Raw genomic sequence first — 144,179 nt, 5'->3', positions numbered from 1 at the left:
TAGTAGGTCAAATTATATCCCCATAACAAACTGGGTTTGTCCCAAATCGATCTACATCTGTGAATTTACGTACTGTGCTTGCTATCCTCAACCAAACAGATCCAAGCTCCCTCCTGTAGCTATTCTATTAGACGCGGTGAAGGCGTTCAGTTCACTAGAGTGGCCTTTCCTCTATGCTACATTGGGAAAGCTGAGCTTTCCTCAAAATTTCTTTGATCTTATCCGCCTCCTCTCTACAAACCAAGTGGCTAGGCTCAGAGTAAATGATGACCTCACGGACCAATTCGCCTTATCACGGGGCACCAGGCAGGGCTGTCCCCCTTCCCCCCTACTGTTCATCATTGCCATGGATCCCCTTGTTCACCATCTGCAAGAACACCACTTGCAGTGGGGGCTTAGATTTCACTGCCACCCTCTGCTGTCCTCACTCTACGCAGATGATATTCTATTGTTTGTCCGCAAACAAGAAATTAACCTTCCTCCACTCCTCCAAGAGGTTGTGCAACTCGGAACCTTCTCTGGACTGACCATAAATTGGACTAAATCCGAAATATTTCCACTGACCGATGCCACGCTCGACTTTACCTTTGACTTTCCCTTGCAATGGTGTGAGGACCCTCCCTGCTATCTTGGCATTGTTTTAATACATCGGACGTCATCTGCCTCAATTACGGTCCTGCCATTGATTGGCTATCATCCCAAATAGACAGGTGGATAATACTCACTCACTGGTAAGATTTCCTTCATTAAAATGCTAATATTGCCCCTTTTTTTATACCTTTTCCTCTCACATTTTCATTTTTTGATACGCTTCAAAGCATGCTCACAAGGCTGATCTGAGCTGATGGTCGGGTGCGGGTTAGCTGGAAGACATTGATAATGTCCTTTTGCTGTGGAGGATTTGGGGCCCCCGACTTCTACCTGTATTATTTAGCTGCACAGGCACACTATGCATACTATTGGTACCATCCAGATGCAAGAATACAATACCTGAATCCGGACTGGTCTCAAGCCCGTTCTTACTCTCTCCGTACAGTCATTCCCAATCGCCTTACGAGGTGAGCCACAGAAATTCAAACACTACATACCACATTTTGGGACTGGATGAAACTATATCACTATCTGCATGCTGAACACCTTTATTCCCCTCATTTGCAACTTCTAGACAGCCCACAGTTCTCGCCAACTACCAAAAGACTGACTAAACGCACTCTTTCCCGCTGTGGACTTCATAATATAGGAGATTCATTTTACAATTCACAACTGCGCTCCTTGTCAGGCCTTGCAGATGGACACGAGGTGTCTCTGATGGACAGATTCCTCCTTCATAGAACACATGGCTCCTTATACACCACACGACAGTCCTCAACAACGTAACCGCAAGATTTCTCCCCACTTTCCCTTGTTATTACATCTGCCACTGTTGATCACCTAGTCTCTCGTCTGTACCATTTAGCTCAGGCGCTTCATCCACCTGTGGGACGGGGAGCACGAGGGGCATGGGAAAAGGACGTAGGCCACCCGCTATCCGACGAGGTATGGGCATTTTGTTGTGAGCAAACCCTTTTTGTACCCTGCACCTATAGACAAATCTTCTCCACTTTAAAGGCCTGCATAGAGCTTATATTACTCCTATGTTGCTGGCCAAGATGGACCCCTCTAAATCCCATCGCAGCCCTAGGTGTGCAGAGTACCATCCAGACTTCATACACTTATCTTGGAACTGCCCACCAATTTGAACATACTGGGAGGCGGTCTTTCAGTGCCTTGCTCAAATAGTTAGCTCAGACCTGAACCCCTCCCCGCTGCTGGCACTGTTGGGATATGTCAAAACCCTGAGCCCTGAAGTCTGCTGACTTTCTGCCAATGACCTACTCCTCGCAAAGAGGCAGATATCCAAAGACTGGAATAGTCTTGTTATATTGTGATACCACTTGCAACATATATGCGACTCTACAACCTCCCTCCTCCAGACCCAAACATATTTGGGAACCACCCTGCTCTTATGTACTACTCCACCCTGAGGAGACTGACTGAACTGGAACTTTTCTGACCCTTCCGGTTAACTCATATGCCTTACCTAACCAGCGGCACATGGCTTTCAGCTGTGAAACGTGATTGTATGGCACTTTAAGATAGGAGGATATTGTCCTAATGCATCCTTCTTCGTGGACTTGGATTACCTGTTTTTAGGTCTCGCTGAGTCAGCGCGCATGCGCTGCTCTGCAAGACATTTGGTCAGTGGCTTTTGGAAGTGCTTTCAAAGGCTGTTGCTGGCCACCAGCTTTCGGTTACGTGTGCGTGAACGTGCGTGCATGCATAGCAGCCATCTGTCTTTTGTAATGGCTCCTTAGGCCTCACGATGCTACTCCACCCCCTCCCTCTCTCTCTCTCTCTCTCTCTCTCTCTCTCTCTCTGCTCTCACTACCCCCTGCACCCCTAAGCCTTACAGCGCACACACAACTACCGGGCTCTGTTCCTCGCGCGCGGCCAACTTCATAGAGGTGCTCGAGAAGGAAGGTTATGAACCCCACATTCCAGACCACCTTCGCAAGGAGTATGGTGAGTGCGCTTCCTTCGTGCATGTTGCTGCTGCAGCAAACTAAATAAACAGCCATTATGAAGCAAAATAGTGACCAGCCGTTTGGGTAATCACCTCGTCTGCAGAGAGGAAGTCATCACACAGATAGGGGCATGGAGTGGCGCTGGATAAACAAATACTTTGTAGGGGGCGAGGCACCTGGAATGGGGAGCTTCCCTCCTTGCACTCATCCTATTTCTAAATATGTAAGAGAGAAAGGTGAATGTCATTTAAATTTATTTTGGGTTTTCTCAAGCGAAAAAGTTGCGGTATGAACATAGATGTCGTAGTAATAACCGTGTTGTTTGACCAAACAGGAGAAGATTACCTGGGTTACAATGTTTTTGTGCTGTACACAGGTCTGGTGCAGCTTTGTGAAAGCACGTTTTCTGTGCGCACACATTTTATGCTGGCAGTGGGACTAAAAGGCAGTTGATCTTCTATTGCCTTTTAACATACTTTTTTCACAGAAGTACCCTGATACTTCTAAACTGGCCGCCAACATTGTTTTTTCTTTGTGTGGTTAATTCTTCACTTTGTGCTTGCAGGTTATCATGTTTCAAAGCCTGGCCTGCTCTGTTAAAAATAATCCTTTTCCCACAACCTTGTCTTTCACATGGTCATTCTTTTTCAGGTCTGATTTAAAAGGCAACTATAGCTGTCCTGCCAAATGTGTGATCATAAATGACACAGTGCTAAAATATGAAAAAATAGAGAGGGTCAGCCCCTTTTAGCCATTGCTTACCTGCAGTGTCACTTCCATTGTGTTTCCGCCCACATTTAGAATACATAGAACAGGAAAAGGACAGGTCACCCCTTCAGCCATTGGCTTTGTTGCCACTGCTATTCACGTTTTGGATCATCCCACAGGATAGCATTTTGTTTTCTATTGTGAAGAATTGTAATTATCGAGCCGCTTTATGTCTAAATGCAGATGGAAAGGACAAGTACCAAAAGTCAAAGAAATTCCTCTAATATGAGATGGTTACAGTGCTGCCTCTCTGTGGTGTTGTGCTTCTCACCCCAATCAATGAAATTACGGTCTCAAACCATTGATACATGTGTTTAATTTGAAGGCGACACACCCCTTCCAAATATCGATTTGATATCCATTTCTAAACTTATTTAGAGTTTTGGAAAAACTTTCTCTAAATAGCTAAATGTGTTATGCATAATGAAACACAAAAATGGCAGATTTTACACTAGACTTATAGCCTGCTGCCAAGGGATATACCGTTTGTTAAAGGCCCTAAACCTAATCAGGGAAAGGGCTTTCAACAACTGATAAAGTCTGAGGCAGAAAGTCTATAAGGCCATTGGAGGGTGGAATGTTCTAAATTAAAAAGAAAATTAATCTTGGTGGGGTAGATTGGACACCATTAAAATGATGCTCTCTCCCTTGGTTTTGTTCACAATTTCTAATATTCCGTTCTCTATCCCTTTGTATAATTTCAAGAAAATTAATTCTATCTTATCTTCTTTCTTGTGGGGGCGTAAAAAAGCTTGCATGTCTATATCGAAGTTATAGCGTGCAAAAGCAGAGGGTGGAGTACATTTTCCGAACTTTTCTCTTTATCAGAAATCTTTTTTGTTAAATCAAGCTTCGAGATGGATTGAAGATCCCTGTCTCAAAATCCCTTTCAACAAGAAGTCGCTAAACCTCCATAAGTTCCCTTTGCTGATGTATCTATTTTTGTTAGCATAAATTCTATCATCCTCCTGTTTATCATTTATTATTAATTGCTATGTAATTCATAATTGCTGGTTATATTTGCAGTTCATTATCCTTTTCAGTGACTATTTCACTTATTTTATTGTATACTTTTTTCTTTGCTTATTTACCCTTATTTTGTACACGTTCAATATATGTTTATCAATAAAAAATTTCTGAACTCAAAAAAAGAAAATTAAAAGGAGAAACAGAAAGAAACATTGGCATGTTGGAGCAGAAGGTCTGTGCTAGCTGTTACTAGGCCTCAGTCACTTCTTTGTCTTTAATGGAGCTCTCAACATTCCAATGCTTTAATTTCAGTTAGCAAATTAGAACAAGCATTGGCATAGCCAATAGGTCTTGCCTTTGGGACCCTATAAGTGTTTAGTTATCCAGCACAATATTCTTGGTGCAACAAAATCAAGTGTTGCAAGGCTAAACACTTATAAGGTCCCAAAGGCGAGACCTATTGGCTATGTCAATGCTTGTTACTACCTGTTTCAGGCCTCTCGATTACATTGCAAGTCCCTTTGTGTGATCATGAGATATTTCAGACTACTTGATACGCTAGGGATGAAATTCAATTACGATCTTTTTCCTTTGTGTTCATCTCTGTGCAGTTAATTTTCCTCCTTGTTCCTTTTTGCTTGTTTGATTTACATTAATTCTTGCATTTTATTATTTCTTATTTGTAATTAATTGAAAAATGCAATAAATTAAATTATTTAAAAAAATGTAATTCAAAATGATATCAGTAGTGCTGATGCTTTCTTGTTTTGTGGTCTACAACTAAAATAAAATAAAATGATGGTACATAAATATCTAACGTAACAATATTTATGATGGTAACTATTTTAAATATTTTAATTTAATTTAGCATTATTTCCTATTGGATTTTTATCATAAGTCCCTACCTCCATTATTTTGTATCAGCGGGTTTTGCAGTACCAGTGGTTGGCCAAGTGTGGTGCAGGACTTACGCTATGAGCTGGAGTAGTTTTCTACAGATTTGGGTCTCCTTTTGGCGGTAGACACTTTGGAAATCCAGTTTGGGAATAGAAATGAGCTTACTATTTTGTGGGTAGATGCATTTCCCTCCCTAAGCACCACCATATCGCTCACCAATCCCAAACCATTTAGTAGTAAATGTTCCCCATTTTCCAGTCATTGCTCTCTGTCCCTCCAAATATTTACTACTAAAATGTATACTTACTTGTGCAAATACTCCTCAAATGGGGCAGTGGACCCTGTAAAGAAAAAGATAGGAGAAGCGGAGGCATTAACTCTGCAGCTAAGTTTCTGAATACCTTTTTGTAGTATGTTTTAGTGCTTTTATAGTGATATTGCAGTATGAACACATAATACAAAATGCAGTTTGTGAATATGCTTTAACGCACAGAAAGTCCACATGAGTAACCACATGTCATGAGATGGCCATGAAATCACAGCATCTGTGAGGGATGGTGTTACATTGAAGAAGGTATCTTTGAGAGGTAAGCAAATCCAATAGTCGTAGGTGTTCTTAAGTAGGTTTTTTAGTTATAAGTTAGGTAGGAAGGAAGGCCCCACCGGGAGCAGCATCCAGCTGCTCAGCCCCACTCACTCAAACTGACCACACATTCAAACCATGCAGACACGAACATTCTAATGACATCACACACACAGGCTGAGCAGCAGGAAAGGAGAAGACCAGAATATAACACATCTCCCTCCTTTAAAACAATGAAAACAAAAGAAAGCAAAGGAAAATAAATACAGTATCAGGTCAGGATTTCAAATAAGCGGTTAACAAAAATAAATGAATGACTACAAATAAAAATTATAAAATAGCAATATAGCATAATATAGGAATTCTTGCACAAAACATGAAAAGAGCCATAATATCACCTCGCACAAAACCAATGCAAAAACATCACATAACAATTAAACCAGACAAATTAGACCTCACATAACCACCATCACAAACCAAAGCCCTAAATATCACAAATCATGCCAGTTGTCCAGACTGTCACAAAAAGCAATAAACAGGGAACCAAACTAAATAAAATGACGGCATGGGGTATATGACTTCCCAAAACACACAGGTAAATGACTTTTCAAACACAAACCAAGGAAAAACACACTTCAAAGGGTACATGACACCCAGCGCATGGGGTATATGACTCCCCAGCGGCTCTCTGTATAAATGAACACCTCTAACTGAATAGAGCACTGACGTGGTTCAACAATATAAATCATGTATAAAACTGAGCATGAACAGAACTGAGCACTCTGCAGCCCCATATAATTAAACCTGAAACGGATGGAGCGCCTCAAAAATGAGCACCTATGTGGCTACGCAAAAGATACACTCTAAAAGTCCAAACTGGAAAAACTAATCTTCAGAAAATTCAAAGTGGAATTGAACACCTCAAAACATTTTGAGCACCTTAAGTGGTTCAATACAATAAAAGAAAATGTAGTCCCTGCACGACTCCTCACAGTAAAAATGTGAACCCCTCTATTGGAATAGAGCACTAAGAAAACGTGGCTCATCAAAAACGTCGAGCATCAACAAATCTCATCACCTTAAGTACAAAAAAATGGAGCATTACCAAAAGTTGTTCGGAAACATATGGCAGTATCAAACGCTCCTTCAAGTAATCACCAGAAATAAATTAAATTGAGCACCCCAACACAAATTGCGCACGTTATATGGCTCAACCAATTAAAGCAAATACAAATAGGAATGAACACCTTAAATAAATTGAGCACATATGTGGTTCACTACAATAAAAGAAAAATCTAGCACTTCCTCGACTCTTCAAAGGGTACATGACTTCCATGACTACCCGAAACGCAAACCAAATTAAAACATGGTACAGATTATGTGACGTCCATATCAACAAAATATAAGGGAATAACAATTTGCAGCAGTTCTATAAATTTTAGCAAAACATAGTAGGCACAATTATTTGCATAAGCTACAAGTTTGAATGAAACCACATAAATTAAAATAATAAAAGTAGACACTATTGTCACGATAAACAGCTCCATTTCTAAAGCAAGGCAAGTAACATTTGTTAAGAACTTCATGTGGACCTAAGTTTCACAAAGAGACGTGAAATAATGCATCAGAAATAACACTCAAAGATTTAAATATGCAGTTTCTAAATCGTGTGGATAATATTTTCCTGTAGAAGTGCAATGATGAAAAATACACACTAGGTGGCGCAGTTGGAAAAGAAACTAAAATGCAGTACTTCAAACGTGCCCAATACTAAGGTGAATAGTATCGAAATCGTAATGTTGGAAAGTCCAAAGAAGACAGCTGCGGTGAGCGATCTCTCACCCGAGGGGAACATCAAACTCGTGTGGTAGTCTAAAAAATTCATCCATGTTAAAATGTACAGTTAAACAGTACCTTCCTCTTGAAAACACTTGGGAAATCCGCTCGATATAACTGAAAGGATAGGAGCACAATGAAGGCAGGAATTAAGCGCTCAGTCATGCGTAACCTCGACGCTCCATGACGCTGCCATGACAGTTGTTGACTATGATGAACGTACGTGCGCATCAACACTCCGTGAACTTGACCCTTCGTGACGCTGTCATGACCTGAGAAGAGGTGTGTCCATAGATGACGATAAGCTCTACAGAATGACCGATATTGTGGTAATATTCTGTTGCGTCATCATTCAGCACACAGCCGGCAAAGAAGAATGTCTTCAGCTGAAGAAAACGACCATTGGAGATTACGGTAGGCAAAGCACAGTACGTTACATATGGCAATAGATTTCCAGGCATACCAGCCACGCAATGTCCATTACTGCTTCATGCTGAGGCTCGGTCTTTGATGTCAAATTCCGACAGCCCCGATAAATAAATCTGCAAGTTTAAAACTAAATAGGGCACACAAGGTCCACGCTCGAAACATACCTTTATGGATGTCTTCAGTAGGCTGTCAGATGTAACATGACACCGGTGGGGCATCAAAAGCGTTTCTTGTCTTGTTAATCTTTTCCTCACTGTTTACTGGCAATCATTTTTGTAGTATCATCAAGTTTCAAGTGTAGTTCCTGCACACGTAGTTCTTTCACGATCGTGCAGAAGGTATCTTTGAGAGGTAAGCAAATCCAATAGTTGTAGGTGTTCTTAAGTAGGTTTATTCGTTTTAAGTTAGGTAGTAAGGAAGGCCCCACCCGGAAGAGCATCCAGCTGCTCAGCCCCACTCACTCAAACTGACCACACATTCAAACCATACATACCTGAACATTCTAATGACATCACACACACAGGCTGAGCAGCAGGAAAGGAGAAGACCAGAATATAACAGATGGTCATCTAAACAATGCTTGTTTTGCTTATTGAGGCTACGGTCATCCTGCTATCCCTTCCTATGAAAAGCCCTACTACACCTTCTTAACTGGAAATTAAAATTAATTGATATTTATTTTACAATTCTTCATTTTAGCTCACGTGGCACATTCCTCACAAGATTATGAAGCATGAAGCCCAGAGAGATTGTCTGGGTTAGTGCACACACTTTAACAGCATATCTAGATTCTGGACTCTAACTTGAAAGCTTGAGGAAACGATTGAATCCTTTGCACAAGTGGTACATTTGAAAACTCATTGATGTTAGACCATGATCAGGGAGCACAAGGCTGTCAAGGTAGGCGCCAACCACACTGGTTATGGTCATTTGCCACTGGTGTCTGTCCTAGTAGGGCTATGCAGACATGGCTATGTACAACTCTTTCTGTACTTGTCTCTCATGGTAGTGAGGGTACGCACTCTATGGCTTCTCAGGGAGGTAGTGAGGGGGACAAGAGCTCAGAACTCTATAGTCAATCAATTGACGAAATTACTCATTGAATCACCCAGTACTTATCTCTAGGGTAGAAGAAAGTACTTTAATCTCACCGCTGAAATAAATACTAGCCGGTTCAATTGGAATGCAATTTCAAATTTGTAATTATGATTCTTGGCAAGATACTTTATTGCCATGCTAGTATGCTGTATCCCCACTGTGGTATAGAGATCATGAGTACAGTCGCCAATATACTGTGAGCATTTACAATGATTAGGCATAGGTGCAGATTACTTCATCATCCCCACTCAGCAACTTATTTCAACAATTTTTACACTTCACATTCACATGTGAAACAAAGCATTAAATCCAGGTGAAAAATTCTTCTATGTGACCAGGCCTTACTTTTACCTGCTTCTTGGCACTGCAGTTATAGCAGCAAGTGTGACTTGCTTAGAGAACCTATTGGTGGGTGCTTCACTTCTGGGGCCAAGACATTGGCTTCATATTGGAACAGGGTTACTGCAAGTTAGCATGACAGTTCCGCACAACAGCACTTGTTTTCGAGAGTGGAGACATTCACTATGTATTGCACATAGATGCTCAGATTCAGCAGTCTCTGGGCTGACATCTTCCAGGATGCCATGTCTTTAGCAGTTATTTACTCTGGGCCCCTGAGAGCTTTTTGCTCCGGTTGTGTGGAATTGCCAGCACCAATCTTTCAGGCCTGTGGCAAATTGCCTCCAGCAGATTGGTGGACGATGGTGGTACTTGGTCTTTTGAAAACCTTGGTTCAGTTCACATATAAACTTCTCAGAGAGTCTGGGAGCCTCTGTCACAGCTTGGGTCACTCCTCGATTCATTCTCTATATTATTCAACATTTTGTTTGTGCTCCTCAGGCTGGAAACATCCTGGGCTAGTCCTCCTGGATGGTCTCTTTTCCTGCTGAATGAGACACACATCTTCTCACTCAGCAGGCAGACAGACAGACAAGCAGGTAACCAGGCAAGCTTCTAGGTACTAGGTAGACTTTAGCTCTTCCACCAGCAAGTGCATACTTCAAGTGATGTCCCCTCACCTCTGGGAGCCCGGCTTTCATGAAGACACCAGCCCTGGTTACACAACAATTTTCTGAGTACTCTGCAGAGATCTCCATTCATTGGCCGATAAGAATATGGGACTAGAAAATAGTGGGGGGTTTGGATTTCTCTTTTAATCACAATATCCAGACAGGATCTTGACCCCTGCCTAAGGCCTCAGAAGGGGTTTGAGTTGGCTCTACTTCAAATGTCATTTTATAACTGTTTCTCAGTCACAGCTTTTGTGCAATGTAATAGCTCTTGCAGCAGGTAGCAACGGGGCTGACTCTAAGCAGGTCTATTGCAAACACGGGTACAATGAAGTTTGAGATGTCCATAACTGGCTGCCATCAGCATTCCTGAACTGGCAAACTAAGCTGGACAAAAAGGGAGACCCTGTCTTGGAACGTTCACACCTGAAACAACAGAACCTCCAATATCATCCCTGACACTAGTCATAGGATTTCAGGCAATACAGTTCCATTGTCTTTGGAAGCTGTCCACATGCTTCATCTTGTCCGAAGATAAACCAGGGGCATCCAAAATGGATCTCCGACTCATAACACAAAAACACACGCACAGTCCTACTATCATACATGCGTTTCACTGCACACACATGCACTCAACATGCATATGGGATGTCAGAGCAAGATTGTGGGGTTCACATAACAGGTTCACATAAGAGTGGTCAGTAGATAACACTCATTTTAACATTCAGAAAAAAGTCTGGTCAAACTAAGGGCCCTATTAGGATGGCGGGCGGACTGCCCCGCCAGGCCGGCGGTAGCCACCGCCGGCCTGGTGGGGGCGATACGCCGGCCATTCGTGCCGGAATGACCCCCGCCATATTATTATGGCTGGGGGGTCCGTGGCGGACGGAAAGACCGTCCGCCGCTTTACCGCCCCGTTGCATTGCGGTGTCTATCAGACACCGCCAGCCATATTAGAGTGGACATTTTCCAATGTCTTTCCGTGGTGGCACTGCCGCCACGGAAAGGCATGCGGAGTCTGCTCTGGGGGCCCGTTGCGGGTCCGCAGGGACTCTGGGGCACGTAGGGGGTTGCACATGGGAGGTACCTAGGGTACCCCTCAGAAGTTCCATGCACAACATGCCTTCCTGGCATTGTGGCGGGCGGTGCTGAGTGCACCGCCCGCCACAATGTCAGGAATGCTACATGCGCCCGTCACTGTGGAGGGCGCATCCTAATTGCAGGCAGGCGACCCCCGCCTTTATGGCGGGTGGTCACTATATACGATGATGCCCGTCAAACTAATGGGCCCCTAAATGTTCACGAAACATGGTATGCTGCTACCACTGCTTCATGTGCCTCACCTGGGGTATGGTTAATAGACATCAAGTATGAGGGCACGATTGTGGGCTCCTCCAGGTCACAGAACATGTTTTTAACCTTACATGACCATGAACAGGGCTGGGTCCTAACACACATGCTATATTAGTGTTATGGTAGGAGCAACAACAAAAGAAAAACCTCAGAAAACCAGTTTCTCCTGCAGTTTGACATTTAGAGCATGTGTACATGTTTACCATACAGGGAGCATTCCTGTCCCATCAATGTACATGGTGGTAATTCACCAACTTCAAAGTGCAAGGTAAATGTTGTCAGCATTGTGCTCTATTTACACTTGTGTAGCCAGTGTGGCTGTTTGGGTTGTTAGCCAATGCTGAGATAACACAGTCAAAGCCACTAAATGTTTCATGCCAGAAGTCCCGTCCTAATTACCACCAGATAACAGCAACATGTCTCTAACTATCAATCTTGGAACAGATAGGATTGGGGATTAAAAACGCCACTATGCTCCAAGCTAAGTGCATCCAAATCACGTTATGGTGATGCTCTACCATAGGACATTCACATCGTCCAACGCTTTATTTTTCCAGGAAGCAAGTTTACGCTGTAGACAATGACCTGCCCTCTAGCAGGCAATATATCAAAATTACACTGTGGATCAACTCAAGGGGCTTACTGGTCAGATATAGGAATCCATACCTGGTGGTAATGATACAAGATAGAGTTAGAAGCAACTCATAAACCTTTTATGCAACAAGCAGCAATGATTGTTTTCAGCAGAATTAAATACAGTTGTAAACCATCTTTAGTTCCATCCTTCCTCGCCCTATCTGTTGCACAAACAAGGGTACATAGAGTCAAGGGAGTAGACAGAAAAATATAATGGCCCAACTTTGAACAACATGGCACTGAACGAGAGAGCAAAGTCAGGGGCCTTACTCATTTCTTTGAAGGCCTAAGGAAATTGCACCCCTGATGAAAAAAGAGTTGCTAAGTGCTTCATTTAAAGCACAATTTTGAAAGAAGTTGGCCATCCAGAAGTATTTACATTAATTCTTTCCTTTCTTCTTTTCATCTTTATGCCTTTTATTCATCCATGTATTTATTTTCTTTCTAACATTTATTATTTCTTTCCACACGCTTTTCAATACTTGGGGGCTCATTACGACGTTGGTTAGAAACTTCCCGCCCAACCGCGTATCGGAATCAGAAACGCCTGACTTGCGGTCGGCAGTTTCGCCCGACCGATTACAATGCGACAGAACACTATTGAGTCAGAGTCTCATTGTTTCCTAAGGGAGCCCATGTTCCGCCTGACGACACAGGCTCCTATGGGTAAATGGGGTGGGTGCGTAAAACCCTGCACCAAGTCGCAGGCACCCTGTTGTGACTGCCAGACAGTTCAGGGATTTACAGGGGGGTAACTTAGCCACCCCCTTGCCCCAAACCAGATACCGCAGGATGAAAGGGGGTCTGCCAGGGGACCCCAAAGTCAGTTTCCGACAGCCTTTTCATGTCAGACAGGCCGAATTGGAAAGTCTGTTGGAAACCTGCATGGTAATCGCTCGGTCAGAAATGCTGTCTGTAGAGCTGTACAATGCGGTTCTGACCGCATAAATCCTCAGAGAGCCAGTCGGAACTGATTCAGAAAGACAGTGCTGTTTACAATCCAACTGTCAACATTGTAATCGGTTGGGCACATTGTAAACTAACAGAGTTGGTTGGAAGGCTTCTGACATGGTCTAGGGCAATCTGACTGTCGGGAGGAGGTTTTCCGCCAGACATCGCAATTGGCCTCTGGGTTCTTTCCTTCTCTCTATTCTTTCGATCTTTCTTGCTGTCTTACTATCTTTCTGTCCCTCTTTATATTCCTAATTTATTTTATTTTATTCATCCAATTTACCATTCCATCTTCCCATTACTCGTTCATAAGTTATTCTTCCTTTCTTATTGGCTTCCTGCCCATCTGTGTCCCTTTCCGTTCATTACTCTGTCCCTTTGTTATTTATTTCTGCCCTTTCATCTTCTTTCCTTCTATTGCCCTTCTTTGCTGATATCTTCCTGCCTTAGTCTCAAATTACTTCTTTCCATGTTTTTATTCTTCATTGTTTCATACTGTTTTCAAGCTTTTCTTGTGTTTCTCTTCTGCCAATTTCAGTTTTTTATGACTTTGTTCCATCCTTTTCCTCTTACAATCCTTATTTACATCCTTCGTTCATTCCTTCTTCTCTTTCTCCCTTTGCCCTAAATACTATTTATTTTTCTTTCTTTCCTGCTTTCTTTTCTTCTTTCCTTTCCTTGTTGGGCCTTTCCTAATGATAAAGCTGAAAACGTTTACGCAAATTCTACCACATAATAATATAGAAACGAACTAAAAATTAAACCTGAAAATGCATAATGAGATAAAAGTTAGAAAATATGCCTTTATTTAACATACAACATGAACAATGCTGTTTATTTTCTGCAGAAAATTTTCATTTTTTGATGTTCTGCACTTGCTAGGCCACACTATTCATGTATTTTGCTCTATCCCTTTAAAAAAATATATGTTTTTTAATAAAATAGTGATTTAACGTTATAGTCAAACTCTAGGGCTTGACTTTTCATGAAATGTGCTGTGTCCCGAGAAAATCTATTCTTTCTTTCCTCACAACACATGACTTTACTGTACATAGATTGTTATCTTCGGGAAACATCATTTACCACGAAGGCATTACCACTTATAACCTTTACCACGTGACACTTACCACGCAAACTTCCTTACAGCGAGGGTGCCTTCCACGACGTCTTTACCACGGGCTGGGGGGGAGACGTGGTATTCCTTCAAGTCGTCCTGCGTGGGCTTGGGGGGCAGGGGGGGCTCGGAGGGGGGCTGGGGGGTCTCCCCCCCAAAAAACAAACAAAGGAGCGGATTACTTAAATTAAAAAAACGAACTTCAGTACCACCGAAGAAAAAGGAAAGTGCCTCCCCCAAAGACGTGCCGTGTACGTCAAAAAAGCAGTCCTTTTTTTATTTTGGTATACGTGTTTTGACGCTTGTTTCCATGGAGGATGCAAGTAAGGGCTCGTAGAGAAAGACGTGCAGGTAAGACGTTTCTACGCGTAGTAAAATCCTACGTTGTAAATACCAGCGTGGTAAAGCCACTTGCGATGTAAAATTCGCGTGGTAAAGCCATGCGTGGTAATTGAAATCGTGGTATAATCATATATTCGTTATCTTCGCCACATATGCATAATGAACTTGCATTAATGAAAGAAAATGCTTGCTGCAGCTTACATTTTGTGATCTAACTAAGACATACCAGAATTGTAATGTTTCATTTCATAGAACAGCTCATTGTTATACTATGAGAAACCAAACAGCTAACAGATTAGACCTGCAAAATGTTCTCATGAGAACGTTCAGTGGTGTAACTTATTGTGATACGTTATAGCCATTTCTAACTGACTTCAGGCTGGTGTGATCATTTACCGTGAGAAACGAGGGCGAAGATGACGGACCATCAGAAGACTTCTTACCATTGGATGATGATGATGATGAAATACATCTATTTTTGCAGCATGTTTTAGCTGTTTTCTACATAGTAGGTTGTTTCTAGCTAGAGAGCTGAGACTCTTCCCATGCATCCCCACCCTGCCATGCCTTTTGGCACTTTGATGTGCTAGCCCGACTTGCCTTAAGCTACTGCTTACGTCGATTCTTTTTGATTTCCTTACACTTTGTGAGATTTTTTTTCCTGTTCATGAGGATACTAGTTACTGCTGCGATTCTTTCCTTCTCTGTTTTAGATTATTGCTGCTGCAATTACCAGAGAACTCAACTGAGTCTCCATAGCAACCCTTTATAGGGAGTTTATCCATCCATTTAGCTATTTGAATCTGCTCTGAAATCCATTTGCCCTTTTCAAGAAAGAACTCTTCGTGAGTTCTTGTTAGGGTAAAATAGGTCCATTACTTTAGATTCGGGACAATACTCTGAATGGAGTGGAGCATGCTGTTTTATTGTCTATGCTTGTTCTAACCAACCTATTTCTTTTTATTTCTACAATTGATTTTCCTCTAATTTGAATAAAAGACCAAAAAAAGATATTGACTAATCTACTTAATGAGAGAATAAACATTTAAAACTTCACCAACACTGTCTTTATTGACTGAACATCAAATGTAATTATGATGTCTTTTAATGTGCAATGCAAAGATCCATTGACCGGGAAAGGCGCAGAATTTTCTAGGTTCTCTAAATAAGTTTAAGGTAACATCATGTGTGGAAATCTATGAGAGATTTCCACGCTGGCACTCACTTCTTTCAATCCTGCTTTCTTTCTATCTGGCAATCTTTATTACTTCTTAGCAACCTCATGTCCTTTCCTCTTTCTTGTTCTTTCAGTTAATTGGCCTCACTTTTTTCTTTGTCATTTTCTCATTTCTCTTCAATTATATCGAGTGCTAAACACCTTTCACAACCTTTTGCCCCCACACCACTGCTGTGTCATGTTAGGTTATTTCCTGCAATCAGGTCCTAAGACAACTTCCGGACCTCTAGTCCCACCTCCTCTTCGCCAAGCATCAAGTCACTCCTGTTGAAAAGCTTGTGCAATAAAATGTTCTAATTTTAAAAGCACCTCTGTAGGCTAGAACGCACGTGCTTAGCAAGTCCCCTAACTCAGCCTGAATGTATGTGGTGGTATTCACCAAGTCTGAAATCTTTGTAAACAAACGAGTGGAACTTTGTTTTCATAAGGCACAGAAGTGGCCCTTTGGAAATAATGCATCCTTCATTCTCTGTCAGTGCCCTGACCAAACCGAATAAATGGTGGCATTCCCTCTCAGTCCTGTACTTCTTTGCACGTGACCAATCTTTGATATTGCATTTCTTGTGACCACATTTTGAGAAGAAACAACGCAGTTGTCCCCATTTCGTTTCACCTCCGTAAAATGATACTGTACTTATAGCATGATTAAAAAGCTTTTCTTTAAAATACAAACTTGTTCTGCAAGAGGATAGGAATAGTTTTGAGCAAGTGCAGTGAAAATGAATTTGAAGGTTTGATGACAGCTCCACAAACAGTCTTAAAATGGCAAATCTCACAATTAAAATCATGCCCCGCAAGAGTGAGGTGAATGTAAACACAGCAGGAGGCTAAGCACTTGACTTCACCAAGAATCAACTTGAAAATACACAGCTTGCTGCCACGTGTGTTTCGATTGGTTAGATTAGGTTCCCAAAGGTTCTGGCAACCAATATTAACTTAAAACAAGAAGCTTACATATAAAATAGGTCAAAAAAGAAATGTTGCAATGCCAACCACGATTGCTTGTGCCCATCGTACCTCTCCACAGGACAGAGATGCTAGCGGGCACATGCATCATTGTCAATTGCATTCGCAAACGGTGCGAATCGCAATTTTCGGGCATTTGCAAATGCAATTGACAAAATTGGGATGCATCATGTTTTTCGCAATTTTAGAAATCGCAATCATGTTGAGATTTCTAAAATTGCGATTGCATTTAAGAAATCGCAATTTGAGATTTCTTAAATGCAATGCATGAACATTTTAAATTTGCGAATTCGCAAATAGAGTAAGGTAAATTACCATGAAGTTGACCTTCATGGTAATTTGCGAAAACTTTCAAAAATGCACAAAAGTGCATTTTTGAAAGTTTCATTTTACACACTCACATGCCCTTGGGGCATGTGTGTGTGAACAATGCACTTAAAGTTATATTTCAGGGGTGCGGGGGTGGGGTCCTTTGGACCCCCCCCCTGCACCCTTGAAATTGCATTCTCAATTTGCTATTCGCAAATTGCTAATCGCAAATTGAGAATGACTTCCCATTGAATCCTATGGGCCTCTTGGCCCATAGGAATCAATGGGAAGGGATTCCTTAATTGCGATTCGCAAATTGTGAATCGCAATTAAGGAATTTTTAGAAATCGCAAAAAAATGCGATTTCTTGATGTATAGCCTTTTGCGATTTCTTAATTGCGATTTTTTAATTTTCGCAATTAAGAAATCGCAAACTACAACAATGATGCATGTGGCCGAGGGGTTTAGAGAATCATGGGGCATATTATCAAGCGGCAGCAATAATTATCGCTGGCTGCGCTTACCGCTAAATTTCCTATAGCCGGGTATCGCTGGAATATATCGCCATGCTAGGGCTGTATTAACAATGCTTAGCACAATGGCAATTAATATTCCAGCGATATTGGTGGAAATGGGCCAACAAAACCAGCGATGTTGCAAGCAAAACGGGGATAACCTTGCTAAAACGACCCTGTGGTCGTATCAGCATAATCCACCCCCAATGTCATGTATACATAAGTCTGGATTTTAGCAGACGTTAAAATCCAGCGATAATGGCCAGTTAACGCGATTTCTTTTATCGCTACGCCGGCCGGGCCATTGTTGTAAACATCGCAAAGCTTCCATAGCGATATTTTGTCATGAAGTTTTGTCAGGCATGCCTACTATGCATCTCATTAGCGATGCGAAGTTAGGAATACTGGAAACGGGTGCTAAGTCAAGGAAACACACGCTAGCATGTCCTTGATGATATTGCGATAACATTATAGGCACTTTTCGCCTGTAAACGGACACTAATGCAGCGATAATTCTATCGCCAGCCCTTGCCCCGAAAATTGTAGAAATTACTTTTCATAGCAATCTTTTGATTGAAACTTGGAAATCCGGATTAAAAATTCAGTTTAGGATTCTTAAATATTTCTTAGACTAGATGTATTACAATTCTTCTTCCATTCCCAGAATATTAGGGAAGGTCTTTTTCTGTTGGTATTATTGGTGTCCCTCAATACAAACTAATGTATAATAAAATATTATGGAGAGTTTATTAATACTGTTGAAGGAGTAATATAGCGTAACTGGATACATCATGGTTCGAAATATTTTCATGGATATTGTTGGGGCAAGATGCTTTTCACATGGTCTATGAACATTACTATTCAACGTCCTGTACTGCACAGTACAATGTTACAATTAATTATTATTAATGAGATAATTGTAATACAGATTAATTAATTTTGACCAAATTGATTTATCTACCACATTATTTGGTCTTGGCCGCAGACATCTAGGACCTGATTTCGAGTTTGGCAGACAGGGTACGTCATTGCAAATGTAACGTGGTACCTGTTCACCAAACCTTATTTCCAACCACCTCCTTTAGAGGCAGATGAACTTTAACCGCATCGCTGCTGCAGTGATTTTTGCGCTGTGCGGCTGTTTTCGATTTACCGCGATACATGACGAGCTCAGCTCGTCATCCGCACACGTCACCCGTGGCAGATGACGAGCTCAGCTCGTCATCAGCATCAAAGGGGTTAAAGTTTTATGACGACGGCCTGATGGAATAAGGGCTGTCGGAAGATGCCCATTACACGGCCAGCCCTATTTCAGATGAACGGTTTCTTTTGCCTGACTGCCACCACCAGGAAAAACCTCCCAGTGTGCGGCAGTCCTTCGTTTTTTGTTTTCCTGAAATATTCTCCTGATTTGGAACTTTCTTCAGAAAAGATAACAGTTGTGAAAAGGTTGGTGAATGACCGTAAACCAAACTTTTTAAGCATTGAAATGAATCACTGTGATGGCGGTTCCTTTCAGTGTACAGAAATGGCCTCTGGTCCGGCGGTTATCTCTAAATTTGATCGATCTTAGTCCATTAGAATGGTAGCGGTAATGTTCTCACCTTGAAAGACTAAGGCTATATTATCAAGAATGGCAATAACATTATCGCCGATTTAGTGGCAGGAAACTGCTGATAAAGCAGCAATAAGGGGCTTGATAATATGCCCTTGATAATTCCAATAGAAGCCAAGGTACTGGTGTGAAGGACATCAAACCTGGGCTTCTATTGGAATTCTCAAGGGCATATTATCAAGCCCCTTGTCGCTGCCTTAGCAGCAGTTTCCTGCCGCTAAATTGGCAATATTGTTATCGCCGTTCTTGATAATATGCCCCTGAGTACGGACCGTCAAATGCTACAATAGGCTGAGAGGACCCGATTCACAGAATGACCTTAAGACTCAATCCTAAACTTACTACTATTTTGGTATTCACAGAATGCACTTGCTACTTTTGGCATTCACAGAATGCACATACTACTTTTGGTATTCACAGAATGAACTTTTATTAACGGAAGATAGGATTTTGTCTTAAGTTTGTCTTAAGACAAACTTAAGACAGACTTAAGACAGACTTAAGACAAACTTAAGACAAAATCCTAACTTCTGTGAATACCAAAAGTAGTAAGTTCATTCTGTGAATATCAAAAGTAGTAATTGCATTCTGTCAATGCCAAAAGTAGTAAGTGCATTCTGTGAATACCAAAATAGTAGTAAGTTTAGGATTGAGCCTTAAGTTCATTCTGTGAATCGGGCCCCTAGTGTTTCTAATTCATTAAATATACTAATGTGCAGATTTACGATTTCTGGCGCATCTCTGCAAATCAGCAGGGATGCGCCAGACAGATGCGACACACAATTCCCTAATTGCGTCATCACAAATGCGTTGCATTTACAATGCAGCGCACCGTGGCGCAAGAATAGGGCGATGCGTATCGCATCCTGTGGCGTAATTGCGGCGCATTGCTGTAGTTGTGTTGTAAGCGTGACATGGCCCCAGCAATGCTCAGGGGCGCCCTGTGCCTAATATGCTGCATAACTCCTTATGCCTGCTTCAAGCAGGTGCAGGGTATTGACGCAATATTGACGTAAAAGTGACTCAGCGAAATCTTGCAGATTTCACTGCGTCACTTTTACGAGGTGTTACTGCGCCGTGATGCCCACCCTGCTCTGGAACACCCGCATGAAACCTAACGCGGGTTTCATGTGGTGTAGGGCTTTACAACATGACGTATCTCCCAAGATGTGTCACGTTGTAAATAAGGCGCAATATGACGCATGGTTTTCGCAGCTGCTGCATCACAGAAGTGATGCAACGGCGGCGGAAATGTGGTGCATGGGGCTTTGTAAATCTGCCCCGATGAGTAAAGCTAGGGCCATCCCCTTGCTCATGATTGGATGGCCTTATTGCCTATTTCACTTTCTTGCTCCTTATTTGATGAATATCCTCCCTATTTTGTGTCTGTGCTTCTTTGTTGCTCATTTCATTTCCCTGCTCATTTCATTTCCCTACTGGGAGACCTCAATTTCCACCTGGAAAAGAGCAACGACAGTAACACTACCACCCTCCTGGACAACCTCGCCAATCTCGGACTCAAACAACTTGTTAACACCCCCACACACTATGCAGGACACACACTCGGCCCTATCTTCACTTCCAGCAAGCATATCTCCTTCACGCACACCACACCCCTCCACTGGACGGACCACAGCTGCATCCACTTCATTTACAATAAGACCACGATCCACAACCACCCTCAACCAACTTTGCGAAGAAATTGGAACAAAATCACTGTCGACCAGATCTCCACATCACTGCTTCAAAATCCCCCGGCCTACGTAACGAACCCTAACCAAGCCGCCATCAACCTCACACAATGGTTAACCCAAACCGCCGACAAACTAGCTCCCTTGAAAAAACATCACATCAAACAAGGCAGCAAGAATGCCCCCTGGTTCAACGATGACCTCAAAAAATCCAAGAAGCTCTGTCGTTCCCTTGAGAAAACGTGGAAAAAAGACCCAAACACTACCACCCAAGCCACCTTCAAAAACGCCACTCGCAAACACCACCAACTAATCCGGTCAGCCAAGAAATCAGCACTCAAAGACCGACTAGACAACAACGCCCACAACAACAAGGAACTTTTCAACATCATCAAAGAATTCACCAACCCCACAGCCAGCTCAAACGACATCACCCCCTCTCAAGTCCTCTGCGACTCCCTTGCCTCATTCTTCCATGACAAAATCGCCGACATTCATAACAGCTTCGACAACCAACCCATAAACCAGTCAATCTCACCTACCTCCGAACCTGTAACTCCTCCGAATAACCTTTTCGACTGGAACCCAATCACCACAGAAGACACCATTCGCCTAATGAACTCCATCCACTCAGGATCCCCTACAGACCCATGCCCCCATCATATCTTCAACAAAGCAAACTCCATTATCGCACCCCATCTCCGTGACGTCATCAACTGCTCCCTCAACTCCGCCACATTCCCAGAAAGCTGGAAACACGCCAAACTCAGCGCCCTTCTGAAGAAGCCCACAGCTGACCCCACCGAACTCAAAAATTACCGCCCCATCTCGCTCCTCCCATTCCCTGCCAAAGTCATTGAGGAATCCGTCAACAATCAGCTCGCCGCCTTCCTCGAAACCAACAAATCACTCGACTCCTCACAGTCTGGATTCCGCGCCAAACATAGCACTGAGACCGCCCTCATCGCAGCAACAGACGACATTCGAACACTACTGGACAACGGAGACACAGTCGCCCTCATCCTCCTTGACCTCTCTGCAGCCTTCGACACAGTCTGCCATAGCACCCTGATACAACGCCTCAGAAACATCGGAATTCAAGGAAAAGCATTAGACTGGATCATCTCGTTCCTCGCTGGAAGAACTCAGAGAGTCCGCCTCCCCCCTTTTAAGTCAGAGGCCACCGAAGTCATCTGCGGCATCCCGCAAGGATCATCACTCAGCCCCACCCTCTTCAACGTATACATGAACCCCCTCGCAACCATCGCGCGTCAACACAACCTCAACATCATCTCCTACGCTGATGACACTCAGCTGATCCTCTCACTCACCAAAGACCTAATCTCCGCCAAAACCAACCTACATGATGGGATGAAAGAAGTTGCCGAGTGGATGAAGCAAAGCCGTCTTAAACTGAACTCGGATAAAACGGAAGTCCATATCTTAGGCTCACCCCCCTCCGCCTGGGACGACTCCTGGTGGCCAACGGCACTAGGAAAAGCCCCCACACCGACGGACCACGCACGAAACCTGGGCATCATCCTGGACTCCTCACTCTCGATGACCAGACAAGTCAACGCCGTCTCTTCTTCATGATTCAACATCCTACGCATGTTCAAAAAAACATTTCGCTGGATCCCCACCGAAACAAGAAAAACGGTCACCCACGCACTAGTTACTAGTCGTCTGGACTACGGAAACACCCTCTACGCCGGTACCACCGCAAAACTGCAGAAAAAACTCCAACACATCCAAAATGCTTCAGCCAGACTCATACTTGACATCCCTCGCACAGACCACATATCCAGTCACCTGAAAGACCTTCACTGGCTTCCCGTCAACAAGAGGATAACGTTCCGTCTCCTCACCCACGCACACAAAGCCCTATACGAACTTGGACCTGACTGTTTCAACACGCGCCTTTCCTTTTACACCCCACCCGCCAGTTGCGCTCGTCCAACCAAGCCCTCGCCGCTGTGCCGCGCATCCACAAAGCCACCATGGGGGGAAGATCCTTCTCTTACTTAGCGGCCAAAACCTGGAACTCCCTTCCCACCAACCTTCGCCTTACTCAAAACCACCTAGCCTTTAGAAAACAGCTCAAAACCTGGATATTCGATAAGTAATCCTCCCCCCCCTTCCTCAAGCGCCTTGAGACCCTCTGGGTATGTAGTGCGCTATATAAATTTCGACTTGACTTGACTTGCTTCTTAGTCAATGCTTCTGAACAGAATATCAATTCCACGATGTTCGAGCTGGATACCTTATATTCTTCCATTGCATGTTCAATGTAACTTTCATCCATTTTCATTTGCGGGTTCCCTTGGGATGGCTTTACTTTAATAGGAAACCCAATACAAGTATACCTGCAATGTCTGCGCACCTATGTCCACGCATGTGTTTCCATGTCATTGTCAGCGTGCATTGGGAAAGCCAATAGCTCAGCCATTAAAAGCCTGGACCAAATTAGTTTGCCAATAGTTGTTAAATTTGCTTTTATATGAATAGTTTTATTCCAAAAGCTGTAGAGGCCAACGCAGAGGGTAATGTTAATGGAAAAATCACTAAAAAGAGAATATTCCCCTTTCACAACAGTATAATTGCTCTACTTATTGTACTCTAGATAGGGAACGTGTCATAAATAGCAACACATCTGGCTACCGCATCTTTGACGTGGCTCATATGCAGAGCTCTGTTGAAGGCTACTAAGTTGGTTGAATAATGACCACTCATGCCTCATAAAGCTGTACTTCTTTTATTTAAAATAAGAACTCAACAACCCCCCAGGCAGGTTTTCACTCCTCCTCGACAGGCTCGCCATCCCCACCCAATCGTATGCCAGAATTACATTGAGACATCCAACCAGCAAACAGCAGCACACAACATTCCATACATATTACAACACATCCCCCTTTCTACACAATATACCATTTATTTTTTCAAATTTACAAGATAACTGACATAACGTTTAAACAATAATATAACTGTTATTTTCACCTGTGAATTTATGGCAACTGACAACTAGGTTAAGGATAAATAGTTATAGAAAAAATCAACACTTGTTTTGGAACAACTTATTTTAACGTGTTTATAGCATATTATTTGAGCAGGTTGCAATGACAAAACCAGCCAACACAGAAAGAGTAGGTTGAACAGTTAATTACAAGCACAGGCCCTCATTTTTACGTCAGGTGGATCTCCACCGACAGGCCATCGTCGGCGGTCAGCCCGACATCCATGGCATCGGTCTGACATCCAGATTACGATACCAGATGTCGGAACGATTATGTCGGGGGAAGACTGTCACCTCTGACAGGATCAAGGAGCCCATTGGGGCAGCAGTCAGACACTAATCCCTACAATGGAGGCAACGCCTGCACTTAGACCGCATTAGATATTAAAATGTCCTTTTCTGACTCCCTTTTCATGGCGGTGCCACTGCCATGAAAAAGCAGACAGAAATGGACTTTGGGGGCCCCAAGCAGGGCCCTGTCCCTTGTGGACCACTGCTAAGTTGCTAGGGGGCATTTGTGGTGCTCCCCAAACATCCATGCATGTGTGCCAGGCACCCCATGGTTCCTAGCAGACAGTGCATAGATGTTTGAAAAGTGCCTTTTTATATTGCGGCGTATGCTGTGGCCCTTTTCCTGGGCTGCAGACCAAGCCACAGTACAAAAAGGCACAATCCAACCACCATGCTGGCGGTCCTATCCTATTTGGGAAAGTGGACCACCTGCTCGCAGCGATGGCTGCCGACTGCCATCGCAAAGAGGGCCATAGTCTTCAAATTTCTTTAATTTCCATTTTTCTGAATACTCTTTATTTGAGACTTCATTATTCACTCTGGATAGACATGTTATTCTTGTGTGACTTGTCTTTCTCTTCCAAAAGACAATCTTGACCATTTAAACACCATTGACATTCGAAATTTCAAAGCGGCGATTATGGGCTTGATAACATTGCCCTTGAGAATTCCAAAAGAAGTCCATGTTGTGGTGTCAACATGGGCTTCTATTGGAATTCTCCAGGGCATATTATCAAGCCCATTATCGCCGCTTAAGTAACAGTTTTCTGCCGCTAAACCAGTGATAATTTTAACACCGTCCTTGATAATATACCCCTACAAACCCACTATTTGACTCTGGCCATTTGGGCATCCCTTTTCTATGGCCAGAGCCTTTTCTCACTCTCACCTATTCACCCACTTGGAATTTCCAAGACTTTGCTTCAAACTAAGTATTATAGCATTGTACATATATGTTTTGTTTTTGTTAAACTCTTTCCATAACTTGTTCTCTGTCACACATTCCCCCATTCATGCCGTTGTCACTATGGTACAAGGTACTCTACTCTTCAACAACTGTAAAGGAGCTTCTTCTGTAACCAAATATGGAGTCATTCTATAGCTCCATAACATTCTTTAGATCTCCAATTTCCCATCCAAACCATTTCACACTGCCAGCTGCACACACTCACCAAAGAAGCTATTGAAACATTCCACCAGACCATTCTTGCCTGGATGATATAACTAGGAATAGGTGGAACTCGCAGATTTTCACTCTGTGGAATTCTGCAGAGGTACAAAAAAACGACTCAGAATTGTGCAAACGGGCAGAAATAGACACGTCATGCTGCACGCGCCGTGATTTAGTGCCAGGAGCTCATTCCATGCTGAAAAATCATTGCGGATGGCATCACTCAGTGCGGTAGAGGGTGTAGCTTAGCAACTTTATTTTGCAGCTGCTTGAGTAGATTTTCTCCTCGAGCAGCAGCTTTCTGAAAGCAAATGGTCATGACCTCCTGCATTGGAAAAAATCTCACTGGGTGACATCGTAGTGACTGAAAATCATGCTAAGGGATGCTAAATCTTACTCACCAATTTACCGTTAGTGAACAGTGCATGAGAAAAAATTCTACCACGTGGCAGTTGGCAAAATTTGACCAGAATTATTGGGCATGGTGGAATATATAGCCATCTCTAGATATGATTATATTTTATGATGTCTGATACCTTTGCTCTTCAAGCATATAGCCCCACTTCCCTGGGCCGTGTGTTAGCCTGGGGACCCCATCCCCTGTGCCAGTCATTTTTATCATGGCGAGAGGGACCACACGGACACCCTGCCAGGGCCAATTATGGCCCCGGGGACACCATACCCTGGGCCTGGTTTTTCTTTTTTTTATTTAAGTTTTTTTATCAAAAAATGGGGGGCAGTGTGTCCCCATGGGTCGATTTTGGCCCTGGATACCCCATCCCAAGGCCCTTTATGTATTTATTTATTTTTTAAATTTATAGAACAACAGAAGGGGATGTGGGCCTATCTCCCGGGTCGATTTCGGCGCCGGGGACACCATGACCCCTGGCCTGCCTATTTTTTAAAAATGTTTTAAAGGGAGGGAGACCTACCCGATTTTGGCCCTAGGAACCCCATCTCCCAAGGCCTGGCCTCGAGTCTAGGCTTACCCATGGCACCCAGAAACTTTGTTGGGGACTGCGGGGGAGCTTGAAGGCCCCAGCAGACCTTACCTGCTCCCAGTGTCCTGCAGGAGCCAGCATTGCTTTTGGACAGAGGGATCTGCTGACATGGAGATTCCTCTATTCAAAAGCAATTCTGTTCCGTTTTCAGCGAGCAGGAGCATTTTTTCGTTTTTTGCTTAATGAAAGCAGAGCAGTGTTTGCTATGTCTTGGTGGGAGCAAATTTGTAGTGTCCTGGGGGTAGGCACCCCAGGACATTGCTGGAGACAGCCCTGGGGGTATTGGTCCCAAGGACCCTCTACGGCTTCATGAGGAGGGCTGCATGGTCCCCCCCTTTCAAGTATACTATTTAGCACTGTGGCGGTGGTGTCCCCGGGGTCGGGGGTCCGCAATAGACAACCTTAAGTATTCAGTTTGTGCCCCCAGATGCTGGCATTTCCAAGGGCAGCACAGGAGCCACATGGCATCCCCCGCAAATATGTTATTTAAACCCTGGGGTTGTGGTGACACTGCGGGGGAGGCCTTAGGGCCTCCCTTGCATTATGGTAAATAAAAAGTTTATGTGTCTCGGGGAGGTGGTGGTGCAGGGGCAGCAGGGGAGACTTGCGGCTCCTCCACATATCATTACTGCCCCAGGGAGGTGGTGGTCCCTGGGGCTGCAGGGAAGGCCGTAGTGACCCCCCAAATTATTTTTATATTAAATAATGTATGTGCCCTGGGGAGGTGGCGGTCACCGAGGCAGTAGAGGTGCAGATCACCCTCCGTATTTCTACTTTTGAGTGCCTCAGGGAGGTGGCAGTCCTTGGGGCTTTAGAAAAGCCTGGGATTATGACCCCATGAGCCCCTCTCCTTGATTACCCTTATGCCCCCAGGATTTGGCCTATCTGGCATCTTTTTTCAAATGTTCCGGCTGATTCTTGGATCCACCAGTGAGTCTGTGGCAAAATTTGAGAACAAAAAGCTTTTTACGCCCGGCGAGGTCTCTGTGGGACTCCCCTCCCAATCTGGGGGATCAGCGTATTGCCACCCTGCCCCTTTTCAAATCTTTTTATTATTTTTGTGGGACTCAGCTTCAAGCCGAGTCCTAAGATGGCTGCCAAAACTTCCTGGTTGAAGAGTTAGCATGTAAGAAAAATGAGAGGAACCCTTTTACGCCAAAGGAATAGGGTTAAATACAATTCTGTCACAAAAAAAGATTTCCTTTGGACCAATCTGAATAGCCTATGTTCAATCTCTATACCTGTATTTGCCTATGGCCTTCGAACCTATGCATTTATACCACTGTTCACCCGCCAGGTTATACAAGGTAAATGTAATTATATGCGCATGGTCAACAATACCAAACAATGTTTTTCAAAATATCTCTTATTTATTAAAAAAATATCCAAATTTAAAATTAAAAATCATGGAAACTGTAGTTTCCACAGATATTAAAAAGTTAATCACAATATAATGTATCATACATAAAAAATACAGGCACTAACATTAAACACGGAGTACAAATGAAAGATGGTACAATTTGTCATGAAAAGCATACACATCAGTGGTGACACAGTAATTGACCTGGAACTTGATTCTGTAATATAGATACGTGATCTATAGTTCCAGACTTAGCGCTTTTCAATGGACTGACTTATACTACCATCTTTCTCAAGACTGTATACATGCCTCTCTGGGATATTTACAAATGCCTCATTATTCTTAAAAGTGGGTGATGGTACACCTCCTAATGTAAATAGATAAAAAGCCAGATGTGGGGCCAAAACCTCCGTCCTTTTCGGGTGTATCTGACTTGGATTTTAGATTCTTTCTTGTTCACTCTTGGCTATATTATGGTGGTATTAGTTCTATTTCAAAAGAACATTCAATTAGCAATTTCTATTATCTGTCATCTACTGTATCCCTTTAGTTTGTTGAATCTTAAAAAATTGAGAGCTATCTGGATACTCTCTATATTTATTGTTACTCTGGTCAATCGTGGCAAAATCCTGCAGGGATAGGGTCAGTCGGCGTGCTGTAACGTCAAGTCCTTCATCCGGTCAGTATTATCGAGTATATAAGAGTAAGCAGCCAATCAAATTTTAGTAGGATCCGCAAGTGCACTGTAAAGACATGCGTCCCCAGATATCTATATTTGTAAACTTTAATATCTCTGAAATGACTGAATGTATTTACAGCGAATTACTACACCCAACATCTAGTTTTCTGCCAAATTCGATGTAATTTCGATCACTATTTCAGGCTGTGTTCATGTTCAAAAAATGAAAACTCTATAGACATAACATGGGGAAAATGTGTTTTGGGACCCCCTTTTTTGGGACCCCGCTTGATGGATCACCCAAAACTTTTAACACACTATCTGAACCAAAAAGGGTCAATTGAACATTTCAGGAAGATCCGTCAAGCGGCGCAAAAGTTATTTGCAAAACAAATAAAGCGTTTTTAAAATGGAAAGTTACAAAATTCATACACATTCTAAAAATTATTAATTAAAAATAATGGTTATTTAATTATTACTTAATTAATTTGCCACTCTATACCCCTACAAACCTAGCAACCCACACTTAAAATGTAACTTAACTAAATAAGTGAACACCATTTGCATAATTGATAATGAATTACATAATTAATTAACAATGAATAATCAATAATTATTACTCAATTACCTAAAATATATAAATATTACACCATTTTATAATTATAACCAATTAACTATTGAAGTGTACATTAATAATAATGATTTTTTTTAACTATTACTTAATAACTTGCCACCATGTGCATAAATAATAATCAATCAAATATTTAATAGTTAATTAATAACTAATTGTTAAATAATTATTGATGAATTAATGTCCTAACCTACACCCCTACAATCCCAACAGCCCACACCTACATCATACGTAAAATATATGATAATTACACCATTTATATACTTAATAATCAATTAAATAAATATTAAGGATGTGCAAATTAATCATTAAATAATTTTTACCTAATTAGCTTCCTACCCTAGACTCCTACAAATGTAGCAACCCACATTACCTACTGGCGGTCGCCAGTAGGTAGTTATAGTTAGGACATAGTTACCATAGGAAAATCACAACATTCTATTCCAAATAACTTTGGCGCCGATTGACCAATCTTCGCGAATGTTTTAAAACGTATGGCCCGCTCCGGTCCGCTCCTTTCTTGAAAGTATTGGGGTGATTCGGCAAGCGGGGGCTGAGAAAAAAGGAGGGTCCCAAAACATGTTTTCCCCATGCAATTTTCCTTAGGAAACTTTAAACACGGCTACAGCCCGAACTGCTGAACGGAATTACACCAAATTTGGCAAAAAGGTAGCTCTTGGTTCAGAAAGATCCCTTTTTGTTAAATGGTGCAAATCTGTTGGGTAGTTGCTGAGAAAATAAAAATTAAAACCGTTTTGATATTAAGAGGCGTGCAGGATCCACGGACCCTGCAGATTAGGATTCGGTCACGCTGCCGATCACGAGCTGTATTCTAATTGGCTGTGAACACTCCAAACCAGGAATTGTTGGCAGCCATCTTGTTTCTCAGTAAAAGTGAGGCACAAGAAAACAGTAAAATGAAGGCAGAAATGAAGAAGAGGGGGCAGGGTTGAAACATCCTACCCCTTGGGCCTGCTTAGGGGGTCCTACAATGACCTCCATGGCTAATGAATGCATTAATTGTTTTAAACGCCAAAATGCACGCTGGGTGCGTGGATCCAACTGCGAAAATGAAAAAAACAAAGCGCAGACTCATTTAAATAAAGCCCCGGGTGGGCCAAGTCCCGGGGTCAGAAAAGCAAAAGTGTGGGAGGCCCCAATCCCCCCCACACTGCCCCAGGGACTGCCCCTGGGGCTTTGTTTTTTAATGTGGGGAGGCATTTAAGCCCCCTCCCAAGCCCCGGGGACCACCACCCCCAAGGTTTTTATTAATATATTTGCGGGGGCACTCGGTCCCTGCTGCCTCGGGGACCGCCACACCCCGGGGCTTTTATTTAAAAAATAATTCCTGTTTGCCATTTTTTGGTTTTGCTAAGAGCAGTGCACTACAATCATTGTGCATAAGAAATCTGATGTGTGATTCAGATATTTCATAATCTTCAAATCAATTTGAAAGGTAAGTTATTAATTTGTGAGGTGGTCTATGTGGTGCCTTTGTTTTGAAACATAAAATATAATTCATGAAATATAATTAAGAAATAATTATTTCAGTTTTTTGTAATGTGTTTAAATGTTGTTTAATATACACTTTGCATAGTATTATCATTGTTTATGCACTTGGAGAATGAGTCAGGCATTCAGACAAGCACTGGTACAGTTAAATGTGCACAAAGTATGCAGTACACTAACATCACACTGTGAGTCTGTGTACACTTTTACCACCATTCTGACAGAAGCATGTGCTTATTCAATCTATCTGCAGATACATAAGTGCTTATAAACGTATCCTGATGTCAAGTACTAGCAGTATCAGAATACAGTCACCATTTATGCAATTGGAGAATGAGTCAGGCATTCAAACAAGCACTGGTACAGTTAAATGTGCACAATGCATTCAGTACTCTAACACCTTTTAGAATACTGAGTCTCTCCTGCTAAAGTCCAGGGAATGTTGTTGCTTGTCTGGAATCACACTGTGAGTCTGTGTCCACTTTTAGAACCATTCTGACAGCAGCATGTGCTTATTTATTCTGTCTGCAGACACATAAGGGCTTATAAACTTATCCTGATGTCAAGTACTAGCAGTATCAGGACCCAGTCGCTATTTATGCACTTGGAGAATGAGTCAGGCATTCAGACAAGCACTGGTACAGTTAAATGTGCACAATGCATGCAGTATTCTAACACCTTTTATATTACTGAGTCTCTCCTGCTGAAGTACAAGGAATGCTGTTGCTTGTCTGGAATCACACTGTGAGTCTGTGTACACTTTTACAACCATTCTGACAGAAGCATGTGCTTATTTAATCTATCTGCAGACACATAAGTGCTTATAAACGTATCCTGATGTCAAGTACTAGCTGTATCAGAACCCAGTCATTGTTTATGCACTTGTAGAATGAGTCAGGCATTCAGTCAAGCACTGGTACAGTTAAATGTGCACAAAGTATGCGGTACTCTAACACCTTTTAGACTACTGAGTCTCTCCTGCTAAAGTCCAGGGAATGCTGTTGCTTGTCTGGAATCACACGGTGAGTCTGTGTCCACTTTTACAACCATTCTGACAGAAGCATGTGCTTATTTAATCTATCTGCAGACACATAAGTGCTTATAAACGTATCCTGATGTCAAATACTAGCAGTATCAGAACCCAGTAACTGCTTATACACTTGGAGAATGAGTCAGACATTCCGACAAGGACTGGTACAGTTAAATGTGCACAAAGTATGCAGTACTCTAACACCTTTTAGACTACTGAGTCTCTCATGCTGATGTCCAGGGAATGCTGTTGCTTGTCTGGAATCACACTGGGAGTCTGTGTCCACTTTTACAACCATTCTGACAGAAGCATGTGCTTCTTTAATCTGTTTGCAGAAACATAAGTGTGTATAAACGTATCCTGATGTCAAGTACTAGCAGTATCAGAATACAGTCACTATTTATGCCCTTGGAGAATGCGTCAGGCATTCAGACAAGCACCGGTACAGTTAAATGTGCACAATGCATGCAGTACTCTACCACCTTTTAAACTACTGAGTCTCTCCTGCTAAAGCCCAGGGAATATTGTTGCTTGTCTGGAATCCCATTGTGAGTCTGTGTCCACTTTTTGAACCATTCTGACAGAAGCATGTGCCTATTTAATCTGTCTGCAGACACATAAGGGCTTATAAACTTATCCCGATGTCAAGTACTAGCAGTATCAGAACCCAGTCGCTATTTATGCACTTGGAGAATGAGTCAGGCATTCAGACAAGCACTGGTACAGTTAAATGTGCACAAAGTATGCAGTACATTAACATCACACTGTTAGTCTTTGTCCACTTTTACCACCATTCTGACAGAAGCATGTGCTTATTTATTCTATCTGCAGATACATAAGTACTTATAAACGTATCCTGATGTCAAGTAATCAGTATCAGAATACAGTCACTATTTATGCACTTGGAGAATGAGTCAGGCATTCAGACAAGCACTGGTACAGTTAAACGTGCAAAATGCATGCAGTACTCTAACACCTTTTAGACTACTGAGTGTATTCTGCTAAAGTACAGGGAATGCTGTTGCTTGTCTGGAATCACACTGTGAGTCTGTTTCCATTTTTACAACCATTCTGACAGAAGCATGTGCTTATTTAATCTATCTGCAGATACATAAGTGCTTATAAACGTATCCTGATATCAAGTACTAGCAGTATCAGAATAGAGTCAACATTTATGCAATTGGAGAATGAGTCAGGCAAGACACTGGTACAGTTAAATGTGCACAAAGTATGCAGTACTCTAACATCACACTGTGAGTCTGTGTCCACTTTTACCACCATTCTGATAGAATCATGTGCTTATTTAATCTATCTGCAGACAAATAAGTGATTATACAAGTATCCTGGTGGTAAGTACTAGCAGTATTAAAATACATTCACTATTTATTTCCACTGGAGAATGAGTCAGGCATTCAGACAAGCACTGATACAGTTAAATATGCACAATGCATACGGTACTCTAACACCTTTTAGACTACTGAGTCTCTTCTGCTAAAGTCTAGGGAATGCTGTAGCTTGTCTGGAATCACACTGTGAGTCTGTTTGCACTTTTACAACCATTCTGACAGAAGCATGTGCTTATTTAACACCTTGGCTGCTAGGGGGTTTTCCCCTCCTGTGCTGATGATATTTGAATACTATAGTTTCATGACAAGGTCAACTCGTCATAAGCACAGCGCAGGTAACGCCCATGACGAGCTGACCTTGTCATGAGCATGGAAGGGGTTAATCAGTTTGCAGGCACATAAGTGCTTATAAACTTATCCTGATGTCAAGTACTAGCAGTATCAGAATCCAGTCATTGTTTATGCACTTGGAGAATGAGTCAGGCATTCAGACAAGCACTGGTACAGTTAAATGTGCACAAAGTATGAAGTACTCTAACACGTTTTTGAACTACTGAGTCCCTCCTGCTAAAGTCCTGGGAATGCTGTTGCTTGTCTGGAATTGCACTGTGAGTCTCTGGCCACTTTTACAACGATTATGACAGAGCATTTGCTTATTTAATCTATCTGCAGACACATGAGTGATTAATATAAACGTATCCTGATGTCAAGTACTAGCAATAGCAGAATACGGTCACTATGTATGCACTTGGAGAATGAGTCAGGCATTCTGACAAGCACTGGTACAGTTAAATGTGCACAAAGTATGCAGTACTCTAACACCTTTTAGACTACTGAGTCTCTCCTGCTAAAGTCCAGGGATTGCTGTTGCTTGTCTGGACTCACACTGTGAGTCTGTGTCCACTTTTACAACCATTCTGACAGAAGCATGTGCTTATTTAATTTGTCTGCAAACACATAAGGGCTTATGAACGTATCCTGATGTCAAGTACTAGCAGTATCAGAACCCAGTCACTATTTCTGCACTTGGAGAACGAGACAGGCATTCAGACAAGCACTGGTACAGTTACATGTGCACAAAGTATGCCGTACTCTAACATCACACTGTGAGTCTGTGTCCACTTTTACCACCATTCTGACAGAAGCATTTGCCTATTTAATCTATCTGCAGACACATAAGTGCTTATACACATATCGTGATGTCAAGTACTAGCAGTATCACAATACAGTCACTATTTATGCAATTGGAGAATAAGTCAGGCATTCAGACAAGCACTGGTACAGTTAAATGTGCAAAATGCATGCGGTACTCTAACACCTTTTAGACTACTGAGTCTCTCCTGCTAAAGTCCAGGGAATGCTGTTGCTTGTCTGGAATCACACTGTGAGTCTGTTTCCTCTTTTCAAACCATTCTGACAGAAGCATGTGCTTCTTTAATCTGTTTGCAGACACATAAGTGCTTATAAACGTATACTGATGTCAAGTACTAGCAGTATCAGAATACAGTCACTATTTATGCACTTGGAGAATGAGTCAGGCATTCAGACATGCACCGGTACAGTTAAATGTGCGCAAATGCATGCGGTACTCTAGCACCTTTTAGACTACTGAGTCTCTCCTGCTAAAGTCCAGGGAATAGTGTTGCCTGTCTGGAATCACATTGTTAGTCTGTGTCCACTTTTAGAACCATTCTGACAGAAGCATGTGCTTATTTAATCTGTCTGCAGACACATAAGGGTTTATAAACTTATCCCGATGTCAAGTACTATCAGTATCTGAACCCAGTCATTGTTTATGCACTTGAAGATTGAGTCAGGCATTCAGACAAGCACTGGTACAGTTAAATGTGCACAAAGTATGCAGTACTCTAACATCACACTGTGAGTCTGTGTCCACTTTTATCACCATTCTGACCAAAGCATGTGCTTATTTAATCTATCTGCAGACACATAAGTACTTATAAACGTATCCTGATGTCAAGTACTAGCAGTATCAGAATACAGTCACTATTTATGCAATTGGAGAATGAGTCAGGCATTCAGACAAGCACTGGTACAGTTAAATATGCACAATGCATGCGGTACTCTAACACCTTTTTGACCACTGAGTCTCTCCTGCTAAAGTCCAGGGATTGCTGTTGCTTGTCTGGAATCACACTGTGAGTCTGTGTCCACTTTTACAACCATTCTGACAGAAGTATGTGCTTATTTAATCTGTCACTGATGTCATGAATGATGTCATTTGAGATGTCATCAGTGATGTCATGAGTGATGTAATATGTAACGTCATCAGAAGTGCATTGCGGGCGCGCATGTTATTGTTAGCTGAGCTAACTATAACGGGGAATTTTCTATGGTTTTGTATGAGTGAAATGTCCAGCTAACTACAACGCCCCTGAAACCTATAGTTTTTTCAGTGAATATACAATATAAGTAACATAAATCAATATTACTTATTATACATATTTAACATCAATCACTTTCTTACTTAACCCCTTTGAGGCTCATGACGAGCTCAGCTCGTCATGAGGCACGGTTGAGCTGTGCTGATGACGAGCTGAGCTCGTCATGAACAATGGGAATGCAGAATAGTTAGCATATGAGGAGAATTGCTGCAGCAGCAGCAATGGTGTTAACATTCATTAATGAATTATTTACTTAACTTCCCACCCTAGCCACTAAAACCCAACAACACACTAAGACAATATAAAGCATTGTGGGGTGAGATTCTAGAGTTTAGTAAATATTATAGTTGTAGTACTTTATTCGATAAAATCATTTATCATAAAAGTGAAAACCAATATCAAGTACAACAACCCTTAAGATTCATACAAAACAATATAAAGATTTTAAGTGTATTAAAAGACATATATACAGTTAAAATTGGGTGAACCAGTTAAGTCATTAAAAATAGAGTAGCAGCAAAGTCAATCATAATTAACCTGAAATATCATTTAGCACCCTCATTTGAAATCATCTTTAGCTGGTTAGATCTTATCTGCCAGGCTCTTCCCAGATATTTCGCAACCCCACACACCAGAGCCAAGGATGATACATCTGTTGTAAGAATGCGCAGGGCATTAAGATGCAGTCTGAAGCCCAGCTCCCTACAAATTGGCCTAAGCCAGCGTCTTCTTGCACCCCTATAGGCTCTACAAGCGAATATGAAATGTGCTAAAGACTCTTTGGAGGATGGGCAACATGGACATGAAGTATGGTCAGGAAGGGAAGGTTTCCACTTTTCAGTAAATTAATATAATGGTAAGCTTCCGTACCTGAAATTTAGGAAAAGGGTTCTGTCACCAGGTGATTGGATGAAATCCAGAAATGGTTCGAACTTTCTGGCAGACTTATTGTTCAGAAATTGGTCGGTCAGAGGTCCCCACCTATGCCCCTCTAATTCCTCTTTCAGAACCCAGTCCCAATACAATTTCTTAACAACATTTTTTGGTGGGGGGGACTGAGTCAGCCAAAGCTCACCCAATCCTAACCACGTGACCAGCTCTTTCAGCTTGCTCAGCCATCGGATCTTGGCACAGCTGCCCAGGCTGATGAGTTCCTCAAATGCTGCAGCGTAATTGACTAGATCCGTTGATCTTCGCAAGCGCACCCAGAACAGCAGAGGTCGCAGGCGGACCATATCCTTAATTGAGCGTCTGCCCAAATCTAGAAAAAGTGGTTTTAAGGGTGTTGAGACTGGGAGCGAGACCAAATCAAAAAAATAATTGTTCTCTGCCCTAACCAATTCCAGGATGTTCTCGAACCGCCAGAGTTCGGAGCCATAAACTGCTGAAGCCAATGCCTTCCCTTAGTAAACTGCCAGGGCCAGGGCTATAGGTCTACTGGTCGAGCCTCGCTGGTCTCGTGCAATAGCTCCTGCCACTCTCTTGAGGTTCAGGAGCATTTTCGAGACAAGGGAGTTCCAGGTCATTTTATTGTTAATTCTTACTCCAAAATAATCGAAAGCCTCGACAATCTCCAGGGGCGCCCCCTTAAGTGAGATGTTTAACCTTTTTGCTTTTTTGGATGAGGACAGTGCCATCAGCTTTGTTTTGGAGGTGTTGATGGTTAAGCCACGCTCTATACAAAACAAGCTGAATTTGTCCAGGAGTTTCTGGAGGCCCATTGGTGTCTTTGAGATCAGGTGGGTATCGTCTGCGAAGAGAAGGGTTGGTGTTTTTTCTCCCGCCAGGACTGGGGCGTCGGCCGGCTCCTCCCTCAAATGGTCCACCACCCCATTAACAAAGATGGAGAACAGGGTCGGCGCCATCACGCAGCCCTGGCGCACCCCTCCATTCACAGTCACCCTCTCTGCCAGGTCTCCCTGGCTTCCCCATCTAATATTATAGTATTATCAGCTGAGCCCGAGAGACTGCCCCTTGAGGAGAGTTTTGATATTGGATAATATAATATTCACTGCACTCTAGAATATTTTCCCATAATACTTTGCGGGGCCGTTCTTTGGGATTGTATTTTTGCCCATACCTGTGCTTGGGGTGGTCCTAGGAGGATGGGACCACCACCGAATCATTTCAGCATGATGTGCTCTTTGTGTTCAAGACATCTGCCTGCTCCTCTCCCTAGGTTAGGAAGGACCCCAAAATCATCACGTCTCTCGCTGCTTGCTATTTTACATTTTCATTTTTGTGAGATGACTATATGCATTTTAGCATGTAAAGATAGAATTATTTTTTGTTTAATTAAAGGCACTGCTTGCTATATTTTCATTTTTGAGAAATAGCTATATGTATTTTAGCATGCTAAGATAATTATTATTTTTATACTAAAGGTATGTTAGATTCCTTGTTAAAACTTTTATTAATACACAACAACGTAGTTCATACAAAAACTCTGGAATAGGCTACTGCATTCCTTTAATAAAACAATGTTACTTTTACATGCTACAAAGCATTTAACCAATTCACAAAAGTAAGCTTTGAAAAATACCAGTCAATGAGAGAGGAGATGATTTTGGGGTCCTCCCTAACCTAAGGGGGAGGACCAAGCAGTTGCTTTGAACACAAAGAGCATATAATGCTCAATGATTGTGGTGGTTCCATCATCCTAGGCACACCTCAAGCAAAGTTATGGGCAAAAATAAAGTGCCAACCGAAGGTCCAGCAAAGCATTATGGGGCGAGATTCTAGAGTTTAGTGAATATTATAGTATTAGCTCTCAGCTGAGCCCGAGAGCCTGCTCCTTGATAAATGTTTTGATATTGAATACTATAATATTCACTGCACCCCAGAAATGTATCCCATAATGCTTTGCAGGGCCTTTGGTTGGGATTTTATAATTTTTTGACCATAGTGTGCTTGGGGTGGTCCTAGGAGGATGGGATCACCACCAATCGTTCAGCAGGATGTCTTATTTGTGTTCAAGACATCTGCTTGGTTCTCTCTCTAGGTTAGTGAGGACATCAAAATCATCACCTCTCTCACTGCTTGCTGTATTTTCATTTTCACTTTTGTGAGATGATTCTATGCATTTTAGTATGTAATGATGTTACTTGTCGTTTTACCAAGGGTATGTGAGGATTCTGTTTTCTTAATTGTGGTGAGACAGAATGGAGTTGCTGAGTGGAATTCATTGAGTTTTTGATCAATTCCACAGAATTCCGTGTAGTATTACTCTGCCAACTACGCTCTCCCTTATTTATTAAAAGGTGCAAGCAGGTACCTCCAGCTCGTAATAACACCACAATCACTAATAGGGCCCAGTCAAGTCTCAATAAATCAATTCATTTTCAACCCTTGGTAGCTTGGCTCACAAGCAATCAGGCTTAACTAAGAAAGGTGTTGTTATAAACGTGGGTCTCTAGTGGCAGTGGTAGGTACCTTTGTCCAAGTAGGGACCCTTCTTCCTAGTCAGGGCAGGAGTTACACTTCTGAAATAACCCTTGCTCACCACCTTGGTAGCTTGGCAAGAGCAGTCAGCCTTATCACAGAGGCAGTGTGTTAAGCATTTGCACATAAACAACAGTAATACAGTCAAAACACTGCAAAAGAACACCACACCAGTTTAGAAAAATATTCAATATTTGTATGTATCCAAACAAGACAAAGATTACAAAAATCCAACATACAGTACTTAAAAATATGCACTTTGCAAGTTTACCTAAGTTACTTGAAGTCAGTAGCTTCGTCCGGTGATACAGCTATAGTAGAAACGATAGAATGCAACAGTTCATGCTGACTGCATCAGAACGGGTCAGTAGTAGGATCTACAGACTCCTAAACAGTACCATTTTCGATGTGGCTGGATGTGGCAACCATCGTGGTTGCAAAGCGGTGTGCCGTGCCGTGTCCTCAGGTCGCGGTGCAGGCAGCAGCTCGGTGATGGTCATCCAGTGGTGTCGGTGAGACCAGGGCTGCTGTGCAAAGCAGGTCAGTGCTCAATTTGGTGCTGACAGATCACTTTGCAGGTGACAGAGCCGGTGAAGAGCAGCAACAGTGTTGGTGGGACAAGGGCGGCGAGGTGAAGTGAGGCGAAGTACAGTGCAATGCTCACAGGTCACAATGCAAGCAGTGGCTCAGTGGCAATGGCGTCAGTCATCAGCAGCGGTGAGACCAGGGTTGCTGTGCATGATGCAGTGGTGCCCTCTGTGGGGCCTTTAGGACATGGAGCCAGCGATGTAGTCGGTGATGGAGTCAGCTACTTTTTCCCCTCTGCTGCAACTGAAAGCCCTGATTCCAGAGGTGGTGCCCAGAGGTGAGTGAAGTCTTTACTGTCCCTGAGACTGCATGAACAGGAGGCAAGCTTGGTTACCAGCCCTTGAAGACACTCAACAACAAGTCAGAGAAAGTTAAATCCAGTCCTCTCACTGCCCAAGGCAGAAGAAGCAACTGCAGGCCAACGCAAGAAAGCAACAACACATCAAAGGGGCAGTAAACCTCCAGGCAGGTCTTCCAGCTCTTCTTGGCAGGTTCCTTTATTCCAGTGAGTTCTAAAGTTCTGGGGTCTGGGCCTCAATATTTATACTTAAAATTAATTTGTTCTCTTGTGACAGAGAGTGTCTGTGCACAGCAAAACCCAGTTCTGTCCTCTCTGGCCCAGCTTATCAGCAGGATGTGGAGCCAGTATTGTCCAAGGCAGACCAGGCCCATTCAGGTGCCTGGAAATCTCCTACTACTCTAAATGCAGCCTAGGTCTCTTCAGCCCAGCCCCGACTCATCCAGGAGAGGCAGGACACACCTTGACACCGCCAGTGGCTGTCTGAAGAGAATGAACATCCCCAGCCCTTGTCTCTCCAAAGCCAGACAGTCAATCAACACAGGATGGCTAAGTAAGAAAATACCTACTTTCTAAAAGTGGTATTTCCAAACACAGAACATAAAAATAATCTTTACTAAAAAGTGCATTTTTACATTCTGAGTCCAGGCATAGTAAGCTTCATTCTCTTATCTTGTCCCAATTGGAAGCTATGCTTATAAGATGTTATAAGTAAACTCCCATTCTATCCTATGGGGCAGATAGCCTTTCCATAGTGAAAAACGAAATACAGTGTAATTCACTATCATGCCATGTCACACACATCAGTACATGTCCTACCTTTAACTTACACAGCACCCTGTCCACAGGGGTACCTTGGGCCTATCTTAGGGGTGACTTACATGCATGAAAAGGGAAGTTTATGGCCTGGCAAGTGGGTGCACTTGCCAGGTTGACATGGCACTTACAAACTGTGGTGGAGGGCCTGAAAAACGTATTTTAGGGCTGCTTGTGTGGGTGGCACAACCAATGCTGAAGGCTCACCAGCAGCATTTCATTAACAGGCCATGACACCCTCAGTGCACTTTACTAGGGACTTACTAGTAAATCAAATATGCCAATTATGGAAACACCAATCCATAACACAATTTACAACAGGAACACTTGCACTTTAACATTGAACAGCAGTGTGAAAGTGTGCAGGGACATTAAACCAACAAAAACAGAGTCAAAACTGGGAGGTCAGAAAGCAAAAAGAGAGGGGATACATGCCAAAAGATGTCAGGTTTAACAGGTGTCCAAAGCGTTTAATATCACTCAAAACAGTAAATAAGTAAGGCACAACACAAAATAAAAATCCAACACCAATTTATACAAATATAAAATATTTTTTATGATTAAAATGACATCAAATCAACAAGAAACCAATGCCGGGAGCTGGAGATATAAAGTTCTAAAGATTAAAAGTTAAATTAGTGATTAGAAGCACGTATTGCTCAAAGATTTAAAACAGGTTGCGCTCCACTGTGACAAAGTCAAGAGTTCTGCCCGCCAGTGATGTAACACTTTCACACATACTTCCAGAAGCGTTTCCTGATGCAGGAAAGTGGTCCACAGCTCCAGCTTAGGGTCAGAAGCTCTGGTTTGCCGCTTGAAGTCTGGAACTGCAATTCCCACAATGTACCCCTCAATCCAAGTAAAATCCAGGAGAAAACTTTCAGCTGAGGTTGTCCTTGTTCTTAATGTTGCAGGTAGCTTTAAGACAGGCAAAGTCCTTTTGTTGTGAAGCCTTCTGAGAGCAGCAGGTACAGCCCTTATGAGTGCAATCTTCTCTTGTAGAGTACAAGCGTCCAGCAGGGCATTGTTTCTTCTCCAGATGTTTCATTTGGGTATTTAAGGTTCCACAACACCAGTTAAGGGTCCAGAAGCTCTCATTTCCTTCATAGAGGTTTGGGACTACAATTGCCACAACACACCTGGTCAAATCCTTTAAAGTCCAGGTTAAGCTTTTCTGCTGGGCTTATTTTAGTGGAGATGATGCATGTAACTTTTTGAATCTCTTTTGTACCTGTTGCTTTCAGGCAGTCCACTCCACAATCTTTTGAAGCAAGGGAAATATCCTCTTTTGTGAAGCCCAGAGTGTGCAGCAGGAGAAGTCCTTGTGAGTGGCAGTCCTTTCTTGGTGCAGGCCAGGTCTTTAGCAGGGCAGTCCTTCTTCTCGTGTTATTTCCAGGCATAGATTTTAGTTGTTGGGCAGCTCTCAAATATTTATCAAGGTTTCTCCTTGACAAACATGGGATGCAGGATCCCACCCTCTGTGATGACTACTTCCTTAAAAGTGTGTCATGTTCTTGCACCAGAAAGCACTGTTCCACAAAATTAAAAATTGGGAAAATCTCTCTTGGAGCTTCAGGTCTTGCTAAGCCCACCCACAGATGTGTCTAACTCTACCTACACTCTCCTTTCAGCACCTCTCTTAATTAAATTCCCGGGGCTCCCAATTGGTTAGGGGTGCAGGAAGTGGGGGTTAGCCTGGTTTCTGTCCTCACTGTCTTCATCACTTTGAAGACCAGTCTGCTACCGAACACCCTTCCTGTCCTGACATCTGCTGCTGCAGATCTCCTCCTACCAGATTTCTCCTGTGTCTCAGCACAGGTCACTTCACACCTCATTAATGCAGCTTGGCTCAGTCTGTCAAAGGCTGTCCAATCAGAACAGGCTGCTAAAGGGATGAATTGGGTAATTTTGGGAAAGTAGTTCTATAACTTCTTTCCTACAATAGTTATAATAAATCCAACCGTGGCAAGTTGTTGGATTCCTTGCAACTATTCATTTCACACTTTGAATAATTATTTTAGTTTACTCAGGTCAAAAGACAGACTTTATTAATGTTAAATTAAGCCTTCCCATGTTAGCTAATAGAGCTAATGTACTACAATGGTGAAAAAACGAAATTGCCAGTTTTCCCTCACCAGAGCATTGAAAACATCTTAAAATATGTTAAACCAGCTTATTTTAACATTGCACCCTACACTTAGGACACCTACGACAGACCTTAGTGCTGACTTACGTATACGTATAAAAAAATGCAGTTTAAGACTTTGAAAGTACTTTAATTACAAAGTTGAATTTGGAAATCGTTTTATTTCAAAAGCAGCCTGCAGGGTAGGGCTGACTGTAAATGACAACAGGCAACACAGCAGTGCACACTTAAGTGAGGTAAATCTACTGGGCCTCTAAACCTACTTGCCCAATTCATACACAAGAGACTTACAGGTAGGCTGTCAATACCAATTATATAACACATAAGTGCCATGTACCTTTTACCCAAAGCAGTGGCCCAGGGCCTGGTAAGCAGAATCCAAAGCACAATCAGAGTCAGAAAACCGACATCTAGTAGTAGCCTAATGGGGGCAAAAAGTGGGGATAACACTACAAACAGCCTTGTTTTCCAACAGAGTCTACACAGGCCACAGATGACTTCTGATTCTTTGTTGAAAAATCTAATAGATCCAGTTCCAGCTCACATGTTAGCAGGGTACTATACAGCACTTTTGATTATCTGCTGTTTCATGGAGGCCAGCTAACCTGGCTGATGAGGGGTGAAACCCCCAAAAACGGTCCTAGGATGCTTGTTTCCAGTCCAGGGAGTACCTGGCTTGGCAGCTCCGGTTGGACTGTTACCATAGGGAATAGGGTCAAGACTGATTTGCATATGTCTGGGTCTAAACTGGAATGGCATGGGTAGCAGCGAAATGATGGATTTAGGCCTTTATCTCTAAATTGGGATGAATGTATGACCTTGTTCTGAATTCTGTCCACCAATTGTTCTTTTTGCATTTGTCAACCTGAGTGAGACGGGTATGCCCAGACGTAGGTCCCGTGCTCTCCATGCCACTGGAGTCAAGCTAGCCTGGCTGATGAGGGATGAATCCTGAAACTGGTCCTAGAATGCTTGTTTCCAGTCCAGGGAGGACCAGGCTTGGCTGTTCGGACTGGACTTTTCCCTTGGGGAACCGGGTCAAGACTCATTTGCATATGGCTAGGTCTAAACGGGAATGGCATGGGGAGCAAAAAAAAAACAATGGATTTAGGTCCAGATCACTGTACTGGGGGAATGTACGACATTGTTCAGCATTCTTTCCATCTATTGTTCTTTTTGCATTTGTCACCCTGAGTGGGACGGGTATGCCCAGATGTGGGTCTAGGGCTTTCCATGCCACTGGAGTCAAGCTAGGCTGGCTGATCAGGGGTGAACCCCTGAAACTGGTCCCAGGATGCTTGTTTCCAGTCCAGGAAGGACCTGGCTTGGCAGTTCGGGCTGGACTGTTCCCATGGGTAACCGGGTCAAGACTGATTTGCATATAGCTGAATCTAAACTGGAATGGCATGAGGAGTAAAAAATTTAATGGATTTGGGGCCCAGATCTCTGTACTGGGGTGAATGTATGACATTGTTACGCATTCTGTCCATCAATTGTTCTTTTTGCATTTGTTACCCCGAGTGCAACGGGTATGCCCAGACGTGGGTCCTGTGCTCTCCATTCCACTGGAGTCAAGCTAGCCTGGCTAATGAGGGACGAAACTCTGAAGCCCGTCCTAGGAGGTTTGTTTCCAGTCCAGGGAGGACCTGGCTTGGCAGTTCAGGCAGGGCTGTTCCCATGGGCAACAGGGTCAAGACTGATTGGTATATAGCTAGATCTAAACTGGAATGGCATGGGGAGAAAAAAAAGAATGGATTTTGGTCCAGATCTCTGCACTGGTGTGAATGTATGAAATTGTTCAGCATTCTGTCCATCAGTTGTTCTTTTTGCGTTAAGTATAGTAATCCTGTAATTCCAATTTATTTACTGGTACACATTTTTTGGTTAGGGGTGGGTGTAACTTGCGTAATTCAGTGTAGTTTAATCATGCAGAATTACCTAAAACTACTTCAATTACGTGAGAAGAGTAATAGCAAGCGCAATTAGCCTATTCTTTACAGCAAAAATGACCCATCATGTCTAAAACGGACGCAAGGATGCATTTTGCACTAAGAAACAGCACTAAATGCAGCAAAAAACAAAGAGTGAGGGTGAGCGGTTACTTACACTTCCTAAATGTGCTCACACGTAAGGATTCCCCCCCCAAATTACTTTAAAATACAGAAGGAGGAGTAATCGCGTAATTAACGATAATGCTGTGTCATAGAGTAATACGGAATTACAGAAATTACTCCAAATACTCAGTCGTAATTGAAATTCTGTCCAGCTTCATTTTAGTTGTCAAGATTTATTGTCAGATGTACTAATGTGTAATTTGCTAATTTGTAGTTCAATTGTTATGACATCGCTTTTTTTGAATTTCTCAGACACAGTAATGACATCAGAACCAGTAAATGCATTGCTGAAGTCACATTGAAAACTACAGAAGATGCCAGAAAAGAAGTACTAGATATATAATTTACTTGAATCAATATGAATGGCAAGTCAGGAATAACAGCAAGAGGAGGCAGGACAGAAATGAAAGCAGAAATTCTCTGATAAAGAAATACAGATCCTTGTGAAGAATGTATAAAGTCATTCCACATGCATTTAGTACGTATGCAATCAGAAAGCTGGGGCAGATTTACAAGCCCCGTGCACCACTTTTGCACCGCCGTTGCGTTACTTCTGTGATGCAGCGGCGGTGTAAAGCTAGTGCCATGCTGCGGGGGATTTACAACGTGACGCATGTAGGGAGATGCGTCACGTTGTAAAGTCCTGTGCCACATGAAACCTGCGTCAGGTTTCATGTGGGCATTCTGGCACAGGGTGGGCGTACCAGCGCAGGAACGCCCCGGAAAAGTGCCTGAGTAAAATCTAAAAGATTACACTCAGTCACTTTTCCGACCCCGCTGCGTCAAAACCTTGCACCTGCTTGAGGCAGGCGTAAGGTGTGATGCACCATGTGGAAGATAGGCCGGGTTGGCAAAGTGCTGGAGGTGCATCGCAGCCGCAACACAGCTCCAGCACTGCGCCAACCTTACGCCGCCAGATGCAACACACATCTGTTTATCCTTGTGCCATGATGCGCAGCATTGTAAATGCGGCAATCTGTGGTGGTGCAAGGGTAAACTTGTGTCAAGCATCTAGACATTCCCCAATATTGGTGTTACAATCGACTCTAACATTGCCTGTCCAGCAGACTAAACAATGACCTTAATAACTTGGTAATTCCACCTGGCTTACGTATCTGGAGAAAGGGGGCTACTAAAAGAAACTGATATCGAGCCTATATGAAACCTACTCAGAAGCTCTATTCTCCTAATCCACCAGGAAGCTGTTTCACTCCCACAGGCAAATTAAACTGCAAAAACATATGCAGACGAAGATTAGACAGGCCTCCTCCGAGAGGCCCACCGTAATTTTAGTTATTTCAAAATCATCCATGATTGGCATTTTTCCCTTCTTATGTTACATAAAACCAGAATGTCCCATGAACCTCGATGCTGTAAATGTGGCCACCCATTCGGTGACACGCTTGATGCGCCACATTTACAATGCGGCGCACCATGGGGCCAAAACGTCACAAATACGTCATGCATCTGTGCCGTAAAAGCGGCGCATTGCTGGAGTAGCGTCGCAAGCGCAACGCAGATTCAGCAATGCTGTCGGGGGTCCTATTCTTTCAATGCTGCCTCAAGCCTTACGCCTGCTTCTAGCAGGCGCAGGGTTTTGACGCAGCATTGGCCTAAAAGTGACTGAGTGAAATCTTGAAGCGTTCCTGCGCATGAACGCCCCCCCCCCTGCGCAGGAACGCCTCCTTATGGCGCAGGGCTTTACAACGTGATGCATCTTCCAGATGCGTCACGTTGTTAATACCCCGCACCATGGTGCATCTTTTGCGCCGCCGCTGCGTTACAAAAGTGACGCAACGGCGGCACAAAAGAGGCGCAAGGGGCTTGTAAATCTTCCCCTCTGTGCCTGTCCTATTTTACAGTCATGCTGGAATGAGGTCTGAACTCAATTGTGGCCTTTAATTCCCGCTCTTGAACGTGCAATTCTGCATGGTACCGCTGAAGCGAAAGACATGAGTAACCATAGAAAAGATGGTTAGACACAGCCCTAGCACTGGCCGTCTGTAACCACTCTGACCGTCCAGGAATGATCAGATGTCATGGCATGAACTGCAAGCTTTGAAAATGTGATCTATAATATTCATGACAGTATCTTTAAAACTATCTGGGACCGATTTTTTGTGACAATTGAAGTACTCCCCAAGGCAAACATCCAATCGGTAGAAGTGAAATGTACATTTCTAGAGATTAAATGCCAAAATAGCACTTAAAAGCAGCCAGCTCTTAAAGAGTTCATTGATTGCACTGCACCGGGGCGAAGTCAAGAGTTCAGGTCAACAGCGATGGAGCGCAGACCGGATACAGGACACTCGCAGAGCCAGCTGAACACAAGTACCTTGATCATGGCGGCAAACAACGAGATGCGGGATGCAGCTGGGTGATGCATCGGTGATCCTCACGGAGTTGAGGTGATGCGCTTAATTTCTCCATTCAACAGTGGTGATGCATCGGTTCTGTGAGCGATGTGCCCGTTGCAAGGTGCGGCGGTTCCGAATGCAATGCGCCGGGTTTCTCTACATTCTTCTCCACGCCTTGCTGGTGATGCTTGCTTCCAAAGCGGTGGTTCACAAAATGAACTATAATAGATAGTGGGAAAACTATCACAAACAATAATCCCACTTTTGGCTCAATAATCCCTAAGCTTATTCTAAGTGGGTTACAACACTTATAATATCAGTGATATTTACCTCTTGTTTTTTAATCCTTTTGGCTGGTTCTGTTTATGTTTTCCAAGTGATTCTTGTTGTATATATACAGAATCACCAATTAGGTGGTCATTCTGTTTTCATTTTCATTTTTGTATAAATTCATGTGTATGTGTCATGTTTATGTTTATTGTTAGGTTACGTTACGTGGAAATTTGTATAGCGCACATACACCGACAGGTCTTTTGGCGATGGGGAGTCTTAGTGGGGAAACATTTAAGCAGAGTGACATCTAATTGTAGGCCAAGGTGAACAACCAGGTCTTAAATTGTTTCCTGAACCGTAGGTAATCGACCGCAAGCCCGAGGGAGGTAGGAAGTGCGTTCCAGAGCTTTGGACCCAAAAAAGAGTACCGAGTCCCACCAATGCGTTTACGTCTGATTCTGGGCACCTTCAGAAGATTCTGATGTTTAGATCTCAGATTGCGCTTGGGTGAATGCTTACTGAATAGCGAGACAATGAATCTAGGGCTGGTTTCTTGAATAGCTTTAAAAAGAATACAGCCACTTTTAAACATAGCACACTGCTCCACTGTGAGCCAGTGGAGATCTTTAAGCAAGGGGGTGATATGGCAGCGTCTATCCTTAAGGTAGATGATCCTTGCTGCTTGATTCTGGATCATCTGAAGACAATGCCTCTGGAATTATGAGAGGCCTAAGTAAAGGGTATTACCATAATCAGTTTTGGATAGGATCAGAGCTATTGCAATTTGGGAAAAGCCTCTTTACTAAAGAAGCATCTGATCTTACGCAATTTGCAAAGTTGGACAAATCAAGCAGATGTAACTGAAACGATTTGGGCACTCATTGAGAGAGCTGCGTCAATATGAAGGTCCAGACTCTTTATCACTGGTTTAGGAGTAGGTGCGACACGTAATTCAGGGGGCCAGTAGGAGGTAGTCCAATGGGCTAGTTCACTACTTTTCAGAATTTAAATGTAATTGATTGTTGTTCATCAAGATTTTTACATGCATAATGGAACTCCTGACAAAGTCTTTCCAGGGCAAAGATTAGCTGCATGTCATCAGCATAATTGAAGATCTTTACCCCCTTTGGGACACCACAGCTCAAAGTTACCGTTTTGGATTTGAAAGGCGAGAGCCACACCGACTGTTTGCGGTCCTCTAAAAAGGATCTGAACCAGTCAAGTGCCGAACCCCGGAGACCCGCTGCGGCAATGCGGTCCAGCAAAATGTTGTGGTTCACGGTGTCAAATGCCGCAGACAGGTCAGGGAGGATCAAAGCCTGAGTACAGTCAATGTCAGCCTGTCCTTTAAGGACATCCATAACAGAAAGAATCACAGATTCAGTGGAATGCCCTGGACGAAAGCCTGCCTGATGGGTGTCCAATAACTTGGTGGCTTCCGAGAAGGAACTAACACAGGTGGCTACATGAGTCTCCAGCAATTTAGATGGGACCGGGAGAAGTGAAATGGGTCTATAGTTCTCACTTTTTTGGGGATCCAAGCCTTGTATTTTTTTAAATGGGATGACCTAGGCCTCTTTGAATGCTGGCGATACAGTGCAATGGGACAGTGAGAGATTATAAAACTTAAGAAAAGTATCAGGGAAGGACCGATAGATTGCTTTCAGAATGTTAATGGGGCTCTCCTCCTTGGGGGAGCCTGATTTGACCATTGCTACAAGATACAGAAGGTGTTTCTTAACTAGCATAGGGAAGATGTTGAGGGAAAATGAATCAGAATAGACCATACTGTCTATGGTTCTCCTGTTGTTAGGGATGATGGAGTCTTGAATTATTATTTTTTTCCACGAAGAAGGAGTTCAGGTCTTTAAAGAGTTCCTGGCTGGACGTGAAGAGCGGGGTCACGCAACTAGAATTAGATAGTTCTTTCACAATCCTAAAAATGTCTTTAGAGCCATTGTCAGAGTCGAGTACCCTATCAGTGAAGAAGGCCCTCTTAGCCTCCAGAATGGCAGCTTTATACGTCTGCAAGTTTGAGGTATAATTTATTTTATCTTACGCTATATAGGTCTTTCGCGATTTCCGCTCGGCTTGGAGTACATGAAGTTTAAGTATTTTCAAGTCCTTATTAAACCATTTTGATTCTTCGTGTTGCCTAGGGCTGGAAATTTTAGTCTGTAGAGGAGCATGGAGGCTAAAGGCCTTTCTTCGCCAGTCAGTGATCTCTTTTTCCCAGTTATCTGAATCTCTTTCAAGGGCAGGCTGCTCACAGAAAGCATATCCACTAGTTCTTTCAAGTACAAACAGTTCCTATTTCTGAAGGTGCTTCTAGAATGAGAGGGATTCATGATCAATGGTAGAGCATGCAGATTAAAGCTAATGGTAAAATTATCTGACCATGCACATGGTTGAACTACCAAGTTGTGCAGAGTGACATTGATTTTGGTATTATGATTTTTTATCTTGATTATTAGTTGAAGACACTTGATCTATGAAAGGTTTTTGAGCACTGTGAAAGTAGAGAATTGTTTCAATTCATGATATATTGAAATTCGCTATTAAGAATTGTGATAACATTATAGAATCTCAAGGGAAATAAATACACAGACCAAGGTAATACATTAATTTGACTTGGTTCTGAGAGAATACGTTTTTCACAGCCGTTTATCTTTGTTTGTGCAAATTCTAAAGACGTCCAATTTGGCTATTTGTGAAAGGGCCCAACCCCGTTAAATTTCTTAAAGTGGCATTTCCAGTATTGCATTTTAAAATCCATCTTCACCATAAATTGTGTTTTTAAAATGTGATTCCAAAGACATCAAATTTTTAGGTCCCAACTTTTCCCAATTGGAAATTACACTTACAAAATGTAATAAGGCATTTCCAATTTTATTATATGAGATGGACAGGCCTTGCAGTAGTGAAAAAACTAATTTAGGAGTTTTTTAATACTAGCACATGTTCTACTTTTTACTTTTTAAATGCACTGCACCCTGCCTTTGGGCTGTCCAAGGCCTCCCTTATTTTGATCTACGTGTAATAAAAAGAAAGGTTTGGGCCTGGCAAATGGATTAACTTGCCAGGTCGACATGGCAGTTTAAAGCTGCACACACAGGCTCTGCAGTGGCAGGCCTGAGACATGTTGTAAAGTGCTACCTATGTAGCCCACAATCAGTGTTGCATGCCAACTAGTAGAATTTAATCTGCAGGAAGATGAGGAGAGTTTCACGAAGTGGAATATGCATTACATTGAAGGCACAGAATTCATGCAACTTTACCTTCATGTGCTAAAAAGCAAATAACCAATTCACAAACATGAGCTTTGAAAAATATCAGGCAATGAGAGAGATGATGATTTTGGGGTCCCCTCAACCTAGGGAGAGGACCAAGCAGATGCCTTGAATACAAAGACCATATCACATGTGGGGGTCCCATCCTTCTAGGACCACCCAAAGCAAAGTTTTTGGCTAAAATACAATGCTAACCAAAGGCCCAGAAAAGCATTATGGGGCGAGATTCTAGAGTGCAGTGAATATTATAGTATTAGCTCCCAGCTGAGCCAGGGAGAGCCACTGCGCTTGAGGAATGTTTTGATATTGGGTACTATAATATTCACTATACTCTAGAATCTTGTCCCATAATGCTTTGCAGGGCCTTTTCTTTGAGATTACATTTTTGCCCATATCTTTGCTTGGGTGGTCATAGGAGGACGGGACCACTACTGAATCGTTCAGCATGATGTGTTCTTTGTATTCAAGGCATCGGCTTGGTTCTCTCACTATGTTTGTGAGGACCCCAAAATCATCACGTCTCTCACTAATTTTTGTAATTTCACTTTTGTGTGATGACAATATGCATTTTAGCATGTAAAGATAGAATTACTTGTTGTTTTATCAAGGGTATGTGAGGCTTTGATTTTATTAATTGTGATGAGATGGAACAGAGTTAAGGAGCGGAGTTCACAGAGTTTCTTGTTTAATTCTGCAAAATTCCACGTACTGGTACTTCACCCACCTACACCAATACCCCAAAATAAAACTACTAATTGCCCCTTCAAGATGCCTAAAAACAAATTGGGAACCTGCAGCGTTATATGATGAAAGATATAGAGGAATTTTTGTAAGACGTTAATTTTTATATTATTGCATCTTCCTAAAATGCTTTTGCCATAGTTAGGCATAGCTAAGTCGTAACAGTCTCCTAAGACAGCTCGTACCCCCAAATACGTAGCAGTGTCCGTGACTCCCATTAGAGAGTGGGTGTTTTAAAATTAAGAATTATTTGCATTTTGGATAGATTAATCTTATATCCTGAAAATATACCGAATTCTTCTGCTTCCTTAGATATGCTATACATGGGTTAGTAGCATACACTGCTATGTGGTCTGTATATGCAGTTATTTTCAATTCAACACCATTTAATTTTAGTGGCTGTATGTTCTGAATCAGCATCAGGTGTCGTATATAGGGTTCTATATAGAGAGCGAACAGCAGTGGGAAGAGTGGACTTCCCTGACTTGTGCCTCTGAATATGTAAAATAGAGAAAAGGACTTACCACCCATTAAGAATTTAGCTATTGGAATCTTATATAATGTCTGCACTAATGCTTTATACCTATCCCCAACTCCAAAATCCCCGATAATCATCCAGAGTGACTCCCAATTGACCCGGTCAAATGCCTTCTCTTCGTCCAGCATTATCATTCCCATTCGGTCCCGAATTTGGCAGGCAATATCAAATGCTGTGATTGCAGTACTAATATGCGTAGTGGTATGCCTTCCCGGCGCAAACCCGTGCTGTTGTTTGGAGACCAGCTGTTGCATCGGTGGGGCAAGGCGTCTAGCTAAAATTTTAGAATAAATCTTTGCATCTGCATTTATCAGAAATAGTGGGCGATAAGACACCCTAACTTCAGATGGCTTGCCCTTCTTAAGAAAGGCGACTATGTTAGTCACCCCTAATGATACTAGGACTCCTCCACCACTATAAATTAAGCCTGGGCATAGTTTGCAGAGTTTTTCTACACGGAACTCAGCGAAGTTACAAAAAAACTCCACAAAGTTCTGCAAGTAGGAGAGTGTATTACGAACATCTGTTTGCGCTGGTCTTCCTGCCGCTCTCATAGAAATTCAATCTGAGCGGCAGCTCCCCCCCGAACTTACTGTTCGCAAGTAGGGAAAAAAATCTCTGCTGCACTACATGTAGCAGAGCTTTCTACCTCGGAGTGCAGAAAACTTTGCAAACTCTGCGAATGGACCAGAGTTCACCGCCCAGGCATACATATATATAATTTGTCAATTCTACAAATTTGGGAGCAAGAATGTCCATGAATATTTTGTACAATTTTAGAGGAATGTATCCTCCCCCGCAGCTTTTCAAGACGATAACGTACATATAGCCTCCTCCACCTCCCCTAGGCTAACCTTTGTTTCTAACAGCCCTGCATAGAGTCTAACCGGGGAATCTGACTCTTTCCACAATAGTTGGCTCTTATCTGCTGATCATTACTGTCAGGTTTACTTTAAAATTTTGATAAAAAGCAGCAAATTGATCAGCAATTAACTATGGGCAATTGTAGCTACCTCTGTGATCTCCTGTGATCCATTTGATAGCGTTGAATGCCTGTTCATCAGCTATCTGATGGGCCAAAATAGGCCCCACTTTCTCACCATACTCTTATTGATACATCCTATTCTTCTGATAACTTGCTGCCCCCTTCTTAATTATCCGACAGTTTTCCATTTGCCGCCTCTCCTTTAACTTGAGATGTATGGCCTGTTCGAGGGGATTGCTTGCCTGAGCGTGTTGCAGCTCTGAGTCTAAACATTCCTTCCGTGATTCAGCCATATCCAATTGCATACACCTATTCTGCTTTAAAAAAATTGAAGTTTAACTCCCCCTATTATAAGACTTCATGCAGTCCCATATCGTAGCATTGGAAGCAGTGCCCTTACTAATCTGAATAAATTTGGCTAGTAAAATTTTTAAATATTCAAATTTAATAAGCAAATGTTGAGGGAATGAAAACTGGCGAGCTCTTGATCCTACTTGTAAGACCCGCAGCGTCAGTACTTAAGCATTTTGATCAGATATAATCTTAGGGCATGTCTCGATATTTGCCCCATCTAGCATCTGCTCTCTTACAAGTATCATATTGATACATGAGTATCGCCTATGGGGTGAGGAATAATAAGTATCACTGGGCATTAGGGGACACAGAATTCTCCATGCATCCTCTAGACTATGTAGCCTCTTCAATTCCCATTACTATCAATTCCCCTTTCAAATCCAGCAAATCTAAGCTTAGGAAATCAAACATATCTGGTTCATCTAAATATGGGACATAACCCACACAGATAATATATCTCTAAATACTATAGAACATGCCGTATTTCTTCCTTGCATTAAAACAAAGCATGGTTGCACCAAATACTTCATGTGCAATCCACATGCAGGCAGTCCTTAAGAAACATCACATTTATTGGCAATCATGCCCTGTCCATAGTTGTAAGCCCCTATGAATATTTTTTCTTTTGTAATTTATACAGACAGCTCCTCCAGTGAATACTGTTGATGAGTTTTGGCCACGGTCTATTTGTAGGCATCTTCAGGACTTAGGAAGATCAAAGTACCTTACATCATTACCAGTGATGAAAAGACAACCTAAAAAGAAAACGGGGATCACTGAAAGTGTGTAAACTGCAGGAGAAAAATCTATGAGGAAAAAAAAACCTCTCTCCTCCACTGTGTCTTTCGCCGTAATGCTAATGTAAATAATGCACCAAATGTCGCTGCCAATAGTAAACTGCAGGGGAAATCTGTTTTCACCTTGGAATCTTTAAGTGCCTCACTGCATGCAGATCAGGTATCTCTCAGCCCTGTAGACACTGGAGAATCAATTCAAACCAGCCCCTCAAGCTGCGAGCATCCAATGCTGTCTAACATAATATTATTAGACACTATGGGGCCTATTAAGATGGCGGGCTAGCGATGCTGAGATCGTCCGCCAGTGGTGCGGCGGCCCCGCACCGTCAATTAGGATGCCACCGCCGCGGTGGTGATGGCAGCCCCCATCCACATCATTGTGGTGGGTGGTGCATACAGCACCCCCTGCCACAATGCTGGGGTTGCACACTGTGCATTTGCATGCACAACGTGTTAGGCACCACGCCGTACCGGCCACGTCGTGCATGCAAATGTAGGGAGGTACCTATCCATGTGCCCGTCCAACCCCCTCAACATCCTGGGGGCCTGCAACTTGGCCCCCAACTGTGAAAACCACATGCCTTTCTGTGGCGGCTTCCCACTCCCATTATAATATGGATGGCGGTGTCTAGCATACACCACCACCATATTCAGCCCTTTTCCGCCTGGTCGACTGGTCGACCGGGCAGAAAAGCGGCAAACGGTCTTCCCATCCACTGCGGTACCCCCGCCATCATAATGTGGCTGGGGTAATAGACCCCTATGGCTCAGATCATTGGTGTCCTTTTATTCTTATCCATAAATATGATATTATGTGGAAACTCCTAATAAACAATTTGTGACACCTGACCAGCCTGCAGGTCGAGCCGCTCCCCGACCGCCGCCCAGCTCCACCTGCTGACTCCTCGCCGCTGCTCTCCAGCACGCCCCTCACTGCCCCGCTCCCACCTTCCAGCTGCTCCTCCCTCCCTCGCTGCCTTAAATGGTGACCAACGCCCGGACGCACAGCGGACGAACGCAGCGGGCGCGCCGACTGTGCGCCGAAGGTGCGCCAAAGGCAAGACCGTCTGTGCCCGTCTGCGCCTGGACAGCGCCCAGCGCCAGAACCCCTGGATCCCGAAGCCGCCACCAGACCAGACTGCACTACAACTCCAGCACCCTCCACGCACTCAATGCCGGACGAGATCACTCCTGCTACCGGGCCGCCCGAAGCGCACCCAAGGGCCCTTCTCCTGCTGGAACTGCAGCTTCACCAGCATCCAGTCCACCAAACCATCATCCATAGAACCCAACCGCCTCTGATGCATCCTCCTCAACACCCGCTCGCTCGCAAGCACGCCATCGAACTCTGGGATCTCCTAGACTCAACCACACCGGACATCGCCTTCCTGACGGAGACCTGGTTGAATGCCACCTCGGCACCAGACATCGCCACAGCCATCCCAGAGTGCTACAAAATATCCCACAGAGACTGCACCAACGGAGTGGGAGGGGGAATCGCCATCATCCACAAAGACACCCTCAGAGTCTCGATCAACACCGACGACACCCTCACCACCGCCGAGCACATGCACTTCCAGATCCACACCGTTCCCTCAGAGGAACACTCGACTACAGACCACCCGGACCATGACCGCAGTTCAGCGACGCCATCGCCGACCTCATCAGCACCCATGCCCTCACCTCCATGGACTACATCCTCCTCGGGGACCTGAACTTCCACCTCGAGGACAACAACAATGCCAACTCCACCGCCCTGAAGGACAACCTCGCCAACCTCGGACTCAAACAGCTCGTGACGACACCCACCCACGCCGCCGGACACACAAATCCCCACTTCTCCTTCAACCAAACCACCGAACACAACTGGACCGATCATAGATGCGTCCACTTAACCTTCAGAAAACCCACCACACACCACCACACGCAACAGCTGCCACGCCGCTGCTGGGGCAAAGTCACAGAGGACCGACTGACCACCGCCCTGAGACCACCCGCTGACCCCACCAATCCAGACACTGCTGCCATCAACCTCAAACAATGGGTTAATGACTGCGCCAACACCCTTGCCCCACACAAGACCACTGCTACCAATCACTCCAACAAGAAAGCCGCATGGTTCACCGAAGACCTCCGGACCTCTAAGCACACCTGTCGGAAGCTGGAGAAGAAATGGCTCCGTGACCGCATACCAGACAGCTACACAGCCCACAAGAATGCCACCCACAGTCACCACCAACTCATCAGGATCGCCAAGAGGACTGCCTTCAAGGACCACCTAGACAACAACGCGCCCAACTCCAAAGAGCTCTTCAGCATCATGAAAGAAATAACCTTCTTTCACCGCAAGATCATGGACATCCACGACAGCTTCAACACCGACACACCCACCACCGAGAACACCACCACTGCGACCCGCACCAGTCGCCTGACCGCCTGGTCCAACGTCAGCGACGAGGACACCATCAGATTGTCAACAGACAGCTGACCTCGAAGCCAACAACATCCTGGACCCATCCCAATCCGGCTTCCGCAGAAACCACAGCACCGTGACCGCCATCATCGCCGCCACCAACGACATCAGGATCCTGATGGACAAAGGAGAAACAGCCGTCCTCATCCTTCTGGACCTGTCAGCAGCCTTCGACACGTTCCGCCACTGCACCGTAACAGAACGCCTCCATGACGCCGTAATCCAAGAGAAAGCCCTGGCTTGGACTACATCCTTCTTCTCCAGCAGAACCCAGAGCGTCCGCCTCCCACCCTTCCGCTCCAAGACCACCAATATCATCTGCGGCGTCCCACAGGGATCCTCCCTCAGCCCGACGCTGTTCAACATCTACATGGCACCACTCGCCCTCGTCGCACGGCAACATAGCCTCAAAATCATCTCTTACGCCGATGACACCCAGCTGATCATATCCCTCACCAAAGACCCCCACACCGCCAAAGCCAACCTCCACAGAGGAATGAAAGCCGTCGCCGAATGGATGAAGCACAGCAGACTGAAGAGGAACTCAGACAAGATGGAGGTCCTCATCCTCAGCTCCACCCCCTCAGCCTGGGACAACTCCTGGTGACCTACATTGCTGGGAACTGCCCCAGAACCCACTGACCACGCACGCAACCTAGGGATAATCCTCGATTCCGCCCTCTCCATGACCAAGCAAGTCAACGCAGTATCCACGTCCTGCTTCATCACCCTCTGAATTTTCCGCAGAATCTTTAAATTGGATCCCCTCCGACATGAGAAAGACTGTCACCCACGCCCTCGTCACCAGCAGACTGGACTACGGGAACACACTCTACGCAGGAATAACCACCAAGCTCCGGATACGGCTGCAAAGCATCTAGAACGCCGCGGCACAACTGGTCCTCGATGTCCCACGACGCAGCCACTTCACACCCCACCTGAGAGACCTGCACTGGCTCCCCGTCGAAAAGAGGATCACCTTCAAACTCCTCATCCACGCACAAAAGGCCCTCCACAACACCGGACCAGCATACCTCAATGACCGACTCAGCTTCTACACCCCCACCTGCAGCCTCCGCTCTGCCAAACTCGCCCTCTCCACAGTTCCCCGCATCCTGAAAACCACTGCCGGCGGCAGATCCTTCTCCTACCTCGCCGCCAAGACCTGGAACACTCTCCCTACCGACCTATGACAGACCCAGGACCTCCTGGCCTTCAGAAGACGTCTTAAGACCGGGCTCTTCAATCAGTAGCATCCCCCCCCCCCCAGCGCCTTGAGACCCTCATGGGTATGTAGCGCGCTATACAAATTGCATTGTATTGTATTGTTGTACAATTTGCAAACTGAAAAAATATTTGTGAGAAAACAGGGACTTTAGTAGTGTCCCCCCAACTGTTGCCCCCCTTTGGACTACTAGATGCTAATTTTCTGATTCTGATTGTGCCATGGGCTCTGCTAACCAGGCCCCTGGCCAGTGCTCTGTATAAAAGGTACATGATAATTAGGCTTAATTACAATTGGTACTGACAACCGACCTGTAAGTCCCTAGTATATGGTAGGGCATGTAGGTTTAGGGGCCCAGTAAATGTAATTTACTTAAGTGTGCACTGCTGTGGGTCTGCTGTTATTTTTAAGGCAGCACTGCTTTTCAGGCTGCTTTTGAAGTAAAACTATGTACAAATTTGACTTTGGAATTAAAAGTACTTTCAAAAGACTTGAAATACCTTACTTTGACATATATATTTCCCTGTAAGGTCTGCCCTAGATGCCCTAAGGGTAGAGTGCATCGTATTAATCAGCAAGAACTTTATAAATGATGTTTCCTATGCACCGGTGAGGGAACTACTGCCAATTTTGCTTTTCCTTATTGTAGTACATTAGCTCCATAGGCTAACATGAGAATAATGTTTACATTTATTAAAGCCTAACATGTGAGAGGAGGGAGCTAAAATATTAATCCAAAGTATGAAAATAATAGTTACAATAAATCTAGCAACTTGTCATGGTTGGATTTATTATAGCTATTGCAGAAAACTAGTTTTAGATCTGCTTTCGTAAAGTTACCTAAAATCAGCCCTGTAGCAGTCACAAGTCTTTGACAGTCAAGCTTCCCTAATGAGGTGTGAAGTGGTCTGGGCTGAGACAAAGGAGACATCTGGTGGGAGGAGATCTGCTGCAGATGACAGAATCAATCAATCAATCAATCCATTTCTAAAGCGCACTACATACCCGTGAGGGTCTCAAGGCGCTGGGGGGCTGCTACTGATCAAAGAGCCAGGTCTTGAGAAGTCTTCTGAAGGCCAGAAGGTCCTGGGTCTGTCGTAGGTTGGTAGGGAGAGTTTTCCATGTCTTGGCGGTGAGGTAGGAGAAGGATCTGCCGCCGGTGGTGGTTTTCCGGATATGAGGAACTGTGGCGAGGGCGAGGTTGGCAGAGCGGAGGCTGCGGGTGAGGGTGTAGAAGCTGAGTCGGTCGTTGAGGTATGCTGGCCCGGAGTTGTGAAGGGCTTTGTGTGCGTGGATGAGGATTTTGAAGGTGATCCTCTTGTTGACTGGGAGCCAGTGCAGGCCTCTCAGGTGGGGTGTGATGTGGCTGCGTTGGGGATGTCGAGGATCAGTCGTGCAGAGGCGTTTTTGATTCATTGTAGTCGTCTCAGGAGAGTGGTTGTTGTTCCTGAGTAGAGGGCGTTCCCGTAGTCGAGTCTGCTGGAGATGAGGGCCTGGGTGACGGTTTTTGCAGTGTCAGAGGGGATCCTGTGGAGCATTCGGAGGGTGTTGAAGCAGGATGCGGAGTCGAGGACAACCCCCAGGTTGCGTGCGTGGTCGGTGGGTTAATGCCTGTGCCTAGCGATGTTGGCCACCAGGAGTCGTCCCAGGCTGATGGGGTGGGTCCGAGGATGAGGACCTCCGTCTAGTCTGAGTTTAGCTTCAGCCTTCTGTCTTTCATCCAGTCGGCGACTGCCTTCATTCCTCTGTGGAGGTTGGCTTTGGCGGTGTGGGGATCTTCGGTAAGAGATTTGATCAGCTGGGTGTCGTCGGCGTAGGAGATGATGTTGAGGTTATGTTGTCGTTCGACGTAGGCGAGGGGTGCCATGTAGATATTGAACAGCGTCAGGCTGAGGGAGGATCCCTGTAGGACGCCGCAGATGATCTTGATGGTTTTGAAGTGGATGGGTGGGAGGCGGACGCTCTGGGTTCTGCTGCAGAGGAAGGATGTGGTACAGGCCAGGGCCTTCTCTTGGATTCCGGCGTCATGAAGGCATGCTGATAGGATGCGGTGGCAGACCGTGTCGAAGGCTGCTGATAGGTCCAGGAGGAGGAGGGCGGCTGTTTCTCTTTTGTCCATCAGGATCCTGATGTCCTCGGTGGAGGCGATGAGGGCGGTCTCGGTGCTGTGGTTGCTGCGGAAGCCAGATTGGGAAGGGTCCAGGATGTTGTTGTCTTCGATGTAGTGGGTTTGCTGTTTGTTGACAATCTTCTCCGTGACTTTCGCCGGGAATGGAAGCAGGGAGATGGGTCGGAAGTTATTAAGGTCCTTGGGGTCCGCCTTGGGTTTCTTCAGTAGGGCTTTGATCTCAGTTTGATTCCAGCTTTCTGGGAAGGTTGCTGTCTCGAAGGAGATGTTGATTGTTTTCCGGAGGTGGGGCACGATGGCTGTGCTGGCTTTGTTGAAAACGTGTTGAGGGCAAGGGTCGGATGGGGATCCGGAGTGGATGGAGTTCATGGTTTTGATTAAGGGTGGGCGTAGTGGGCATAGTGGGGCTTCGCATAGCTATGCGAAGTGGGCGAGGCACTACGCCCACCTACGCACTTCGTGTAGCCCCACTACGTGCCACCCGCCTCCCTTCCGCCCTCCCTAAATAATACTTAAATTACATTTTAGAAATGATTACAAACCACTTACCTTGTCCGCCGCGTCCCCGGAGCTCCCGCTCGTCATTGCGCGATTCGCGCCGCCGTCTTGGATAGTAATGCGCATGCACGGCCGCCTGCGCATGCGCATTTCTCGCGAGAAATGCGCGGGCGGCCGCGCATGCGCATTACTAGGTCTTCAGTGAGCCAGGTGGCTTTCTTGTGGGTGTGGTTGGCAGTGGAGGTCTTGAGAGGGGGGAGGGTGTTGGCGCAGTCGTTAATCCACTATTTGAGGTTGGTAGCGGCGGTGTTGGGTTCGATGGGGTCGGCGGGAAGTCTCAGGGCGAGGGTGGTGGTCAGTTTGTCCTTGGTGACCTTGCCCCAGCAGCGTGGCAGCTGTTGGGTGCGGTGGTGTGTGGTGGGTTTCCTGAAGGTGAAGTGGATGCATCTGTGGTCGGTCCAGTGGGGTTCGATGGTGTGGTTGAAGGAGACATGGGTGCTTGCGAAGAAGATGGGGTCCAGCGTGTGTCCAGCGGCATGGGTGGGTGTAGTCACAAGCTGTTTGAGACCGAGGTTGGCGAGGTTGGCGATCAGGGCGGTGGAGTTGGCGTTGTTGTTCTCGAGGTGGAAGCTCAGGTCCCCGAGGAGGATGTAGTACGTGGAGGCGAGGGCGTGGGTGCTGACTAGTTCGGCGATGGTGTCGCTGAACTGTGGTCGGGGTCCGGTTGGTCTGTAGACGAGTGTTCCTCTGAGGGTCGTGTTGGGGTCTGTGTGGATTTATAAGGGCATGTGCTCGGCGGTGGTGAGGGTGTCGTTGGTGTTGGTCAAAACTCTGAGGGTGTCCTTGTGGAGGATGGCGATTTCCCCTCCAACTCCGTTGGTGCGGTCTTTGCAGGAGATCTTGTAGCCCTGTGGGATGGCTATGGCGATGTCTGGTGCTGAGGTGTCTTTCAGCCAGGTCTCCATCAGGAATACGACGTCAAGGGTGGTAGAGTCTAGAAGGTCCCAGAGTTTGATGGCGTGCTTGCGAGCGGAGCGGGTGTTGAGGAGGATGCAACGGAGGTGGTTGGGTTCTCTGGTTGATGGTTTGGCGGGCTGGATACTGGTGAAGCTGCAGTTCCAGCAAGTGAAGGGCCATTGGGTGTGCTTAGGGATGGCTTGGTAGCAGGTGTGGTCTCGTCCGGTGTTGAGTGCGTGGAGGGTGCTGGAGTCATAGTGCAGTCTGGTGTTGTGGCGGCCTTGGGGTCCAAGGGTTCTGGCGCTGAGCGCGGTCTAGGCGCGGACAGGCATAGATGGGCTTGCCAATGGTGCACCCGCTGCGCTTCCGCGGCGTCCTCCATGAGAGGCGGAGTGGGAGGGAGGAGCAGCTGGGAGGCGGGAGCGGGGCGGCCAATGGGCGATCGGGACGGGATGGGACAGAGAAGGCAAAAGGGCGGGGCCGCAGGGGAGCAGCGGCGGGAAGCGGGGAGCATGTGGGCACAGAGGGCAAGGGGAGCTAAAGGGACCAACTAAAGAAGAAAAATACAGAATACAAATGCCAATACAGAATCAGAGCAGTACAGTACAGGAAAAGAAAGAACAGTCACCAGACCGCAGGAGCACACCAGCGGCGAACTCCCAGCAGCGGCAGCAGTGGGGCAGAGTCACAGGCGCACAGGAGGAGCCTTGTGGCGTTGGGAGCAACATGACCTGACCCTGAGAAAAGGGGCTGGGTCTTAAAAGGGAGAACAACTGTGAGGACCAGTACAAGGCCCACCCACACTTCCTGCACCCCCAGCCAGATAAGCGATCCTACAATTGGATTGGAAGGGGAGTGTAGGGAAATTTTAGCCACAGCTGTGGGCTGGGTTAGCCGGACCTGTAGCTCCAGAACAGATTTTCTCAATTTTAATGTTTGTGGAGGTGTGCTTTCTGGGATAAAAATATGCAAATGAATTGTCACCACAGATGGTGGCACCCTGCACCTCATTGGTCAGGGGTACCCCCCTTGTTGCCAGCCCAGAAACCTGGATAAATATGGAAGAGGTACCCAACATCTCAGATCCCTTTCTGGAAACATCAAGAGAAGAAGGACTGCCCTGTTGAACAACTAGTCTGCACCAAAGCGATGACTGCATTCACAAGCACTGCAACTGCACTCTGGGCTTCTCAAAAGAGGGCTTTGCCTTGCTTCAAACATTTATGGAGTGGACTCCGTGAAAGCAACTGGTAGAAAAGAGCTATAAGATGTTTTCTGCATTAACTCCACCAAGACAAGCCCAGCAGACCAGCTTCACATGAACTGTAAAGGACTTGACCATGTGCATTGTGGGAACTGTAGTCCTAAAACTCCATGAAGCAACTCAGACCTTCTGGACCATTGGCTGGTGTTTTGAACCATCAAAGACCCAAAAGAGACCTTCTGGAAGAAGATCTGGAAGTTTAAGAAGATTTGTACAACTTTTGGTAAAAAGCTCTATTACTTCACCTGCCCCGATGAGAGTCAAACCGGTGTTGTCAAATTGCGACCAGGCCTAAAATTCAGGTTTGTCCAGCTGAAAGCTTTGAAACTCAATGACAAGAAGGACGAACTCCGGGACTCACCAAGACATAACGCTGAAGCAGGCCGTTGTCATCAAACTGAAACTCAACTTGCTGAGGAGGCTCGCTCAACATCGAGGGAAAAGAACCAAAAACGAGACTAAGTGCAAAGTTAAAATTTTGACTGGCCCCAACCACCCCCTGTAGCCAACCTGCACTCCATCGCTGTCAGCCTAAAAGTTTCACTTGGTCCTGGTCAAGTGCAACCAGATAGTCACATTTGTGACTTTTCTTTTTTTGGCGCTAGAAACCCATTTTTACATTTAATCCTTAAAAATGTATATCTCTGGTTCCCTACATTGATTTTTTGTCATTTTGGATTCATTGTAATCATGAAAATATTTTCTAGGTTTATAATTTGGTGTTGGATTTTTATTGTGTGTTGTGTCTTACTTAGTTACTGTTTTGGTGATATTAGATGTTTTACCCACTTGCCTTCTAAGGTAAGCATGACTGCCAGTGAGCCAAGCTACCAAGGGTTAAGGAAGGATTCATTTATTGACACTTGTCTAGCCCTTATTTGGGATTTTGACATTGGGCCCGATTCACAGAACTAACTAAAGACATACAGCCTGATTCATCAAGCTGATATGCGCTCGCAAAGGGCCAGATTCTCAGAATCTAGCCCTTTGCGAGTTCGATTTTTGCATTTGGGATTTATCATCCCAAATGCAAAAATCGCAATTACCGAAATCGCATATTTGCGAGGAATTGGATTTAAGGAATCTCTAATAGAGATTCCTTAAATGCAATTCATCAACCATTTAGAAACTGCGAAATCGCAAGTCTGACTTGGTGGTAAATTGCGAAAAAAGAGTAAAAAGCACTTTAGTGCATTTTTTTCTTTTGCATGTTACACACACATGTCCTTTGGACATGTGTGTGCGCAACACCTGTTCAAATGTGCATTTAAGGGGTGCTACAGGGTGTCCTTTGGACACCCCTGGCACCCTTCAAATCGCAATCTTATTTGCGATTAGCAAATTGCTAATCGCAAATAAGGAATACTCCCCATTCATTCCTATGGGCTTTTTGGCCCATAGGAATGAATGGGGAGTTTTTCCTTATTTGCGAATAAGGAATGTGTAGGAATCGCATTTTTTTTGCGATTCTTACATGAATACCGTTTTGCGAGTCTGGAATAGCGATTCCTTATGAATCGCTATTTCAGACTCGCAAAACGGCCCAATAATGAATCAGGCTGATAATCCTAAACTTACTATCATTTTGATATTCACAGAATACACTAACAGCTAGATTCATCAAAGTGAAATCGGCTCGCAAAGGGCCAGATTCTGAGAATCTGGCCCTTTGTAAGCGCAATTTTTGCATTTGGGATTCATCATCCCAAATGCAAAAATCGCAATTATAGAATTCGCAAATTTGCGAGGAATTGCATTTAAGGAATCTCTATTTGAGATTCCTTAAATGCAATTCATGAAACATTAAAAAATTGCGATTTCGTAATTTTGGGCCGCTATTTACCGCGAAGTCAAACCCCGTGGTAAATAGCAGAAACTTAGAAAAATGCACTTAAGTGCATGTTTCTAAGTTGTATGTTACACACACACATGTCCTTGGGACATGTGTGTGCGTAACACCAGCATCCCATATCATTTCAAGGGTGCAACAGGGTGTCCTTTGGACACCCCTGCACCCTTGAAATCGCAAACTCAACATGCGAATGTGAACTCAATGTGCGAATCGCTATTAGCGATTCGCACATTGATATGTCTTCCCATTCATTCCTATGGGCCTTTAGGCCCATAGGAATCAATGGGGAGTTATTCCTTATTTGCGATTAGCAATTAGCTAATCGCAAATAAGGAAGCTGTAGGAATCTCAATAATTATTGCGATTTCTACATGAATCCCGTTTTGCGAGTCTGTAATAGCGATTTCTTAATAATCGCTATTACAGACTCGCAAAACATGCCGATGATGAATCTATATGTTAGTACTTTTGGTATTCACAGAGTGAACTTTTTACTTTTGGTAGTCACAGAATGAACTTACTACTTTTGGTATTCACAGAATGGATCTATGACTACTAACTTTACGTCGGGCCAGAATTCCCACACTCCTCTCTACTTTTGGGCTGGAATCCCCACTTCCGGGTAGGAACTCCCGATTTTTTGCCGGAATACCTTCATGCCTGATGAACATTTATTTCATTTGCCTACCATCCCCCACCACGCTCCAGCTGAAGTCAATTAACACTAACTGCAAGACCAGCACCACCAAACGTATGAAAGCAGCACACATTGAAGGAACAGGTTTGGCCACAGAGAGTTTGTGTTTACAATCGCTGTGCATCACCAGAGGAAAATGGAACAGATGAGGAGGAAGAAGAACTTTACCACAGAGGAGACCACCATACTTGTAGAGTACATAGTGAGGCACCACAAACGCGTATATGGTCTCCCACCTTACTGCAACAGTGGCACACAGAAGGCAGCTCTATGGCAGCAATTAGCCACTGTCGTCACCGCATTCAATCAATCAATCAGGGGTTGCTAAAGCACGCTACTCACCTGTGAGGGTCTCAAGGCGCTGGGGAAAGGAAAGAGGGTGGGGGGCAGCTCTGGTCAGTCGAAAAGCCAGGTCTTAAGTGCGTGTTTGAAGGTTTGCAGGGTTGGAGAGTGTCTTATGTCTAATGGGAGAGAGTTACAAGCTGTGGCTGTGGTGTAAGAGATAGCTCTGCTCCAGCGAACGCTGGTGACCTCTGCCAATGCGAGGTCGGCTGAGCGGAGGTTCCTTTTGGCAGCGTGGAAACTCATTCGGTTGTTGAGGTATTTGGGTCTGATGTTGTTGAGGGATTTGAAGGCGTGCGTGAGTAGTTTGTAGGTAACTCTCTTCTCCACGGGAAGCCGGTGGAGTTCTCGCTGGTGTGGAGTCATGTGCTCGTGGTAACCCTAGGATGAGCCTGGCGGCTGTGTTTTGGATGGTTTGGAGTTTGCGTAGTAGGGCTTTGTTGATTCCGGCGTGCAGTGTGTTGCCGTAGTCGAGACGGCTGGTGATGAGCACATGTGTGACGGTCTTTTTGCAGTCCGGGGGGATCCACTTGAAAGTTTAGCGTAGGATCCGGAGGCAGTTGAAACTGGTGGTGGAGATGGCGTTGATTTGATGGTTCATGGAGAGGGAGGAGTCGAGGATCCTGCAGAGGTTGCAAGCGTGATCCGTCGGGGTGGGGGAGGTCCAAGGGCCGGAGGCCACCTGGTGTCGTTCCAAGCAGATGGGCGGGGCCCGAAGATGAGCACCTCTGTCTTTTTGGAGATGAGCTTGAGGCAGCTGTCTTTAAACAAACGACCATCTGGCCACGTTTGTCATTCCTTCCTGGAAACTGAGTCTGGTGTCTTCGGGGTTGCTGGTGAGGGAGAGAATGAGCTGGGTGTCGTCCGCATAGGACACAATGCTGAGTCCATGCTGTTTGATGATGGCGGCAATGGGGGCCATGTACATGTTGAACAGAGTAGGGCTCAGAGAGAATCCTTGGGGGTTTGGAGAGAAAGTGGGGAGTATGACCCTCTGAGTTCTGTCGGAGAGGAAGACTCGGATCCAGTTGAGGGCGTCGCCCTCAATTCCCGCGTCACGGAGCCTGGTGATTAGTGTGCGATGTGAGACGGTGTCGGATGAAGCATTGGGGATGGAGAGGCGCACAGTCCAGGACATCAAGAAGAAGTGGCAGGATGAAAAGCAGAGGGTGAAGGAGAATTACTCCAGGATCAAACAGAGCAGGATCCTCCCTGCCCCACACTCCAAAACCTGCCTTTGTCTCACCTCACTAGAGGAGGATATCTCACCACAATCCACTCCCACATCCTCCATGGGCTGCCTGTGATTGATGTCCGAAACGTGGTACCAGGTAAAACGGGATGACAAGAAAAAGAGTATGAAAAGATTGTCTGTGTTGCACTGGCATTGTGAGTAAGAAAGTTGTACAAAGTGTATATAAAAATATAGTCAGTCAGAGACGCATGTGCTACCTTCTGTATGTTGCACCACAACTCCCAGAATCCTTTGTAATAGAAATGGCAAATCCCTCTCCCACTATTAAAAGCATGGCACAGTACTGCTGCTGTATATACCTAACCCTGCTAAGTAGCAATTGACAAAGTGCCCTTTCCACTCAAAAATATAAGGGGTTGAGAAGCATATGAAAATCAACTGACAAATGGATTGGGACAATACAAAGGGGCAGATTTATAAGGACTGGCACATCCCTTCACATTAGCAGGGATGTGCTTGCACCGATGTGACACACAATTCTACCCTCGCGCCACCACGGATGCCTCGCATTCACATGCTGGGCACCGTGGCACAGGGATAGACAGATGTGTGTTTTTTCTGATGGCGTAAGGGCGGCGCTTTGCTGGAGTTGTGTAGCAAGTGCAACGCAACTCCAACAATGTTCATGAATCGGCTATACCTAGCATGCTGCGCAAATCCTTACGTCTGCTACAAGTAGGAGTAAGGTTTCGTCACAGCGGCCAATGAAAAATGACTCTGTGAAATCTTGTAGTTTTCACTGCATCACTTTCACGAGGCTTTCACAAAGGCATGCCCACCCTTCTTACATTAAACCTGATGCAGGTTTATTGTTCCGCAGGGCTTCACAATGTGCTGCGTCTCCCTAGATGTGTCATGTTGTAACTAAGCCACAATGTGGCACATGGTTTCCGCCGCCGCTGTGTCACAAAAATGACGCAACAGCAGCTGAAATATCTTGCAAGGGGCCTGTAAATATGCCACAAATTATCCAAGAAGTAACTCACCTTGTGCCAGCTAAAATCACAAAGCAGGAGGTTAGAAAATCCTCAGGTCAAAGTATGCCATTCACATATTCCGTTGTTCCTTTCCGACCCTGCCACACCGTTACATCTCCAACCCCCCACTGCACCTACACGTGCCACGTCTGCTGCAGTACTTCACAACATAGTGAGCATGCAGAAGATAAGGGGAACTGTCTGAAAAGTTCCACATGTACATTTCCCATTTGGTTACTTTTCTCTCTTCTCACCTATTGACATATTCAGCCAGAGCACAGACAACTGCAGTAGCAGAGGTTCCTGCATCTTCTGGGAGAAAAGGACATCGTCCAGAGCAAGGCATACAACCCTCACAAACTAGTAAGTCAAACTGGTCAGGAGATGATCAAAAGGCATACATTGTCAGGAGACAACAGACATGTAGTGCCCGAATATGAACTGTAACCAGAGATAAAAAGCTAGCTTAATAACTATTGGATTTGTCAATGGACATTCACCTTTAGCAAATGACATATTTAAATAGTGAAAGCTAAAATATGTTATGTCTTGGCTCATCATACATTTGTAATTGGTGAACATAACATGCATTCCATCAACAGTCCCAGTCCTAGGAATTCAATCCTGCAGTCGAGTGACACAACAAGTCAAAAGGGTGTCCCCACTATATTGTAATAGTGTCGGTAGACATAATCAAGAATTCAAATGTTAACAAATATGACAATGATGAACAAAAAGTGAGCTACCATTGTCAGTAGTATTGACAATGCATCCAGTGTCCAACTTAGAATGTTTTCACTATACATGAAATCGCCCAGTCCAGGTCACATACTTCTTACATAGGACGGCTTGTATGTTGGCCATCAACAAAACATGATAGTGGACCTTACTTCAGGCTTCGGAGTCATGTCATTTTGATAGACGTTGCTTCTAGGTAGTGGGCCCATTATAAGTTATATGTGGGATTACTCATGATGTTAAATGATATTAAGTGACACACACTTCTGAAATGGTGGTGCGCACAACTGCTTGTGCTTATCCTTTGGGCCTGAAATGGAATGCATCACACGTGGCAGCAGACATGTAAAGTTGCAAACACACTTATCATTGTAGGTACAATGAGGTCCTCCTTGAGTCAGAGACAAACACTGACTTCTGCTATAAGGTTGGCTGTGACATCTGGTCCGGGACCACAGACCACTGGGCCGGTGCTGGGCCACAGTGAGTAAACCCAATAATAATGAACCTGAATGCTCATTAAATGTGCCTTTGATCTCCACCGTATGTTGTGTCTGTTGTCCTGCATCACAATATGCTCACATATGGCATTTAATCACATACCAGATCAGACTTTGGTGGCTAATGAACGGCGGACACAAAATGTATGCCAAGTGAGTGCAGAATGGACATAAAATAGTACAATGTGTCATATGAAGTGTCCAAAACACAACTTGCTTGCAATTCAATGATATGAAAACTCCCTAGCAAAATATGTATGGCAAAATCATATTGAAATTGGTATAGAAGAGGCTCACACTAATGCCAGTTGAGTACCTTTCAGATGGGTGTATGGGAAGTTACATTCTTAAATCACTTGGCTGAAAAGCAACACTCTAATCCAGTAGAGGCGGAACGCATCAAAGCTTCTCAACTTAGCCGCAAATTTTGCTTTCTGCTTGCCTCCTCTTCTATTGTATTTACATATATAGGTGAGTGGTTGACATATGAGGTCAGGATGTCTGCTGTACAAGACACCATCTTTTGTCAGCTAAATACTACTGTGATGTTGGAATTAGGGTAATCAGACAGAGGACACTCAAAGGATGGACATAAGAAATCTGTGTTCTCTCAGTCATAAATGAGCTTTGTGACTTCTTGGGTAGGGAAGCACAATTGACCAACAATATGTACCTGACAATTGCACATCTCACACATGAACACCTGTTGACTTGTCAACAGACAACATTACACTCATGAAAACTGTTGGTCTTAATGGTGAAGGTGAAATCAGTGTAATGCGAAGGAGTCTGGGTCATTTATACCCTTCCTTGAAATATCAGTAACCTTCTCATACAAGTTTGTCCGTTGATGTTTCATCTTATTGATGTCAGTGCTGTGTAGAGGTAACAGCTGGCAAATGCTGCATGTGAGCAGGGGCCCACATGTAAAGTCCCTGAGGGAAACATGCCACACATTTTCCTGGATTATCCGGTCAATGGGTATTGAGACTGACATGTTAGCTCATAGCTACCATCTGTTGTACTGAAATATGGACATGTATGTCTCATCACAGCTGCTGACAGGATGACACCAGTACAGCGTACACCATATCGAGGAATGCATGACATCCTGGTTGCAGCAGTGAAACCCTCTCGCACCTCTCTATCAGGTAATTCTGGCATAAAGTGTGTCACTAGCTTAGATTGCTAAACCATGACAGAGATCAAGATCCCTTCTGTATGGAATCAGCAGTTGTTGTCTACAAAGTGACATATATATTATGAGTGTCAAATGTGCCTGTTTGTCAATTAGTAATGCAAATCGTTGAGAATGTTGTCACTTCCCTCTACAGCTGCTGGATCGGGGACAGCTATGTCAATGACATCAATGAGCAGTCAGGTACAGCAGTTGAGATCAGGGGTGATTGCGCAGGGACAGAAAGTTGTGGCTCGAGCTGGTAAGTTTGCTTGTATAATATACAACTCTGTTTAACACCCCAGTGCTATGGTGTGAGCTGTCATTTGTGGTGGTACACTAACCAGGTCACAAGATCCTCATCGGTGGATGCTAAGTACAGTTAATACAACCCTTGTGTTGCACCACATGTAATACCAGGTCAATCAATAACACGGTTGCAACCTCTGTGTTCCAGGGGATAATGAGGATGAGGATGACGAACCTACAACCAGTGTGGGTGACGGGCAATCAGAGGGGAAAATCCACTGATCCTCCAGACAGTAATTTTGGCAGAAAGTACTGTGCAAGAGGAGGAGGAAGTAACTGAGGACGAAGTCTTGGAAGAGGATGTCGACTATATGTCCATCCACTCCGGGGATGACGATTCAGATGCCATCAACAGCAATCATACCACATTGCCAAAATCATTCATGGCATCACATCCTCCGCCCAGCAACGTTTGTCAGCCTCCTCCAAAACAAACAATTGCCTGTCCCCAGCATGGAGCGAACCAACCACGGCTCTCATGCCGCCCAACACAGACATCACTCCCTCACAGAACTCACGTCCAGGTCCAGGTGGTTCCCCTACACGCTCTTTCCTATACAGTGTATCCCCGGCATCCTCTCCACCATCTGGGGAAAGTGCCAATCCTGTTGTGGTGCAGGTATCCCTTGACACCATTCTCCTGCCCACAGGCTTCTACCTGCCAACCCTCCCTGTTGGTCTCATCCATGGCAGACACCTGCAGAGAGGGCCTGCACCAGGCTATGGTGGCCAGTGGGAGCAGGACTACTTCCAACAGCAGACAGATTAGAGGCAGGACATTCATGCCATACATGCTACCCTGTCAGACATGTCAGAGTCCCTGCAGGACATGGTCCAATTTCCTCAGGTGGTGGACAGACTGAGCCATGTTTTGGATAGGATGGATAGAACTTGGCAGGACATGTCAAGAGTATCCGGGATTGCCTTGGAGCTGTTTTTCAATGGTTCCAACTGAACAGCCTCAAGTGCAATTCCGATAAGTCCGAGGTACTCTTCTTTGGGTGCGATACGGAGCCAGACTGGCAGGCTCGGTGGCCCATCAATATGTTCCCCCTGTCCTGTTCATCCCAAACTGCTAAGAACTTGGGGGTTAAGATGGACAAGGGGCTAACGTTGAAATCCCAGATCCTTGGTGTGTCGGGCACCTGCTTCGGCCTCCTTAGGATGCTGCGGAGGTTTCTTCCCCTTTTGTCTGAGGAGCACAGGAAGCTGACTGTGCAGGCCCTGATCGGCTCTAGGTTAGATTACTCGAACGTTCTTTACCTGGGCCTGCCAGAGTATCTGCTACAGCGGCTTCAAGTTGTGCAGAATGCTGCCGCGAGGGCTATTTTTGGTTTGAACAGATGTGCCAGTGCAGCGGGCTTGCTGCAGACGTTGCATTGGCTTCCAATCCGCAAACGGATCACCTTTAAGGCTTTGATTTTGGCCTATAAGGCTCTCCATGCAGTGGGAGCAAAGTACCTCCAAAAGAGACTTGCCTTTTACCATCCGGCTCGTTCTCTGAGGTCAGAATCTCTGTTTTTGGCGGTTGTCCCGCGAGTGAAGAGAGCTCGCCTGGGAGGTCGCTCCTTTGGACTATTGGCGCCACAGTTGTAGAACTCTCTGCCGCTCACACTCCGGGGAGCCACCAGCCTACTTGCTTTTAGAAAAGGTCTCAAAACCTGGTTGTTTACCCAGTAGGCCGCTTTGTTGTTGGCCCTCTCTGCCTTTTGTCTTCTTTTAACTGTGTTATGTTATTGTGCTGTAGCTCTCCTTACTCAAAGCGCCGGGACACTCTTTTTGAGTAGCCGCGCGCTATACAAAAGTAAATATAACATAACATAACATAACATAACATGTCCAGGAATATGAGAGACATGATGTCCATTCAAAAGGAGTAGATTGCAAGACACCATGCCTTGGCCATGAAGCTTGCCTAATCTCCACGACGGCCCCACCAATTCCAGGGATGCCTGGCTCCACCTTGGAGATTCCCAGCAATGGACCATCCCACAGGGAAAGCCAGGACGGGTTCCCCAGAGTTATACAGCGCCAGGAGACCTATGGAGGGTGCAGTGTGCTTTACAAGCTTAAAAACATTAACATTAACATGAAGATGATGGTGGGCATGCTGAGAGTAATCCAAAGTCTCCCTTCACAAACAGCGCAGGGAGGGAGCCATCATATCTGCCTGCAGGACAGAACATCCACCTGTACCACCAACTGCCCAGGACCACAGCAAAGGTACACATCCACACCGGTGCCCAGAACAGGCACTCTCACCACCTGCACAACTACCAGCAACCCCTGTACAGGCACTCCCACCACCTGCACAACCACCAGCAACCCATGTACAGGCACTCCCACCACCTGCACAACCACCAGCAACCCCTTCACAACCATCATCAACCCCTGTACAGGCACTCCCATTACCTGCACAACCTCCAGCAATCCCTGTACAGGCACTCCTACCACCTGCACAACCACCAGCAACCACCCGCATAACCACCACCAACCCCTGTACAGGCACTCCTACCACCTGCACAACCAGCCCATGTCCAGGCACAAACACCAACTGTGCATACACCATTGGCCCCTGCATATGTAGGTCACCCTGTAAAGGCACATGGACAACACCCACATACACATAGGCGACAAGCCTGACCTGATCCCTTACAGAGATCATCACCTCCTAAATTACGATGTCGCAAGCACGATCGCCATTGTACAGAAAAAGTAAAGATCTTCCCAAGTAAGAGTCTGTTGTGTATCATGTCCTGTATAATGATGTAGGTGCCCTGGAGATGTGAGGAGGTATGTGTGTGTGTGTGACACAGTTACAAGTGTAACCCATCATTGCAACAAGCCATAATGTGCATAGCAGATGACTCACCAGATACAAGTCTATTTTCTGCACCAGACATTCACAATAATGTCAAACAAGTTAAAGTAAGTAGGATTCCTCAATGATATTTATGTATGATTATTAAAACAACTGTACGTTTGGAAGGGATAAAGGAAAACAAATGATGATCTTAATGCAGATGGAGAGGGGAACTTGGATTGGGGCGGGGCAACAAAAATATAACACGTCAGGGAGCGTCATGGAAACCAGTCTATTTACAAGGGAAAATACATTTTTGTCCACAAAGATGTATCAGTCACAAAGTCAAGTGTCCTTCTGGTCATCCTCTAATGGATGTATGACGTTACCACGCATACCATTACCACGCATACCATTACAACGAGGTATTTACAACGCATACCGTTACAACGCATAGCGCTTTGAGGTGCTGGATAGTGGTAAGTATAATTTTATATTCCAACTCCAGTCCCCGTGGATACTAGGGAAGGTGTTGGATATAAAATTAAACTTATTCCCTATCCTATAGCGCCCCCCAGCGCAATGCGTTGTAACGGTATGCGTGGTAATGCCTGCGTTGTAAGTGTAGTGCGTGGTAAAAAATGCGTGGTAACAGTTGTATACCTCCTCTACTACCACAATGTCCAGATCCTCTGAGTCTGATGCAGGCACATAGCTGGCCGATGCAGGAACAGGCACCACATGGGTTCGGAGCACACCAGGGGTACGGGGGGATTGTGTAGGCCAATGGACAGGGGGAGACATTGATGGTGGTATGGGAAAGGAGTTGGGAAACAACAGACATGGCTGTGGCCGGGGAATTGATGGTGGTGTTGAAGGTGGCCAGAGCTCTGACAAGCTCCACTCGCATCACTCGTATCTCTAGACACACCTGCAGCATGATGCGAGCGGACATGTCTGGCTGACCCTCACATATCTACCTCAAATCCTCTGGGAGAGACACAGGAAGAACAACACAGGGAGTGGCATGGGTGGGAGTGGAGGGATGTAGTGCCTCAAGTCCGGGGCCGATGTTGTGGTCGAGCAGGCAGCTACGATGAGGGGTATTGGGTGCTGAGGATGCCGCTGGAATCCCTGATGGAATGGGGGCCTCTGGAGGTACAGAGGGGCTGATGGCAGGCTCAGGTTGTTTATCGGCCTGCCCCGAGGACACCCCCGAGGACACCTAGACCGAACCCATAGGTGAATAGTCTGGGGAAGAGTAGCTCTCCCCCACCCCATGGCCAGAGGTGTCGTGTTCTTCACTCCCCCAACTTCAATGTCCACAGCCTCCACCGGGGCTGTAGCACCAGATTTGTGTTCCTTGTCAGTCCAAGTGGGCACAATCCCCTTGCCTCCAGATGTTGAGGGCCAATCCTCATCCTCTTCTTCCTCACGGGTAGAAAGAAGTTGCAGTTGCTTGCGCACTGATGGCCTCCTCACTCCGGACCTGGTCCTGCTGTTTGGCCATTTGGCCAACTGTGCCTGCTGAAATGTAAGAAAAATCATGATGTAGTGGTTGTTTTAATTGAGGAAGAAACACATACATAGATGAGCCATGGTCAGACTTTGTTTTCCTCTGATCACACTACACAGTTGTCAGTGTTTATGAGCTTACATTACGTGTATGTTCACTGTCATCTCCTGAATTGAGTCACTGACATGTACATTTCACATGAATATTTGTGGCTTACACAACAGTATTGGTCAAACCTCAACTTTGGCCTTCTTGTGATCTGTGTATCCTGTCACTGCTACACGTGCAGGTTCCAAAACCAGTCCACCAAAGGAGAACAGAGAGTCCAGATTTAATCAAAATTGGGCAGTGATATGTAGTCACAGCTCTTTTACGCCTGGACAAATGTCATCTGCTGTGTAGCATTGTATAGGACAAGACAAAAGCCGAATGTGGGTCCCAAATTCACATGGGTTTAGCTACATTGTGAGTCTAGCCTTTTGATGTCCCGTCCCAAAATCTGACAATCCTGTGCCACATATTGTCTTTGGTGACTGATGAGGTAGTGCAGTATACTGGTGACGAGTGGTGAGTCCTTGTGACAGCTACCTGTACTTGTGAAATGTCATACAAGCCACTGAGGGTAAGACGTGTGTCAGTGGACAAACTTTGCAAATTTAGAAACCCTTAAGAGTGAGGCAGGGATCTCAAAGTCTGTCTTGCCTCCATGGCACATAATGATCTGTCTCAATTAAAACCCAAACTCAACAAATGCAATGCAAGTCACATCATCCAATAGCCTTCGGCCTGCCATGCACACTAGTGTCTGTACCATTGCTCATCCAATGCACACATCAGTTATGATACCCTTGGTTCACTGGTAGTAGTGCTGGTGCTGGCAGAGCATTATGCATATGATGCACTTACCAGGTCTCTGCTGCTCATGCTCCTCCAGCTGAGCATGGAGGGTTGGCCAAGCTGCTCACAGGACCCTCCTATACAGTGGGGATAGGCCAAGATGATGCACTTGGTGCTGGGAAGACTGGCCCACCAGCACCTCAGCCTTGCGCCGGGACCAGCGTTTTAGGTCCTCCCAGCGCTTACGGCATACCCTATCACTCCTGATGTGGACGCCCTCTGGACTGCAGCACTCCCTGGGCCAGGCTGCATTGCTCAGCTGGTGTTCTGGGTCCCCATATAGCTGAGGATATTTGGACAGCACCCCCTCAACTAAGATGTCTAATTCCCTTTCAGTGAAAGGGGGTGTTTCTCCACAGAACCTTTAGCCATTTTGAGGAAAATGAGTTAGATGAGAGCAGCAGGATGTCAGAGGATCTGATTTGTGCGGGAGGATAACTCAGAATGAACACAACATGGCAGTCAACAACTTCCTGTGATTTATTTCCTGTCTCTCACTTCCTGTAAATCATTTCCTGTATGGAATAATGTGTTACGGTTCGTTTTCTGAGATTACCGTCCGAGAACATAGTTTCCAGGTCCCGAGCGGCGGGTCCGCATCTGCGCATTACGGTCCGAAACCGGAAATTACGGTTTTTGGGCCGTAACCTCCGAAAATGACCCGGAACACATTATTTCATACAGGAAATGTTATACAGGAAGTTGGAGACAGGAACTACATCATAGGAAATTGTTGGCAGCCATTTTGCATTCATCCTGATTCATCCACAATCACTAATCAAATCCACTGCAATCCTGCTGTTGGGTTGTGGAAAAATCTGAAATGACAGTGCAGGTGAGAATCATGAACATGTAACAAAAGGGGGGGCTGACACAACATCAAACCCCAGTTTCTTTTACTCCTACCTTGCATTATGGTACATGTAGTCCATATGGAGTGCTCATTACAAGGGTAGTGTGATGTGTTACAGAACATTGGGGTAGAGCAGTGCTGTATATCACAAACACATGGTGCCTGATTCACCTATGACATCCTCACTCACATTGTGGGACCATCATTTGTGGGGGTGTCAAATCTGTTGAGGGTTCAAGCCTGAGAATGCAATGGTTATGGCCTTTTGTGATTAAGTGACCAGGTAGGTCTCTCAGAACATGTATAGTTTTTCCTCTGCATGAATAGATTTTTTAGGGGCATCCACTTCACTGATCGCTGACATGGGCACATGACCTGAGGCACGCCCAACCTTTTGACTACTGTTCAACAGCCATGATTTACATGCAGTTAGTGTGGCTTGCAAAGTAGTCTCAGGATAGAATTTATTGACACAGTTGTGTATATCCAAGTGTCATCATTGACAACAGACAGCAAACCACAGTTTGTCCATGACACTACAGGTTGCTCATGTGAAAAATGTGGCAATGAGCTAATCACAGACTTGCATACCCTGACCTCGGTTATGTGCAATGGCCCGATTTCCCAGATTCAGAGCTAGCCGAGGTTCCAGAGGTATGTGTAAGCCATGCGTTAAAGCAATGTGTTGCAAAACACAACATGCTAATATAATCTTGCACACAACTTCAGGGGAGTACAGCAGGACACCTCCTGTATGGTCAAGACATCTGAATCGCGACTTCAACAGACCAAAAGTGCGCTCTATGATGGCTCTTGTCCATATGTGTGCCCTATTGTACCTACACTGAGCTACAGTGTTTGCACGCCTATAAGGGTGAGGAGAGCTTTATGATTCTTATTGTACAATGGGTAATGTTGGGTGGCATTCAGACATTTCAATAACACATATCCCTCATTTTTAGTGCTTGGTACTTACCCAGTAGCCACATGTTGCCAAATTCTCCCGCAGCCATCCGCCGGTCAAGAGCTGATATGCGAAATGCAAAGGTATCATGGGTACTCCCTGGGAACACTGCATGCACATCAATGAATCTCCCACTGGCATCACGGACAGCTTGCACATTGATGGAATTCAGTGTCTGTTGCAGAAGATGTGTGCAATGCGGCGGGGTGACTGAAGGGCCACATGGGTACAATCAATTGAACCCAGCACACGTGGGAAGTGGGAAGTGTGCAATGAGATAGAAATCTTGTGCTGCCCTTTGTCTCCTGGCCAGTGCATGGGGCATTTGTATGTGGTTGTGGGTTCTAGCAGTGATGCATCTCAGTACCTGATGCAGGCACCACAACTGGCTTGCCTGGGAAATGCCCACATGGTCACTGGAGACCCTTTGGAAAGACCCAGTGGCAAAGAAATGAAGAGCAGAAAGGATTTTGAGATTGGCTGGTATTGCATGGGAGCAGCAGGTCACAGAGTCATGTTCCTGCTCCCACTCACATATCATATCCAAGATTACTTCTGGAGGGAAACAGTACCTGGCCCTTACATCTTGGCTGGACATTCCAAATAGGTTGATCCTCTGTCTGAAGATCCTTTCTGCTCTCCTCCTCTCCTCAAGTAGTTTTGCCGCATGGCAAGGGGCAGAGCAACAAACACATTCAGCGACATTTTGAAAGGGTTTGTGTGTGTCTCCTCTGCAATTATACATGCTGCAGGGCTGGGATTGGCTGCAGTGTGTCAGCTGATGCATGGTGGGGAATGGTAGGCACTTGGACAGGTGTTTACCTTTGAGGAAAATGATCAATGGCCACAGTGCGCGTATTACGGCCCAAGAGCGGAGATTCCGCTCGTAAGCGGAATTCCCGCTCCGGGTGCGGGAATTTCGTCCTGAGTGCGGACGTAAAGTTAGTAGTCGTAAATCCATTCTGTGAATACCAAAAGTAGTAAGTGCATCTGTGAATACCAAAAGAAGTAAGTTCATTTTGTAAATGACAAAAGTAGTAAGTTTAGGATTTTGTCTTAAGTTAGTTCTGTGACTCGGGCCTACAATTATTACTAGCTGTAGGTATCTATTTGCACCTACTAATAAAACACCTTCCAACAATATTGGAATATTTCATTTTGTCCATTTCTAAACTGCTGAATTTACGGTCAGTTTATGGGTAATGTTTGCTGTAGCACATAACACTGGGCCAGTTTTTCCCAACTTTTCTCATTGGCTGAAACCCTCCAAATGCCTTTGAATGAAATGGCTCTCTCCTTCCAGTTGGTGGTGCATTTATATTTCCGGTCACTTTGAAGGTTTGCTCACCTCCTGTTTTCCTTTTGAAGGGATATGATTACTGTGAGCCAATTTTGGAGGTTTAAACAATGTTTGTGAAGGACCTACTGGGTTCTGTCCCATGCTTGGACATTGCTCATTTGGAGAACACATTTTATATCCATTGACTGTTTTGGCTGTCTGGAATTATATCACCCCTCTACTTAGTTCAGAGCCTGCTCCGCTACAGGACACCAGAAGTCGTGTGAAGATGCCCCTTCATGTGCCGCTTCATGTGGGCTTCATTTGTCCCCAGCTACAAGAGCCTGAACAAAGGGTTATCTGTGGGGTTGGAACACAGTACTTTGCTCCCTTGCCTGCATTTCTCATTTCGAAAAAAAGGCTCGGAACTCTTTCTTTGAAAAGAATGGACAGTCCCTTCAATTTCAAAGCTGCAAGGCCCATGAATGGACAGTGGTTTCACCCTTAGTTGAATATACATGAAGGCACCCTAGAGCCAGTAAGTCAGTTGCCCAGTGGCTTCTCAGAAGGTTGTGGTGCAGTTGCAAGACCTGGTGTTTTGCAGCCTTTAATGGCAAGACTAGACCTAGAAATGCAGAACCACAGTATCTGGTGTATGAATCAGGAATGAAAAGAAGGTGGACTGCTCAGAGAGTATAGGTTGTGCTTGTAGAACAGATTCAATGACCAACTGCAGGACCTGAGGACCTTCCCAGTGAGGAAAGAGCAAGACAAAGACTAGAGGATTTTCAACCCTTCAACCCTACTGCCCATTGCAGCTACAAACCAGGAACACCACATTCATGACAAAGGTTTGTAGGGACGCAAGAAATCACAATACTGTTCTCTGCAAATTCGCTGTCAGCGTGTACAACAGGCTTGTGAAATTGGTATCATTGACTAGGTTATTCAACAGACTGAAAAGTGCCCCAGACCTGCCTGCGTAGCTGCTGGCGCCTTCACCATGTGCTCCCACATTATGCCAATCATGCTATATGTTAGGAGCTCCTACAGCAATTTCAGGACTATGGGCTTACTTTAACCTGAACCATGCCCACTTTCACTTTTAATGCTATAGCGTCTTGACATTAGCAACTAAACGTTGTGCCTACAAGCCCACACCCATCATATTTTGTTATTTGTTTTTTCCTTTTAATTACCAGCGACATTACATTGAGTGTCCGTATACTCCGCTGCGGTCTGATGAAGCAGCACTTGAATCCTTAAGAGGTGAGCTGATACACACTCACCATGATGTTAAATTACTCTAACTGGTTACACAGAGGTTTTATATTCTAAATACAAATGAAGGCACACTTAGAATGTGATATGAAAGAAATCACATTGTTTTTATCACTTGTATAGATTTAAATAGGTTGTGAACGGTGAAACACACCCACTGGAATTTATAGAACCATGTACCAATATCTCCATTTGGTTTTTTGATCCTTTTTGTTTGTACTGCTTTTCTCCGGGGCAACGTCCTACCAAGAGAATATGTGGTATTTAGAACCACACCACACACTGTAGATAGTTTTTATTTAGTCACTAGGTCCTGAGGAATCACCAACTGATTAGAGACATTTTATAGGCGAGAAACATGTTGACCACTAAGTGGTAGAGCATAATTTTTATCAAATTAAAACAAAATAGTTGCCCTCCTTCTTCTTTTTACTTTTTAATAAGGTTGTGATCTCTCCAGAATAAAAATAATTATGGAGGATTCCCTTACCTGTTTTAACCCACACACCACATCTACATCTTACCAGGCCCCTCACACCCACGGCTCCTATACGGAAAGGAACAAAAGATCTCTGATAAAGAGCCCCTTTATGGGTGCCCGTCGAGCATTGCAGTGCCGGCTTGACGAGGAGCAGACCCATATGTTGAAGCATGACACCTAGCTTTCTGGGTGTGTGAGGGTCCTAGTTCCGAAAGGAGGTGTTCCCCACCTCCCCACCACTCTGAGTACTCACCAGTTGGCCAACTTGCCACTGAGGAACACATACCTTAAAATCCTTTTGTCTTAAAATCCTTAAAAGCTCTCAGGTCAACTGTAAAAATTGCAGGTTGGCAGAATCCTTGGACTTGCATATGTTTAAAGACTGCCCCTCCATCGGTGCATTTTGGGAAGAAATACAGATTATGGAGAGTATCCTGAGAGTACCAATTCAAATGGACCTAACTTTAATAATTTTTGGCCTTAATACACGTATAGTAGGACCAGCTAGATCTCTTTTATTTTATTCAATCTTATTTGCAAGAAGACAAATATGTAAACAATGGGTAGACCGTGTCCCTCCTAAACATTCGGATTGGCTATGGAACATCTAAGATCGATTTGGCCAGAGTTTGTAGCAGAAAAAAGATCGCATATTGGGACCTGCTGCTTCATTGGAGGTTTTTTTTCTCTGGAGGGTCCGATGATTATGCCAATTGGACACTACTTGGACCAAGGTGGTTTCTCCATGGGTCACTGAAAGAGTCCATAGGGTCTTTTCCGATCAAGTTGGAGTGAAACCTATCCTCCCTATCTGAGGGGATGTAACTTTCCAGTCTGGAAATATACCCCTATAGGCTGAAGGTATCGAGAGAATCTGTCAAAAGAGCCTGTGTCGTCTCAGGTCATCGAGTAGGGGTATGTACAGACAGTCCGTTCACTATTGTTAATGGCGAATGAGGACAGAAAAATATTAATTAATATAAAAAAGAATAACATACTCTGTAACTTTTATTGTTTTACACTCACTACCTGAAAGAAAATAACATTCAAACCAATAAGCTGCTACAAAATCTCAACTTTAACAATGCACCGATATTATAAAATAAAGTAAGTACACATAAATAATAAATTAGAAACGTACCCAAACAGTGCCGAAAATGAAACCTAACTTCCTAAACTTCAACAAATTAGCAAAAAACAAACAATTGAACTTACTCTAACTTTTTTTCCTCTTTCTCCAGAAAACAAACATCTGCTTCATGTTTAAACAGGCTGAAAGGAAAGGCTGCAAAACATCTCAACAAAACATACAAGAAAGTAAATAAAATAATAGTAACTGCATTTTGAAATATATTAATAACTAACATGCAAAATTTAACTAGACTATATATTTATATCATTAAACTACTTGCACATATAATGACAGCTAGCGTCTAATGTGTCACTTCACAAAAAGGAAAGCAATTATTTAATCACATGGGCTACACCTAAAGCCAAGAATGTGCATTGACGGAAACTAGAAACTGTAAATGTACTAAGTATTATTCTAATGAATGCTATTGAAAGTTACTTGCAAAGGTAAATGTTGCAACTAATGTAAAAAAGCATACCGATCTTCCAAATGTTACAGAAATAGAAGTGAGGACATTTTACAAGACAAAAGAGAATCAAGCCCTAGTACTCAGCAACCCACTACAAAATCCTTAAAGACATGCTACCCAAAGTCCCATAACATATAATTGGCCAATTACCATTTCTTCTCACTTTAGAATGTCCAATGACACCCCCTAAAAAGAGTCACCAGCAACACCCCAACTGCTCCGAGAAGTTACCAGGGCATCGTCCTATCAGACTATTTAACAATTCGACAAATGCTAATCTTCTCCACTGCAAACAACTTAATGAGTGTTGCCCAATGCCAAACCCAGTAGATGGATGGGACCTTCAAAATATGTCCCAAACCATTCACTCAGATATAATATCAAAACACCGATATCCCTATTATATATGCTTTACTCTCAAATAAATAAACCAGTAGCAACTATGAACTCCTAAACTATATAAAACAACAAAAGCATACCCACTATCTCCAGAAAATAATCATAGACTTGCAACAAGCTATTTTTCAAACAATACTAAAAATATACCCCTACAGAGCCATTTATGGCTTTTACTATCCCTTTAATCAAAGTATATGGCCGCACCTCCAAAAACCGTCACTAAGGACCTTATTAGGAAGTTGGTCGGACCTTACACCAACAGGCCATCGGTGGGGGTCCCACTGCTGACAGGTCTTCACTTCGACCGCCGCATTTCAATGCAGGCAGACAGACCCTAGGCAGTCGGGGGAAGACGCTACCTCCGACAGGATACTCAGATCCAAACGGGTGGTGGTCTGAATTGCAATCCTGAATGGAGGTGGTGCTGAGGCAGACACCGCCATCAGTATTACGATATCCCTTTCCGATAGCTTTTTCAAGTCGGAAAGACAGCCATGAAAAGGCAGTCGCAAATTGATTTTGAGGGCCCCAAATAGAGCCACCGTCCATTGTGGGCCACTGTAAAGTAGCCCAGGGGGGCACATGTAGTGCCCCCGTGCACCTGCATGGCACATGGTGCATGGATCACTGGCGTAACGAAAATTAAGGGAGCCTCCCTGCAAGGTATGCAGAGGGGCCCCCTCCGGGCTCAATTAGGAGCTCTTCGGACAGAGTGAAGTGCCGAGGGGGCCCCCTGGAGCTTTGGGCCCACCGCACCGCGTGGGCTGCGGGGGCCTGTGTTACGCCCCTGGCATGGATGTGCAGGAGGTGCTCCTTTACTCTGAGGCTTGTGCTGCAGCCCTTTTCCTGGGCCGCAGCACAAGCTGCCATGTAAAGAAGCACTTTCCGACTGCCAGACTGGTGGTTGCATCCTAATGCGGTGGGCGGACCACCAACTGCTTATCCTGACTACCATTACTGTGGTTAGCAGTCCGACTGACCGCCATCTTGATAAGGCGCTAAGTGTAGAATATGCCACTTGCACCCAATTTGCCTTCAAAGTCAAAAACATTATCAAACTGACCTACGTCCCTGTCACAGAGGTAGTCAACCACTATAACTTACTAATAGAAAGCCCTTTCTACCAACAAAATGATGGCAAACGTAGTTCTCTAATGGGCTATTTTAAAGATACATCGTTTGGTCAAAACACATACACCATGCAAAATTCCAGATACCATGGTAGAATGTCCATGACAACACACTGGCACAGGAAGCCAAAACAAACAACACAGTGGAACGATGGCATAATGCCGTTCAATCCACAGTAGGCAGAACTCAACCTACATTACATAAATGTATTGAAGCATTACAAAAGGAACAATGCTATCAAGAACTCAGAAAAGAACAATCTGTTACCGAAATTGGCCCTACTCTTAACAAACAAGCAAAGAAATTTACAAAATGCTACAATGTAAAGTCAAAATTTTCATACATAACAAGGACTAGGCTACTTAAAAGTAATAGCCATACCAATCCTATAAATTAAATATTAACCTAACAAAAACCTTAAAACTACAATATACCCTAACACAACAAACTAAGTATATATTTTTTAATAATAATAATATAAATATTGTACTATATCTGTGAAACACCTATATACATGAAAAAACATTAATCTTAATAAGGAAAAATATGCATAATACTAAACTAATAACCAACTTAAAAACAAATTCAAACCATAACATCAAATAAATACAGGACATAATCCAAATAATGCCACACATAAAACATATACATAACATAAACAATGCAAAATACCATCTTCCACCAACAGCAAAAAAATTATGTAAAACCTATTGTTGTGTAGCTGCAGAACTTTCACCAAATCCACATAGCAAACAATAGTAATCCACCATAAAATGAAGAAAAGTAAACTCAAAAATATTAACAAACCAATCTAAATCCTTCAAGGAAATCCAAAGTCTGTACGTTCCCTAAAAGAACCTGAAAAATAGTTTTTAAAAATAACCACTCCAGAAAACCTGGAAAATAAGAAATTCTATGTAAAAGTAAGTGGTGTATAATGAACCAAAACAGATTTCCTTAAAAAAAATTGAAAAAACTAACTTCAATGAAACACAAAACTGTAAAAGAAACGTTAAACAGCCCCGAACAATGTATTACAGTCCTTAATAAACACATATGTAGCACTTTATCATCAAAACATAAGTAACATGATTTACTTTAGTAATAACATACTCATACATTATTAATGCATAAAAAATGCAACACTACAACATTGTGCAAAACAGTAACAAACCCCCATCTAAACGTACCAAAAACTTTCAACCCACACTACACCTAACTTTTCCAAATCCATCCTACAGCCCCCATACCCTCAAAACCGTATAAAAAGCCCTAAAAAGAGACTTAACTGTTCTGAAAAACAGCAGCATCTAACCACGATTACCTTCTGTGAAAATGACACAAAATAACACCAATAGACTGCAAAATAGAAGTTAGCAGTAAACAAAGACCACCATATATACATCAAAAAGACTATCTCCTCGTGGAATTAATGGGGAATATAGCAAAATTGTTTGATAAATGTAAGCAAAGTAAGAAATTATTAAAAATGTTAAACATGTCAAACACTGTTGTAAAACCTATTGCAAAAATAGTTTAGTATAAATTAAATATTATCATAAAATATTGCAATTATTTAATATATACTGATAAATATGTTAAAACAATGTCTAAGAAAATGTATGAAAAACATTTTTTAAATGTGTAAAAATAATATTTACTGTAAAATAAAATGTGGAAATGTAAATTTTACAAATATCTATAAAACTGGATTCATTTATTTATTTTACAATAAAATAACATTATTTTAGTTACTGCACTTTAAAACTGCTATTATTTTTATTATTTATTTTATTATATTAAATAGGGGGGAACTCTTAAACACTAAAGGGGAGACCTTTACTGTTTCCACACCAATCTAAACCAATTTGGAGAAGGTGTTGGACACTACATGGGTGATATTTGCTATTCTCACTCTAATTTTAGCCAACTCATGGAAGGTGTTAGACACTAAAGGGGTAACTTTTACCATTCACACTCCAATCTAAACCAATTTAAGGAAGGTGTTGGACACTGAAGGAATGATATGTACTGTTCCCTCTCCAATCTTACCCAATTTGGGTAAGGTGTTGGACAACCACATTGTAAAACGTACTATTCCCACTCCAATCTAAACCAAGTCATGAAAGGTGTTAGACACGGTGATGTTTACTATTCCCAGTCAAATCGAAACAAATTTGAGGAAGGTGTTGGACCCTAAAGGGGTGACATTTACGATTCCCACTCAAATCTAAAGTAGTTTGTGAAAGGTGTTGGGCACTAAATTGGTGACATCTACTATTCCCCCTCCAATCAAAAACCAGCTTGAGGAAGGTGTTGGATAGTAAAGGGGTGACTTTACTATTCTTACTCAGATCTTAACCAATTTGGAGAAACTGTTGGACACTGAAGGGATGACATTTACTATTCGTACTCCATTCTAAACTAATTTGGGGAGGGTGTTGGACACTAAAGCGGTAATGTTTACTATTCCCAGTACAATCAAATCCAATTTGTGGAAGGTGTTGGACACTAAAGGGGTGACATTTACTATTCCCACTCAAATCTAAATCAGTTTGTGGAAGTAGTTGGACGCTAAAGTGGTGACATTTACTATTCCCACTCCATTCAAAACCAACTTGAGGGAAAGCTGGGGTCGCTCTGCTATTTGCACGACACTTCAAGGGGAGGGTGGGAGACAAGATCGCAGAAACCAAAGGCAGGATCCTTGCGTACAACGTCCTCATAGGGGACTTATCACTTACTGTGGGGTCCCTATACGCACCCGAAACCAAACAGGAAGCCTTCCTCAAAGGGGCTCTGGTGGATGTTCTAGTGACAAACACGAGGTACACTCTGGTGGGAGGTGACATCAATTTGGTAATGGACACTGAGAAGGACAGGTCGGGACAAAGGTTTGGCTTTACGGGAGCGATTTCAGATGAGGGGGACAGTGGCTGGCCAGTCTAGGGTTCGTAAGTCTTTGGAGGGAGGCCCATTCCACAACCCCGGGGTACACTTTTTATTCACAGGTACACCGCACATACGCCCGGATAGATCACTTCTTCGGGTCCACCGACCTCGCCCCCTTGATCAAAGACATAGAGGTCACCCCGGCAGCACTATCAGACCACGACGCGGTCGCGCTCCGATTGGAAGTCCTGCGTGTGCAGTCACGTAAAGGCAAGTGGCGCCTTCAAAAAAACCTGCTCCAGCGTAAGGGGGTCGCACAGCAGCTCACCCAAAGCATCACGGATTACCTTTGTATAAATGACACTAGCGATGTGGCGGTGTCGGCGGTCTGGGGAGCACTCAAGGTGGTGGTACACGGGGAACTAATTGCAATTGCGGCGGAGGACAATCGGGAACGCAGAGAAAGATGCCAGGCATTATCAGAGCAAGTGTTAGAACTCGAACGGGTCCACAGCCGGACTGGGGCCCCTAGAATTTGGCACAAGCTCAAGGCGGCCAGGGCCCAACTCGCGAGCCTGGACCTCAACCGCGATGAACACGCGGCGTTACGCCTACACCACACATATTATGTGGGGGTGACAAAACGGGCCGATTGCTGGCCAGTAAACTTAAAGCCAAAGTCCTCCGTTCAACGATCCCCGTTATTCAGGTGGAGGGAGGCAGGGAGGTCCGAGAAGATGAGCAAATAGCAGACGCATTCTGAGCGTTTTATGCCTCCTTATATGCTGCCGATCCGACCCTGGACTCCGAAACCAGAGAAGCATACCTCGAGGAGGCAGCAGTCACGGCCCTCAATGAGACGAACGCCAGGTCTCTTGACGCCCCGATACGATTGGAGGAAGTAATTTTGGCGATAGTGTGCCTTAAACCACTGAAGGCTCCAGGGACGGACGGCTTCTCCGCGGGGTTATACAAAACATTTTGCCCCCTTCTAGCCCCAATACTAACTAGATTATTCAACTCCTTTCAGGGCCCCATATCCATCCCACAGGACATGTTAGACGCGGACATCATCGTCTTGCCAAAACCGGAAAAAGACGCGACCCAATGCACGGCCTACCGACCGATTTCACTGCTCAACTTGGACCTAAAACTATTCACCGGAATATTGGCCGCACGGCTAGACCCTTGCCTCCCAGGTGTTATAGAGCCTGATCAAGCAGGTTTTATACCCAACCGACAGTGTGCTGACAACACTAAACGCCTGATTCATGTCATCGACAAGGCCCATTACAATGATTCGAACGCAGCCCTTCTCTCGGTTGACGCTGAAAAAGAGTTCAACAGGGTAGATTGGCAACACCTTGATAGAACGCTGGCGCGGTTCGGCATAGGGGAGGAAAGGTTCCACTTCTGGGTCACCAGCTGCTACGCGGCACAGCGGGCTAATATACGGGTCAATGGAATATGGTCACGACCCTTTGACATCAGGCGTGGTACCAGACAAGGGTGCTCACTCTCGCCACATCTGTTGCCCTGTACATAGAACCGTTCTCACAACGCGTAAGTGATAACCCGTCCATCACAGACATCAGATTCGGGGGAGAAAGTCAGACTATAAGCCTATACGCGGATGACATCTTAGCGGTCGTGGCGGACCAGGGGAAATCAATTCCAGCCTTCCACAATGAAATGGTGAAGTTCGGGAGGGTTTCTGGCTTTAAAATGAATGTCGGGAAATCTGTGATTTTGCCCCTGGGACGCAATGCACGCCTAGCCAACAAAGGACTGGACCAAATAGAGGGGCTCTCCGCCAGCATATCGTTCTTTTCCTTTCTGCATATTATATGCAATTTTTTGTATACAATTACAATTCCCTACAAAAATGTATAATTTTAATTTAAACATATAAATAAATACAAATCTAAACATTATTTTTATTAAATGTAACAAATAATTTACAGATTTTACATTACATTTAAACATACAATAACAATATTACATAATAAAATACATTTCAAAATCTTTGCATTTCAAACAAATTATATTTTTTAAATCTCCCCACCTTTATCCCCTACCAACGCAACATAAAGCTGCAAAAAAAATTTCAATTAAAAAAAAATACAAATTAAAATTAAAATTACATTTTCAAATGTAACACTTTATTAAATAAAAATTATCCTAAATTAAAACGTATTAAAAAAATATAAACACATGGAATAGGATAAAAATAATACATTACATACTATTTTGCTCAAAAAAGAACATTCTATTTAGCAATATTTATAACATTGACATTTTTTACATAGATATTAAAAGCAACATTTAAAATTAAATTTTGACCTTCAAAATTCCTGTTCATGATATATATGAGATATCAATGTTCTAGACATGATATATCTTCAACACCATGGGGTATATTCACAAGAACATGTGATAACTACTGCAAGAGTAGCGTAACGCAACTTTCAACAACGAAGCCTATTGCGGAAAAATAACCCTTTGTCAACGTGGAATTCACAACGAGGCAGTAGCATGTGATAGACACCAGATAAAGCATCAAATGTCTGTGTGAAAATCAATGCCACACCGCAAAAATGTGATATGTAAACGCTAAAGAACGATGAGGCCAACCGCAGTACCAAAAGTAGAGAAAACCAGCTGCAGGCCTGCAAATTCCATGCATCTGGCGGGACAATGCACCATAAAAAACACAGAAGAAACACACCAGAAACAAACCAAAGCACATGGCAATATGGATGCACCCTCACCCAGCGCAGAGGCCAACTCGAACCCCACAACCATCACAGACTACCAGCAAGGAAGAATGGGGTTAGAGAAGGCCAAGGAGAAGAGGGAGAGGAAGACAGGGTGCAGACTACAGGAAAAGCGTCACTGAGGTGACAGAACACTGCCAGCAACTGACCCACTAGCAGACCACCTGGAATGCAGTGGAAGTGCCAAAGAGGCCAATCGAGAAGGCCAATAGGCGCTGGCATGACGTGACAACCTAAACAAGGCACAAATCCACTGCCATCAGGAGGTCAGCAACGGGGACAGCAGGTGGCAGTCCAGCGCCACTGGAGGAGCTGGAGGAAACCCATGCCACAGTCATCAGTGTGGAGACAGTGCAAGGAGTAGGGAGTACGGACACAGCTCGAGAGGACCTGACACAACATCAACAGGGAGTGCAATGAACAGGAACCGGGGGGACGTGGGAGATGGGCACAATGGCACACATGCACAATGAGGTGTAGAACACTGCACACCCACAATTACCCAGGATCATGTCCCGGATCCCCTTGTAACACTGCAGCACACACACAGGGCAAGAACAACACACACACATTGACGACAACGTGGTACAATGGACATAGCCGACAATGCAGAACAGAGGACACAACTGGATCCGCACTTTCCCAGAAAAATGCCTACTACATCTGACAGAGCCGGAAACTGTGAAATGGAATTGTACGCTTGCGACCCCACATCCGACATGTAGTCCAAAGTACACTGTCCCGCAGAAAAATCCAGCACCCCCCAAACAGTCACAATGTACATTGCCATACAGTCAGCATGCACACCAGCACAATGCGCCAACATACATGTCAATACAATGTCAACATGCATTTCCCCTTCACATTGCAGAGAGACACACAACACCTTCAGCAGAGCACTGAATACAACACATCTGTGATGCCGGAGAGGACCACCACACCGTTGACACAGATGCCCTACAGCAGCCCATGGATACCCCATGGATATCCCATGCAAACCCCCCACCAGGACCCGGCCAGCCCAGCTACTCAGAGGAGAACACCGAGCCTGCAACAGACCACAAAGCAGGAAGCGCCCGCAAGCACAGCTGGCTCAAGACACTCAAATAGCAGTCACATAACCATGTTGGCTCTGCTTGCGACAGCCCTGGCCACTACCCTTATGAATTGAGTGGGTGACGACAAAGCTAAATGTTCAAGCTTCAACCCGCTGCCTGCGGTAACAAGTCTGCATCTGATGTATACAGCACATTGTAATGTCATAGGCTCCAGGGCCCCCATGCATACAAGACCACATGGACAGACGCATATATCATGTTGAACTGGCTACGGGCTAATGCACCCAGCCCCTTTATTGGCAGGGCCACGTGTACAGTGACGCCGGTGCTGGTTGTGTGTTGGGTGAGTATAAGCCATTCCGCACGGAATGTCTGGTGCTGGCAATCACTTGAACATTGGACACAAGTGCAACGGAAACAGAAAACACATTCATAAGAGTCCACTGCTGAGCAACATGGAGTGAGCTGAAGAAAGTCCAGAGGACAGCCAACATACAAACAGAAGTGTCCGTGAGTTGCAGTGCAATGGGGTTGGGACACTAAAGATAAGCGTGCTCATGGGAAGAAATATTCTCGGATTGTGTCCCTTCGATATATTCCTCATGCAGATACAGTGGGGTCTGTTAGACCTACTTCATCTTCCCCATCAATGTCTCATTGCCCCCACACTGTTTGAGGTGACATAGCTGCGCAACCGCTCCACAGCACGAAACACAATCAGCAACGGACAATGGCCTGTGGTGCACCGAGGAGGCTAAAAGGCGCCGGCATGATGTGACAACCTAAACAAGGCACAACCCCGCTGCCAACAGGAAGGCAGCAACGGCGACAGGAGGTGGCAGTCCAGTGCCACAGAAGGAGCTGGAGGAACCCCATGCATCAGTCATCAATGTGGGGACGGTGCAGCACAAGAGGACCTGACACATCAACAGGGAGTGCACAATCAGCAATGGACAATGGCCTGCGGTACACTGAGGTGGTGCACTGAGGCACTGGCACCTGGAGTGCTGAGCAGGGTATCAGGCTGATGATGGCAGCCACAACAGGTCTGAGCAACTCCGTAAGTCTGTCAGGACCACCGTTTCAACTCTGGCAGATGGCGGTTGGAGGTGGTCCTTGAGGTGGTGGCGTGTGCCTCCTTAGGTGATGCGATGTCCGGGCTGGTTTGACTCGCTTTGGTGTGTGAGCCATGGTGGGATGCATTTGGGCTCGGAGGCTGCTTTCAGCGCAAGGCCACAGAGAAATGGCATTAATGACCCCAAGGCCAATGCTTCAGGGGCCATCCAATATCTCAGAAGAAGGGGTCCCTGCCCGGACCAGCACAGAGTTAGTGGCCCCGGATGCACTGCAGACGGCACAGGCACCCAGCCACGGGAGGGTGACTTGTGGTGCAGTCAGTTGGGCCATGTGCCTTGAGCTGTCCTCATCAATGTCTGAGGTGTCTGTTGCGGTGGTTTGCGGAGGACAGTGGAAGGTGTCCTCCAGGGCATGATGCGTAAGGTTTGATTTTATCGGTAAGCAGCAAATGGTGGAGTGGGAAGCGCAAGCCTCGTTTTCACCACCAATTCGGTATTAGCTAGATGAGGATGAAAACTAGCCCCTAGTCCATAGACACAGACGCCACCAATGTACGACCAGTGACTGACAGTGAATGTCGGGGAACAGACTTAATGGCACCGAGGCTGAGAGTTGATGTAGTCTGCGATGATGCCGGTACACTGATATGAACTCCGCCATTGCTAAATCAAGACTCTGTGACCTACTGGCCCACAGAGGAGGCCGGAGGCCGCGGTCAGCAGTGGCCCACAGCTAACCCGCATCCTCTTATGATTTACTTTGCGTGCAGTGATATGTAATCTGCCTTTGCATAATCGATGTTCAGTTCCAAATCTGTGACCTACTCATGCGTAGCCTAGGCCAAGAGCAGTGTAGGCCAGTAGCAGCGGTCAGGACTGGCCATTTACCAAGTATCGCCGGCATAGGTTGGTGGTCCCACTGGCCTGCATAGTTCAGGTTCAGTGGCACCACGTGTTCGGTCACCTGCGTGACTGTGACCCAGCATTCGCCCGGAGTGAGCAGCATCTTCCTCTTACTCCTCTCTGTAGGACCACTGGTGTGGACTCTGCCATTTGTGATTTGCAACTAGGTGCTGGATGTAAGACCAATTGGTCTGCAGGGTAGTCCTGGTCCCTCATCCACGTGTTGCCGGCTGGTGTTGAACAGGATTTGTGGCACCACGTGTCACCGGCAGGCGTTGAACAGGGTTTGTGGCACCACATATCGCCGGCTGGCATGGAAGAGGGTTGATGGCACATTGTGTCACCGGCTCGCGTTGAACATGGTTTGTGGCATCACGTGTCCCAAGATGCCCATATGGAACTATGCCTCACTGATCGGGGGTCTGGTGCTGTGGTCACTGGCCCAGATTCAGGGTCACTGTCAATCAGGACCCAGGACACAGGTTCACATATGGGACCTACTGGGTTGAAGAGGACGCCGTTGTAGTGTGTGAATGAAGAAGGAGTAATGTGGGCCAGCGATGGTCTGGGAGGCTGGCAGGGTCGCGGGCCTCGGGCTTGGAGCTTACACAGGCATGTGGTGGGCCCTCCTTGACACACGCCGGTTTCTGCAGGTGATCAGTGTGGCCTGGCTGCGCAGGGGCGGGCCTGACGAGTTTGTGGTCCAGATGGCCAGGGTACAGCAGGTGCACAGGTTCAAAGGCAACTCCGCTCATGAGGACAGCGTTGGTCTTGCAGCGGGGTGGAATGGGCTGCTTTGGCAGAGATATTGGGCTTTCTGGAAGAGAACCACGCTTAGAACGACATGTTTTTTATTCACACCCCTAGGCTGGCCTGGCGTACGCCGGGCCATCCCACTCCGCTCACGCTTACGGGGCGTAAAAGGCAACATTTCCACGAGGATCCCCACTGGCTGGGGTGACATGGTTGTGTCCACTGTCCACTACCCTCCATACATCAGAGGTTATGTATCTGTGGATATGGGTGTGTGCTGCATACTGCAGTCTGTCCAGCACATCACCGCCACTCTTGGCATTGTGTACTTTCCCAATCATCTTTCTACTACATCCTTCACATATGCCTGGTTGCCACCTCGCCCCAAAATTCAGCTATTGTGTGGCTGAGGACCATGCTGTTGATGGCTCATGTTCACGGCTTGCCCAGGTTACCATTGTAAGTTGTTCTGTTGTGTCTGGTGGTTGGGCATGTTGTTGTGCATGCTGGTTGTGATTTTGTGACGTGTGCATTACTGTCAATCCGAGTTAACAGAATCTCGGGGTGGATGAGTCACATCAAGAAAGCTTATTTCAAACAAGGTGAACACTATATGTATAGGAGAGACCAACACGGTACAGATCATTCATACATGGTTGACAAATCCAAAACAATTAGCAAAGGGTTACCATCAAATTGACTCAATGATCAGTCCTATCATATGGCCAAATCCCGGTGCAAATCAGGCTAGTCCCCTGATCATTGGGACTTAAAGCGAAGGATATGGACCACCCATACAAACAGACCAACAATGATGGCTGATCTTTGATGGTCAAGTGAGAAATCGTGCAACAGAAAAAATTGTGGCTTTAAAATAGGATGGAGTGTCCTCCTATTTCTAACTTTATTCTACGGACGAACCACACCTCCTAAAAACATAGAACAGTGCAAAAACAGACAGTCAACAAATATCTGTCTAATAACGGGCCAACATGTTTCTGCCTAGCGGGTATTTTATCCCTTGGCATTTGTCAGGGCCTCTGTTCTTACAATAGTTGCACTAAGTAGTGATGAAACAAAATAAACACCACCACCACCAAAGTGAAAAAATAGGATGTAAAAGGGTTGAGTACGATACAACCTGTACCAACCATTGACATTAACCCTCCATGTCAGATAGGAAATACGGATTCTATGGAGGAAAATGCATAGTCATTACAAACTTACTATGTCAATCACATGCCCACTCAATATGCATCCCCACAGCCAAGGTGGTGGTACAGAATCCACTATTCTTGTGGTACATCTACACCTCTTTTAATGTAGAATATCTACATTAAAACAGGTGTAGATGTACCACAAGAATAGTGGATTCTGTACCACCAGGTTTTACAAGAGGATGCCCCTCTCTTTATTTGGTGCCCTTGGCTGTGGGGATACATATTGAGTGGGCATGTGTACTATGGATGTAAATATTCAGCAATGCCTAAAACCCTATGTGTTCAAACACCGTATTTGTAAGACTGTGAGCCACTCAGTTGGGCTGCCAAACATTGCTAGTAGCGTAATTTATAATAAAACTACCACAATGGCCGACATGAGGTCATTGTGTAGTTCAGAGTATAAGAGATCTCGCGAGATCTCGACACGAGACAAAGTTCCTTGTATTTGGGAAAGCGCTGCCCTTAATGCGAGGGTTTGCGCAACACACCCAGTGGAAATGCCGAGTGCATCACATTATTGGTCACGTTTATTAGATCACTGCCATCGATCGTAACCGATTGAACAACCGGAGGCTGGAATAGACCCTCGGTCATCACGGTAGAATATTATCCAATGAACTACCAAAATGGGGCTGATGACCTCATGCTGTAGTTTAGAGCGCGAACTTCCGCGCTATTTCGAGTGTAAATTAGTGCGCTTTTAACTTTACAATAAACGGGGTGAATAACAATGTGTTCTGGTTATTTGTTACCAATTCAGCAGAGATAAGCAGAGATAAGCACTGGGGATGGCTACATAATCGCTCTTGAGTGTAAAGAACTGCCATTTATTGTTGCTATTCTGACAAGTGAGGCGGAAGGTTACAATACCAACAACCCCGAGTTATTTATTTAAGGAGAGACCATCTACATGTCGGTGCCTCCCCCAAGACTCAGATGTGAGCTTTGAGGTACAGACGGATAGGTGAGTCTATAGCTGATTCATTGTATGAGAAGCCACAGGAAGCTCAGTATGGATAATACAGACAGAAAGAATGCTGCTGTTATAGTCTGCAACTCAGTAGTAGTCCCACTATAAATAGATAACTAACCTCTATGAGGATATATTTGTGTTGGAAGGTAGACCTGGGAGTCCAAGGGGCTGAGCACACATAGTTCAGTTACTAGAGTCTCCTCACATGGTGGTTCCTAGATGTAAGGGGATCTAATGGACAGGAATGTTGGGCACTGGGATAGACTGTGAAATTATGCTCTATGGGTGCTCTACTTCTGTTTTACCTCTTATATTTATGTAGTGCGGGCCTCGTAGAACCTGAGCAAGGTCCATGTGAGGTGAGGTCCATTTCCCTACCATGAAGGGTGAGCATAAATACAATATTTTCTTTGAAACTGTTTTTGGTGAAACACTATGTATAGGTGATTGACATAGTAAGTTTGTAATGACTATGAGATTTCCTCCATAGAATCAGTATTTCCTATCTGACATGGAGGGTTAATGTCAATGGTTGGTACAGGTTGTATCGTACTCAACCCTTTTACATCCTATTTTTTCACTTTGGTGGTGGTGGTGTTTATTTTGTTTGATCACTACTTAGTGCAACTATTGTAAGAACAGAGGCCCTGACGAATGCCAAGGGATAAAATACCCGCTAGGCAGAAACATGTTGGCCCGTTATTAGACAGATATTTGTTGACTATCTGTTTTTGCACTGTTCTATGTTTTTAATTAGGAGGTGTGGTTCGTCCGTAGAATAAAGTTAGAAATAGGAGGACACTCCATCCTATTTTAAAGCCACTATTTTTTCTGGTGCACAATTTTTCACTTGACCATCAAAGATCAGCCATCATTGTTGGTCTGTTTGTATGGGTGGTCCAAATCCTTGGCCAGCAACTAATGGTGCGGCGCTTTAAGTCCCAATGATCAGGGGACTAGCCTGATTTGCACCGGGGTTTGGCCATATGATGGGACTGATCATTGAGTCAATTTGATGGTAACCCTTTGCTAATTGTTTTGGATTTGTCAACCATGTATGAATGATTTGTACCGTGTTGGTCTCTCCTATACATATAGTGTTCACCTTGTTTTGAAATAAGCTTTCTTGATGTGACTCATCCACCTCGAGATTCTGTTAACTCGGATTGACAGTGCAGCCACATAACTAAGCTGGTAGACCCCCCTGTTTTTTTTGTGTTATACATATGCAAGCAGCTGGGGATAATAATCAGGTAGGGGTCTTTAAATTAAATATCCCTTGAACCCTCTCTAAACGGTTTGGTTGTTGATTGGTGACGTGTGCATTGCCAGAGTTGTGGATTGCATGGTTATGGAGTTGAGGTGAGTGGGGTGTTAATTTGGAACTTGTCAAGGGGCTGTGCATTTCTCTTGGTGCCATCCTGGGAATGCTGGTTGCTGATGGACTGTCAGAGAATGAAGGAATCATGAACACTGGCTGTGTATTTGGAGGCAACATTGGTGGAGGTCCCACGGTGTTCTGATGTTGCCTGCACATTGATGTGCGACGTATGCTTCCTGTTGCGATGATTGTGTGCTCTGTCACCAGAGGCACAGGTAGGATATATATAGACTGTGGATTGCCCCCAACACGTGCCTGCATCCTGCTATGGCATATGGTCCTTGCTTGGTCTCCAGCGGATCCTGTGCATTGTGTTGGACACATGGGGACTGAGGAGCCAGGGTGAGGATGATGTCCAGGACAGGTGTGGGGGATTTGGATGTGACTAGCCTGTGAGACTCCTCCGACTCTGGCGGGTGTTGGTTGGGGGTGTGCCAGGCGCCAGCAGGTGCAGCACAGCCAGCAGCTTGGTGTGAGATGGGATGTTGGTTGTCCACTCTGTTGGTGCTGTAGGCCTGTTAGGCAATGATGGTCAGGATGCATAGGATGGTTGTTCCTTTCAGCCTGCATTGGACAGTGACATTGTCAGATGTTGGGTCTGTGAGGCATGTGCACTTCCTGGGGGTCCGCTGTCTTTGTCTGCGCTGCCTCTGTGGTGGTCCGGGGGGGATATTCCGGGTGGGTTCTGGGGTGGTGGCGGTGGGTGTTGTGGCCCTCTTGGGTGTCCGGGCTGCATGATGAGTGGCTCCATGGCATCTGTTGCCGTTATATTTTTCTCTAATTCCTAATTGGAGTTATTAATAAATTCTTGTCATGTTAACTCATGTGGCTGGGGATCTGCAATGGAGAACATTAACTTGGCAATTTCTGAAAACACCAGGGCTTATAAAACATCTCCAGGACCGCTCACCCCTGGAATATCTAAGGGAGACACAGTGGGTTCTGAATTACTACATCGAGGGAAGTGAAATGTGCAATTTCACTATCCCCATGGCATATAAAACCTATTTTAACCTATAGTGTACCCTAGTGTATGTAGGTGTTTTCAAGGTATTCCAAGTGTGTTTTCAGCATAGCACTGGCCCTGGTTAGGCAAAGGCCAGGGCCAGGGACAATCAGTGTCAGTTACCACCAGTACTAGTCATCAACAAAATGGGCGTGCATGGGACTGGATGACTTTGCAACACAACCTTTCACGCAAATAAGCCCAGCAAATGCCCTTGCTGCATTGCATTTCACAAACGTTTATTAAATCTGGGCCTTGGTTGTAGGCAGCTTTCAAGAGGTCTGTATTCTGGACTGCATATAGTGTGATGCAACTCCCATATTTGGATTCAGGGTATTCTGTAGCCTAAGACTGTGTGAAAGTGGTGACTCCTGGTTGATTTGATGATCAACCTATATACTTTTTGGCCCTACAGATGTTGACTATTTCATCGTATTAGCTTGGAGGAGGGGGGAACAATTCAGGTTTGTAAACGATTTTAAGAGTCAGGAACACAAGGCAGCATCAAACGTCTGTAAACTGTTGTGGGGTAATAGTCACTGTATGCAAGCAAGCTGTGAAAAGGAATATAGGTGTACATTTTGTTATTTTGCTATATTTTCAGGTTGCTTAATTTAGCTTGTAGAACTTTTGCGTATTTTGAATATTTTTATTATTTTGGGCGTAATAAACATGTAAAAAAGCCGGCTTTTTTACATTCTAAGTTGGAATCTGTAAAGGAGGAAACAGTCAAGAAGCAAATTAATCATTATGAAAATAAAGGTGTTTGTTTTTTCATGACAGCGCAGTCCAGCAGTCCTCAATCCCCGCCTACGATCTGGAGAAGGGAGGAGAGTCTACGTCATATGTTTCCCTTTCACTGATGGACGTGTGATGCCTTTGGTAAGCAAGGAAGAGAAGGGAAAGCCTCAATGGCAGACCAAGAAAAACAAACACACCCCTGCCAGAGTACGAAGAATTATAAACAACTCCGTACTCCGGCCCTGCAAGCTCCAGAGCCACATTGTACTATATGACTAACTTTCTGTGAAAGCGTGTCCTGCCCTCAGTATCTTTCTATCTTGCTTCCTGTGGGACTGCTAAGAAAGTGCGTTAATGGGTGTTTCGGATTGCACCTTTAATGTGTAATCCTGGACCACTGGCTTTCGAAATACAAATCAGCAGTTTTAACAAGGAAGTGCAAAGTGTAACATGCTGTTAAGAGAGGTATCCTGTATACCTGTATTAATTAATTGCTACATGCGAGTAGTTTAACGCAAAATGATGCCCTACTCCCCTGCAGAATGTGCTAAGGGGCCTCATTCTCTCATATTCACAGATATTCATTGACCATGAACAGAACAGGTCCCCGTTGAAGGGTTGGGCTGGGGGACACCCAGAGAAGCAGCGACAAGCGTTACGCCCCTGTTAACATGCCATCTCTGAGATAGTACTACGTTGTTTTCTCGTGTCTAGTTTGCTGTACTGTGACAAATTCGAATTTGAACTCTGCATTATAGCAATAAATGCGTGAATATGCATTTATTAGGGCAGCTGCTGTATATAACATATGACATTTCACAACATTTATTTCCACAGCGATGGCCTATATATATTCAGTGGCAGTCACCCCTCGGTAGTTATAGTTAGGTCTGCATTTCAATGGGAAACACTTTTTTTATTTTGCCAATAACTTTGGGACAGTTTGACAAATCTCCACCAAACCTTCTAACAGGTGCTCTTTTTGTCCTTAGTATGTGCATGAAATGTTTTGAGGTAATCCATGTGTGGTAGGGTGTGGAGGTGAGAAAAAAGGGGGGTGGTTGACCCACAATGCACATCCCCATGGATTTTCAATAGACGTTTTTAAGAAGCACCACTGCAAAAACTGCTGAACGATGCTGAACTGCTGAACAGAATTACACCAAATTTGGTATGACCATAGATCTTAGTCCAGAAAGCACAGTTTTTGTTTATTTGATGTAAATTCATTTAGTTGTCTTGGAGATATTAGGTTCCAAAAATATTTCCATATCTGGACTGTTGGGTATGAGGGGTCCAAAAGTGTAAATAGTAGATATAGTCTACCATGGTGCTAAAACAGTGTATATTTGCAGGCATTTTAAACAAGGCAGTAATCAGGCATACTCCTACAATGCAAACCCTACTCTAAGTGTGCCTAGAGTGTTTGTAGGTGAGAAGCCAAGAATCCCTTCAAGGGATGATCCCACCCCATTACCTGACGGTATGGGAGAAAATGTAGGACCCCGTCTTGGTCATGAATCGGAAACCCTCACAAGATGTCTGACCACTACGAGGTGAGGTTTCAGCATGCAACGACCCTCGGTGTCAGCTGAAGTGCCTCGCAAGAGTCCTTCAAACACATTAAAAAAAAAGAGCCTTCTGATTGTCCCGGGTGTGGGGGAGGGTTATCCTTGGACCATCTTGCTCCTATAGAAGCAGGCTCTCATTGGCTACCAGCAACAGGAAGACAGATTTTGCTGTCAGTCATCACAGAATTCCAAGGCTTAGGGCTATATTTAGATGTAGGTGAACTGACTACTCCATCACAACGGTGACAGATATCCCTTCCGCCGAAGTATAAATGCCTTAGGATATATTGGGATTTACATTTTGGCAGATGGGATATCTGTCACCATTGTGACTGAGTAATCCATACGGCGAGATTTAAATCAGGCCCTTAGTCCCCTGTCCTGCACTCGTTTTTTTAAAATGTAACGAGGGTAAGACAGAGGTAGTCTATTGCTCGTCAGCCAAACTGAGTCAGCAACCTTCCTATGAGATCAGGCTTGCGCCGGGAGCTGATCCTTGAATCCCAGTCAAGACTGTGCGCAATTTAGGGGTAATGTTTGACGTGGATCTCCAAATGACCTCTCAGACCAATAAAACCATCAGTGTCTGCTTTGGATTGCTTAATGCCTGATGAGTCTAGACCGCTAGTGGTTAGGAGTGTGATCCTGGCCAGACTGGACTACTGTAACTCTCTATATCTAGGGGCCCCCTTATACATCTTACAGGGGCTCCAGAGAGTCCAGTCCATAGCGGCCACGCTGGCACTTAAAAGACCTCGCAGCTCTTCCACTACGCTGGCGCTCAGAGATCTACACTGGCTGCCAATCGGGAGTAGAGTTGCTTTTAAGTCCCTATGTATTGTGTATAGAGCCCTGCACAACACGGGTCCTATTCCTTTACAGGAAAGGCTCAACTGGTATAAGCCTACCAGGTCCCTGCGTTCCTCTAGCCTGGGTTTGGCAGCAACCACCAGGATCAGGAGATCGAGGATGGGAAGCAGAGCCTTCTGCACATCCGCATCTAGGATGTGGAACGAGCTTCCCCAGAACATAAGGCAAATTGACACCCTGCTTGGATTTAGAAAGAGTCTGAAAACATGGCTGTTTGCCAAAGTTTAAGCCCCTTGACTCCATTTAATAGAACTGGCGGCTGTTTTACATGTCATGACAGCCAGTGTATTGTTGTTCCATCTGACTACTTCCTGTTTGGGCGCCAGGATACCCGTAGGGTGACAGCTGCACGATACAAATAATAAATACAATACAATACAATACAATACAAAAAAGCATATAATCGGGCAAACTTCCTTGCTCCCAAAAACCATGTATGGGTGACCCAGAGGGATCCTTCGGGCCCACTAACAGTAAACATTTCCCCTGATTTTTGCTGCTATCCCAGGGGACTCCTGCTGTATTGCGGCAAAAACCAAAGAAAGAACATAATGGCCCCCCGTTATTAAACCAATATCTGTGGAACAGATAAGAGTGAGACTCCCTCACTGAGCCCAGGTTGGTCCCCTCAGGCCAACATTTAAAAAATAAGGGAGGGCAGGCATGCAGTCCGCCTCCCTCAGGCTTTAGTGGCAAAACATTTTATTTTGGGAAAGGGGGTTCGGAGACCCCTTCCCTGAGCCCAAATGGGACCCAAAGACCCCATCCTGCAGGGCAAAAACTTTATTTTTTGGGGAGTGGTGAATGGCCCTTTTCCTGAGCTCAAATGGGCCTAGGGGACCCCATCTAATGTGGCCAAACAATAAATAGAGGGTAGGTGGGAGTGTGGCCACTCATTGAGCCTTGCAAAGCCCCGGGGTTCACAGATGGTCGCCTCTTTAACAGTGTCCGAGGGAGCCCTCCACCAGGGCACAGTGGTTGCCCAAACCACAGGGCCATGGGCAGGAAAAGAAGTGTGCTCCCAACTGGTGAGGTTCCGTGACAATTGTAAGTGGTGTTTTCCGACTCGCACGGATATGGGCGAGTCTGGTATCTATGAACCGCAAATGACGAGTTTAGTAAGTGTGCGCAGTTTCGCTGTGCTAACTTAAACCGTTCGTTTGTTATGTGGGTTTTTCATCTGTACCCACGGGTTCCATCATAGATACGGCATCCATTTTGTCTCTTGCCCTCAAGTAGCCAGCGAACGGACGCTGTCCGCTTCGCGACCCTGGGACTCGCAAGATATCTGCGGAAGACACGTGTTCTTTGAAAGTGTCTTTATGACAAGGGGGTTGCTGCTGTAAGGCAGATGGCGCCGCTTGAGGCTCATCTTGCCGCACGGGCTTATTGTCTCAGCCGTGCATCTCATTAGGCACATCCCTTTGATGCCTGTATCTCGTGTTTCCCGATACCTCCCCTTTTTACACCCTTTCCGATCTCCCCACTGTCTCCGTCTTCCTCTGCACCTGTCTTTGTTCCTATTTCGATCTACTTTACTGCTGATTGGAATTTGCTAATGGTGGGAAGATGGGTTTTTACAGTTGGGAACCGCCAAATGTTTCCGCACTTATGTTCCGGACCTTGTGTGTTTCAAAGTGACCAAAGCGACCCCTCTGGGAGCTAAATGTGGGAACCGGGTTGTAAACTTTTGTGTTCAATGTTATCCTATGGGTAAAAACTGTATAAAAGGAGCGATCCAAAGAACCAATTTGAAGCAGTCTCCCCGAACTACACTCGATGTACTTCCTGTGACTTCTGTGTTCCCTGCAGCAAATAAACCTTGAATCTTTGACGCCGAAGGAAGTGTCCCGTGTCTCTGTGACTTGTACGCCGGAGCAGGTTACCCACGAAGGTTTCAGGTGTTGTGCCCTGGCACCGCTGGGTCCAAAAGAACCCAGTCCTTCAGTTGGCGCCCAACGTGGGGCTGCATCAGTGGTACCGGTCCAAGCCCGACGATCGTGAGGAACTTCGTGTGAAATCTCCAAGGGAAGGTGCACCCCGCTTCATCGATCCTGTTGTCGAAATAAGTGGCCCGAAGACTTTTCCCGCGAAGATTCCCGCCTCCTGACGGCTGCGACGGACTGCTGCCCTGACTGTAGACCTGTTTTGGCGCCTGGCGTAGACCTTGGTATAGCGAGACGATTGACGGGCCTTCCTGAGGACGCCATCGATCTTTGAGTTAAGTATTTTGTGGGTCGCTCCCAGAGTTCTTGGTTGTTGACACTTTAGCGAGTGTCTTTGTTGTAAACGCTGTGTGAGTGTTTTTGTCGGTGACACTTTGCTAGCGTACTTTGTTGTTGTATTGTTTGACGACTGCAGCCGCCAAAGACCGAGGGTTTTGTTCTTTGCTGGGACTTGGTAAATCCCGTAACCCTTGAAGTTTGTGAAACTCGGCTAGTGTGCAAGATGCCTGGTCGCAGTACTTTGTTCAGTTGTTTTAGACCTTGTGGTGCGGATTCCCTGCTGGAGGACTCATGTCCGATACCTCCAGTTGGAACTCCTACTTACGATTTATATAGCAAACATGGGCTAGGCCCGATTGCTTTTAACGATTATTGGATTAAATATACAAAGAAAGACGGCGATCTTCGTTGGCCACCTCACGGTAGCTTCGAGGCGTCAATCTTAGATAACTTGGAAATAAAGTTGTTCGAACGTAAATCTAGGCCGGCCATGTTTGATGCCTTTCGGTTGTGGCGCAAAGAAGCCCGACAGAAAGAAATCAGACAGAATAAACGTAGTCAGCGAGATACTGTTGTTACTTTAGTGAAGAAAGCTGAGCAGTTTCAGCGTGATAAGGAGGATAAGGATAAGGAAGTGTTTGAGAGGCTGCAGCGTATGTCCATAGATAAATGCTATCCTGCTTTGCCTACGGAGTCGGATAAAAAGGAAGAGGCAGTTGAGGATCCTTTAATGTCCTATCTTATGAAGTCGCCACCTCCGTACGTACAGGGTACCGCAGCTCCTGTGGTCCCTGCCGTACCTGTTCTTCCACCTATTGTTCCTCCACCAGTTCCTCAACCTGCACCCGCTCTTCCGACTGTTCCTGCTCCTTTGTCTGTTTCTATTCCTACTGCTCCTCCGCTTCCACATACTCCTGCTCCCGCTACTGCTCCTGTGTTGTTAACCCCTGTTGTTGCTACTGTCTCTACTCCTTCTCTTGTTAGTCCTGTGTCTTACTCTTCTCCCTCTACTCGTAATCGTAATTCTCCCCTTGCGACAAACTTCTTTCAGTCGCTTGGACCTGTTTTTGGGTCTGCTGGATCGGAAGGTCCTCAGAGACGTAGTCAGCTTCCTGGTAACAGAGAACGTGTTGCACTATATAATATGGCGATGGGTTGGATGGTAAACCCCCTTAGAAATCCACCCCGTGTTGTCCTCGAAACGTTTAATCAATTTAACATACCAACTCAGAGATATGTGTTCGACGAAATGTGCAAGTTCCTTCATGATCAGATAGTGGCCAATGCGCCTGACGAGGTGCTGACCGCCCTGTCTGAACTCCGGCTTCAGTTCGCAACTGGACTGATAGTAGACACTAATGTTCGACGTGCTATTGAGCGGTTGCTATCTCTTCGTCCCGCTCCTATTCCTCATGCATTGTTCGTTGAGGACATTGAAAAACAAGACGAGTCTGGCCAATATCCTATGCGTGAAGTTCCACCCGTGTGGATGCCCGGCGATGCTGCTGCCGTTCCTATTGTTCCGCCGCATTTCCAGAGAGTGTGGATACACCTCCCATGGAAACGATCGGAAGTGCTTCAGGTGAAACAATCTTTGCCCGATCCTCGTAAAAATCCTACTGGGTATTATAAGGAATTATCGCAGCTCGTAGATGCTACGATAATGAATCTTGCCGATATCGATATGTTGTTTGGCAATGTCGTACCGCAACCAATATGGGCTAAGATTTGTCACCAAGATCACGCAAATGAATTAGGTGGTGATTGGGCAGCCATTGTAGCGTCAGATGGGTTGCAAGTCGGTGGTGCTAAGCCTGACCAATTGATTACTGCTCTTCCTCAGCGGATAATAACATTAATGAAAACGCTTATGCCAGCTATGAGGGTAAATTGGGACAAGTTGTCAGCCTGTAAGCAGAAGAAAGATGAGAGCGTCTCCGACTTCTTCACGAGGTTCGAGGAAGCATTCATTGATCATAGCGGACAGGATATGAGTACTGAGGGTGGACAGAGGTTGTTTGTGGATAAATTCGTGTCGAACTTGTTGCCTGATTTGAGCAATAAATTGAAGAATTCAGAGAGTGCATGGGCCATTTCTACCTCAGCCCAGATATTGGCTACGGCACAATATTACGAGAATAGAGAGAAAGAAGAAAATGACCGTGCTGATAAAAAGACGAAAGAACTAAAAACTAAAGTGTTGTTACAACAAGCGTTTCCGCCGCGTTCTAATCAAAATGCGCCTCAGCAGAATAGATCACAGTCGCAATCGAATCGATCGCAGCCGCGTAATGATTCCTCTTTCCAAAGGTCCTCGTTAGGGTACAATCAATGTGCTTATTGTAGACAGGAGGGACACATTAAATTCAATTGTCCTGCTTTAAACGAACGTAATAGTGGTAATTCATCCAAAGGAGGCCGTGGTGGTTCACAGCACGCATCACGTGGTAGAGGTCGTGGTGCTCAGAATGATCGCTCTGACAACTCATCACATTCTAATAACTGTTTCGATCAACGTGGATCATCGCAAGGACGATCTGCGCAGTACAATGTAGACGATTATTACGTCGATCAGGGAACTGACGATAGTAATTACTAGGACAGCCAAAGACAAGGAGAGGGAGTGGTATCAGTTCCGGTTGATCAGAGAGGGCCTTACGTCGCAGTTGCTGCATCGGGCGTCGTTGAGCCTTTTCTGTTGGACACTGGTGCAGCGAAAAGTTCTATCATGCATTCGAAACTCCCTGGCGCACCTTTGTCTGGCTTAACAAATGTTTCCGTTGGATTCTCTGGCGCCCCCGTTAGCAATCCAGTTTCGCGCCTTTTGCCCCTTAAAATTGGGCCACGTGAGCTCGAAGCTCCGTTGATTTTGACTACTGGTTGTGGTGAGAATCTTTTGGGTCTGGATTTGCTTAAACGTTTGTATGCAACTTTGTATTGTTCTCCTGCGGGTGTAAAGCTTACGTCAGGAGAGAGGGTAGTCTCTCCCATGTATTTGTCCCTCGATAAGCTTCCACCGGAATTGAGTTCTCTTCCTGCGTCTTTGTGGGCGACGGGTCCAAATGATGTGGGCCTACTTGATATCTCCCCTTATGTTGTTCAGTTGAAGTCTAATGTGCGATTGCCACGTATTCCCCAATACCGTATCTCCCTTGATGGTGAACGAGCTTTGTTAGCGATCATCTATGATTTGATCGAGAAAGATGTTATTGAGGAGACTCGGGGAAACGTGTGCAATAGCCCTGTACTGCCCATTCTTAAACGTACTGATCCTACCAAACCGCCTGTTTATCGTTTTGTTATCGATTTACGGGAGGTAAATAAAATTGTGGTTCCTCAATTCCCTGTTGTGCCTGACATCACGGCGCTACTGACTCTGATTCCGGCTACTGCTTCATGGTTTTCGGTGATTGATTTGAAAAATGCATTTTTCAGCATCCCGATTGCCGAAGAGAGCAGGGACCTTTTCGGTTTCTCTCTTGGTGGACGTAGCTTCCGGTTTAAACGCGCTCCTCAGGGCTACTGTGAAAGTCCATCGATTTACAGTCAAGCCTTGAAGGGTCAACTGGATGCGTTTAGGTTGCCGGTTGGTGCGGCTTTAATCCAATACGTCGACGACTTATTGGTGGCTGCTGATACTCAGGACATTTGCAAAATTGCTACAGTGTCGTTGTTGCAACATCTCTGTGAGTTAAATCACAAGGTGTCACCTTCTAAACTCCAATATTGTTGTCAAGAAGTAACCTATCTAGGTCACTTATTGTCAAGGGAGGGAAGGAGATTGACCCCAGAGAGAATTGCAGCGATTGCGCGAATGGCTGTGCCACAAACCCAAAGAGATGTGCGTGCCTTTCTAGGTATCACGTCGTACTGCAGGCAGTGGATTCCTAATTTTTCATTGCTAGCGAAACCATTGGTGGCTCTTACGTGCAAGGATGTTTCAACTCCTTTACCATGGACGGAAGAATGTCAGAAAAGTTTTTCTGAATTACGTGATTCATTGTGTTCGGCTCCTGTGTTAGGTACCCCTGATTACAGCAAGCCGTTCACGTTATATGTTCACGAGAGGGAAGGTTGTGCTTTGAGTGTCTTAACGCAACCTTTTGGTGGTAAGCAACGTCCATGTGCATATTTTTCCTCGATCTTAGACCCAGTAGCTAGAGCATTGCCGAGTTGTTTAAGAGCAACTGCGGCAGCTGCGGTCTCCATCCGACAATCAGCAGGATTGGTCATGGATAATATGCTTACGGTGATGGTTCCGCATGCAGTCGATACTCTTTTGAATCGAACGAAAACTCAGCACTTGACGAGTGCGAGGTTGTCTGGGTACGAATTGACGCTCTTGGCAAGCCATATTCAGATAAAACGTTGTAATGTCCTAAATCCGGCAACTTTGTTACCAATTAGCGCAGAGTCAGATGAAGTAGCAGAACATGACTGTTACTTGCGGACAGAAGAGGAAACAAAAGGTCGTGTGGACCTTAAAAACACCCCACTGGAGGACCAGGATGGCACTCTGTATGTGGATGGGTCATGTTTTAAGTTGCCGAATGGCGATGTGACTACTGCTTATGCTGTTGTAACATTGAATACTGTTGTTGAGACTGCAAGATTGAATCAGAATTCTGCCCAAGCTGCAGAGCTGATTGCTCTCACTAGAGCATGTGTGTTAGCAAAAGGGAAACGTGTGAATGTGTACACCGATAGCCAGTACGCTTTCGGTGTAGCGCATAGTTTTGGACGATTGTGGCGAGAGCGTGGTTTCTTGACGTCGCATGGCACGAAAATCCAGCATGGCCAGCTTGTGAACGATCTTTTGGATGCATTGACTTTGCCTGCACAAGTTGCAATTGTTAAGTGTAGTGCGCATCGTAAAGTGACGGATGATGTTGGTCGTGGTAACGCGTTTGCGGATGAGATTGCTAAGGAGACTGCCCGGAACCTTAGCACTCGAATGTATGTGACGAGTTCGGTTAGGTGGCCTGCAGAATCAAGTATGTGTGAAGATACCATAGAGAGCGTGAAAGCAATTCAGAATGAGGCCACCGACACTGAAAAGACGAAGTGGAAAGACGGTACGGGAAAGTTGGATGCGAATGGTTGTTGGATTGATTTGTCGGATCAGAAAAGATGGATGTTGCCTGATGCGTATGTACTGGCCGTTGTGACAATGGCACATGGGTTAGCACATATTAGCGCGAAAGGCATTTGCAAGTTGCTGGCTGATGTGTGGAAGAATGATGGCATTACAAAGTGTGCTGAACGACTGGTGAAGAATTGTATGGTGTGTATAATGTACAATCCTGGCAAAGGAACCCCAACTCCCCCTGGCAGTTTTGCTCCTCCTTCGTATCCCTTTGAGGTGATCCAATTGGACTTCATCCATATGGAGCGATGCAATAACCTGAAATACGTTTTGGTTGTGGTTTGCGCATTCTCCCGATGGATCGAGGCCTATCCCCTCAAAGACAATACTGCTTTGTCTACTGCGAAAATCCTACTGAAGGAATACTTTCCTCGGTATGGAATGCCTAGAGTCGTGTGGTCAGATAACGGAAGTGAGTTTGTTGGAAGTGTGATGAAGAGTGTGTGTAAGGGCCTTGGAATTAATCAAAAATTCCATAGCGCCAATCATCCCCAGTCAGCTGGATTGGTTGAGGGGTACAATGGCACCCTTAAACTAAAACTAGCGAAGATTCAGGCTACGACTGGACTTTCGTGGCCTGATGCTTTGCCTCTAGCATTACTGTCAACTAGGGCGACTGTACACTCCCGAATAGGGCTTAGTCCCTATGAGATAGTGTTCGGCCGTCCTGCGAATGTGTGGGGGGTTCCTAGGCCAGGAATATTCTCTGATCTTGAGTATCCAATGTTGATTGACTACTTACATGACTTGACTGCTAAACTGAGGTTAATTCACCAACAGGTTTACGACCCCTTGCCAACGCAGACGGAGGGTCCAGGCCACCAGCTCCAGCCCGGGGACTGGGTGGTTACTCGTAACTTCACACGCAAGAACAATTTGGACCCCCGATTCACCGGACCTTACCAGGTACTCCTGGCCACGAGGACTGCCGTTCGTCTTGAGGGGCGGAAAAATTGGGTACATGCTACCCATTGTAAGCGAGTCCCTATTCCTCTGCCGGCAGACCCGTGGGTAAGGAAAGGCATTGCGTCAACAGAAACAGAAATATTGCCGGCGTTTGTACCTTTTAGCGACGCACAGCTTGTTGGAGAACCCTCAGCGCAGCAGAAAGCCACTGTTGAACACTTGTCAGCAAAAGACTCAAGACCAGATCAACCAACTGATCAGCAGGACGCTGTCTCTTCAACGGATCCTTTGTTCGACGAGCAGACACGTCCCGGGAAACATCGATATTCTTTGCGATCTCACACTAAGGACAAATAAAATTTTCTTGCTTTGCTGAAATTGACAACTGCAATATCCTCGTTTCCCATGATCAACTTTGAACATTCGTATCATTGAAAATTCTTTGTACATATACCAAGCTTCTTCCTTGTATCTTTTTCCTTCCACAGCTGAAAGACATTGTGCTAATATATATACATATTGTGTATTGAAGGCCGTAGGGCCGCGCGCGTACTTCCTTCTGGACAGCAGGTCTTGACGCTAGGTTAAAGGCCGTCGGTTCCTAGGAACTCCTGGGAATTGACTATTGCTGCACAGAACGAAGTGCGTCAAGAAACGTTGCGGACGGTCGTAGGGAATGGCATTTTCGAAGCTGAACGATTTGGAAGGAGCTCAGGCATACAGATTCAAGCTGCAGCAACTCAGTCGTACTAAATGTTTTATATTTCAATTGTTTGTGTTGTTTCTGACTGCTTCTGCATTTTTGACGGGTGGGGTGTATTACACTATGTCTTACTTCTTACTTGCTACCCCTACTCCTACTCCTTACCCTAACCTTACTTCGACTGCTTCTCCTCATTCTTTTCATATGTTACCGGAACACGAGCAGGCTAGACGTGTAGAATTCCGCAACAATTCCTTTATTCAGCTCCTCCATCAGCATCAGTTAGTGGTTAACACTACTAATTGTTGGGTGTGTGGGTTGATGCCACATACTGCGGGTAAGGGAATTCCATATCTGGTATTACCGTATAGTTCCCAAGGGTCAGCTCGAGCATTCCAAACAATGTTTCGAAGCACACTGGGTTTCCACCCCATTCAAGAACAACGTTCCCCCAACTCTGGTCCTACCTCGTATCAGAGGCTGCTATCGATGGCAATAGAGGATATGGAAGATGAGATCCATGATCCTTTTCTTATCCCTGACGAAGAGAGACAAGCCTATAGGGTCCTAAGTAGAGGGGAATATAGTATGTTCACTAGTGAAAAGCAGCTTAAAAGCTCGCCTCCAATATGGGTCGTACCCCACACTGGTAATCTTTGTCTTGTGGGTCGTGGTTCGCAAGCCCTACCTGGAGCAAGTGCTTGCACTGAAAGTTACGTTCTGCCAATGTTCTCGTCCCCTGTGTTTCTGGCTGCCAAGGGTACCTACTTTATCTGTTATGATCGTGCATACACATGGTTGCCCGCAGACTTCATGGGCTCATGTTTCATTGCAAATTTGTTGCCTCCGACGTTCACTGTAGATGCCGATTATCATAAGACTAGAGTTGTACGAGGCGTAATTAGCGAAGAAGATACTGCCGGTCAAGAGGCAGGAGACTTTTTCAAGGGTTTCCTCCCGTTTTGGGGACCTATGGTTAATAGTAGGAACCTGAGACAGTTGACTCGAGTGGTAGAATCGACAGCTAATATTACTGCCAGTGCCCTTGGTAATATCACCACAGAACTTCAGGCGGAGAGACTTATGACGTTACAAAACCGTATGGTTTTAGATGTCGTCTTAGCAGATCGCGGTGGGGTATGTAAAGTGATCCATTCGAGCTGCTGCATTTTCATTCCAGATAATGCTCCTACTGTCTATCAAGCCATCTCGAAGTTGCATAAGATCTCCGAATCCATACACGTGGATGTAGGGGATTGGACGCTACTTGGATGGTTTTGGGGCCTGATGTCGACTTGGGGTTGGAAGATTCTGATGATCATCGGGGTTGTGGTAGTGTTCCTGTTCACGTGTTGCCTTTGTGTACAGTGTGGTCCTGCCTTATGTGGCCTCTGTGCTACAACGTGTATGAGACAACCATCTGTTACCAAGGGGACTCGGTTGGACAGAGCTATGCTACAACAACATCTTGATGGTCTGATGAATATCGAATATGATTCCGACTAGTGCTTGCCTACATGAGGGCAAAAGGAGCGTCTGAGGTTCCGTGACAATTGTAAGTGGTGTTTTCCGACTCGCACGGATATGGGCGAGTCTGGTATCTATGAACCGCAAATGACGAGTTTAGTAAGTGTGCGCAGTTTCGCTGTGCTAACTTAAACCGTTCGTTTGTTATGTGGGTTTTTCATCTGTACCCACGGGTTCCATCTTAGATACGGCATCCATTTTGTCTCTTGCCCTCAAGTAGCCAGCGAACGGACGCTGTCCGCTTCGCGACCCTGGGACTCGCAAGATATCTGCGGAAGACACGTGTTCTTTGAAAGTGTCTTTATGACAAGGGGGTTGCTGCTGTAAGGCAGATGGCGCCGCTTGAGGCTCATCTTGCCGCACGGGCTTATTGTCTCAGCCGTGCATCTCATTAGGCACATCCCTTTGATGCCTGTATCTCGTGTTTCCCGATACCTCCCCTTTTTACACCCTTTCCGATCTCCCCACTGTCTCCGTCTTCCTCTGCACCTGTCTTTGTTCCTATTTCGATCTACTTTACTGCTGATTGGAATTTGCTAATGGTGGGAAGATGGGTTTTTACAGTTGGGAACCGCCAAATGTTTCCGCACTTATGTTCCGGACCTTGTGTGTTTCAAAGTGACCAAAGCGACCCCTCTGGGAGCTAAATGTGGGAACCGGGTTGTAAACTTTTGTGTTCAATGTTATCCTATGGGTAAAAACTGTATAAAAGGAGCGATCCAAAGAACCAATTTGAAGCAGTCTCCCCGAACTACACTCGATGTACTTCCTGTGACTTCTGTGTTCCCTGCAGCAAATAAACCTTGAATCTTTGACGCCGAAGGAAGTGTCCCGTGTCTCTGTGACTTGTACGCCGGAGCAGGTTACCCACGAAGGTTTCAGGTGTTGTGCCCTGGCACCGCTGGGTCCAAAAGAACCCAGTCCTTCACTGGTGGGAGCTTCGAAAATGTTCCCACCAGGTGGGAGCACACTTTTATTTCCCTGCCCACACTCTTACAGGCAGGGAAACTGTGACTGCTCTTGCCCATTGGGAAGAAGCAGAAGTAGCTGCCCCTGTTGGGTGGGAGCAATACTGGTTCCAGTGCCAGAGCTGGGTGGGCCTGGGGGGCCCTGGAGCTTCCACCACAGTCCCAGTTTTATGTGTGGCCCTGAGGTTGGGGTCAATGGGCCATGCTAAGGATCAGGGTGCGGGACCACACAACCCTTCCCCTTTTTTAAAAGCAAAGGGTCGCATAGCCAATAGTGGCTTGGCAGGGCGGTCAGCACCAAGCCAATAGTGGTAAAGGATAAATCATAGTTAGTAAAATGCTATTTATTTTTTCTATTAAAAAACCCAATTCAACCACACAAACATTAGAAATTCTAAAGTTGTTTTTATAACTTACATTTATAAGTTAATTCATGCACCACCTTCATATTACTATAACTTGATTTATTCTTTATATACAAACCACACTTAAAGTACATAAAGATTATAATTTGTAAGTTATACTTATACCATTATTTTAGAGATTATGCAACACCTTCAATATTTCATGCACCTCGATGTGCACTGTATTGAGCTCCGTAGTTACTACATTAACTATAATCCCTTTATATTATATCACATATACACTCTAAAACAATTGTATTTATAATAAGAATTATGACATTACACATCATATAATTTTTGAGAACACAGTGCATGGTAGAATGGCGAGAGTGTTATTTATAGAGTGTTGTGGCGTACAGTATAGTGGTGTAGAGTGCAGTCTAATAGAATGGAGTGGCGTACAAAGGGGTGACGTACACTTGAATAGAGTATAGTGGAATAGTGTGTAGTGGAGTTTAGTGTGGCATGCAGTGGAAAAGCATAGAGTGGAGTAGCGTAGAGTGGAGTGACAGCAAATTAGTTAGCCTAGAGTGACGTGGCGTAGAGTGGAGTAGCATGCACTGGAGTGGTATAGAGAGTAGTAGCTTATCATGGAGTTGCCTATAATGTCATAGGGTACATTGGAGTGGTGTACAGTGGAGTGGCATATAGCGGAATACTGTAGAGTGGAGTGGCGTAGAGTGAAGTGGAGTAGAGTGGAGTTGCATATAGTAGAATTACTTTGAGTGGAGTGGCATACACTGGAGTAGCATAGAGTGAAATATCAAGGAGTCGATATTCATACAGTGGAATTGCGTAGAGTGGAGTGGTATGCATGGCATGGCATAGACTGAAACTGCATAGAGTGGAGTGTCACAGAGTGGAGTGGTGTAGTGTTAAGTGGCTTGGGGCCCGATTCACAGAATGAATTTAAGACATAATCCTAAACTTACTACTATTTTGGTATTCACAGAATGCAATTACTACTTTTGGCATTCACAGAATGAACTTGCTACTTTTGGTATTTACAGTGGAATAGAGTAGATTACTGTGAACTGGAGTAGTGTACAGAGGAGTGGCAGACATGGAGTGACATTCAGTGGTGTGGCATACATTGTAGTGGTGTAGATGTGAAATGGCGTACAGTGGAGTAACATAGAGTGTAGTGGCTTACAGTTGATTGGAATAGCATACTGTGGAGTGGCGTAGAGTGGAGTTGCTACAGTGGAATAGCTAGAGTGTAGAGGTGTGGATTGGAGTGGCGTACAGTGGACTGGCATACAGTGGAATAGCCAAGAGTGGAACGGCATACAGTGGAATAGCATTGAGTGTAGTGGTATATGCTGGAGCGGCGTCAATGAGGTATACAGTACATCAGAGCAGCATAGTGTGTAATGGCCGACAGTGAATGGGCATTGACTGGGAGCACACTGAAGAGGGAGAGTCGCACAGTGAAGTGGGGTAGAGTGTAATTTCACATAGTGGAGTGGCGTAGAGTGGAGTTGCATGCAGTAGAACTGAGTAGATTGGAGTAGTGTAGAGTGAAGTGTCTGACATGGAGTGGCGTACAGTGGCATGGCACACAATGTGGAATAGTGTACAATGGAATAGCATAGAGTATAGTGGTATATATTTGAGTGGTTTAGACTGGTGTAGACTGGAGTGTTGTACAGTGGAATGAGGTAAAGTGGAATAGCATACAGTGGAGCGGTGTAAGGTGGAGTTGCGTACATTGGAGAGAGACCCTCAGTGGTTAACCTTTGTAGAAAAATATTCCATAATCTGTCTACAAGAAACGTGGACAGTTGAGGAAACGCATATTAATGGTTTTCGAACTTTCCATACACCGGCAATCATCAGTGAGCATGGGCGTAACAAAGGGGGACTATGGACTAGGTAGCAAAAACAGGGAATGTATAAGTCACAGGGTTGGTTTGATAGAGAATGTAGTAAGGCTCACACCCAATTCAAGAAGGCACTGCATAGATAAATTAGATCGAGGAAGGAAATAAGACAGGCTAGAACTATATATCGGCAGGCGATAAAATAGCGTAAGGCACATTTAAGAACAGAGTCATGGCAGACACTACACCAGGCATGCTTAAGGAAGGATAATAATGGTTTTTGGAAAGTGGTGAATGCTCCTTTCTTTGCTAATAGGGACATTGATATTATAGATATTGCCATTGCTGGGGTTAAGTGGGTCGAATATTTCTCGGGTATCTATAATGATGAGACCATTGGACACAACGAGGTACCTGCAGTAGCCATGGTGACCGATGATAGTGTACTGACCACAGTATTTCCTGTAGATATTGTTTTTTCTCTAGAGGAAGTTACCAGGGCCATAACTGAGAGCGCATCTGGTAAAGCACCAGGGTCGGATGGCTTTATCCCCACTTGGTGGGCCGCAATAGTGATCCTCATTTTTAAAAAGGGGGATAGTAATGAACCAAGGTGCTATCGTCCAATCTCCCTATTAAATTCCCTCCTGAAAGTAGTAGGGAGGGTATTCTAAACAAATTACAATCATGGGCCAAAGAGATAGGCGTGTATCTAACTTGCGATATGGGTTTCAAACGGGGCTTGGTACGATTGAACAAGGGCTTAATTTCACCTTGATTTTAAATAAATATACAGTAGCAAAGGGGGGTAAATTTTCTGCCATTCGTTGACCTTAGTTCAACGTTTGACTGCATAAAAAATGATAAGCTGTGGAGAGTCCTCATAGATATGGAAGTTGATCCACCTTTGCTTTTATTTAATTAGGAATTGTACATGGAGGCAGGGGGCAAGAGGCAAGAGTTTGTTATGGGAGGCAGGGGGAGTGCACAGCAAGTTTCGGATAAGAACGGGAGTGAGGCATGGCTGTATACTTGCCCCTTTCCTCTTTTACTTATATTAATTGTCCTTCTTTATGCGGACAACGCATTTATCATGGAGCGGATGCAAATAGGCATACAAAGAACTGTCACTAACTTTGTCAATTATATGCAAGATAGAGGTCTAAAAGTAAACATCAGTAAGACATATACAAATGAGAATTTTTTTTGACATTTTTATTATAATAATAATAAAATCGAAAGCACTGATATGTTCTCCTATGAGGGGATCAATTCTGATCGGTCTGGGTCTTGAAAGGCGGCTACTCAGGCAAGAAAATTAATGTTTTCAAGAGCAATAGGCGCGGTTATTAAGTTCTCAAGGAAACTAGGCAGTAGACCTGTCCCTGAGTTATTAGCTATTTATAAACCCAAATGCATATCAACAGCAATTTATGGGGCAGGTATTTGGGGATCTGCAGATGTTCAACATATTCAACGTTGTGAAACTGCTGTCACCGCTATCTCTTGGCGGTTCCTAGCTCCACTGCCACTTTTAATTGCCACATGGAACTTGGTCTTCCATTTATTTCTTATGTCATTAGCTTTGACCCTTTTTTACTTTGGAACAAGGTGTGGGCATCAACTGAGACTGGTTTTAACCGTGATGGAATTACGGATTGTTTAAAACTGGATAGGGTGGTTAATACTCCATGGCTTAGTTATATTAAAAAAATGGCGAATGAAATTGGCCATCCTGAATATCTTGAAACCCCTGAGATTATGGCAACACCCTAGACAAACCTTAAAAACAGATTGTTTAAGCGATGGATCATTGAGAGAGAGAAAAAATCATGGTTAACCAGTTGATGACAATATGCCCAGGGTTACAACCTTACCTGGTATAGGTCCAGAGAAGTTTTGGTCCTATGCTTTTAACCCGTTTTCGTTTTTGGACTTTCCACAGAATGATTGCCTTCCCAGAAGTTAATGACTGGTCGAGAAACCTACTCCCATGCCCATGCGATGACATTTCAACTCAAATTGATGAAGTAGGCAGTGGCTGCCCACTGGTCAGAAAGAACAAATCCCAGCATGATCTGGGCAGCAGATGAAGCCTTAGGCAGCCAAAAAATCCTTTTGTATATTTTATAACATGTTTATTCAACAGGCTGATGTCCCTGCCCAGTAGAATTTCCCTGCCATAGGTTAGTGATCAAGAGATTTTGGCCCTCATGACTTCCATGACTTCATGCAGGCCCCAATAATGATTTTGATAATTTTGATAAAATCACCTAGTGGGTCCAGGCTTTTGCTTCAACTTATTGCTGTTGCTTCACAAAACTACCTCTGGTGTTTATATGCACCCCTAGGTACTTATACGTTTGGTCCAACACAATTTTATTGCCATTAATAAAGCCAGCCACTTCCCTGCATTTTTTCATACCAAATGCAAAACCTTTGTTTTCTTCAGATTCAGCTTTAAGTTATTGGTGGGTATGTAGGTGTGCAGCTGGTGAAGCAGCCGTTGAGCCTCATGAGACTGAACAGGGCAAGGCTGTCAGCATACTACAGGTTACTGATCCATACGCAGCCAATCTTTGAGGGGTGACTGTTAATGACACCAAGGAACTGTGATAGATATGCTATAAACAGGCTGGAGAACAAGGGGGCTAGCATTCATCCCTGCTTCACTCCCCGTGATTTGGGGATTTTCCTGGCTAAATGAGCACCATCTCCCAATTTAATGTGAATACAGGTATTGGAGTGCAGCTGGATTATGGGCTCCAAAAGTTGTTGTTTTTCCCCCATTTCTTTAATTTGACCCACATAGCCCCCCTTGGTACTCAGTCAAACAGCAGTGCATCAAAGAATGTGAGATTGTTACCTTGTTCATCCAGATTGATAGTGCTATTAGGTTGATTAAAATGCCTGATGTTCCTATGAATCCTGTTTTGTTCATTGGAATAAGCCCATCTGTTTAACCCACAGCCATAGATCCACTAGAGCAGGCTGGCATAGTATTTTGCTTCATTAACAAGGAGCACAATTAACCTATAGTTATTCAGGTCATATCTGGAGCCTCCTTTATGAATCAGATGGATTATGGCACTACGCCATGATTGAGGAATTGTCGAACACCTCAGGCAGTGATCAAAAACCCTCATAAACTGTCCTGCCCAGAATGTTATATTCTGTTTGAAGAGTGCTTGTGGCAGGCCATTAGGCACCAGGAGTCCCATCCTTTCTTGCTTTTGATATTGCACACTCTAGGAGGCCAGCACCCTTGGGCCATTCATTTACCTATTCACCAAGGCCCAACAATTCCTGGAGGTGGGGTTCTTGCTAGCACACAGGGGTATTGTCCAGAAATACTCTAAAAATGCGTATTTCTGCAAGGATTGCCTGCCTGTAGGATTTCTGTGCCTGCTTGAATGTGAATGAATGAATGAATGAATTTTTATTTCTGGTTACTCAAAACCATTAAAATAGGACAAGCAAACACAGTCCATTATTTAAAAAAAGATTAAATAGGTAAAACCATAGGCTGTGTTAACAGAAGAGTCGTTAAAATCTAGAAATCATTAGTCCGTTTGTTCTCAGCCTGCACTCTTCCCTGCTCTTAGTAGGGTGAGCTGTGCAGTCTCGACAGGCTATTACCTCAGTCCAAGAACTGGCCTGATTATTTAGCTGGAAGAGTCCATCAATTTCCGTCGAGTCTGTTGAATAAATTTGCCAAACGTGGCCATGTGTTTCACTGTTTCCAGTGTATACAGATGTTGCACAGCCTCCTTTACTGTTCTGATCCCTTGTTGTATTAAAATTGGCTAAAGGTACAGTCTGCGCTCCAAGCCCAAGGCCGGGCAACAAAGTAAAATGCAGGCCAAACTCTCCTGTTTATATTTGCTTAGCCGACACTCCAGGTGCCCCGTCCTTATCGACTTTGTGGGATAAAGTTCTTTAAGAGGGAGAGGATGTAACCTGAACGCTATGATCCTTTGTAGCTCTTGTCTTCCCAATGATTGTGTAAGATGTAATTTAGACTTGTGTTCTGTATGTGGAAGGCTTTGGGTTTCATGGAATCCTCTGACTTCCAGTGACTTCAGGTCTGAGGTATGAGAGCACTGGCAAACCTGTTTTTTTATCGCTCTTTTGATGGCGGTATATTTGGTTATCTTGGGGTCCCAGTTTTCCACTGTGAGACTCAGATCTTCTTTGGCGATAGATAGATTAGTTGCCCAGGGGTTGTCTGGCTCCAGAAAGATACTTTTTAAGATAAACTTCATTGTGTTCTCAGTTGCCATCGTGATGAGAAAAAAGTATTTGCTCAGGGCAGCCATCTCTTCTAGTTTTTGTTGGTTGAGATGAAATTCTAACCGCACTAGATTGCTTCTGGTGCATGCGGGTAGATGGAATATCTTTTTGTATGCCGAGCAATGAATTTTTTCTATAGCACTTGTTAATTTCCCTGGGAAGGCCAGTTGTGCATAGTTAAGTGATGGTATTAACTTCGCCCTCAAAACTCTTTGAATTGCAGTTGTAGTAGGGCTATGTAGCGTAGCGTAGAGCCTGCCGAGGGTGTAGGTGATGCTTTTTCCTTTTGTGCGTATTTTGTCAAGGTGAACTCCAGGGCGCCCTGTTTCAGTGAGCCAAACTCCCAATGCCTGCTTGAATGTGTTAAGTGACTCTTTTGCACCCAGGTTGTTCCAAACATCTGCTCAGGACCTAATTGCGGGCTTTCTTTAGGTCCTTGATCATGGTTGAAGTGACTGTTTGGTTGGGAGAGCCATACCAACAGGTTGGTTGATGACATTTTGCTAACAATCGAGTAATGAGGCTTGCCCACTCCATGATCAGTTACTCGTTGCCTTCCCCAGTTTTGCTAAGGTGCTTAATACATTCGACCATGTCAGTGTCACTGATGGAGCACCTCCATTTAAGATACTTGAGATGCTCAGTGCGTGTTCCTCTGCACATGAAACTAGCTGAGGCATTGTGAGGTAGGTAGGACGTCATAATAGTGACCTGTAGGCGGTGGTCGCTCCCTACCTGTGGAGCAATGTGGTCATTTTCTATGACAGGAAACATTTCTGTGTTACAGATAATGTAGTCAAGAAAGGAGCATGTTTTCCCATCAGTTTTCAACCAATTTAGGGGTGTATCCAACCGGAAGTGGCCTTTCAATACTTTATAGCCCATGCTGCTAAGTTTCAGGATCAAACATTCACCCAACAAGCTTCATGGACAGCCCATTGGCTTGGATTGTTTGGTATTGTTCTGAATGCTCCCTAGGTAGGATCTCTCGTGGACCATCGGGAGGTCTTGTAAAAGTTTTGTATTAAAGTCCCCTGTAATCAAACAGTCAGCCTGAGGGTGGTCTATGGCAAGGCCACATAAAATTTGTATTAAACGGTTGAATTTTAACCTCTTTTCCTATGCGCTTGGGTTAATATTAACATTTATCAGCAGAAGGGGATGCTGCAGTCTCCAGTTGATCATTATTCCTAACAGCCAATTCTCCTGTAATGTTATTGAATCAATGTTTCTTTTAAGTTTAAATGAGGTACATGTAGATAGCGGAGTGTTGGTAGATGCACACCTATTGTAAAAAATGTAATCCGTATAGTTAGTGGCAGAAAAGTTCGGCGTGCAGCTAGGGTATCGCTGGCTGATCCCCATGGTAAAATAAAGATGTACAAAAAGGCGTTATCCAAACAGGTAATGTCCCCCATTTGCACAGCCCCCTTCAGGTGGGGTAATTTATCCAACAAACAAAGATACATTTCTCCAGTAAATGACATTTTCACACAGTCTTGGTCTCACAACAGAGTGGCAAATACAAAAATACGATTTTACGGCATTGGGCTATGCTTCAGTCAGAACCTGACTTTAAAGGTATTTTTTCCACCTAACCCCAAACCCAAAGTTTATCAAAGACCTATTGAAATCCAAGCCGTCGAATGTCACCATACAATACCAAGGTACCATTCCATGTGTAAACTGCAATAACTGCAACAACATCGTTAAGGGACCATATGTGACTCACCCAAGCAAAGACAACAATATCACATTGAAAGTGACAGCAACTTGTGGCACTAACAATGTGGTGTATTTCCTAAAATGTCCTTGTGGAATTGTATACGTCAGCAAGACTAAACACAAGATCAAAACTCAACTTAACAAACACAGAAGCAATATCAAAACTCTCAATCAGAAATCGGTTATTGACACGCACTTTGTAGAATTTAAACATAGTTTCAGCCAGCTCCAGTTCTTGGTACTTGAAACTGTCACTACCGAAGAAGGAAGAGATAATCAGAAATGTATATTACAATGTGAACTGTTTTGTATCAAATTCTTGGATACCATTGTGTCCAACGGTCTTAATGACTGCATAGAATTGAGCTGTTTCCTCTAACCATCTGAACATTTTCCTACTTCCCGTGCTCATTAATCATCCATTTCATATGTTTTTTACCATATGCTTTTCTCCAACTGTTTCATAAAGATGTTTTGCCTATCATCACTCTTCATTCACCTTCTATGATCCTTACTTACCAATGTCAATTTGAATTTATTTCACTTATAATTTTTTGTTTTCTACTGTCAGCATTCATCCATTAAATTATATTTTTTTGAAGACCTTATACTTATCTTTTTTTATCTTTCTTAATATTATTTCTGACTCAATTTCATGCCTTACCTTATTATTATTAACTTCCAACTTCGAATTTTCAGACTACGAGGCCTATTAGGATGGCGGACGGACCTGCGTCCCACCGCCACCCACGAGGTGGAGGGACCGTCCGCAGGGGCAGCAGCGGTCCTCAAAACATTCCTCAAGTGGCAGCTTTCCCAGCTCAGCTGAGATCTAATACTATAAAATTCACTGCACTCTAGAATTTCACCCAATAATGCTTTGCTGGGCCTTTGGTTGGCATTATATTTTTGCCAATAACTTTGGTCGGGCTGGTACTAGGAGGATGGGACCACCACCAAATCGTTCAGCATGATATGCTGTTTGTGTTCAAAGCATCTGCTTGGTCCTCCCCCTAGGTTATGGGAACCCCAAAATTATCACCTCTCTCATTGCCTGATATTTTTCAAAACTCACTTTTGTGAATTGGTTATATGCTTTTTAGCATGGAAACTTGTTTTATCAAAGGGTTGCAGCTGCAGTAGCTAACTCTAGACTTTGCATGAATTTCTGTTTTCAATGTAATGCATAATCGTGTAGCTCATCTCACCCCAATTAATAAAACAGAAGCCTCACATACTTGTAGTAAAACAAGTAACTTTATCTTTACATGCTAAAATGAATATAGTCATCTCACAAAAATTTAATAAAGCAAGCAGTGAGAGAGGTGATGATTTTGGGGGTCCTTCTTAGCCTAAGGAGAAAACTACGCTGATGCCTTGAACACAAATAGCACATAATTCTGAATGATTTGGGGGTGGGCCCATCCTCCTAGGACCACCCCAAGCACAGTTATGGGCAAAAATAGAATCCCGACTAAAGGCCCTGCAAAGCATTATGGGACAAGATTCTACAGTGCAGTGAATATTATTGTATCCAATATCAAAGCATTCCTCAAGGGGCAGGCTCTCCCAATTCATCTGAGAGCTAATACTATTATATTCACTGCACTCTAGAATCTCGCCCTATAATAGTTTGCTGGGCCTTTGGTTGGTATTCTATTTTTGCCCATTACTTTGCTTGGGGTGGCCCCAGCAGGGTGGAACCACCACCGAATCGTTCGGCATGATAGGCTCTTTGTGGGGGGTGTGGCTAAGGCGCTAATGTAGGCAGAGGCGAGCTCCGGAGCTCCTCCGAGGCTGCCCTCAGAACTCCTAATCCCGGCCAGCAATCCTGAAACCCGGCACCACCATTCATACATGAAGGTTCGGCGCCCCTCCTGAGTGTTCCAGCCGAGAGTGATGGGCGAGAAGGGGCCGAAAACTGAGATCATCTGCCTCCCCCCTGCCTGCTATACCTCCAGGCAGCAAGTTGGCGTCCACGCTCGGCATTCCTGGCACCAAGCAGTGAGGGAGAATACTGAGGCTGGCGGCCGCATCGGAGGAGCTGGAACCCTGTCGCCGCGACCGAAGGTGAGACTGTTGCCCCCGGTTGCGGTTGCGATGAGCGGACGTCGCATTTCAGCGGGCAGGGGCCATAAACCTGCCTCTGGTCCGCCCCAGATGCCTGGCCTCAAAATGGCGGCGCCCGGGACACGATGGGCGCCATTGGAGGATTGGCGCGGATTCGCCTGCTGAGGGCCCATCAAAATCCGCTGTGTGCACCGGGGGCCCCTGCATCAGTCCAGGCTCAGGGCCCCTTGAGGTGGAATATGGAGCAACCCGGTATCTTGAGGGGGGTCTGAACACACGGTGCACCTGGCTGCTGACCTGAGACCTGACCCGGTCGGGTGTCCGAGCTACAACGCTCCTTGAGTAAAGTGGCGCACAGAGCCAAGACTCTTGAGGTCCGGGCGGAGGATAGAGAAGGCCGCTCCCGGTGAAATAATCGTGGGTGTGCCGGAACGCGAAGAGGGCCCTGACGCAGTCCAATTTCTAGAGAATTGGTTGCAGGCAGAGGTTGCCACAGAGGGTCTTTCCCCATTCTATGTGCTGGAGCATGCGCACAGGGTCCCGGCCCGCCCGCCCAAACCTAGGGCTCCGCCCCGACCGATAGTGGCACGGCTCTTGCACTACCGTGACTGTTACTTCATCCTACAAAGGGCCCGAGAACAACAGAACCTGCAACTAGGCAACAGCCGGGTGATGATATTTTCAGATTACACCAGGGAGGTATAACGGCAACGGTCCTCCTTCCTGGCCGTCAAGAAGAAGCTATGACAGCTCAGCATCCAACACGCCATGCTTTTCCCTGTGCGTCTGCGGGTGATGGCGGATTCGAAGACCCACTTTTTCCTTACCCTGCAGGCAGCCTGGGACTGGTTGGAGAGTCAGGGTGGTGCAACTGGGGGCTCCCCGCGGCCAACTTCACCTCGAGAACGACAAGAGTCTGCCTCGCCAAGGGGGAGCCTCACTTCCCCGTAAGCTCAGAGACATGAACGGGACGAGGCGATCCGAGCTGTGGTGGGCATCAGTCAGGGAGGGTCCAGCCCGTCGAGTGTTGTCACTGAAACAGCAAGGAGCGGAACGGGGAGCCTGGGCTCAGACAGCTCCCAGAGCCTCACTGATGCGGAACTGCCGCATGTCACCCCACAGACAGATGATGGACTATTTGGGTGATAGGCCTGCAGAGGTAATGGGAGGTGCATGATGTAGAGCCTGTTACGCTGCCAGCTTTGGGGAGTGCTTGGGGAGTGGGCAGCGCAACTGATATTGACCCCAAGATTGCCGGGAGGGGGTTTCGCTGGCTATACCGGGGGAGGTTTTTCTCCACAGGGAGGGTAGCCGGGGGTGGGGGGGCTCTGAGAGCGTTAAGCGCGAGCCAAGAGTTTCCTTCTAGTTGCAGTTATGCTTTCAAGCAATTCAGTTTGGATGGGAACCTGTTTTTGTGTGCCTGTCCTGGGGAGTGGAAGTGCGGAGCAGTTTATGTGTTGGGGGGGAAGGGGAGGGTCAGACATGCCGCTAGGGGGACGCACAGTAAATGTGTACACACATCAGACTCATGGGTACCTCCATAGGCCTTAAAGGCATGACCTGGAACATCCGAGGGATGCATACCAAGTGTAGACAACATAAAATACACGCCTACTTGGTTACGGAGGGGAGTGCAGATCGCTCTCCTTCAGGAAACATACTTGACAGAGGTAGAGGGGAAGGCGTTGCAACGTCGCTGGAGAGGTCAGGTTTTTCACACCACCTACTCGGCTTATGCCAGGGGAACACTGGTTTGGGTAAGAGCAGGAGTTCCGTTTCAATGTTTGAGGCAGGTTATTAACCCGAGGGTAGATTTACAGTGGTCACAGGGTGACTAGAAGGATGGGACATCACGCTGGGAAGCATATACGCGCCCAATATAGTACAACCCACCATTCTTACACAACTTTCACAGAAGCTGGCGCGGTGCTTGTGGGTCCTATGTTAATGGGGGGGACTATAACTGTGTGACAGATGTGGACCTGTACCATTCCCACCCACTACTCCCTGACGCCCCTACTCATAGAACAGCAGAAGGCTGGCGGGATTGGCTGCGGGCTTGGGGGCTTACCGACACCTGGAGGGCCCACCATCCCAGGGAACGTGATTACTCTTACTTTTCTGCAGTTCATGAGCTCCATGTCAGACTGGATGCGGTCCTATGCTCCCCAGACGTTCATATGCAGGTAACGTTGATTGAATTCCTAGCCCGAACGACCTCTGATCACAACCCCCTGCTGGTGGCTTGAATTGGATTCGGGTTAGAACGGCGATTCCTAATTGGCGTCTCAAGCCGGAGGCCCTGGAAGACCAGGTCTTCCGGACCACAATAGGTACCGCCATAGAGGAGTATTTCCAGCATAATGCGGGCACTTCCTCCAGTCCGCATAACGAATGGGACGCGTTCATGGTGGTGGTCCATGGGCGGTGTATTGGAGAGGCGGGGGGGTTCTCAGAACTCTGTTGAGTGAGGTACAGGGGGGCGGAACAGCGGTTTCGGGACAAGGAACGAGAAAGACCCGGGCGGGTAGATGTACAGGACGAGATACTAAGGGCAATGGAGGAGCTGGCAGCACAAGTGGAGAGGCTGAGATTTTTCGATTATAAGGCCTACAAAGTACGGGCACATGCGGAACGCAATAAATCGGGAGCGCTCCTGGCCTGGTTAGAGAACTTGGCACGCAGGGGCACGCCGATCCTTGAGCTGCAGGATGAGGGGGGGACTTCCCACTTTGGGCAACAGGCAATCAATCTGCAATTCCTGGATTACTACTCCATTCTGTATCATAGCGTGTTGGGCTCCAGGGAACTGGAGGATGGGGATTTCTTAGACATAGACTTACTGCAGATTGACGCAGAGGAGGGAGAAAACTTGGGCCGCCCGGTGGAAGTGGGCGAGGTCCGGAGTACCCTTAAACGCATGGCTAAGAACAAAACCCCAGGCACTGATGGGTTTCCATCGGAATTTTATGTCGCTTATATTGATGTACTGGCCCCGCGGCTGGTGTCTCTCTACAATCGATCAAAACAGGTTGGTTATTTGCCCACCTTGACGAGAGAGGCGGTGATTGTCCCGCTCCTTAAGCCGGGGAAACCGGAGTGGGATCGAACAGCTTACCGCCCACTCGCGATGTTAAACATTGATTATAAGGTACTGAGTGGCATATTGGCCCGTCGCCTACTGGTACACAAGACAACCCTGGTTCACGAGGGCCAATCTGGTTTCATCCCCACCCGAAACATGGCGTTGAATATTAGGAGGCTGTGTCAACTACTGCAGGCGCCGTAGGACGTAGGTGAAGAGGCATGTGTGCTATCTATTGACATTGAAAAGGCCTTTGACAGCCTTGAGTGGCCATACTTGTTTCGGGTATTGAGGGCCTTCGGCCTGGGTGAGGGGTTCGTGGCGTGGACAAAGCTTCTCTACTCCAATTCGACAGCCAGAGTCCAGACAGGGGGGGTGATCTCTGCAGCCTGTGTGGTAGGTAGGGGAACAAGGCAGGGCTGCCCACTATCTCCCCTCCTGTTTGCCCTAGCAATGGAGCCCCTGGCGGTGCATGCACTGAGGGGAGAACACTACTGGGGCCTAGAGGTGCTGGGTCGAATGCACCATATTAACCTATACGCCGACAACTTGCTAATGTTCCTCGCCGACCACGTTGGCGCACTCAGTGGAGCTCGAGAGCTGTTGGAGAGATTGGGAAGGGTGGCGGGACTCAGGGTTAACTGGGCCAAGGCCTGTCTGTTCCCGAAGTGGGGTGGCCGTGATGTTCCCCCTTAGGAGTTGGGATTGAGATGGGAAGATAGCTGACTACCATACTTGGGGGTGCAGATTTACCATGGCGCAGCCGATTTATTTGAAGGAAACATAGGCCTGGCCCTGCGAAACACCAAGAATAACCTGGACTTCTGGGGGTCATTACCCTTGTCGGTTGCGGGACGAGTGGCACTCCTAAAAATGATAACTCTTCCCCGGTTGCTCTATTACTTCGTGACGCTGCCACTTTGGATACCGGGGAGGTACTTCGCCCAACTCAGCTCCATGATCTCGGGCTTCTTGTGGGTCTCTGGGAGGCGCAGAGTGGCACTACCTACCCTGATGCATCCAAGACAGGAGGGAGTCCTTGCAGTGCCTGATTTCGAGGCCTACTACCATGCGGCCCAATTTCAATGGTTGACCCAAAGACTAGTGGGGAGACTGGACTTGGAAATGGCTCAGAGAGGCTGGGACGCAGAGATGCACCAGCTGATGCGGATTCATCTGCGCCTCCTGCTGAGGGAGGGGGAGGTCCCCGGGGAGCTCTGGGTCCTGAGGCTCTGCTGGAATAGGGCCCTGAGACGCCAAAAGGGTGGTTTGTGTATTCACCCGAGATACCGATCTGCCTTTGCATGGAACTTCTGCATGGGGGGCTTTGGCAGCGGCTCCGTGAGTGGGAGGACTTCGGGATCTCCACCATTGGGGATCTGTACAAGGATGGCACTCTCCTCCCGTTTCAAGACCTAGCGGACAGATACGAGCTCCCTGCGCAGGACTTTTTCCTGCACGCTGCCGTGACGGCGGCGATCCGCAAACATTGGAAGGGGGGATTGGAGGAGCCGCAGGTTTTCCCCCCTTGTCTGTACATGGTCACCTCTGCGGGGCGGATCAAGGCGGTCACGTGCCTGTATCGCAGACTGACACAGGGCTTGAGGACCCCACTGGACAGATTGCGCGCCAAGTGGGAGGTGGACCTCGGAAGTGGGAGCCTAAACCTTCAGAACTGCTGATGGAAAGAGCATGGAAATGTTCCCGGAACGCCAGATTTCAACTCATCCAATTCTATGTGTTCCATCGGGCGCACCTCACTCCTTCAAAACTTAATGAGTTCTTTGACTCTCATGCGGCCTGTCCGCGATGCAGACTGGAGGATGCAGGTTATATGCATATGTTCTGGGATTGCCCTATACTCCGGGGATACTGGGGAGGGATAATGACCAAATTGACTGAGGTAACAGAGAGGAACCTACAAAGTACTCCAGCTGTTGGTCTGCTGCACTGGTTCCCCCACACTGCCCGCAACAAAACTACTAGCAAGTTTTTAGATTTAGGTCTAGTTCTAGCCAAGCGCAAAATCACCAGTCACTGGAAAGCGGCCGCAGGCCCTAATGCAGGGCGGTGGCTCAGAGAATTTCTTAAGTGGGCGGGCTTCGAGGGGACCCTCCAACTTCAACTCACTAGTAGAACTGATAATGACAAGCTATGGGACACAGCCAGAGCCTGGGTAGCACTGACGGACCTACTTAAGGACCAGACTGCCGAAGAGGACTGATCCTCCTGATCTTGCGTGCCCGCTAGGTGGTGTGGAACCTCAGCTGTGATCAGGGTGCTGACCGGGTAGACGGGGGTGGGAACGCCTGATTGGGTGCTTTCTCTCAGTTGGTGATTATTCCATTGCCACAGGTCCTAATTGGAGTGTGCGGGATATATTATGAGCGGCACACATGGCATTGGTGAGGCGGCATGTCTGTGGGGGGGGGAGGATTGGGGGAGACGGATTTCGGGGGCTGGGTGTGAGTCTGTTAGCGGGAAGGGTGGGAGGGAAGGGTAGCTGGATGTTTTGTTACCTGCTTTATTGAATGGAAGACGACTGTATCTAGGAAGAATGTGTTTTAAATAGCTTGAGTCCTGCAGCGCTATGCTGCTCGGTGACGGAATTAGGACTGTGCAAGGGCTACCACTGACTAGCTGAAAGATGACGTAATGTCCTATTGTATTTCCATTTATAGCTTGGGCGGTATGAGCACATCATGCATTTAACGGTGAAGTGAAACAACTGTATTTCCTCTGAAGAAAAAATTCAATAAAATCTGTTTAAAAAAAAAAAGATAGGCTCTTTCTAGTGGACAATTCATTGACGAGGCCGCGCCCCACTAACGAAAACTGCGGTTGTTCCCTCGGACGTGTTGTCAGGCAGGCGTGCCGAGTGTGAGGTGGGCGGAGACAGACGGAGACCGAGCGGCAGGGTTGCTGCGAGCTGTGTGGTCGAGGGCCAGGAGCCGGGAGCCGGGGGGCCACGCAGGCACCTGATTGAGGTCCAGGACGGGATTCCGGTGAGAGCTGTGGTGTGCCGGTAAGTCGGCTAATCGCATGTGGGAGGGAGTGAGGGCGTCGAGAGGCGCCCCACCACTGTTGGTTGTGTCAGGGCAGGGTAATTGGGCAACAAGAACGGCTTGATAAGTGCAAGCCCTCTACCCTGAACCGCACAACGTCGCGTGGAGCTGCTACCCATCCACCGAGAGACCGCCCACCTTGTACACCCAGGCACCTCTCAGGCACCACCTGTGTTAATCCTGTGTTGCTCTAGAAGGCCACCCGGTGAGCTCTCCCTTGCATCGGCCTGCGTCAACCCTCCTGCACAACCTCACCCACCAGCCTGGGCGGTCGGCCGTGTGTGGTATCCGGCCGCTTTTTTCAGCTCTGGGGCTGCTCTCCCCGCCCCCCGCCCCCGAGTCTGCCCAGTAATGGCCAGCCTAGCTGCAAGCCCAGGCAAGCCCAGGACATCAACTGGTTGAGTCGGTCTGACCCGGTCACACACACCAACTCTCCCTCTGTATGGCCCTACCTCAGATTCGGACTCTGGGCCCAGTCTTGAGGGGTGCGGTGTGTGCTGGCGGTCGCTGGTCAGGCAGACGGGGCTGGGGAACAAAGGAGCGGGGGATGCCAGACCTTAAGGTACCGTTAAGCGCCGACAAAGCACCGATAAAGCACCGGTGTATGCCTACTGAAGTGCCATAGTGCCACTCAAACAGTCAGCCATCATCCTATTGGGCAGCCTCCGAAGACAGGATCAACCAAAACTTAAGATAGTGGAGAATATAAGCAGAGAATACAAAAGAAAAGAACACTACACTATCAATCATAGGGGAGCCGGTCAAAGAGCCGGTCAACGAGATCTGAACCGGATGAACTAGCAGTGCTCATAGAGGGAATACATCGATCAGATTTATCAGAGTCTCAAGGCCACTGAATTTCTTCCAATCTCTCAATAGTAGAGCCATTGCATAGCTATCAGAGACTTAAGGCTATAGCAACCCCCTCTTTTGGACTACTTCTAGGCTCCTAACAGCCCCGGCAGCACCGGAAAGGTGGGCTTGCCCCAGGTTCATTTAATTGAGGCTATGAGATGGGGGAAGGTAAGAAGGACCACAGCAGCACCAATACGAAGGAATACAAAACAGCTGGCACCCAAAGAGGAGCCTCATCCGGGTAGCCATTCATCCCCCCAGGGTCCCGAGGAAATAGCGACCGCGGCAAAACCTTCTCCAACCAGTTGCTGCCTCCCAAGTCAGAAAGGCAAGAGTTTGGATATGCCAAAAACTATGAAGCACTCAAACCTGTTGGCCTCTTTTAAAAAAACACCAACCACGACTGACACTCACACACAGTCCCAGCCCCAGGAGGCAGCCAGGCTTGGAGCCCCGGATCAATCGGCTGAAATAAGCACGCCCCCTCCACAACCGCTATCCCCACTACAGTGGTCAACGAAATCCAAAAAGTCTGCTCAACCCCTGGGAGTTTATATCTTCGGATCAACATTCAACGACTCGATCTCGGCTTGGCCAGGGGATGTAAGCTCTAATCAAAACCCCATCAGCTATTTTTCAACCACAGCTGCAATTAGGACAGCAACTCTTACCCGCTGGAACGGACAAGCAAGGAGCATGCCTGCTCCAATCCTCTCAGGTGGACCCGCAACCCAACCCAAGTTCTTTCTCAGATCAAATACAGAGGCCAGATTCCCCAGCATTTACCCCCCAACAAGAGCATGCTCCGCCAAAGGAACCCACAATGGCTCCCCATTGTCAACCAACTCTTGCACAAATTCATGTGCAAAATCCCTACATGCGCAATATCATTCTCCAAACGCCCCACTCACCCCAAGCCATAAGCACATCAAATCAGTACCTGGTCACGTCAAGTCCCCAGCACATCGTCAATGTTGTGTCAAGCCCTCAGCACATCGTATTCTCACCACCAGCAGCAAAAATGTCATCCCCTCAAAAAACAGCCAAGAAAACCGATCCGAACGACCAGCTCTTAGCGGATCTGTCATTCTTCTTCAAAAACACCCAAAATTCCTCCAAACATACGCCAAACACAAATCCCAACAAAGAAGATCCAACAGCAACTGGAGTTTGACCACAACTCCTTCTAATGTTTCAACAAACAGTCAACGCATTAAATTATCACTCGGATAAACTGGACGCGCAGGTTGACCTCCTGAATACCCTAGCCCTGTTCATGGCAGGGATAGATAACAAACTAGACAAACTGAACAACTTAATATTAGGAGCACAAGCCTCGACCAAGCTCATACAATCGGTCTGTTGTTGCTCCCCAATCATTGACTCACTTTCTTCGCTTCCAGACTTTCTATCCAGTGTCATAAAGGAAGTCAAGTCGCTGAAGGGGGGTAACTCATCCACAAATCCCCCTTTGCAACAGCAAAAAACACCGGAAACGGACCAAGATTCTGCTAACCCGTGGTTCATTACAAAAAAAGGTACTAAGTCAAGCGGAGGAACAGAACCATGTCCAAACCAGCTAAATGATCAGCTAAAAAGCGGCCACCTCCAACCAGCAACAAAGGGGTCTGAACCGGCCGAAGTGACGACTGAAAACACCGGGGCTCCCAGCGCACGGATCACCCAGCAACCAGGCCAATGGCCAGCCCAGTGACCCTGGTAGAGTTTGAGTTTGAGTTTAAAAATTCTTATATAGCGCTCTTACACCAGCGGTTTCATGGCGCTGTAACTGGCAGATCTCCACAATAGACAAGAAAAGGAGGTCGGGTAACAAAGGACTAAATGAAAGTTTTGCTGAAGAAGTAAGCTTTAAGTTTCTTTCGAAACTGGGAATATGGGGTTAGGGATCTGAGATCAAGGGGTAATGAGTTCCAGAGGGTTGGGGCAAGGGTCGCAAATTTTGAGTCCCCCCACTTTTTCCGGCGAAACCGGGGAACTGTCAGGAGGGATTGGGAAGAAGATCGGAGCTCCCTAGTTGGCAAGTAGGGGATAATCTCCGAAGAAATGAATGCAGGGGCCGTGCCCAATCGAGCCTGGTAAGTGATAGATGCAAGCTTGAATTGGATACATTCCTGAACCGGAAGCCAATGTAAAAGTTTCAGAAGGGGGGTGACATGTGAGGATTTAGTAAGGTTAAAGACCAGCCGAGCCGCCTGGTTTTGGATCATCTGCAACCGCCTGATAGGTGTGGGCGGAAAATCCGTTCCGCTCGCGGATTTTGCGGATTTTCGGGAAATCCGCAATCCGCGAGATTTGCGAATTTCCCGCAAAATCCGCAAATCCGCGAGCAGCGGATTTTGCTCGCGCTGCTCGCACTGTTAGCGTGAGTTCGCGCCCCGCGAATAAGTGCGAAATTGCAGAAATACGATCTTGGCAAAACTGAAAGTAACTACTTACCAGGTTCAAAAGTTCAGGCACATCTTTAGTAGCCATTTCCTGTAGGGCTTCCTGAGGGGCCCCTCCAGAGTTCAGTTGCCAGTTGAAACTATTATGTGACCCTGCTCTGAACCTCAGAATAGTTACACATATGCCACAAAGGTCCTGAATTACAGCTAAGGGAGACAAGCAGGAGCCAGGCTGGAAGTTAAAATCCATTAATCAGCCCCTAATTCATTATTGTCAGTTGGGGCAGGGCAGGTGTTGTAACTAATTTTGCAACAATGAAAGCACTTAGCAAGTGCAAAAGATCACTAATCAGGGCGCACTAAGGAAGCAGGTGCCAGCTAAAAAAATATTCTGTGACACATTAATCAGCCCCAAATTAATTCAGGTCACTTGAGGCAGGGAAGGTGTGCTTTGCTTTGCCGAAAATAATGTACACTGGACAACCAGAGGGTGTAGTGATGAAACAGAGGGTGGCATGGGTGGGCCAGAGGGTGGCATGAGTAGTCAGAGAGTGGCAGTGGTGACAGAGAGTGGCAGTGATGAAGAAGAGTGTCCCAAACAGGCTGGACACGTAGAAACAACAAGTTCGCAAAACTTGCGACCCGACAGGTAAGTTCGCAAATTGCGAAATTGTAAAAACCCTCGCGAACTGGCAGAAACACGGGCGAACACAAAAAAAAAAAAAAATCCGCAAATTCGCGGGAATTCGCGGATTTTGCGGATTGCGAATCCGCAAATCCGCAAAATTCGCGGATTGCCAATCCGCAAAATCCGCTCATGCTTACCGCCTGAGACTATATGCAGGTATACCTGCATATAGGGCGTTGCCATAATCCAGGCGGGAGATGACCATCGCAAGGACGATCAGTTTCAAGGCCTCAAAGGTGAAAAATCGAGAGACCTTGCGGATGGTACGAAGAGAAAGAAAAGAGGAAGAAACCACAGAACTAACCTGGGAGTGAAGGGTAAGGTGAGAGTTGAGTTTAATACCAAGGGTTTTGACCGAAGTAGAGGGGACCGGAGAGGGACCAAGGGAAGGGGGCCAAAAAAGTGAAGACCAGGGACTGGAACAACCACCCGTCAACACCAACTCGGTCTTATCAGGGTTGAGTTTCAGGTGGTTGAAATCTATCCAGTCCCTGATGAAAATCATAGTGGACTGAAAATTAGAGATAGAGGCAGAAGAAGAGGACAGATTGAAGACAAGTTGGAGGTCATCCGCATAGTTATATACGGCGACCTCCATTTGTTCTAAAGAAAAGATGAGGGGAGAAATGTAAAGATTAAACATAAGAGGTGAAAGGGAGGAGCCTTGGGGGACCCCGCACAGAACCTTCCGAAAGTCCGAAGTGAAGTCACCCAGGCGAACTGCCTGGGTGCGGTCCCTCAGGAAGGAGGACAACCAAACCAGGGCCGTACCCCCGATCCCCGCCGCCGCGACACGGGAAAGTAAGATGGTATGATCCACCGTGTCGAAGGCGGCAGAGAGATCGAGGAGGACCAGAGCCTGGAATTGATTGGTGTCCCTCTCCTCCCTGAGGTTGTCAAGGACCGAAAGGACTACGGACTCCGTAGAGTGTGCAGGACGAAAACCAGCCTGACGGGAAGCCAATACCCCATTCTCTTCCACAAAGGTGCTCAGAGACCTGCTACCCTCCAAATTGGAAGCGTTTCCAGCCCTCCCGCTACCATGCAGCAAGAGAGAGCGCAAACGTCACCGCAAATGTATAAAGAAAACAAGGGCAAAAGCAAATGCCGCACACCCAGAATTTTTTCCCCTTTTTGCAAAGGCAGTTATTAAGAAAGCTTCAAGTGAGACGAATATACCACCAACCCCATTAATTCCCAGCACCTCCAAATTAAAAGGGGATTTATCGGCAAACGTCACCCAGCCATCCTCGGGGAGTTCCCAAGACCTAAGCGAGCCAGCTACGGGAGCAGCAATTGAAGAATCAAGCATAGCTATGGAAAATCTGATGATCAAAACCATCGATCCGAGCCTAACGGGGCCCACAGTTACATTAATAAAACCTAATCCAGCGTCGGCCACAACCCCTCCCCGCGTGGATACCGTAAAAATAAGAATGAATCTCACAAAAACAATTTACAACCAAAAAACAACTGTGCCCAAAACCAGCCATCCTTCATTGAAGGCCCCTAACTGCCCAATGCAACAGGAGCAGAAACCAGATGCAGGCCTGTCCAATAACAAAACCAATAAGCCAGTCCCAAGCGTACTCAAAGAAGGGAATAAAAAAATGTCCTCACTTTTCCATATCTTACTGGCACCAGAATATAAATCAAAGGGTCGGCAAGATATCCTCAATAGATCTAACATAATAAAACTAGTGGAAGGCATTCCGGGGTTCGCAGGCCTGGCATCGGAGGACATAGAATCCATCGAATTCCTCCCACCAAGAGGCACCCAACCGTCCGAGGTAACGCTGGTGTCACTCAAGTCGGCCAGCTGGGCAGGAACATTTTTGAACCACAAGACCACTCTGCGGGATTGGTGCATTAGAGTGTATCCATACTCCACTCCAGGCTACCCCATCTCCTTACTAACCCAGCCAACACCTCCACGAAATGCTGGTACTATCAGACCAGTGCCTCACCCCAGACCGTATTCGATCTTAAAAAATGCGGCAGGATCCGAGGAACTGCATAAAATCCCTCCAACGGTGGTCTCCAACGTCGACATCAGTCAAGGCTGGGAGTGGCTTCCAGCGATTTTGTCAACCAAAAGCTCAGATTGACCTTCTGAAGTAGAGTTTTCTGCCCATATTCACAAACTCCAAGCAATGCCAATTCCTTCAATAGCCCCATCTATAACCGCTCCCATTCCACAAGCTGATTCCATCTTCCTTATGTGTTCTTGGAACATTAGTGGCCTTCATCAAAAAATTACGCACCCTGATACTTTTTCTTTCCTACGCGAGCATGCTATAATAGCCCTACAGGAAACATGGGCCACAGAAGGATTTCCCGTTATCGGCTATATTGAATTATGGAAACCAGCACTCAGGGACAGCCGCTACGGCCATGCCAAAGGTGGCCTTTCAATATACATATCAAATAATTTAAAAGGCCCAATCTCACGATTAAGCATTGAGGAAGACTGCCTACTCGGGGTCAAAATTAACTTGTGGCGAAAACAGCGCCCACTCCTTCTTTTAAATGCATACATCAATCCCAACACACGTACAAAAAAAAAATCACTTGGCACGCCTAACGGAAATAATGAGCGACATAGCTGCGGAACACCCCAACTCAGATTGCATTGTCACGGGTGATTTTAATACCAACCTATTCCAGGGGGAATTAGCAGACACCAATGGGCCCTTCTTATCCCCCATCACTGAGGCCATGACACAAACCAAACCGACCAACCAAGCCTATTGCGGTCTGGGTGAGATCTGTGTGATAAAATTCTACAGTGCCTGGTACCTGGTAATGAATGGCAGGTCGGCGGGGGACATCCCCCCGAATTGGTCCTGGACAAACGGTAGCAAACACTCCTATTTGGACTACACCATCTGTAACGCAGACTTGCTTCATTGTCTGGCCAGCTTCTGTATTCACCCATGCTCTGAAAGTGACCATAGGCCCCAGGTCATATACTTTAACATAAACTAAGTGAAGCACAAACCTGCACCTCCAACGTGTCGGGGAACATATACGGAAAACCTTAAGCGTCTCAAGTGGAGCGAAGACATCAGCCCGATTATCCTACAGTTATGCATGGAACGCATAAAAGGCGGAAACGATCAAGATGCCTCTCCCATTGTAACATGGACGGCGCTGTGCTCCTATCTGACTAACTGGTTTCCAGTAAAACAGCAGGACAAAGTTACTTAAGAAAGCCAGGAAAAATGCCCTGCGGTCACTTGCAAAATATCCTGTGAATAGCGAATGTTTAAATCTCTATCAAGCTACCCAAAAGTCATTTAGGCTGGCGACCATCAAAGACAAACAGATACACGAAAATCAATTCTGGTGCAAACTGGTGTGGGAGAGCAAGAGCAAAAACCCAAGAAAATTCTGAGCCCTAATTAACCACTCCAACCCGAGTACCTCAAGCTTTTGATCAGCAAATATCCAAGAGTCTGAATGGGCATCATTCTTCACAGACCACTTCAGATCCCCAGAACATCTAGGACCCACAGGATGTGGTTCGCCGAGAGAGATCGAGACCGGGGCTAGCAGCAAGCGGAGTGCACCCGCCGAGCTGCTAAATTCAGCTAATATGGACTTTCAGGTGCCCCAAGACAGAGTAGCGTCGGCTGTGACTAAATCAAGATCAGATGGAGCACCCGGCCCAAATGGCCTGCCACAGAACCTCTTTAAATCTGATATATCTTTTTGGTCAGGAACCCTAACAAAACTCTTCAATTACGCCCTGAGAACCGCAACAATCCCAGACTCATGGCGGGGTGCAATAATACATCCAATTTATAAATCAGGATCCAGCGCTGCCCCTAACAACTGTGCTCCTATCTGACTAACTGTTTTCCAGTAAAACAGCAGGACAAAGTTACTTAAGAAAGCCAGGAACAATGCCCTACGGTCACTTGCAAAATATCCTGTGAATAGCGAATATTTACATCTCTATCAAGCTGCCCAAAAGTCATTTAGGCTGGCGACCATCAAAGACAAACAGATACACGAAAATCAATTCTGGTGCAAACTGGTGTGGGAGAGCAAGAGCAAAAACCCAAGAAAATTCTGAGCCCTAATTAACCACTCCAACCCGAGTACCTCAAGCTTTTGATCAGCAAATATCCAAGAGTCTGAATGGGCATCATTCCTCACAGACCACTTCAGGTCCCCAGAACATCTAGGACCCACAGGATGTGGTTCGCCGAGAGAGATCGAGACCGGGGCTAGCATCAAGCGTAGGGCACCCACCGAGCTGCTAAATTCAGTTAATATGGACTTTCAGGTGCCCCAAGACAGAGTAGCGTCGGCTGTGACTAAATCAAGATCAGGTGGAGCACCCGGCCCAAATGGCCTGCCACAGAACCTCTTTAAATCTGATCTAGCTTTTTGGTCAGGAACTCTAACAAACCTCTTCAATTACGCCCTGAGAACCGCAACAATCCCAGACTCATGGCGGGGTGCAATAATACATCCAATTTATAAATCAGGATCCCGCGCTGCCCCTAACAACTACAGACTCATTTCTCTTTTGGACATTGAGGCTAAGCACTATGCAGGCCTCCTCTTGGAGGACCTGAAGCTATGGGCAAAGGAACACAACCGGATTCCGATGTATCAAACGGGGTTTGTTGCCAACTCAGGGACCATGACCAACCTTCTAGCAGTGTCAACTATTGTCGACAAAGCACTCTTAACATCTAGGACAGTGCTTTGCTGCTTTGTCAATTTCAAATTTCAAAGCAGCATTTGCCTAGGGCGGCTTTATGGGAAAAGCTTAGGAAGTGGGGGATCCCTGACAAACTACTGGAGGCCATTATTCCACTTCACTCTCGCACCTGGGTCCGAGTGAAGTTAGGGTCCAGCACGCATCTCTTGTGGAAAATTATGACAACGAGAGGTTTTAAGCAGGGATGTGTGCTGGCCCCCCTTCTCTTTAACCTGTTCATAGCAGACATGTCGATGACCCTGGATGAAATCAATAGTCATCCGCCAAAGGTGGGAGGCACGGCACTTAGTAACCTGTTATATGCTGATGACCTTGTTCTCTTCAGCCTCACCAGGGTCGGGTTGCAGGGGCTCCTTGAGACATTGCTTCGTTATACAATAGCGAATCAATTAGAAGTCAATTTAAAGAAAACTCAAGCAGTCCCCTTTTGGAAGAAACAATATGCCGGAGGTGGGTGGTCCTTTAACAGCATAAGCATAGGGGTCCAACTGGATTCTAGGGGCAACCTTATAAAACTGCGTCATGAGATTGCAGTTAAAGCCACGACCCTTGCGGTGTCTTTAACTAAGATTTCGAAAAATCTCTCAGGTCCAACTTTCTCGCCCCTCTTGGAAGTCCAGAGAGAGAAATTTGGCCCCACCCTATCATACGGGATAGAGTCATTCAAGGGTAAATTGAATACGGCCCTAAACCAACACACCACCAAAATTTATAAAAAGGTCCTCCAGTTGCCAACTTATGCATCTGCTGCACAGATAAGATTGGAGATGGGGTTACCAAACTATGAGGTTTCCAATATCGGTGTATACCTAAACCTCTGTCACAAGCTGAGACAGGCTGACCCAGGATCATTAGAATCCCTAGTCTGGCTAGAAATCTCCCAGAAAAACCCTGGAGGAACGTTTGATCGCCTTTTGAAGGACTACTTCCAACATATGTTAGCAGGCGACCTATGGGCTCTTAACCCCAGTCAGACAGAGTTTAAAATCGCCATAAAAAAATGTGTGAGAATAAGATCACTCATCACAGACAAAGCACTCTTTTCAAAACGCAGTCATTCCTGGGCCCTTGTAAATTCCTATAGTCGGCTACTCCCCGCCGCTTACCTTTCCTGTACATACTCATTGTACCTAAAACGTAGCCTTATAGCTATTAGAATGGGTGACTGTCGTTTTCTGCAAGACTTACCCTCCTGGAGACGCACGACAGAAGATCTAACTTGTAGAGGGTGCGGTAAAACAGCAGAAACATTGTTGCACGTGGTTTGCCTTTGCCAAGCCTTTAACTTCCAACGCAGGTGCAAACTAAAAGCCGATTGGAACAGGTTGGGCGCCCGATCTTGCAGGCAAGCCATCATCGCAGCTTTGAACTCTGAAAACACTGATTTAAATATAAGACTAACAAAGTTCATCCAGCAAGCATACCGCAATTTCAAGCTAAAGAGGTCCTGCTAAATCCTCCCTCTTACCTCTCTTTTTATCACTTAATGCACCTTATGATACATCCCAAATTTCTAGGGAGGATGAAATTAAAAGAATATGAGTAGTACCTCTAGGAAAATTGGGTCGTCTTTCAGATGTATGATATCCAAGTCAGCGAGAGTAAAGAAAAAGGGGTGAAGTTCTTTGTATATTAGGTTTTAACTTTTGTACTACTTTCTCTTCTGGTTTTTATCTTTCTTTTAAAAATTCCACGGACCCAGGAGGCTGAGAATGAAGAAGACCTTTATTCTTATTATGGCTGGTTAACTGACCGTTTTTCTGTTTTCATTTTTAATAGTTGTATATAACGTGAATTATGTAATCCTCTTTTAAAGATATCTGTGTTATATCTAAATAAAGAAACTTTGAATCATGAATCATGAATCATGATAGGTTCTTTGTGTTCAAGGCATCTGCTCGGTCCTCCCCCTAGGTTAGAGGGGACCCCAAAATCATCACCTCCCTCATTGCCTGATATTTTTCAAAGCTCACTTTTGTGAATTGGTTATATACTTCTTAATATATAAAGGTAACATTGTTTTATGAAAGGGTTGTGGGTGCAGTAGCTAACTCCACTACATGGCGGAGTTGGAGTGTTTGTATGAATTCCCTGTGTTCAATGTATTGCATAGTTAGCAAATCTCCGCAACCTCTGCTAGCGGAGGGAGTTTATTGCCCACTGTTAGTCTTTTGGCATCAGGTTTTTTTTACTGGTGCTGGTCGCAGTCAATGGGATCCTCCAGAAAGGGGCTGCAGGCATCATCAGGAGACTTGAGGTAGGTCAGAGATAACCAGATCCCTGGTCAGGAGCATCGGGAGACCTCCTCATGGTGTTGGGCCACTTAAACAATATGTGATGCAGTCCTTAGAGACCTTCCCTGGTCACAGTGCCCTTTGTACCCGTGGTCCCTTTTACGAGGGACTTACATGTGGCCAGAGAGTTGCCAATTGGGTTTTCAACAGTACTTATTTAGGGAAAGAACTTAGACTTGGGTACCTGGTTGGCAGGAACCCAGGACACACTTAGTCAAAGAGCATCAACATCAGGCAACAAGTGAGGGGCAGCCATGCAAAAAGGGGTAGCTACCTACACAACACCCCCAAATAAAAGAGGATGAGACTACAAGATGCCTTGAACACAATGACTCTCTTTCCCTAGAGAGTCTTAATTGCCTAAGTGGGAGAACCTGGAAAGCCCATCTGCATTTGCATGGGTAGTCCCAGGTCTATGTTCCACTGTAAAGTCCATTTCCCGTAGGGAGATGGACCACCTCAAATGTTTGGGATTTTCCCCTTTAATTTGCATTAGCCATTTGAGAGGTATGTGGTCAGTTTGAACAGTGAAGTAAGTGCCAAACAAGTATGGTCTCAACTTTTTTCAGGGACCAAACCACAGCAAAGGCCTCCCTCCCAATGGAAACCTTCTCCCTGGGAAGTAACCTTCTGCTTATAAAAGCAACAGGCTGGTCTTGGCCATTATCATTGGTCTGGGATAGGACCGCTCCTATCCCTAGATCAGAGGCATAGGTCGGCACAATGAACTGCTTGGTGTAGTGTGGAGCTTTGAGAATTCATGCTGAGCACATTGCCTCTCTCAGGGTGTCAAAAGCCTTTTGACAACTAACTGTCCATTTTAACTTGTTGAGCATTTTCTTGGAGGTGAGTTCTGTGAAGGGTGTCACAATGTACCCATATCCTTTTACAAACCTCCTGTAGTACCCAGTCAAGCCAAGAATGCCCTGACTTGGGTCTGGGTTTTTGGAGCCTCCGAGTCCAGGATAGCCTGGATTTTCAGTTGTAGGGGTCATAGGGGTTGCACTTGCCCTCCAATAACAAGGAGGCCCAAGTATATAATTGTGCCCTGCCCTATCTGGCATTCAGATACCTTGATAGTTAGGCCTGCAGTTTGCAGGGCCTGTAACACCTTCCCTTGGTGCATCAGGTGATCCTGCCAGGTGGAGCTAAAGACGCAATATCATCAAGATATGCCGCACTAAAGGCCTACAATCCAGCATGGACTTGATTCACCAACATTTTGAAGGTGACAGGGGCATTCTTTAAACCAAAGGGCATAACAGTAAACTGATAATGCCCATCAGGTGTTGAGAATGCTATTTCTTTTTGGCTCCAGGGGCCACTGGATTCAAGCTAGCCTGACTGATGAGGGGTGTCACCCCGAAACCGGTCCCATGATGCTTGTTTTCGGTCCAGGGAAGACTTGGCTTGGCAGTTCAGGCTGGACTGTTCCCCTAGGGAACTGAGTCAAGACTGATTTGAATATGGCTGGGTCTGAACTGGAGTGGTGAAGTGAGCAAATAAACAATGATGGATTCAACCCAGATCTGTGACTGGGGGTGAGTGTCTGAAACGTTTCAGCACTATGTCCTTCATCTCCTTGTGTTTGCTTTGTTCGGCCCACGTTGGCAGGGTATGCCCAGATGTGGGTCTCTTGCTGACTTTGCCACTGGATTCAAGCTAGCCTGGATGATGAGGGGTGTTACCCCTTAACCTGTCCCAGGATTTTTGTTTCCGGTCTAGGGAAGACCTGGCTTTGCAGTTCGTGTTGAGCTATTCCCATAAGGAACATGGTCAAGACTGATTTGCCTATAGCTGGGTCTGAACTGGGCTGAGCTCAGCTTTGATGCTCTCCTTAACTTGATCAGAATGTTCTTAGATTCTATTTTTAATAGGTATACTGTCCCCAGTGGCCGCATCATGGGTATACCAGTGTGTCTGACCAGGGGTCAAGGAGTAGAGCTTAGCATACTGTTGTACGACTTGCTTACAGTCAGCCTGCTGTTGGGCAGTGAGGGTGTCTGAGTAGACAACTCCATCAACTGACCCATCTTTGGGGCTGTAGGAAAGGAGGTCAAGAAGAGGTTCACTCTTTGCATCCTGGTCCTCATCAGTAACCATCAACATGATTATGACAGCCAAATTGTGGCAAATCTTTAGGCGGTTCACATTGATCAACTTTTTGGGGGTCCTACTTGTGCCAAGGTCCACCAAGTAGGTGGCCTCACTTTCCTTTTCTAAGGTTGGGTACTGTCCACTTCATTTGTCCTGGAGGGCCCTTGGTAACACCGGCTCCAAAACCCACGCATTTTGCCCTTGGTGGAATACCAATAGTGCAGCTTTTTGGTGATACCAGTGCTTCTGGAGCTCCTAGTTGGCCTTAAGAGTCGTTGAAGCTTTTTCCATATACTATGCTATTCTGGACCTTAGACCTAGTACATAGTTCACAATATCCTGTTTGGGTTCTTGGAGAGGCATCTCACAGACCTCTTTAACAAGACAGAGTGGTTCCTTAACAGAATGGCCAAACAGTAGTTCAAAGGGGTAAAACCCTGCTCCATTCTGAGGCACTTCCCTGTAAGCTAAAAGCAAGCATGGCAAGAGGAAATCCCACTGACACGCAGTACTTGGCTTTCTTCCTGTACCGCATCTGGCAGCCTCTAAAACTCCTGCTGTATCATCACAGCTTTGGGGATTCCCTGGATCCTGGATGTTCTCTGTCGAACCGGCTCCACCGGTACACACATTGAGACTGGATTCTGGGACATAAGTTAAATTAACATGTGAGCAGGCATCGCATATTTCTGTGCTTTTTGAATTGTCAGTTGCAGTGAAAATTTCTGAACAATTTTATTTTCTTTGTTTATTTTTGTGAACATCATTGAAATTACGGCCTGATTTGTGACTACTACACTTTGAGCTGCTATAATCTTGGATAATTGGATTTGATTACAATTGATGTTGGCCGCAAACTATTTGACATTTTGAGCATAATTTGCCTTGCACTTTTATATATATGAGACTAATAGTGTTACGCTCCTTCTAGGTGAGAGTATGTCAGAAGTGCGGCAAACTAATAAGTGACAAAAAAGTGTACATAGTAATATAAATATATTTCACTTATTGTGTTATGTTATGTCATGTTATGTTATTTTAAAAAGGATTTCTAGAGCACAGAGCTACTCAAAAGACTGTCCCGGCGCTTAAAGACAGAAAGAACCATCAGGCAAGGGGAGACAGGAAAAGGAGCAGGAAGAAAAAATCCAGAGAAGACAGAAAGGTTATGATGTCTGCTGAAACAACGAGGTTTTCAATTGTTTCCTGAATGCGAACAGGTTAGTCACTTTACTTAGTGGGAGAGGCAGCTTATTCCACAGTCCAGCCACTTGCACTTGAAAGGAGCGACTGCCTTTGTGAGCTCTAAAGTATTTAGGGGTGGCCATAAGATGTTGGTGGGCAGATCTTAATGATCTGCCAGTTAAAATAGAAAGAAACTCTTCTAGAGATGTATTTTGCTCCTATCCCATGCAGGGCCTTAAAGGCAAGGACCAGAGCTTTGAAGCAAATTATACTACGCACCAGTAACACGTGCAGATCCCTGAGATGGCGAGAGGCCCAATCTCTAGGCCCTAGGCTCAGAACAGCCCTGGCTGCCGTGTTCTGCGCTACCTGCAGTTTGTTATGTAAGAACTCCGGAAGGCCCAAGTATAGGATGTTGGCATAGTCCAGCCTTGAGTTGATAAGGGCCTGAATAGCCATTTTTCTATTCTCAATCTGTAAAAGAAATAAAAACCTCCGAAGCATCTTCAGGAGACCAAAACAGGTTTGACTGTCGACTGCACCTGTGGTAGCATAGAGAGGGCATCGTCCATTTTTACTCTCAAGTTATTTTACGGTCCTGATGCGGCCTGGGGAGGAGGCATGTCTTGGGGCGACCATTGTTTCCAGACGTCCAACAGGGGGAGCAGAAGAACATAATTTCAGATTTATCTGAATTACATTTCAGATGGTTATGTTTGAACCAAGCAAAGGTTTCTTTTAGGCACTTGTTGATCTTCTCCCCGTTGAACTCTTCACCCTTCCTGCAGGGGAACAGCATTTGGGTGTCATCGGCGTATGATAATATTGTGACCTCATTCTCTTCCGCCAATGTGCCTAGGGGGGCAATGTACAGATTAAAAAGTACAGGCGAAAAATAGAGCCCTGAAGCACACCCACATTCAAAGTTGGCACACTGACCGAAAAGGGAGTTGACCAGACCTCCTGGTTTCTACCCTCTAAAAATGAAGCGAACCACTTCATCACCGGGCCCCAGAGCCCACACTCCCTCTGTCTCTGCAGGAGTTGGCCATGGGGCACGGTGTCAAACGCCACAGAAAGGTTCAAAAGGACCAAGACC

Source organism: Lissotriton vulgaris, chromosome 1_1 (genome assembly GCF_964263255.1).
Source record: "Lissotriton vulgaris chromosome 1_1, aLisVul1.2, whole genome shotgun sequence".
NCBI classification, from domain to species: Eukaryota; Metazoa; Chordata; class Amphibia; order Caudata; family Salamandridae; genus Lissotriton; species Lissotriton vulgaris.
Note: the sequence above shows the minus strand (reverse complement) of the source record.